Source organism: Carcharodon carcharias, chromosome 14 (genome assembly GCF_017639515.1).
Source record: "Carcharodon carcharias isolate sCarCar2 chromosome 14, sCarCar2.pri, whole genome shotgun sequence".
Classification (NCBI taxonomy): Eukaryota; Metazoa; Chordata; class Chondrichthyes; order Lamniformes; family Lamnidae; genus Carcharodon; species Carcharodon carcharias.
In genome coordinates, this window is record NC_054480.1 from 60,260,568 (window position 1) to 60,404,746 (window position 144,179).

Genomic DNA, 144,179 nt, shown 5'->3' on the forward strand with positions numbered 1-144,179 from the left:
AAAATAAGGAAAGAAACAAGTTATTATACACAACTAATGTAACTTTTGTCTATTCATTCACTTCTTGAGTGTATATTGAAACAGTTTGTTGATATGCCTTTTACCTAATCTTACTGAAGTGTTAATCAACCTGTCTTTCCGCAGATTGGCAAAGTATGTGGAGGCTAGTGAGTCTTTGGAACTCTCTTCCACAAAAGGCAGTGGAAGCAGAGTCTTTGGATATTTTCAAGGCAGAGCTGGATAGATTCTTGACAAGGAAAGGGGGTAATAGGTTATCAGGGTAGGAGGGAATGTGGAGTTGAGGTTACATTCAGATCAGCCATGATCTTATTGAATGACAGAACAGGTTCAAGTCTACTCCTGCTCCTAATTTGTATGTATGTATGTATGGTGATACATAAAAGGGCATGGTAGAATGGTATCCAGTTCACCTATTAAAGGCTTTCATTGTCACAACCCTTCAGAACAAGTTATCATTTCAGTGTTTCAGAAGTGTAAAAATTGCATTTTTTATATGAATGAAGTGCTCCTTTCATAGAGGGTAAAATAATTGTACAGGAGTAACACAATTAATGAATGACACATGATAGATTGTTTGGGATCACAATATTTTACAAACCATGGACTGAATTATCCTCATAGATTGCAGGAAACAGGAATAGGGACTGTTTACTGGTCCTGAATTGGCCTCCAGTGGGAAACTGATTAAAGTTAAGATTTCCAAATGGAGAAGTCTTTAATTGACATGGGGCAGAAATTTATGGCCCTCCTCTGCCAGCGGAATTTTCCAATCCCTCCAAAGTCAATGGACGTTTGAACACCTGGCTGCATTTTACGGCCCAGCCACGACAGGGTGCAAAATCCCTGTCTAATGAAAGGCAAGCTCCCAAAACTGGAGGGCCGATCAGAGGCCTTCCTGCTTCCAGGAAGCACCCAGCTACAGTCCAGGTAAATAACTGAGAAGGTGCCTTAACAAGAAGGTGCCCTCCCAGCCATGTTTTTAAAAACTTTGAACGTTTAACAAAAAAGAGCAGCCAGGACACCACTGGGGAAGATGGGAGGGCATTCTCTCTACAGGATGATCTTTGGCTGTGACTCCACCCAGTCAAACAGGGAGGGCCAGTCGGCCTGCCAGGAGTGCTGGCACCCCAGTCTACCACAGGATGCCTGCTCCAGGTAGTTGTTCCCCCTGTCCACCTGCATCCCTACACCCCCACCCACACCCAACATTCCACAGTTGCATCAGGAAACTGGAAAATCCAGACCAGCAAAGATAAACCCCTAAACAAAAACAGAATTACCTGGAAAAACTCAGCAGGTCTGGCAGCATCGGCGGAGAAGAAAAGAGTTGACGTTTCGAGTCCTCATGACCCTTCGACAGAACTTGAGTTCGAGTCCAGGAAAGAGCTGAAATATAAGCTGGTTTAAGGTGTGTGTGTGGGGGGCGGAGAGATAGAGAGACAGAGAGGTGGGGGGGGGGAGGGTGTGGTTGTAGGGACAAACAAGCAGTGATAGAAGCAGATCATCAAAAGATGTCAACGACAATAGTACAATAGAACACATAGGTGTTAAAGTTAAAGTTGGTGATATTATCTAAACGAATGTGCTAATTAAGAATGGATGGTAGGGCACTCAAGGTATAGCTCTAGTGGGGTTTTTTTTATATATAATGGAAATAGGTGGGAAAAGGAAAATCTTTATAATTTATTGGAAAAAAAAAAGGAAGGGGGAAACAGAAAGGGGGTGGGGATGGGGGAGGGAGCTCACGACCTAAAGTTGTTGAACTCAATATTCAGTCTGGAAGGCTGTAAAGTCCCTAGTCGGAAGATGAGGTGTTGTTCCTCCAGTTTGCGTTGGGCTTCACTGGAACAATGCAGCAAGCCAAGGACAGACATGTGGGCAAGAGAGCAGGGTGGAGTGTTGAAATGGCAAGCGACAGGGAGGTTTGGGTCATTCTTGCGGACAGACCGCAGGTGTTCTGCAAAGCGGTCGCCCAGTTTACGTTTGGTCTCTCCAATGTAGAGGAGACCACATTGGGAGCAACGAATGCAGTAGACTAAGTTGGGGGAAATGCAAGTGAAATGCTGCTTCACTTGAAAGGAGTGTTTGGGTCCTTGGACGGTGAGGAGAGAGGAAGTGAACGGGCAGGTGTTGCATCTTTTGCGTGGGCATGGGGTTGTGCCATAGGAGGGGGTTGAGGAGTAGGGGGTGATGGAGGAGTGGACCAGGGTGTCCCGGAGGGAGCGATCCCTACGGAATGCCGATAAGGGGGGTGAAGGGAAGATGTGTTTGGTGGTGGCATCATGCTGGAGTTGGCGGAAATGGCGGAGGATGATCCTTTGAATGCGGAGGCTGGTGGGGTGATAAGTGAGGACAAGTGGGACCCTATCTTGTTTCTGGGATGGAGGAGAAGGCGTGAGGGCGGATGCGCGGGAGATGGGCCGGACACGGCTGAGGGCCCTGTCAACGACCGTGGGTGGAAACCCTCGGTTAAGGAAGAAGGAGGACATGTCAGAGGAACTGTTTTTGAATGTTCAGCCAGACGGAGGAGAGTAGTGGTGGATGGGGATTGTTCGGGCCTCTGTTCGAGGAAGAAGCTAAGGGCCCTCAGACCATCCTGGTGGGGGATGGAGGTGTAGAGGGATTGGACGTCCATGGTGAAGAGGAAGCGGTAGGGGCCAGGGAACTGGAAATTGTTGATGTGACGTAAGGTGTCAGAGGAATCACGGATGTAGGTGGGAAGGGACTGGACAAGGGGAGAGAGAAGGGAGTCAAGATAATGAGAAATGAGTTCTGTGGGGCAGGAGCAAGCTGAGACGATCGGTCTACCGGGGCAGTTCTGTTTGTGGATTTTGGGTAGGAGATAGAAGCGGGCCGTCCGAGGTTGGGCGACTATCAGGTTGGAAGCTGTGGGAGGGAGATCCCCAGAGGAGATGAGGTCAGTGACAGTCCTGGAAACAATGGCTTGATGTTCAGTGGTGGGGTCATGGTCCAGGGAGAGGTAGGAGGAAGTGTCTGTGAGTTGACGCTCAGCCTCCGCGAGGTAGAGGTCAGTGCGCCAGACAACAACAGCACCACCCTTGTCAGCGGGTTTGATGACAATATCAGGGTTGGACCTGAGAGAATGGAGTGCAGTAAGTTCAGAGAGAGACAGGTTAGAATGGGTGAGAGGAGCAGAGAAATTGAGACGACTAATGTCGCGCCGACAGTTCTCAATGAAAAGATCGAGAGAAGGTAAGAATCCAGAGGGAGCGGTCCAGGTGGAGGGAGAATATTGGAGATGGGTAAAAGGATCCGTTGAACTGGGAGAGGACTCCTGCCCAAAGAAGTGAGCCCGGAGACGAAGACGGCGGAAGAAGAGTTCAGTATCATGCCGAGCCCAAAATTCATTGAGGTGAGGGCGTAAGGGTATGAAACTAAGTCCTTCGCTGAGCACTGAACGTTCAGTATCGGAGAGGGGAAGGTCAGTGGGGTATAGTGAATACACGGCTGGGGTTGGGACTGGAAGAAAGGGTGGGGACGGAGGGACAGGCAGGGGTGGAGGGTCCTAGATGGGTGTTGGTGTCGATGAGTTGTTGGAGCTTGCGTTCCTTAGCACTTGAGAGAAAGAGAAAAAGTTTATTGTTGAGGCGTCGGATGAGCCGAAGGATAAAATGAAACTGGGGGCACGCGCAGCTTTGAAAAAGGGTACGGCGGTGCTGCTGGAGGGAGAGGTCGAGTGTGTTCATATGGCGGTGCATGGCACTGAGAGTGGATTTCAGAATGTGACGGGAACAGCAGTCCGAGAAACGTTTTATGTCCCGGAGATACCTGTAATCCTGGGTGGGTTCGAAACATGAGGGGTGGAATTTCAGTTGAAATCCACGTGGGGTAAGTTGGAGACGGAGACAGTCACTGAGAAAGGAGATATGGCTGTGAAAGCGGGTTTTAGTAAACACCTTGTCAAACACTAGGAGGGAAATGGAAAGCAATGAAGGTGAACAAGGCAACAGAGAGATACGGAAATCTTGTCGCAGAGAGGAACAGAACTTCTTCAAGGCGGTAGGCATTTCTTGAAGAGCAGTAGCAGTCAATTAAACACAAAGATAAAAACAAAAAAACTGCGGATGCTGGAAATCCAAAACAAAAACAGAATTACCTGGAAAAACTCAGCAGGTCTGGCAGCATCGGTGGAGAAGAAAACCCCACGTGGATTTCAACTGAAATTCCACCCCTCATGTTTCGAACCCACCCAGGATTACAGGTATCTCTGCGACATAAAACGTTTCTCGGACTGCTGTTCCCGTCACATTCTGAAATCCACTCTCAGTGCCATGCGCCGCCATATGAACATACTCGACCTCTCCCTCCAGCAGCACCGCTGTACCCTTTTTCAAAGCTGCGCGTGCCCCCAGTTTCATTTTATCCTTCGGCTCATCCGACGCCTCAACAAGAAACTTTTTCTCTTTCTCTCAAGTGCTAAGGAACGCAAGCTCCAACAACTCATCGACACCAACACCCATCTAGGACCCTCCACCCCTGCCTGTCCCTCCGTCCCCACCCTTTCTTCCAGTCCCAACCCCAGCCGTGTATTCACTATACCGCTGACCTTCCCCTCTCCAATGCTGAACGTTCAGTGCTCAGCAAAGGACTTAGTTTCATACCCTTACGCCCTCACCTCAATGAATTTCGGGCTCGGCATGATACTGAACTCTTCTCCCGCCGTCTTCATCTCCGGGCTCACTTCTTTGGGCAGGAGTCCTCTCCCAGTTCAACGGATCCTTTTACCCATCTCCAATATTCTCCCTCCACCTGGACCCCTCCCTCTGGATTCTTACCTTCTCTCGATCTTTTCATTGAGAACTGTCGGCACGACATTAGTCGTCTCAATTTCTCTGCTCCTCTCACCCATTCTAACCTGTCTCTCTCTGAACTTACTGCACTCCATTCTCTCAGGTCCAACCCTGACATTGTCATCAAACCCGCTGACAAGGGTGGTGCTGTTGTTGTCTGGCGCACTGACCTCTACCTCGTGGAGGCTGAGCGTCAACTCGCAGACACTTCCTCCTACCTCTCCCTGGACCATGACCCCACCACTGAACATCAAGCCACTGTTTCCAGGACTGTCACTGACCTCATCTCCTCTGGGGATCTCCCTCCCACAGCTTCCAACCTGATAGTCGCCCAACCTCGGACGGCCCGCTTCTATCTCCTACCCAAAATCCACAAACAGAACTGCCCCGGTAGACCGATCGTCTCAGCTTGCTCCTGCCCCACAGAACTCATTTCTCGTTATCTTGACTCCCTTCTCTCTCCCCTTGTCCAGTCCCTTCCCACCTACATCCGTGATTCCTCTGACACCTTACGTCACATCAACAATTTCCAGTTCCCTGGCCCCTACCGCTTCCTCTTCACCATGGACGTCCAATCCCTCTACACCTCCATCCCCCACCAGGATGGTCTGAGGGCCCTTAGCTTCTTCCTCGAACAGAGGCCCGAACAATCCCCATCCACCACTACTCTCCTCCGTCTGGCTGAACTTGTTCTCACGCTGAACAATTTCTCCTTCAACTCCTCTCACTTCCTCCAAATAAAAGGTGTGGATATGGGTACCCGCATGGGCCCCAGCTATGCCTGTCTCTTTATGGGGTATGTGGAACATTCCTTGTTGCAGTCCTACTCCGGCCCCCTTCCACAACTCTTTCTCCGCTACATCGATGATTACTTCGGTGCCGCTTCATGCTCTCGTCAGGACTTGGAAAAATTTATTAATTTTGCTTCCAATCTCCACCCCTCCATCATTTTCACGTGGTCCATCTCTGACACTTCCCTTCCCTTCCTTGACCTCTCTGTCTCAATCTCTGGTGATAGACTGTCCACCAATATCCATTACAAACCCACCGACTCCCACAGCTATCTCGACTACAGCTCCTCACACCCCGCTTCCTGTAAGGACTCCATCCCATTCTCTCAGTTCCTTCGCCTCCGTCGCTTCTGTTCCGATGATGCTACATTCAAAAACAGTTCCTCTGACATGTCCTCCTTCTTCCTTAACCGAGGGTTTCCACCCACGGTCGTTGACAGGGCCCTCAACCGTGTCCGGCCCATCTCCCGCGCATCCGCCCTCACGCCTTCTCCTCCATCCCAGAAACAAGATAGGGTCCCACTTGTCCTCACTTATCACCCCACCAGCCTCCGCATTCAAAGGATCATCCTCCGCCATTTCCGCCAACTCCAGCATGATGCCACCACCAAACACATCTTCCCTTCACCCCCCTTATCGGCATTCCGTAGGGATCGCTCCCTCCGGGACACCCTGGTCCACTCCTCCATCACCCCCTACTCCTCAACCCCCTCCTATGGCACAACCCCATGCCCACGCAAAAGATGCAACACCTGCCCCTTCACTTCCTCTCTCCTCACCGTCCAAGGACCCAAACACTCCTTTCAAGTGAAGCAGCATTTCACTTGCATTTCCCCCAACTTAGTCTACTGCATTCGTTGCTCCCAATGTGGTCTCCTCTACATTGGAGAGACCAAACGTAAACTGGGCGACCGCTTTGCAGAACACCTGCGGTCTGTCCGCAAGAATGACCCAAACCTCCCTGTCGCTTGCCATTTTAACACTCCACCCTGCTCTCTTGCCCATATGTCTGTCCTTGGCTTGCTGCATTGTTCCAGTGAAGCCCAACGCAAACTGGAGGAACAACACCTCATCTTCCGACTAGGGACTTTACAGCCTTCCAGACTGAATATTGAGTTCAACAACTTTAGGTCGTGAGCTCCCTCCCCCATCCCCACCCCCTTTCTGTTTCCCCCTTCCTTTTTTTTTCCAATAAATTATAAAGATTTTCCTTTTCCCACCTATTTCCATTATATATAAAAAAAACCCCACTAGAGCTATACCTTGAGTGCCCTACCATCCATTCTTAATTAGCACATTCGTTTAGATAATATCACCAACTTTAACTTTAACACCTATGTGTTCTATTGTACTATTGTCGTTGACATCTTTTGATGATCTGCTTCTATCACTGCTTGTTTGTCCCTACAACCACACCCTCCCCCCCCACCTCTCGGTCTCTCTATCTCTCCGCCCCCCACACACACACCTTAAACCAGCTTATATTTCAACTCTTTCCTGGACTCGAACTCAAGTTCTGTCGAAGGGTCATGAGGACTCGAAACGTCAACTCTTTTCTTCTCCGCCGATGCTGCCAGACCTGCTGAGTTTTTCCAGGTAATTCTGTTTTTGTTTTGGATTTCCAGCATCCGCAGTTTTTTTGTTTTTATTTTTTTGTTTTTATAAAGATAAACCCCTGATTTGGAACAGACACAGAGTCCTCAAATATGACTAAATAAAAATGACATATGGGAAAAATCCAAAGCCTACAGGCCAAGATTTACGTGGACCCAGAAGCAACTCCTCACTTCTTTAAAGCAAAACCGGTACCATACGCCCTGAGAGAGAAGGTTGGCACGGAGCTGATCTGGCTAGAGAGGCTGGGTATCATAAAAACGGTTCAGTTCACAGAGTGGGCAGCATCCATAGCCTCTGTCCTTAAACCAGAGCAGACCGTCCGGATCTTCGGGATTATAAACTAACGGTCAACAGAGCAGCCAAACTGGACAGGTACCTTATTCCCAAGAGTGAAGATCTATATGGCAAACTAACTGGAGGGAAAACATATACAAAGCTTGACATGGGTCACGCATATCAGCAACCGGAGCTGGATGATGCCTCTCAGGAATTTGTGACCATAAAAACCCACAAAGGGTTATATCGATATACATGCCTGCCCTTTGGTATCTCCTCAGCCTGTGCCACTTTTCAGAGGATGACGGAAAGCTTATTACAGGGACTACCTCAAGTTGTGATCTACCTGGAAGATGAACTGATAACTGGGTCACAGAAAAGGAACACTTGGCTAGCTAGAGGAAGTCCTGAAATGATTTTCAGAAGCAGGAGTGCGCCTGAAGAAGGAAAAATGCACTTTTCAGGCAAATTAAATCATTTATTTGGGCCACTGGGAGATGCCCAAGGGTTACACCCTGTTGCACAGAAGGTTAAAGCAATAAGAGAGGCACCTGCATCTAAGAACATCTCTGAACTTAAATCATTCTTAGGGATAGTAAATTATTATGGGCAATTTCTACCAAATATATCAACGGTTCTAGCCCCTCTACCCTCACTGCTAAGAAAAACCACTGTTAGTTTTGGGAGTCGCCCCAAGAAGAAACCTTCATTAAAGTAAAACAGCTCTTACACTCTTCAAATTTGTTAGTGCACTATGACCCAACAAAGGAATTGGTGCTAACCTGTGATGCGTCCCCATGTGGAGTGGGAGCGGTACTATCTCACAAAATGGTGACGGCACAGAAAGGCTGATAGGCTATGAACCCAGGACACCTACCACAGCTGAAAAATGACATTCTCAGATTGAAAAGGAAGGTCTGTCGATGATTTTTGGTGTAAAAAAATTCCACCAAAAAAATATCGCACGGGCGACATTTCACGATAGTGTCAGACCACAAACCGCTTTTGGTCTGTTTAGTGACGAAAAGGCTATTCCTCCCATAGCTTCGGCATGAATACAAAGACGGCCCTAATTTTGGCAGCATGTGAATACACCTTTGTACATAGTCCAGGGATTCATTTGGCAAAAGCCGATACCCTAATTCACCTTCCTTTGCAAGGGAACAATGACCATGTCCCAATTCCCCAAAAGCTTATATTAGCCACCTGAAAGACTGAATAGGACAATGACCTGTGCAAATATTGTAATGCCATGAGATAAATATCCTTGTGAATACAAAGTGTACAGAAAAGTTAAAGGGGAAGGAAATTAGTAATTATAGTTTTGATAAATGTAGGACTGGATCTTAAAGAATAATCCTGTGTTGTAAGATCACATGATCTGTGTAAACCAATGAGTTAGCAGTGCAGGGAACATCTGGTAGAGAGTCCTTCTTTAGTTATAGAGTTAGATGCATGCGTGTAGTTGCTCCTGCTGTCTTATAAATAAAGTTAAATTTGTCCACTAAGAAAAGTTGTCTGGAAGATCAACTCCATAACAGTAATGTCATTGAATGTCAAAGGGCGGTGGTTAGATTCTCACTTGCTGGTGATGATCATTGCCTGGCACTTGTGTGGCATGAATATTAATTGCTACTTGTCAGCCAGAGCTGGGATGTCGTCCAGGTCTTGCTGCATTTGGACAAGGACTGCTTCAATATCTGAGGAATCGTGAATGGCGCTGAACATTGTGCAATCATCAGCAAACACCCCCATTTCTGATCTTATGATGGAGGGAAGATCATTGATGAAGTAACTGAAGATGGCTGGGCCTAGGAAACTACCCTGATGAACTCCTGCAGTGATGTTCTGGAACTGGGATGACTCACCTCCAACAACCACAACCATCTTCCTTTGTGCTAGGTGTGACTCCAACCAGCGGAGAGTTTTCCCCCTGATTCCCATTGACTCCAGTTTTGCTAGGGCTCCTTGATGCCACACTCGGTCAAATAAGGCCATGATATCAAGGGCAAGTCACTCTCACCTCATCTCTGGACTACAGCTCTTTTGTCCAAGGCTGTTTGAATCAAGGCTGTATTGAGGTCAGGAGCTGATTGGCCCTGCTGGAACCCAAACTGAGCATCAGTGAGCTCTTTTCTGTTTTATTTCTAAACATTTTAAAGAGTGGCTGAGAGGGCACCTTTTTGTTCAGGCACCCTCCCAATTATTAGCCTTGTACTGCAGTTAGGTTCTTCCTGGAATTAGAAACAGCTATGATTGGCCCTCCAGATTCAGAGGCCTGTCAGTTGCTTTTCATTGGTCAGGAAACCCATCTCCGCGACATTAGTCGTCTCAATTTCTCTGCTCCTCTCACCCATTCTAATCTGTCTCTCTCTGAACTTACTGCACTCCGTTCTCTCAGGTCCAACCCCAACATTGTCATCAAACCTGCTGACAAGGGTGGTGCTGTTGTTGTCTGGCGCACTGACCTCTACCTCGCGGAGGCTGAGCGTCAACTCGCAGACACTTCCTCCTACCTCTCCCTGGACCATGACCCCACCACTGAACATCAAGCCATTATTTCCAGGACTGTCACTGACCTCATCTCCTCTGGAGATCTTCCTCCCACGGCTTCCAACCTGATAGTCGCCCAACCTCGGACGGCCCGCTTCTACCACCTACCCAAAATCCACAAACAGAACTGTCCCGGTAAATCGATCGTGTCAGCTTGCTCCAGCCCACAGAACTCATTTCTCGTTATCTTGACTCCCTTCTCTCTCCCCTTGTCCATCCCTTCCCACCTACATCCGTGATTCCTCTGACACCTTACGTCACATCAACAATTTCCAGTTCCCTGGCCCCAACCGCTTCCTCTTCACCATGGACGTCCAATCCCTCTATACCTCCATCCCCCACCAGGATGGTCTGAGGGCCCTTAGCTTCTTCCTCGAACAGAGGCCCAAACAATCCCCATCCACGACTATTCTCCTCCGTCTGGCTGAACTTGTTCTCACACTGAACAATTTCTCCTTCAACTCCTCTCACTTCCACCAAATAAAAGGTGTGGCTATGGGTACCTGCATGGGCCCCAGCTATGCCTGTCTCTTTACGGGGTATGTGGAACATTCCTTGTTCCAGTCCTACTCCGGCCCCCTCCCACAACTCTTTCTCCGGTACATCGATGATTACTTCGGTGTTACTTCATGCTCTCGTTGGGACTTGGAAAAATTTATTAATTGTGCTTCCAATCTCCACCCCTCCATCATTTTCACATGGTCCATCTCTGACACTTCCCTTCCTTTCCTTGACCTCTCTGTCTCAATCTCTGGTGATAGGCTGTCCATCAATATCCATTACAAGCCTAATGACTCCCACAGCTACCTCGACTACAGCTCCTCACACCCCGCTTCCTGTAAGAACTCCATTCCATTCTCTCAACTCCTTCGTCTCCATCGCATCTGTTCTGATGATGCTACCTTCAAAAACAGTTCCTCTGACATGTCCTCCTTCTTCCTTAACCCAGGGTTTCCACCCACGATCATTGACAGGGCCCTCAACCATGTCCGGCCCATCTCCCGCGCATCCGCCCTCACGCCTTCTCCTCCCTCCCAGAAACATGATAGGGTCCCCCTTGTCCTCACTTATCACCCCACCAACCTCCTCATTCAAAGGATCATCCTCCGCCATTTCTGCCAACTCCACCATGATGCCACCACCAAACACATCTTCCCATCACACCCCCTGGCAGCATTCGGTAGGGATCGTTCCCTCCGGGACACCCTGGTCCACTCCTCCATCACCCCCTACTCCTCAACCCCCACCTATGGCACCTCCCCATGCCCACGCAAAAGATGTAACACCTCCCCCTTCACTTCCTCTCTCCTCACCGTCCAAGAATCCAAACACTCCTTTCAAGTGAAGCAGCATTTCACTTGCATTTCCCCCAACTTAGTCTACTGCATTTGTTGCTCCCAATGCAGTCTCCTCTACATTGGAGAGACCAAACGTAAACAGGGCGACCGCTTTGCAGAACACCTGCGGTCTGTCCGCAAGAATGACCCAAACCTGCCTGTCGCTTGCCATTTTAACACTCCACCCTGCTCTCTTGCCCACATGTCTGTCCTTGGCTTGCTGCATTGTTCCAGTGAAGCCCAACGCATACTGGAGGAACAGCACCTCATCTTCTGACTAGGCACTTTACAGCCTTCCGGACTGAAGATTGAATTGAACAACTTTAGATCTTGAGCTCCCTCCTCCATCCCCACCCCCTTTCTGTTTCTTCCCCCTTCCTTTTGTTTTTTCCAATAATTTATATAGATTTTTCTTTTCCTACCTATTTCCATTATTTTTAAATCTTTTATGCCCTGCTAGCCTTTCCACCCCACCCCCACTAGAGCTGTACCTTGAGTGCCCTACCATCCATTCTTAATTAGCACATTCGTTTAGATAATATCACCAAAACCAACACCTCTGTGTTCTTTTGTTCTTTTGTCTGTGACATCTTTCGATTATCTGCTCCTATCACTGCTTGCTTGTCCCTACAACAACCCCGGCCCCCCAACTTCTCTACCCCCACCCCCCCCCACCTTAAACCAACTTATATTTCACCCCTTTCCTAAGATTCACTCAGTTCTGCTGAAGGGTCATGAGGACTTGAAACGTCAACTCTTTTCTTCTCCGCCGATGCTGCTGAGTTTTTCCAGGTAATTCTGTTTTTGTTTTGGATTTCCAGCATCCGCAGTTTTTTGTTTTTAATCCATCTCCATGTCAATTAAAGACTCACCCATGTGGAAATCTTGACTTTAATCAGTTTCACACTGGAGGTAGATTCCGGACCCATAACCAATCCCGATTCCTGTGTCCTGCATTCTGTGAGGGTAATTCAGTCCATGGCGTGCAAAATATTATGATTCCAAACAATATATCATGTGTCATTCATTAATTGTGTTACTCCTGTACAATTATTTTACCCTCTATGAAAGGGTACACTTCTTTCATATAAAAGTTGTAATCTTTACACTTTTAAAACACTGAAAAGAAATGCAGCAGGTTTTATAAAAGCAGTGTGTTTACTAATAATGAGAAACTAAATATGACATTACGTAATAATTATGTAGTACATGTAAAATATACATTAAGACACAGAATTGCTGAAAACAGTGCTTGGTGAAGCGAGTTGAGCATAAAAATATTGTACTTGATGATTCCTGGTCAATGCAAACATTGTTGCTTATAAATTAAATATTACCATCCACCTTGAGGGCATAAGTAGGATGGAGTAATGCTAATCAGTTAACGATTAGTGAAGCACAATGTGTATGATTTTAGATATCCTTACCTGAGCAGGATGGGCATGGTGGCGATGGAATGTTCTTCCATTTTAGTCACTTTGTTGTGTCGTGCTTCAATTGGAAATTGCACATATTTAAAACAATTTATTGGGGGATTAGAGTCTTTGTTAAAGGTCAGCAGTCGAAAGCTAGCAGAATTGTGCAAGGTACAAGAGCCAATAAAATGAAAATTGAGCTTTTATGATCAATGCAAATCTATGAGTTAAATTCAGGGCGAGCAAGACTTTAGTAATAGTTGTGAACATTTAAGCTAAATAAATTAACAAAATTTATAGTTAAGGAGTAACAAATGATCGCAGATAGACAATCAACTAATATTTACAAGTGATTCACTGGATGGAACATTGTCTCTGAATTTGGACATTCAGGTCATGGTGTCATGGTTTGATTTACTGTATTATTTAGCAATAACTACACAATGGAGAGTCAATAAAAATGGATAAATGTAATGCCAAGAAAACCGAATGTCATGTGATAGAGTTTATTCTTCAGCAAGATGATGGGAGGTTGTCAGTATCATCTGTGCAATAAATATCTTGAACATAAGATTCTAGGCAGCAGCTGTGAATTTATAATTGTTGAAACTGAACCCACCTGGCCACCCACCCACAGTCAGACTGTGGAATCTTATCTCTGCCTTCTTTCAGGCTGAATCTCTTCCATTACTTTTGTGGCTCAGTGAGTTTCAGGCAGGCATTTTAGCCAGGTACTGAGTGGGTGTGGATGGATAGTTAAATTGGAGAGAATGTAACGTCTGAGATTGAGAGGGAAACAGTGCATGCATAGTTAAATATTGTGCAATGCAACCATTCCCTTAAATCTGCATGACTGCTTATGGGAGTGACTGCAACAACAACAACTTGTTTTAGTATATCACCTTTAATGTAGCAAAACATTTTGAGGTTCTGCAAAGGAAGGTTATTAAACAAAATTCGTAAACAAGTTACATAATGGCATATTAGGCCAGGTGACCGAAAGTTTTGTCAAAGAAGTAGCATTTAAGCATTTTAAAGGACGATAGAGTTTTAGGGAGAAAAATTCCAGAGCTTAGGGCCTTGACAGTGGAAGGCATGGGTGCTAATGGTGGAGTGATTAAAGCCAGCGATGCTTATGAGGCTAAAACTGGAGAAGTGCAGATACCTCAGACGGTTGTGTGGCAGGAGGAAATTGCAGAGTTAGGGCTGGACATGGCTGTGAAGGGATTTGGAAACAAAGATGAGAACTTTAGAATTGAGGTATTGCTTAGCCTTGAGCTATTGTAGGTCACCAAGCACAAGGTTGATGAGAGAACAGGACCTGGTGCAAGTTAGGACATTTGCAGCAGAATTTGGATGAGCTTCACGATAGGACATAGGAGGCCAGGAATACGTTAGATTAGTCAAATGTGAAGGTAGCAAAAGTGTGGATGAGGGTTTCAGCAACAGATGAGCTGAGTAGACTAGCACTGTTGTACCTGAGAAAATAAGACAAGATCCTTAACTTATCACACCAGTCACTGAAATATAAAAGTAGCACTTTTTTATTTGATTTTATCTATATTATATGATAATATCATTGTACATTTCAGCATCAACAATTGCTGTAAAAATAATCAATACTTAATACAAACTAGAAGAAACTAAACCCTCATAAGCACAATGAAAATATAATGGTAAAATTTTCATTATCTCAGCTTTCACCTAGTGTTCGTCATTCAAGATTACTTAATGCTTTATATTGCAAAGTGGCACTGGTGGCTTTCAAGAGTTAAGTCTGACTATAGTTGGGTGATGTTAATATAGAAGTCTAACCTCTCTGCTCATATAGGAGCCTGTCTCTGGTTTTGTGCAGTATCACCTTTTTCTGTGATACTTCATTTTCACCTCTAGGGTACATTGTCAATGGTAAAATTTGGGGCAGAATCCCCTCATTCTGATGCATCATTCCAATTTTCAGTTTGTCTGGCACGCACCAAAGTTGGCTGCGCACCCGCCAAACTGCCAAAGGTCTATTAAGACCGTTAATCAACCAATTGAAGTACTTGTCAGGGCCGCCCATCCAACCTTAAGGTTGGCAGGCAAGCGAAGAGCCCAGGCAGCCTTCACATTTTTCAAGGAACCTCATCCACAGGCGGGATGAATTTTCATGAAGGGTTCATTAGTAAAATGTTTCATGTAAATTTGTAAACCTGTCCCAGCTCATGTGATAATATCATATGAGGGGACATGGCTGAATATTTTTTTTTTATTTTTCACATTTTTATGACTTTCTTAATCCCCCTGAGGCAGTGCAGGCCCTGACTCCCTCCTCCCCCCGCCCGCACAGGTAGCGCTGAGTGCTTCTGAGTGCGCGTCACGTTGGGCGGGCCTTAATTGGTCCATCCACATAAGATGGCTATGCACCCACCCGCGCCCACTCCCACCCTGCCTGCCCCACGGTGAGAAAATTCTCCCCTTGAATGCAATAAAAATCTGGAACTAAAAGTCTGACGATGGCCACGACACTATTGCTGATTTTTGTAAAAAAAATCTGGTTCACTAATGTCCTTTAGGGAAGTTAATCTGCTGTCCTCACCTGATCTGGCCTACATATAACTCCAGACCCACAGCAATGTGGTTGACTCTTAAATGCCCTCTGAACAAGGGCAATTAGGAATGGGTAATAAATGCTGGCCTAAGCTAGTGACCCCACATCCCATGAACGAATAAAAAAAGTCATCATCAATGGTCAACTTTTCCAATTCTTACATCATCATCTACTCTTACAGATTGCACATATGCTGTCTTTATACTGTATTTCAAAAATTATGCTGTTGACAACTTTTGAAGGGTACTTTATATTTTCCAAGTCTATCTTAATCTTTCTGAAATATTAAACCCTCTTTAAAAATGTTTTACCTCAAGAACTTTAAGCTACTACATTTAACATGGCTTCAGAAAATCTGAGGCTTCACAGTCGACAGGAGGGGGATTAACTTGAAAAGCACTAATTTTTCCTCTTGCTACCTGTCTGTCCGTAAACTGAAAGGTGTTTCTGATTTGCTTCTCCCTTTGTACGTGGTGGCATATTTTCACAACCCCTCAGTTTTGGTGTGATCCAATTTTCTATTAGTAACCCCACATCAAACTTGAGATAGGATGAACTCAAAGGGTTAGTTTATTGCTGAAAAAAGAGAGACTTTTTGTTGAAGCTTTTCATCTTGGACTCATCAAGAAAATTTGCAAGAATACCAAATGTGAAGGGAACAACAATTTATGCTATATGAGAGAGAGTGCACCTCTACTAATCAGAGTCCACCTGCCAACCAATCAGCACTCTCTTTTCATACAGCATAAATTGTTGTTCCCTTTATATTTGGGATCCTTGCAAATCATCCTGATGAGTGCAAGATGAAAAGCATCAACAAAAAATGTCTCTTTTTTCTCGGCAATACTGGGTTAGTTTATTTGCACACATTCAAACTGTGGGAGGAAGGTAGCAACATTGCCTCCTTTGCATTCATACAGTAAAAGGTAGATAGAGAAAAGAAAGATTTACAATGCAGAGATCACAGAGAAAGGAAATATTGTTTCATGTAGGTCCAGAGTTCAAAATTAAAGTCCAATGAGGCATTCCTTCATGGAGCTCGGTGGGATGAAAGCCAATGTGGCATCATTCTCTTTTCTGATTGTGTTGACTTCACACGATGAGATAGTCACACAGAGATGAATCAGTCTTGAAGCAGAAAGCAGTATAAATGGGGACCGAATTTGACCTGGGCAGAGCTCCTTTTTGGCGAGGTTGCTAGGAGGATAGTAAAATGGCAGACTGAGACCTTGCATTACAGTAAGGCAATATAATTGGTTCCAGCAGCTAGAGATCCATGTCAAATGACTCCCATCACTTCACACCACCTTTGAGGGGGCAGTGGGGGGAGGAAGGGGGGGGTGCCCTTTGTCCTAGAAGATGAGTAAACTCCAGTTGGCCAGCCTGGGTTCTGAACTGCAGATGGGCTTTGTATAGTTCTCTTTGAATTTGGTCTGTGCAGCCCATGGGGGGGTGGGGGGTGCAGTGGGTGTAGTCATTAGTGACTCTTCAGAGATAATGAGGTACGAGTTTCCCTGATACAGCCAGGTAGCTCCTTTTGTCCGAGGGTCACAGACAGACATAGATTCAGCCATTTTAAAACGTCTTTGTCCAGTTTTTAAAAATAGCCATAAGGATATCTATTTATATAGTTTATAAAAATATACAGTGTGTGGTCTTGGTCCCCTCACACCAGCAAAGGCATCCATTTGCATTAACCAATTTAAGAGCATAATTTGGAAAACAACATACTTTAGAAATTTTAACTCACAACTTTAGTCCTATATAAAATCTTGCATCTGTGCTTTCAGCAAATGGATCATTTGGTGAAATGGTCTTCCATACCCAGAATGCAATGCAGAAAATTCAACAACAGCAACACTTTCATTTATATAGCACCTTTAACATAATAAAATGTCCCATGGTGCTTCACAGAGGCATTATAAAACAACATTTAACACCAAGTCACATAGGAGAGATTAGGGCAGATGATCAAAACATATATCTTTGAAGGAGTGTCTGAAATGAGGAAAGTAAAGTCAAGGGGCAGAGAGAAGTAGGGAGGGCATTCTGGGGGCTTAGGCAACTGAGGGCACAGCTACAAATGGTGGAACAATTAAAAGCTGAGATGCTCAAGAGACTGGAATTAGAGAAGCGCCGGTAACTCGGAGGGTTTTAGTTTGGAGAGGATTATGGAGATAGGGAAGTGCCAGGCCATGGATGGATTTGAAAACAGGATGAGAATTTCCGGGTTGCTTGACCCAGAACCAATTGGTCAGCGAGCACAAAGCTGATAGTTGAGTAGGATTTGGTGCAATTTAGGACGCGGGCAGCAGAGTTTTGAATGGCCTCAAGTTTACACAAGGTAGAATGTGGGAGGCTGGCCAGCAGAGCATTAGAATAGTCAGGTCTGGAGGTAACAAAGACATGAATGAGGGTTTCAGTGGCAGAAGAGCTAAGGCAGGGTGGAGTCACACAACATTATGGAAGCAGAAATGGGCCGATAAAAACTCATCGTGGGGTCAAATATGACACTGAGGTTGCAGACAGTCTGGTTCCACCTCATACAGTTCCAAAGGGGAGGGATGGAGTTAGTGGTGAGTGAGCGGAGTTTAAGGTGAAGAATATGGGGAGTGAAGTCAATGGCTTTAGTTTCCAATATTTAATTGTAGGAAATTTCTGCTCGTCCAGTAATGGATGTCGGAAAAACAGCCTGATGATTGAGAGTCAGCATAGGATTCAAGAGAGTTGACGGTGAGGTAGAGATGGGTGTCATTAGTGTACATGTGGAAACTGACATGTTTCCGGATGATGTCGCAGAGGGGAAATGAGTAGATGAGAAATAGGAGGGGGCCAAGGATAGATCCTTGGGGCACAGCAAAGGTACCTGTGTGGAAATGGGAAGAGAAGAAACTGATGATGATTCTCTGGCTACGATTGGCTGGATAAGAATGAGACCAAGCAAGTAAAACCCCACCCAGCTGGATGGTATAGAAGCATTGGAGGGCAATGTTGTAATCAATTTGTGTCAAAAGCTGCAGGCAGGTTGGGAAGGAGAAAGTTTACAGTCACATAGGTGAGTTTGGTAAGCCATTTCATACTGTGGCAGGAGCAGAAATCTTATTGGAGGGATCCAAACATGGAATTCCAGAAAAGTTGGGCACAAATTTAACACAAAAGTCAGGAATATTCAGGGTATTTATCTGACTTTGTGTTTGTATCCAAGGCCCAGGGATATTTGACCCAAACAAAACAAACTTGTTTTGTTCAGTTAGTGCTGCATGTTCCTTTCTGTCTGCAGGTTGTCATTGAAGTTAAGAAATTAATTCCATTGGCAGATTCACCAGTGTTTTACTGGTGTAAATTAAAAGGATTAGTGCTTGGCTGCAGGAATATTGGTCTGTAGTAAAGATTTCATGCTGGGAGGTTGGGTACTACATGGAAATGGAAAGACAGAGTTATATAGCCAAGTGGTTATGGTACTGGGCTTGCAACCCCTAGATCAAGAGTTCAAATCTCACAATGGCAAACTATGAAACAATGTAACTTCATCTGAAACAGATGGAAATGGGTTTGTACTCGAAAGAGTTACAGCACCTTTCACAACAACAGAACATTGCAAAGTGCTTTATGGGCAATGAAATACTTTTGAAATGTAGCCACTGTTCTAATGTAGGAAGCACAGCAACTAAATTTGCACACAGCAAGATTCCACAAACAGCAATGCGATCACGACTAAATAAAATATTTTACTTGCCTGAGGGATAAATATTGGCTAGGTGTCATTACTCACTGGGGATAGCGTGCTGTAATGTCAAGCCCCACTGCTCTCCGAACTGTGACAAATGTGAGAAAGTTTAATCAGACCACCAAATTGCCCTAATTTTACCTAACTATAATTTCATTTAATTGAGATTAACAGAATATGAGCAGCAGGTTTGTAAACTTAACGAGTAAATAACTTTATTAAACAAATTGTTTTTAACCAATGATAAAAGAAAGAAATATGAACTGTTAACTCTTAACTCTATAACTTACTCAAGCCCTTTTTAACCCCTATACACAAACACACACACACATAAGACACACAGAACAAGGATTTTAAGGGTGAGGTAAAACAGTTAGATGAGTTGATTTTGCTTGAAGTCTTCCAAGTTCCTTGCAGATTTGTACTGCTAACATGAGGGGGTCTTTCGGCACTTCCAGTCTGTAGTTAATGAGTTGAAAACCTGCTTTTAATGTCTCTACTAGTGACTTCTCCCCTTTTCTCTTGACAGGGGTTTCTCAAAAAAAGCAGGATACAGAGATGTGAGGGATAGCCAGCTAATTACTATGGTAGGATTATTGGAGTTTTACCAAAAACACAGAAGAGAGAGGTTTTTAGATCTTCTCTCTTGGCAGGTTAGGATCTTTCTCCTGGCTCCTGCTATCACAAAACCCTGGTCACCTGGTCAGCAGCTGATCAAACGCCATTGCTAGGCAGTTCTTCCTTGAACCATGTCCTTACTGGCACCATCGTCCAACCTGGCGCACACTGTTCAAAACAGAAGCAACATTGTAAATATTCTCTTCCTGCTTCAAGGAACAGTTTTTTTTAAATTGCAGCCACTGTACGTTTTTAAAGCCACTGTCCAACCTTAAAGTTACAGTCATCTTAGCTCCAGGATGTCACTGCAGCAGTTCCTCAGGGTAGTGTCCTAGGCCGGATCATCTTCAGCTGCTTCATCAATGACTTTCCTTCCATCATAAGGTCAGAAGTGGGGATATTCGCTGATGATTGCACAATGTTCAGCACCATTCATGACTCCTCAGATACTGAAGCAATCTATGTTTAAATGCAGCAGGACCCGGACAATATCCAGGTTTGGGCTGACAAGTGGCAAGTAACATTTGCGCCACATAAGTGTCAGGCAATGACCATCTCCAACAAGAGAGAATCCAACCATCGCCCCTTGATGTTCAATGGCATTACCATCACTGAATCCCCCACTATCACCATCCTGGAGTTTACCATTGACCAGGAACTGAACTGGACTAGCCATATAAATACAGTGGCAGGTCAGAGGCTAGGAATTGTGTGACAAGTAACTCACCTCCTGACTCCCCAAAAGCTGTCCACCATCTACAAGGCACAAGTCAGGAACGTGATGGAATACTCCCCACTTGCCAAGATGAGTGCAGCTCCTACAACACTGAAGAAGCTGGACACCGTCCAGGACACAGCAGACCGCTTGATTGGCACCACATCCACAAACATTCACTCCCTCCACCACCAACACACAGTGGCAGCAGTGTGTACCATCTATAAAATGCATTGCAGGAATTCACCAAGGCTCCTTGGACAGCACTTTCCAAACCCACGACCACTACCACCTAGAAGGACAAGGGCAGCAGATACTTGGGAACACCACCACTGGGTGGTTAACAGTGAGGTTGAGTATCTTGGCCTACAGGAAGATATTGACAGGATGGCCAAATGGGCAGATTAGCGGCAGATGGAATTTAACCCTGAAAAGTGTGAGGTAATACACTTTGGAAGGAGTAATTTGACAAGGAAGTATTCAATGAATGGTATGACACTAGGAAGTTCTGAGGAACAAAGGGACCTTGGCGTGTGTGTCCATAGATCTCTGAAGGCAGAGGGGCATGTTAGTGGAGTGATGAAAAAGGCATATGGGACACTTTCCTTTATCAATCGAGGCATAGATTACAAAAATAGGGAAGTCATGTTGGAGTTGTATAGAACCTTAGTGAGGCCAAAGCTGGAGTACTATGTCCGGTTCTGGTCGCCACATTATAGAAAGGATGTGATTGCACTGGAGGGGGTGCAGAGGAGATTCACCAGGATGCTGCCTGGGATGAAACACTTAAGTTATGAACAGAGGTTGGATAGACTTAGGTTGTATTCGTTGGAGCAGAGAAGACTGAGGGGCGACCTGATCGAGGTGTACAAGATTATGAGGGACTTGGACAGGGTGGATAGGGAGCAGCCGTTCCCCTGAGTTGAAGGGTCAGCCACAAGGGGGCATAAGTTCAAGGTGAGGGGCAGGAGGTTTAGGGGGGGATGTGAGGAAAAACTTTTTACCTAGAGGGTGGTGACAGTCTGGAATGTGCTGCCTGGGAGGATGGTGGAAGCGGGTTGCCTCACATCCTTTAAAAGTACCTGGATGAGCACTTGGCACACCATAACATTCAAGGCTATGGGCCAAGTGCTGGTAAATGGGATTAGGTAGGTAGGTCAGGTGTTTCTCATGTGTTGGTGCATACTCGATGGGCCGAAGAGCCTCTTCTGCACTGTGATTCTGTGGTTCTGTGGTTACTCACCATCTTGACTTGGAAATATATCGCCGTTCCTTCACTTCCGCTGGGTCAAAATCCTGGAATTCCCTTCCTAACAGCACTGTGTGTGTACCACATGGACTGCAGCGGTTCAAGAAGGCAGCTCACCACCACCTTCTCAAGGACAACTAGGGATGGACAATAAATGCTGGCCCAGCCAGCGAAGCCCACATCCCATAAATGAATTAAAAAAAAGTTCAAGGAAGAATAAAAGTAACTATTCTTTACACAGGACAGTAAGTTAGTACATTAACCTTTAGTTCCTGGGAGCTGGATTGCACTTAATCCATTCCAAGTGGAATGAATTTCCACATCTCTGCTGCAGTGTGTGCTCACAGCATAAACTGACACTAATTTTGACAATTTTGCTTAGACCATAAGGATGGCTGGTCGGGGGTATCCAGATACTGCATTCAAGCAGGAGGCATTGTTCTTCTGAAACTGTCACACCTACTTAAAGCAAAATAAAGACATTTCTTTCTGTGTATCTGACCCAGAAATCTCTGTCTTGGGCACATACAATGGAAAAGTGATCAATTTCCTTACACGAACTGTCCTTGATTTGAATGAGCCCCCTACATCTGCTGCTACAATTTTATTTTAATATCTTATGCATTTTTCTGAGGGTGCGGAGATGCAGTGTGACATAATGCCCCTTGGTGTAAGATTATGCAAAGTCCCTGTGATGGTTGAAACCACACCTGCCAGTACAGTGAATGCCTGGTCTCTGTCAGTTTCTTCCTCCTTTCATGGGCCGGGTCAGGGCAGAAACTTGTGGCGACTCCTTGAGAGGTGGCCACTCCCTTGAACCTTTCTCCCAGTCTGCCTTCGGTGCTGGGCTTTACAGCTGTATGAGTCACAATCTGCATGTGAACAATCCATAGGGTACAGTTTGAGGGAAACCCATGGTTGTAGCTACTCCTGATTGATCAGCCATTCAACAGTGACAACCTCCTACGACTGAGGACCCAAGTGCTCATGCTTGCTGAGCCAGGAAAACCCAGTAAGTTAACAATCCATGCATGTTCCTCCGTATATAAATAAAACCCGTGCTGCAACTGCAGTCATGTCAATGGTGAATTGCTGCACATTTTCCAACAGTTGCTGCAGAATTCTCAAGGTAGAGTTAAAGGAGAAATGTTTTTTTCCCCTGCTTTACTTCCCATATAAAGACAGGTTCAGTCGGATATCATTCCTTTGTCCATGCTGTTTGTGTGGAAATTGTTAAATGCTTTATATTAACTTTAGCTTTTAAGTGAGTTTCAGTTGGAAAGCTTTCAGTTTCATTTCCATTTCCATTCTATGATCAATGGAAAATGAAAGTTAAGGACAGAGACTTTAGCTAATTAATATTCAGCTGCAAGTTTTCTTTATCCCAGGCTCATAGACATCTCACCTATCCTAGAGATTAATTCCTTCAAGGTTATAGTAGTGGGTGTGGAGTGACATATGCTAAAATTCAAGTTATTGCATCTGGTTCGGTGAAGTAGTTCTTTGAAACACAAATTCTCATGAAGCAAAAGTGAAAGAAATGTAATAGAAAGGAGTCTTAGAATCAGTACTTCAGAATTTGACATGTGTGGCCTGCTGATCTTCTCAATCTCAAGACCTGTGAAACGATTAATTCTGTGGTACCTTTCACTCTAAGTGTCTCAAGTATATGTGTTATTACGATTGGTAATAGTTATTATTGTATGTGTGTTATTATTGGTAATAATAGTTATCATTTTAAGCTTAATTCTTTTGAAAGTCAATAAATACCTTTGTACCTAATGAAATTGTGGAATAACTTATAAGCTTATAAATAAAACCATCCATTCCCTAGCAGTGTTGGAATAGGCTTGCAACTTTGTCAGCTCATTTGACATCTCTCCTACCATAACACTACTTTGTCAAATAGTCATTTGGTAGTACAGAACTTGAGTATTGCTGAACAATTCGCAAGAATACCAAATGTGAAAAAGGGAGCAGTAATTTATACTACATGAGAGGAGAATGCTGATTGGTTGTCAGATGGACTCTGATTGGTAGAAGCATTGCCATGGAGAATGCACCAGTTGATGGTGATTGACAGTTAACTGCCAAGTATTGTTTGAAATTTAAACCAGACAGCTTGACTCTGATTGGTCAAGGCATTGCCCTGAGGAATGAACCAGTGAATGGATGTCACTTATTTTGTTTAGCTGAAACAGGTGAAATGTGTGTACATGCTTTTTTTGCCTACAAAGAACAAGGCCCTGTGTATCAATATTTGTAGATTTAAGTACTGGAAGCTGCAAAAAATGTCTCTTTTTTCAGCAATACTTCCTTGTCACTTATATTTTGTACTTAAACTGGTGCTCCTGCTTGAAATCCATTCATTGAACTTTCCACACTGTTAGTGTTTGGGTTTGTTGTGACCCAAGTGAATAAGGTTCCTCAGATGTTAGCAGAAAGCAAAATACTGCGGATACTGGAAATCTGAAATAAAAACATAACATACTGGAAAAACTCAGCAGGTCTGGCAGCATCTGTGAAGAGGGAAACAGAGCTAATATTTTGAGTCCGTATAACTCTTCTTCAGAGCCCAATGCAAACTGGAGGAACAGTACCTCATCTTCCATGTAGGCACTTTCCAGCCTTCTTGACTTAACATTGAAGTCAACAACTTCAGACCATGAACTCTTTCCTCCATTTCTACTTTTTTAATCCAATTTTTAATTTTTATTCCAATTTTTAATTTTTATTTCAATTTTAATTTAAATTTTTATTCCTATTTATTTTCATTTTTAATTTTCATTTATTTTAATTTATTCATTCATTTTTTAAAATCTTTTTCCCCAAGTGACACCTCCCCTACCCCCACAGGGCTATCTGTCCCTTGTTTCAATGATGTGCTTTCACAGAGCACTCACCCATGTTCTGCTATTAACACATTCTGCCACTATCAGCACCTTCTTTCGTCCTTACCACTACCTTTAACACTTCCTTTGTCTTGTGTCCATGACACCTTTGTCAATCTCCCCTTAGCTCCCACCTATTCCTGACCTTCTATCTTGCTTCGCTTGCTCCACGGCCTCTTAAATGGTATAAAATCCATCACATTACTACTTATCTTTAGCTCTGAAGAAGAGTCATACAGACTTGAAACATTAACTCTGTTTCTCTCTTCACAGATGCTGCCATACCTGCTGCGTTTTTCCAGCATTTTATGGTTTTCCTCAGAAGTAAGCCTGGTTGGTGATAATAGTATCTATGGAACTCAGAAGCAGTAAAGTGATTGTAGGAGGCTACTTGTTATCAAATCCTGCATGATGAACAATGGTTGAACTCTACCAGAAAATGATAGATTTATGAAAGATTTTGGAACTGCACATGATGCCACATAGGTGCAAATACTGCTGCCTAAAAAATCTGAGAGACTTATTTTTGTTGCATCAGCTATTTTACTCCTAGAGAGGGACCAAAACACACAGGCCTCAGCAAGGCAAGGAGTCTTACTCCTTCAGTTTATTATGTCCAATAGGTCGATGGGATGCATCTAGTGTGTGGGTGAAGAAAGTTAGCTTGCTTTCTGCTTTTGTACTTGAGTTTGTTTCTCATTTTCAGCCTGCACTGCTAGTTAACAGAGAACTCAATTTGTAAGTCTCTCTTTCTGTCAGTACATAGCCTTTCCATCGGCAAGTCCTCAGCCGTGCCTGGAAACTGACTTCAGGCTAAAGCTTCAGAGGAACTTGGGGCAGGTAAGGCCCCCAGGCACGCAGTGTGCAGGCCCATCAGCATGTTGGACATGCCCTCACATTCATGAAGGTGATATGTCATCTTCACAGAAACTTCTGCAACAAAGCCAATGCCAAATGTAATGCTTTTCACACTGTTGGATCTAACTGGGGATGATAGATGGGCAGGATAGGTTCTCCATAAATATTGCCCAGGCTTGCACCTTGGAGACACTCCAGTTTTGCTGCAGAACGTTAACACAAAACAGGAGACAGTAGTTACGAGTGTTAAGGCCAACTTGATTGGCTTAGAGAATGGGTGCTATGGGCTGTCTCTGGCAGTGGGAGGGACAATCATGTCCCACTAGTCAGCCATCATCCATCTCAAGATGGGCAGCCCCTGACTAGTAAGATGCTACAGTCCACCTGCTTCAGTTGGAACTTAAATTCTTTGTTCAACAAGTGGACAGGATCAATTGTACCAGGCAAACAAATAAAATAAACAAAAAGAAAGAAGATGCCAACTCTTTAATTGGCAAGCTGGAATGTCAGGACCATGTACACTGGATTGATAGATGACTTGCAGCTAGTCAATAATGTGCACAAAACAGCTTGATTGACACAGAATTGATAGGCTAAATATGTCATCTTCACAGAAACTTCTGCAACAAAACCAATGCCAAATGTAATGCTTTGCACTCTGTTGGACACAACTGGGGATGATATTTGGGCAGGACAGGTTCTCCATAAATATTGCCCAGGCTTGCACCTTGGAGACACTCCAGTTTTGCTGCAGGATGTTAACACAAAACAGGAGACAGTAGCTACGAGTGTTAGGACCAACTTGATTGGCTTAGAGAATGGGTGCTATGGGCTGTCTCTGGCAGTGGGAGGGACAATCATGTCCCACTAGTCAGCCATCATCCATCTCAAGACGGGCAGCCCCTGACTAGTAAGATGCTACAGACCACCTGCTTCACCAGATAGATGATGGCTATATACCCAAGACCTGGGTTACGACCTCCTAAGGTTTCATACCCCCATGACAAGGACACCTGTAGGCGAGATATGAAGATGGACATTGACACTGAAAACTGGGAGACAGCCACTGATGGCTGTGACCTCTGGAGGCTGACTGTTTGGAAGGACATTGAAAGAGGCGAGCAGAAATGAAAAGGTCAGGTGATCAAGAAGAGGGCCCAGAGAAAACAAAGGTTAATGAATCATGCACCTTCTCAGCCCACTGCCTTCATCTGCAGCAAATGAGGCAAAGACTGCTATGTCAAAATGGGGCTCTTGAGCCACACCAGGTGATGCTTAATGCGCCATTGATCACTATGGTGCAAACCGTTGTCTTATGAGATGAAAGGCTGCCACCAAAACAGCTATCTAAAGTATTTCTATTGAATATAATTTGCCTTTTTGCTTATGTTTAATTTATGCTGGCTTTCCTGTGATTGCTATAGTAAATATTTTTAAAAATGAAATCTTGCCGGTTGAGTTTTCTTTGGAGTCGTTTGGGAAGTTTGTTTCTTTCACGTTATTGGCCTCCACGGGGATCACAACAAACAGCTTGGTAGACCTGGCAAATCTCTGTCCTCAACAAATTTTCACTTAGCTTCAGTTTTATGCACAGAGTAGCTGCAAGAATGCATGAGATTAGAATGTCTTGCATTTTGCAAACAGGCAGCCCTGATTTGGAGCAGATGAATGTGGGCTCTGTGGTCAATCTTCCAAGAAAAGACACCATTAAGAAGTTGCAATTTTACTTGGCATGGACAAATTGGTGTTTCATTTTGCATACTGGCAGGGGTATTTTAATGAGCTTTACAACTACACACGCTATACTTTTAAAGAAAAGATAAATGTGGTTATGTGCAGACTCATGCTGTAGTGCACTACTGCCATTCTTGGTTTCTAAAGCCTTCCTTTCATTCTGGTTAAAAGATTGCAGTTCTGACCTAGTTCTTTTCCCTTCTTTCATAGCTGCACAACATTCAGCCATATTTTAACACTGGTGTTAACTATGGGTTACTGACAATGTCAAAATAAATGGATATCAGCCCCAATTTAGGTTTTACTGCCAACCAGGGTGCACCAGGTGATGTGGTTGTCATGAGAGGTTATATGGAGTTAGGGCTAAAAATGTAATGGCTAATGTATTAAGGTTGGGAACAGTGTGTGAGGTTTATAGGAGCAAAGTGCTTGTGAAAGAGATTGTGGGTTCAGACAACTTATTGATAGGTTGCTGTTGGCAGTTTGGAAGACTAGGCTAAGCAGGCACTATTACTGTAGGAGGCTGAAAAGTGATAACTTTTATAAAACTGTAACATTTTCTAGACATTTAATGTATATCATAACATTACCTCACAGCAGAAGACATCATATTGTCCCAGTAAAAGCAAACAGAACAGGGTTTGCAGTCCCATGCCAGTGACCAGATACAGGAAGACTTAAAATAATATAAAATTATTATATTTGCATTTCAACATATTTACTCTTACTAATTGTGGCAAGTTAATGCTAATTCAAAGGATTGAGGTTTAAATTAATTTGAAACTCCCAATACAGCATCACCTACAGAAAGAACAGGTACTGCAATGCTGATACTTTTACTAAAGGCTTTCCCATTGAGACAATATAACATAGGAATATTCAAAGCATTTCAAAATAAAATACTGTGACGCATTTAATAACTTTAATGCAGATACAACAGATGTTTTAACACACAGGGAAAAGCTAACGAGGACGTAGTACATAAAGTATTATAAATGAAAATAATAAGCCGTGTAGCCACCTTAGACAGCACTTCCAAACCCACTAACACTACCATCTAGGACAAATGCAGCAGACACATGGGGACACCACCATCTGGAAGTTCCCCTCCAAGCCCCAGACCATTCTGACTTGTGATTATACTCGTGGATTCATGGAAAATGGACACTTTACTTTTGAAGCAAAAATGGAGAATGGACACTCGGCTTTGAACCAAAACAGAGTTGAGAGTTCTGGTGACCTCTTCTTTTCTGCAATAAACGTGGAGCTCCACAAGGTTGGAAACTCGCCTGGCTGTCTGGATAGGGCAGTAAAATGCAAATGACCTTTCAGGACTTTTCATTGAGAAGATGTTGAAGTGCAACAAATCTTTCCTGTAGCTTAATGACTGCTATTGTCCAACTAACTGCAGGTGCTAGTTCACAATGGACTTGCAGACTTCTTGGATTCAGAGTGGAATTTGACAGAATGGGTATGAGAAGACGCCCGTTCTATCGCAAGGAGATACAAATGGGTGAGACTCAAACACTATTGTGTGTCAATGACCAAGTCATCAGAGACCATTTTTGTGTGCACAATGGAAAAAAGATACCTTGGTCAAATGACAGAAACCAGATTTAATGAGAAACATTTATTAAGATACATTTTGAGAGGAAAGAGAGAGCAAGGGAACAGATCCATACCAGTAAAGGAGGGGACCTGCCTAAAATCCATCAGCAGGTAGAGAATTGGGGCTGGTCTTCACTTACTGATTTGAAGAACCAAACCAGGTTTTTGCCACAGGGGTTTGACTGTGCCTCAATTGGAGAAAAGGCAGAGAAACCTGCAAGTGCAATTAGTAAGCCACTGTATATCCATTGTTAGAAACGTCTAACCTCCAGTTCTGTAGGGAGCCAAAAGGAAATCATAGGTCTGCAAGTTTTCAAGCCTGCATCTCTAGAGAATCAAGGGTGACAATGACATTTTGGATTCTTAAGAAATAAGTACATGCTACGTCTTTTGTAATCACCTTTTCTTGTGTGCGTGTGTGTGTGTGTGTGTGTGTGTGTGAGTGGGTGCTTACCCTTTTTAAAAAACTCACTTTTATCAGTTCTTGAGCGTTTCAGGGATTAAAGCACTTTTTCTATTTAAAATACATCTGTATCAAGTCAGTTGAGAGGTTAAAAAAAGGGGAACCATCTCTCCCCGGTCTGTACAACAGGCAAAGTTGTTCTGTCTTAATCCTTCTGCTCTTACATTTCAAAGCCAAATTGAGAAATAATCAGCAGTAGCAGCATGGAACAATCAAAAAGTCCATTAACCGTCATCCAGTAAGTGTTGTGGATTTGTTCAGAAGAGAAACTTTGAAATGTCATGGGCCAACAGAGATTAGAAAAAAATGGATACCATGTAGAAGGCCCCTATATTATTCAGGTACTCTGATTAACACACTATTTTACATTACAATGTTCATTTACAGAGTTTGTACGCAAGCACATGTATCAACAATGCAGTATGCTCAACCAGATAATGGTACTGAATTTGGTCAATCTCCTCTTGAAAACCAATCAGCACCTAACTGAACTTGTGGAGCATCTCAAACCATAGCACCAACCATTGTGACTATTTAGTTACATACAATGTGGAACAAGCAGAGAGTGACCTGCAGGAGAAATCACAATAAGCCATTGTGTAGAAATATTATGCACTTGTCATTAGTTCCTTGAAATGTGCTGAGGGAATATTGTCACAGGTGCATCATGGCAAGTTGATTTTCCATCTCTTCTGCTGACACAATTCCCCTCTCCCAGCCTTATTACACAATATATGTATATATTCATTATTTTGTTTACAAGCTGCATAAACCTATTCAAAAAGGCAAATAAGAAATTATGGCATAAAAAACCAGATTCCATTCCAATTTTTTACAGTAGTTTTCTGCTTTATGTTTTAGTGCTGTCCATTATCCTCATATTACTATTATGTTAATTTTATTAAATGTATCTAATTGACTTCTTCAGTTGCACTAACCAGTTTAATTTGAAGCTGTTAGTTTTAATACCGAAGTATCTATACACCATGCTAAAAGGGCACAGCTGGGAGTGGTTGAGTTCAATTGGGCATTCGTTTAACACACAAAGAAAGAATCAGCACAGTAATACTATAGGAAATATAATCCTCGTCACTTTCCTATTTGGACTGCCCAAATTTTTGTCTGTTACTGTATTGTGCTGCAACAAGCTGAAAGATTTGACTTTCAAAAGAGGATTGAAACACTATCTGAAGAGGAAAATTTGCAGGGCTGCAGGAAAAAGCTGCTAGATTAATTACTCTTGTAGAGAGCCAGCACAGAAACAGCAGGCTGAATGGCCTCCGTCTGTGCTGTAACCTTTCTATGATTATATAATTCTATGAATTTTTAGAAATGACAGAAGCACAAACATGTGTCTAGCATGGAAATCTTTATTTACATTTGTGCTGATTTTATTATGAATAGCTGTGAAACCTGAACTTCACAGATCTGAATCATGCAAATAGGTTTTCAGTTGTACCACACAGAAACCAAATAATTGTGTAGGATTTAGTCTCACTGTTGGGTAAACAAGTACATCAGAGCATGGTTAGAATTTTCCATTAAAAAAGAATCAATTTTGAAAAATACTACAGGAGCACAAAATGGATTTACTTACTTCAGTCTCTCTCAGGAACGTTCTGCAGGAGTGCAGAAGGGATTGCCATCAATTCCATTCAAAACCCAGACTGTAGAATTGACATTTAGAAAGAAGTAAGTGATATTTAGATAGCCCCTTTAATGTCCTTAGTTCCCTGATAGTGCTTTACAATCAAACCTTGTACATGTAATGTCAGTAAAGTGATAGAAGGGGTCATCAACAGTGCTATGAAGCAGCTTAGCAATAACCTGCTCACTGATGCTCAGTTTGGATTCCATCAAGAGCACTCAAGACCTCATTACAGCCATGGCTCAAACATGGACAGAAGAGCTGAACAGTGCTCAACACAGCTCAACAGTGCTATGAAGCAGCTTAGCAATAACCTGCTCACTGATGCTCAGTTTGGATTCCATCAAGGGCACTCAAGACCTCATTACAGCCATGGCTCAAACATGGACAGAAGAGCTGAACTCCAGAGGTGTGGTGAGAGTGACTGCCCTTGACATTAAGGCACCATTTGACTGATTGTGGCATCAAGGAGCCCTAGCAAAATTGTGGTCATGGGAATCAGTGGGAAAACTCTGGAGTCATATCTAGCACAAAGGAAGATGGCTGTGGTTGTTGGAAGTCAATCATCTCAGTTCCAGGACATTGGGCCTATGCGCCAGCCCGAAGTTCGCACGGGCCCCTCAAAATACTGGACAATTGGCAAGTTAAGGGCCTTAACAAGGCCTTCAATCAATGGTGGGCGAGCGCCCTGCTGCTGAGCGTACCCGCTGATTAAATATCATGAGGCCGCACACTGATGTTGGCACGCTCGCGCAAAGTCAGTGCATGACATTTTAAGCGCCAGTGTGCAGGCTCCGCCACCCGGACGTCAGCCAGAAAATTCTGGTCATAGACTCAAGACATAAAATCTCCTGACTCCCCAAAGCCTGTCCACCATCTACAAGGCACAAGTCAGGAATGTGATGGAATATGCTCCACTTACCTTGGATGAGTGCAGCTCCAAAACAACACTCAAGAAGCTTGACAGCATCCAGGACAAAGCAACCCGCTTACTTGACAACCTATCCACAAACATTCACTCCCTCCACCACCGATGCACAGTGATGCAGGAACTCACAAAGCCTCCCTTCGACAGCTCCTTCCAAACCCACGACCATTACTATATAGAAGGCCAAGGGCAGCAGACAGATAGACAAGCACCACCACTTAGAAGTTCCCCTCCAAGCCACACACCATCCTGACTTGGAAATATATCACCGTTCCTTCATTGTCGCTGGGTCAAAATCCTGGAATTACCTCCCTAACAGCTCTGTGGGTATACCTACACCATGTGGGCTGCAGTGATTCAAGAAGGCAGCTCACCACCACCTTCTCAAGGGCAATTAGGGATGGGCAATAAATGCTGCTAAGCAAGCAACACCGGCATCCCGTGAACAAATTAAAAAAAACTGTTGTTGGCAAACACAGCAAACAACTTGCATACAAGAAGGCCACATAAAAGCAAAGGAGATAATGGTAAAATTTAATGGTAAAATTGTTTTAATGGTGTTGGTTGAGGGATAATTGTTGGCCAGGACACCGCAGAATTTATTGCTGTTCTTCGAATATTAAATTCACCTATAAAGGCAGTGAGCAGGAAGTAACATCAAATGCAGAAAAGCTGTTGGGTGAGACTAAAACAAAATCAAAAATAAAACTCTCAATTGTATTGGGTATAGAAACATTAATTACAGGGTAATGCCTGGGATCCAATGCTCCCAGTGGGGAGCTGCAACTGAAGAGAATTGAGTTTGGCTACAGAACAATAACACTGCAGGTCTGATTCTCCAACAAACATTCCCTTCAAGTGTAGTTCCCCACTGGGAATGCTGGATTTATTTATCTCAACCCTACATTGGATCCTGGCGACTCAACATATTAAGTAAAGATATACTCATTGTCATGTTTAAAACCCTCATGGCCTTGCTTCTTCATGTCTGTAACCTCCTCCAACCCTATAAATCTCCCACTATTAATTTTTCCTTACTTTTGATTCTGACCTCTTGTAAAGTCTATGACAGAGAGAGGTGGCGGGATAACCTTTTTCCTTTTCTCCCTCACCTCTTGTTTGACTGCAACAAGATATATGTTTTTAGGAGTGTTTTAAACCTTTTGAGTGTTGTGAGAATTTAAAGAATAGACACAAACAGGCTCTCTGGGAAGTGTAAATCTAAAGAAAAGATAAATGTTTATTTACACAACACCCAAAATGTAAACATAACAAAATACCTGCCCCCTCAAACACACAAACACATATATACACAAGACAAAATGAGTTCTAAAGCTGAAACATGCACTTAGATTACCAACAGAGTAACAAGAGGCAAATCAAATATTTTTAACCAGCCCTTTAAGATGAAAAGCTTTGCAGGCCTGAAGAGTTTTCTTTCTGTTGGTTATTTGAAGACAATATAGGCTAGAAGTTTCTGGGTTTTTCATACAAAATTGTGGCCAGGCTTTTGTAGAGAAGAAACTGAAACCTTACAGTTGAAAACAAATTAGCCTCTCCTTTCACTGCCTGAGATGACTGTCTGCTCGAGGCACGATTCCTTTCTTCTTTCTGGGTGATGATCTCACTTTGCTGCTGATCCCAGACTGCCTTGTTGGGTTCCCTTGTGGAGTAATAAGGTGTCAACACCCCCTCTAGCTAGTTTCAGTCAAGTTATTGCAGTTTTATTGCCTCCCACAGTCCATATAATAGGTTGGAGCTGAAGTGACTGATACATAATGGGGGAATGATTGAATTCTCATCTACATCCAAGCAATGAATTGTTCACTGAAAAGCATTATTTGACATTCCATCTTCTTGCTACTGACAGGTCGAGTAATCATTGTCTTTTCAATCCCTTCCATTGAAGTAATGGGGTTGGGGGGTGGGGTGGTGGTGGGTGGGGTGTGGGGTGGTGGTGTGGGTGTGGGGGTGGGGGCGGTGGTGCAGTCAATTTGCACGTGGCAAACCCATTTACATTTTTAACTAACTTCCCAGGCATTTTGTCTCTGCCCAGAAACCACAAAAGAAGTCACCTGACTTTCTGGCATCCACTTTGAGGGGCACAATGTGCATTATTCCATGTTGCTTCCTTCTTTTGTTTTTACAAAATACAGAGTCCATCATCCAATATCTTTATGGGCATAATGTGACCATCACAAGTCCTTGGTTCCACCACTGTTGATCATATATTTATCAGCCTAGGGTCCATGTTCAGAAATCTCCTCCTAAACCTGTCTATCTTTTCACCTTCCTGCCTTCCTTGAAGCTTAACCTTTGACTAAATGTATTTTCACCCCTCCTAACATCTAATTCTTTGGCTCAGCATCCTTTTTCTTTTATTATGTTCTGCAAAGTGCTTTGTGATATTTATCTATGTTAAGGACACCATATAAATGAAGTTGTTGTTGTTGCTGCTATTTTTACTAACACAACATCCTAACTTTTTCATTTTTGCAGATTTGGGTGCACCCTCAGTGTCACAGGACTTCTGCTCAGAACAAAGATTTTCCAACGTCCGAGATGTTTAAATACATTTTGCTAAGGTCTCTGGCCCTGCCAGTGATTCCACCCAGAAAGGGGCTGCCATCGGCTGTGCTCAGCCTCAGCGAATTGCTTGTACTTCTTTCATTATTTTTCAATTTCAATTCGTCTCAGTGCCACTCAGCGATGCTAAGTGCCACAGCTAAGCAACCATCTCTTACATTCAGTGTTACTGCAGAACAAATGACAGGAATGGTGCTGGATGAAGAATGTCTGTCAGTTGTATTCCATCCCAACATGCAGGCCCATAAAAGGACAATAAATGCCCCCATCAGCCAAGTGGATGCAGCAGGACTGCAGAGCTTAGATCTATTCCATTGGTTATGGGATCACTTAACTCTGTCTATCACATGGTGATTATGCTGTTTGGCATGCAAGTATTCCTGTATTGTAGCTTCACCAGGTTGGTACCTCATTTTTAGATACACATGGTGCTGCTCCTGGCATGTACTCTTCATTGAACGAGGGTTGATCACCCAGTTTGATGGTAATGGTAGAATGAGGGATCTTCCAGGCCATGAGGTTACCGGCTGTGGTTGAATACAATTCTGCTGCTGCTGATGGCCCACAGTGCCTCATGGATTCCCAGTCTTGAGTTGCTAGATCTGTTCAAAATCTATTCCATTTAGCATGGTGGTATAGATCACCTTAGGGCACCTTGCAAACAGAATCCTGACGCTGTCTGCTGGAGCTAACCTGATGGATAGGATTTGAGCCCCAGTGTGCTGTAAATACTGAGGCAGGCAAGAGTGAAAATGAGTGCTGCCACTGTTGAGCCAGTTTCCTGACACCATTCTGGCTGCCAGTGATTTTGCTCAGGTGAGTGGAAAGTGGGACCCAGCCATCTGCCTAATTCGAATAATTGGCCAGTTGATCTTGTTAGTGAGCTTGTTGTCAGCTTATCAAGGGCCAGTCTGGGATTTTGTGGGGACAGTCCAAGTAGAAGGAGGCTACAGCACAGCTGGGAGCCAGTCATGGCCAAGCCATTCAATTAGCTGGGCTCACACAAGGGAGAAAGAGAGGGATACTGGGCCATTGTCACACAGGAGCAGAGTTAGTAGAGCAAGTGGTCTTTGCAAATTTGGGCAGTGGAGAGTATCATAACCGTCCATGGATCATGTGATCATAAGCGGTGGGTGGATACAATAAGCATTGTGTGTGCAGCCTGCTCAGTTGCCCCTGCAAAGTCCTCCTTGTTATCATCTAGGAGCTTGTGCAAAAATTGGGAGTGATGTCCCACAGACTGGTCAAGTACCTTGCAAGTAAGGTGGTAGAGGTCGTGGTTTGGAAGGTGCTGCCGAAGGAGTCTAGGTGAGTTGCTGCATCTTGTAGATGGCAGTTGTACATCGGTGGTGGAGGGAGTGGATGTTTTGTTTTTACTGAGGATACCCTTCATTGTGTTGTGTGGCACTACCACCATGCTAAATGGAATAGATTTTGAACAGATCTAGCAACTCAAGACTGGGAATCCATGAGGCACTGTGGGCCATCAGCAGCAGCAGAATTGTATTCAACTACAGCCTGTAACCTAATGGCCCGGAAGATCCGCCACTCTACCATTACCATCAAACTGGGTGATCAACCCTCGTTCAATGAAGAGTACATGCCAGGAGCAGCACCACGTGTATCTAAAAAAGAGGTGTCAACTTGATAAAGCTACAATACAGGAATACTTGCATGCCAAATAGCATAATCACCATGTGATAGACAGAGCTAAGTGATCCCATAACCAATGGAATAGATCTAAGCACTGCAGTCCTGCTGCATCCACTTGGCTGGCACCCCATCCACCACCTTCAACATCCACTCCCTCCCCCACTGTTGTACAGTGGCAGCAGTATCATCTACAAGATGCATTGCAGCAACTCGCCAAGGAGTCTTTGGCAGCACCTTGCAAACCTGCGACCTCTACTGCCTAGAACGACAAGAGCAGCAGATGTATGGAAACACCCACCTGCAAGTTCTCCTCCAAGCCATGCACCATCCTGACTTGGGACTATATCAGCCATTCTTTCACTGTCGCAGGGTCGAAATCCTGGAACTCCCCTCCTAACAGCACTGTCTATGTATCTACTTCACATGGACTGCAGTGGTTCAAGAAGGCAGCTCACCACCACCTTCTCAAGGACAGTTAGGGATGGGCAAGATGGGCAATAAATCCTGGCTGAGCCAGAGAAGCCCATATCCCATGAAAGAGTAAAAAAAAAATTCCCCTGTTGCAGGGTACCAATGCTTGCACCCATGTAGCTGTCAAAGCACCCAGTGACAAACCAGTGAGATTCATCAACAGAAACTTCAACTCCCTCACCGTCCAACTGTTCGGCGACCACAAGAGTTTCCTTCATGCATGCACTTGCTTTTCTGGCAGCTGCCATGGCACTTTCATTCTCTGCCAGTCCACGCTGCCTCAGATTTTTACTCCTACATCCAAAGTGCATGGGTGGATCCAGGGGATATGAGATAACCCTTGAAGAGATGGTTACTCATCCTTCTGCAGGTGCCCAAGGTAGAGATATGGAATTGATAGAACCAATGCCACCTATTGAGCAGTACAAACATTGAGCATGCAATTGAGCTTCTAAAAATGCAATTCCTGTGCCTGGACCAGTTGGGTGGTTCCCTCCAATACCCTCCTGCAAGGGTCTTGGTCATTTTAGTGACTTGCTGTACTCCCAAGAGAGGTGTGGACCTTGAGGATGGTCGTCTGGTAGGAGACGGCTCACTGGGGTAGCAACAGGAGCAAAGGGTGAGAGAGGAGGAGGAATTGGAGGCAGAAGAAGATGACACTGAACAGAGAGGTACCTCTGCTCCACAACGAGGAGGTCTCTTCCTTCATCTCTAGGAAGAGGAACTCCCTCCTCTCATTCGAACGGCCCCTAGAATTAGATTCAAGTTGGCATCGATGAACTGAGGAGCTGCACTGCCTCAGGTGCCAGGTCTCCATCTCCCCTGTGACCTCATTCTTCCCTCTGGTGCAGTGGAGGCTTTGCACAAACTGTAGCTCTCTCCCTCAGGACAAACAGCGGCCTCAGTGACGGGGAGCCCCACAATTTACCTGACCCACCTCCGTTCCCATCTCCACTGGCTCTAAGTGGACACAAACGTGTCTTCATGTCAACTAATGTCCTCCCCATGTGAGGCAGGATTTTCGCTGAGTGGGCCCGACCCACGTGAGTGTAAAATGATGCACGATATTTTGGTCAGCAGGCGTGCACAGGAGTTGGCAGCGCATCCACCGTCAATTAACAGACCTACCAAGGCCATTAACAAAGTAATGAAATGAAGTTTTTCACTGCCCACCCAGCCTTACAGTTGGCAGGCAAGCGATAAGGCCAAGCGGCCTTTGCACTTTTTCGGAAACCTCATCCACGGGTGGGATGATGTTTCCAATCGCAATTAAAAATCAACTACAAATTTTAACATTGCATTAAGAACATGTCCCTACTCATGAGACAGAGTCACATGAGGGGACATGCTTTGTAACAATTTAAAATTGTTTATTTTTAATTCTTAAACTCTTCATCTCCCAGAGGCAGCTCTGTGGCTCAGGGGGCTTTTCCAGCGTGCATCCACGCACATGCACAAAATCGCTCACTCACCTTTCTCCCACCCCCACACAGGCTGTGTTGAGTGCTGCTGTGTGCTTTTCACACTGGGCAGGCCTTAATTGGTCCTCCAGCATGAAATCGTGGTCTGGCCCCGATTGGTGGCAGCAGTCGGCTTCCCCACTGTTCCCATCCACCCCCGCCGAGCCTCTCCAACTGGGGTGGCGACTAATCAGTTCCCCACACCCCCACCCCTATCCCAGAGCTGGGTTTCTGACTAAAAACCAGACTCATCTCCTGTTTCCTGCTCAAAAAATCAGCTCAAGGGTCCTACTGGCCAACATGAATTATTCATTCCATTCCGATTGCACATTGTAAGTCATTTGTTTGGTTTTGAAGTGTTATCATATGAGGATATTCTTACTACATGTAATATGGATGGCCTACTATTTCGATGGGACCTAACGTTGCGGCATAGAACAAATGTTATTGCAAATGCTATGCAGTCAGTACTGAGGTTCAGAGCATAGTAAGTTGCAAAGCTCACTTTCTATTCCACAATCCCACACCTGGGGCAGAATTTCCCGTTTGATGTGTGGGGGGCGGGTGTAAAATGACATGCGGTGATGTTGAGCGTCATTGCGATAATTAAGGGGCCAGTTAAGGCCCTTTAGTCTTCAATCGACGCTGATTTTTCATGCCCATGTGATTTTTGGGTCGGTGCACGGGTGCAACAGGCAGGCGGGTAAGGGACTTTTCTATTAACCTCATTCATGGGCGGGATAAGAGGGCTCAGTGGGGTCGTGAATCTGCTTTGTGAAGTATTTATTGGAGAAAGTATTTTAAACTTGCCTGTGTGATCTGCAGAACTTCAGAACATATTCCAGCAGCTTTTCTGTACTTTTAACCTTCAGGTCAGTACTCTGCAGTGAGAAATCTTTTACGGGCCTGTAGCTTTCAGGAAGCCTTCCCTTAGCCTGGGTATGGGATCTGACCAGTCCACTGGATGCAGCTCCTCTGAGGAGGAAGGGAGGGCTAGAATAAGGAGGAGGCCAGGCGTGCACATTCAGCCTCCAGGGGAAACACCTTTGGGAGGACAGGCAGAGGCACAAGGGGCGCAGGGCCAAGAGTTAGCCCAATGTGGAAGGGGCTGCAGAAGACGCCAATATCCTGCTACCAGGGAATACAGATGGTGAAGCAGTTACCTCAATATGTCCGAGGTGCAGTGCCAAAGGAGGCTCCGACTGTCAAGGGAGACAGTCAACTATATCTGTCAGATGATTGGGCCTGAGATCTCCCCTATCTGTGTGGGTGGACACCCAATGCCAGTGGCTCTGAAGATCACAGCTGTCCTCAACTTCTATGCCTCTGGCACCTTCCAAGGCTTGGTGGGTGATCTTTGCGGTGTCTCCCAATCAGCTGTACACATTTGTGTCAAGCAGCTTGCTCTGTTCAGGCATGCATTGTCCTTCATCCTTGTCCGCTGTGACCAGGCAAGCCGGACACAAGGAGCCAGAGGCTTTGCAGCCATTGCTGGCTTCCCCGTGTCCAGGGTACAATAGACTGCACACATGTGGCCATCAAAGCACCAGTAGGTGAGCTAGGTGCCTTTGTCACCAGGAAGGGCTTCCACTCCATGAACGTGCAAATAATGTGTGATCACAGGATGCTGATTCTACAAGCCTGTGCAAGGTACCCAGGCAGCTCCCACGACACCTACATCCTAAGACACTCCCAGGTACCAGGGCTCTTCAGTGCTCCAGCACAGCTGGATGGCTGGCTGATGGGTGATAAGGGCTATCCGCTCAGAAGGTGGCTCATGGCACCTCTCCGCCATCCAAGAACAGAAGCTAAGCAGCGGTACAATAGGAGCCACACCTCCACAAGGGCTGTGGTGGAGAGAACCATCAGTCTTCTTAAGATGCGCTTCCGATGCCTGGGCCGCTCAGGGGACACACTCCAGTACGCCTCAGACCATGTCTCGGTGATAGTGGTTGCATGCTGTGCTCTCCACAATCTTGCGCTGGAAAAGGGGGATACAGTGGATGATGAAGATGTGACGCAGTGTCTGCAGCTGCATACGATAAGTCCAGCAGTGATTCCGAGGATGGGCAGGCACAGGGAAATGCTGAGGGGTGTAGACACCGACCCGGGACTACACCATGGAGGCAGGGACACCTGGGATGCTTTAATCCATGAACCTTCAGCCAGCACACCACAGATGGATCACCAGGACCAACCTCAATACTTGACACCTAAGTACAAAATTTGTCAGGTCATCAGCAGGAACTAAGGGCCTTGTACATAAAGTTGAATGTCCAGAGAAACACTCATGACACTTTTCTTAAACATACACATGCAGAAGAAATGAACCATCCTCAGCCATGGTCACACATCTGGCATTTAATGTGTGATTCAGAAAATCTCACAATTATTAAAGACTAGTGTAAACAATCAAAAATAAATCATAAGGACACAACCTCGGCCAACACAAAAGCACCAGTGAAAAACCCATGGTGTGCCTAATGTGCTTTATGCTTACTTTTCTGAGTGCTAGGTCTCTATTTAGGAAGGACAGGCAAAATGCAAAAGACAGTGGAGTTGCATTGCTGGTTAAAGAGGAAATTAATGCAATAGTGAGGAAAGGTATTAGCTCCAATGATGTTGAATCTGTATGGGTAGAGCTGAGAAACACTACGGGGCAAAAAATGTTAGTGGAGGTTGTATATAGGCTCCCAAACTGTAGTGGTGATGTTGGGAATGAAATTAACCAGGAAATTAGAGACACATGCAATAAAGGAATATCTATAATTATGGGTGACTTTAATATGCATATAAATTAGGCAAATCAAATTAGTAACAATATTATAGAGGAAGAATTCCTGGAGTGTATACAGGATGTTTTTCTGGACCAATACGTTGAGGAACCAATTAGAGAACAGGCCATCCTAGACTAGGTATTGTGTAATGAGAAAGGAATAATTGGCAGTCTAGTTGTGCAAGGCCCCTTGGGATGAGTGACCATAACATGATAAAATTCTTCATCAAGATGGAGAGTGATGTAATTGATTCTGAGACTAGGGTCCTGAATCTTAATAAAGGAAACTACGATGGTATGAGGTGTGAGTTGACTATGATGGATTGGGAAACATTACTTAAAGGGATGACGGTGGATAGACAATGGCAAACATTCAAAGGGCGCTTGGGTGAAATGCAACAATTGTTTACTTCTGTCTGGCGCAAAAGTAAAACAGGAAAGGTGGCCAAACCATGGCTTACAAGGGAAATTAGAGATAATATTAGATGCAAGGAAGAGGCATTCACATTGGCTAGAAAAAGCAACAGACCTGAGAATTGGGAGCAGTTTAGAATTCAGCAAAGGAGGAGCAAGGGATTGTTTAAGAAGGGGAAAATAGAATACGAGAGTAAGCTTGCGGGGAACATAAAAACTGTAAAAATTTCTATAAGTATGTGAAGAGAAAAAGATTGGTGAAGACAAACGTAGGTCCCTTACAGTCAGAAACAGGAGAATTTATAATGGGGAACAAAGAAATGGGTGACCAACTAAATACATACTTTGGTTCTGTCTTCACAAAGGAGGACACTAATAACATACCAGAAATGTTAGGGAATACAGGGTTTAATGAGAGGGAGGAACTGAAAGAAATCAATATTAGTAGGGAAATGGTGTTGGGAAAATTGATGGGATTGAAGGCTGATAAGTCCCCAGTGCCTGATAATTTACATCCCAGAGTACTTAAGGAAGTGGCCCTAGAAATAGTGGATGCATTGGTGGTCATCTTCCGAGATTCTATAGACTCTGGAATAGTTCCTACAGATTGGAGGGTAGCTAATGGAACTCCACTATTTAAAAAGGGAGGCAGAGAGAAAACAGGGAATTATAGACCAGTCAGCCTGACATCAGTAGTGGGAAAAATTCTAGAGTCCATTATAAAAGATTTAATAGCTGAGCACGTGGAAAATAGTGGCAGAATCGGACAGAGTCAGCATGGATTTATGAAAGGGAAATCATGCTTGACAAATCTACTGAAATTACTGAGGATGTAACTAGTAGAGTTGATGAGGGGGAGCCAATGGATATGATTTATTTGGACTTTTAGAAGGCTTTTGACAAAGTCCCACATAAGAGATTGGCGTGTAAGATTAAAACACATGGGAATGGGGGTAGCATATTGAGATGGCTGGCAGGCAGGAAACAAAGAGTAAGTATAAACAGATCTTTTTCTGAATGGCAGGCAGTGACTGGTCGGTCACCGCAAGGATTAGTGCTGGGACCTCAGTTATTCACAATATATATATTAATAATTTAGCTGAGGGAACGAAATGTAATATCTTCAAATTTGCAGATGACACAAAGCTGGGTGGGAGGGTGAGCTGTGAGGAGGATGCAGAGATGCTTCAGTGTGATTTGGCAAATGCATGGCAGATACAGTATAATGTGGATAAATGTGAGGTTATCCACTTTGGTAGCAAAACCAGGAAGGCAGATTATTATCTGAATGGCTATAAGTTGAGAGAGGGGAATGTGCAATGAGACCTGGGTGTCCTTGTACACCAGTTGCTGAAGGTAAGCATGTAGGTGCAGCAGACGGTAAAGAAGGCAAATGGTATGTTGACCTTCATAGCCAGAGGATTCGAGTTGACGTCTTGCTGCAATTGTACAAGGCCTTGGTGAGACAACACCTGGAATATTGTGTGCAGTTTTGGTCTCCTTATCTGAGGAAGGATGTACTTGCTACAGAGGGAGTGCAGCGAATGTTTACCCGACTGATTCCTGGGATGGCGGGATTGACGAATGAGGAGAGATTGAGTCGGTTAGGATTATATTGGCCCTCCCGTGTAAAATGGCCGAGCGGACCCGATCGCGAGTGGAGATTGGGTCCATGTCCACCCACACATGCTCCTGCTCTCCACCAAAATGGAAAATCCTGGCCCTATACTTGCAAAGAGACACCTAGGACATTCCATTAACTGAAGAAAAGCACTAATTCAACTCCAAAGAAGTCAAGGATAAATGTAAACATGTGGACATGCATGAATTACTATTTGAAATCAATACTATTCATTCTGAAATTATCACATTCTAAGTATTAAAATATTTTAGAATTGTACAAAAGATTTTGCAATCCCCATGTTTTTCTCAGAGGAATAACTTCTGGGATTTTCTCTAAGCTTTCTATGAATCATTGAAATAGTCATTGAGACAACACCCTGTATTGAATATTACTTAACCCAACCATCAGCCTTGTTTTCAATTCTCTGTTGGGAAAGGGACTGTGCAGCTGAATTGCATAGATCTAAATCCCCAAGTCCAAATGCTAGTCAACTGAATTCAGTTAACTGGGGGAAATAAAGAAAGATTTCTATTCCTGTTTGTCATCCACTGACGTCCCTGCTGGAACATGAGAGTAGACAAGATTGTACTTTTCTGTGATGCTCTCCCTGTTGATTCACTGCCACCTCTCACTGGCTGAGCACAAGTTAAACCTTTGTTTTCCATCTTTTCATTTGGAACATTATTTCACAATTAACTTTTCCATTATTCTGACTAATGCCAACATGCCTACAACATCTCAAATTGTTTTTCCTTGCCACTGAATTCCTGTAACTCGTTGAACCCACTGAGCTTATAGAACAGAAAGGACTTCCACTCCCTAAGTGAGCAGACAATATTCTGGTGTCAACACCCAGTTACACTGGAAATTACCGCAATGCAATTATACTTTGAAATTCAGCCCACTTTGAACCCTCTAGGGAAGAAAGTCATGTTAACAGATGGCTTATGTGTGACAAAGCCAATTCCATGCTCAGAGATAATGACTTCACTAAAGTGGGCAAGTCAGCAGCTAAAAGGTGATATAACAAATCATATGCCTGTGCAAGAATGGTTATTGAAAGAGTTATCAAGGTCCTAAAGCTAAGAAAATTGCACATATTCTTGAAACGGAAAAATTGCAGGGCTTGTAGGTAGGTGAACACACACCTCCCCTCTTAGTCTCCCAACTCTAAAGTTCAAACTGAACCCGTCTGAATGGAGAAAATTGGCAAGGCTCATAACACTTCTTTTTAATAGTTTATTGTAACGTCAATAGGATTATGGAGTTATACAGCACAGAAACAGGCCCTTTGGCCCATCATGTCAGTGCCGAGCATCAAGCACCTATCTATTCTAATCCCATTTTCCAGCATTTGGCCTGTAGCCCTGTATACTATGGTGTTTCAAGTGCACATATAAATACCTCTTAAATGTTGTGAGGGTTCCTGCCTCTAACACCCCCTCCGGCGGTGTGTTCCAGATTCCAACCTCCCTCTGGGTGAAAACATTTTTCCTCAAACCCCCACTAAACCTCCTGCCCCTTACTTTAAAGGGGAAAAGTTTCTTCCTATCTACTCTATCTATGCCCCTCATAATTTTGTATACCTCTATCAGGTCCCCTCTCAACCTTCTCTGCTCTAAGGAAAGCAACCCTAGCCTATCCAGTCTCTCTTCATAGCTGAAATGCTCCAGCCCAGGCAACATCCTGTTGAATGTCCTCTGCACCGTCTCCAGTGCAATCACATCCTTCCTATAATGTGGTGACCAGAACTGCACACAGTACGCCAGTTGTGGCCAAACTATCATTTTATACAACTCCAACATAACCTCCCTGCTCTTATATGCTATGCTTCCGCTAATAAAAGCAAGTATCCCATATGCCTTCTTAACCACCTTATCTATCTGTGCTGCTGCCTTCAGCAATCTATGGACATCTACACCAAGGTCCCTTTGATCCTCTGTACTGCCTAGGGTCCTACCATTCATTGTGAATTCCCTTGCTGTGTTAGTCCTCCTAAAATGCATCACCTCACACTTCTCAGGATTAAATTCTATTTGTCACTGCTTTGTCCATCTTACCAGCCCATCTATATCATCATGTAATCTAAGACTTTCCTACTCACTATTTATGACACCACCAATCTTCGTGTCATCTGTGAGCTTACTGATTATACCTTTTATATTCATTAATTGTACATTACAAACAGCAAGGGTCCCAGCACCGATCCCTGCAGTACACCACTTGTCACAGGCTTCCAATCACAAAAACAACCTTCAACCATCACTCCCTGTCTCCTGTCACTAAGCCAATGTTGGATCCAATTTGCCAAATTGCCCGGGATCCCATGGGCTCTTAACTTCTTGATCATTCTTCCATGCGGGACCTTGTCAAAAGCCTTACTGAAGTTCATGTAGACTATATCAACTGCACTACCCTCATCTACACAACTAGTCATTGCCTTGAAAAATTCAATCAAATTTGTTAGACATGATCTCCTCCTGACAAAGCTATGCTGATTATCCCTGGTTAATCCCTACCTCTCCAAGTGGAGATTAATTCTGTCCCTCAGAATGTTTTCCCGTAGTCACCCAAGTGAAATGTTGCAGGTCTCGTGTGAACCATGAACCTGGAACAGCCACACACTGACACCAAGTAGTAAGGGCTGGCCTCCCTTGCCCACATGTTGCCTCCATCACATTTGCCATCCACAGAGTATAACCTTCCAAAGCAAGGATGCACAAGTACATGGAACACCGAGGGCAGCAGATGGATGGGTGCCCTGCCACCTGGAAGTTCCCCTCCCAGTATGTCAGCAACCTGACTTTGACAAGTTTCGGAGCTCCAACACTGCACCTAGGTGCAGATTCTTGTGTCCCCAAAACCGTTCTCTGGGTGTCAGTCTAATACATTCAGCGGGTACAGAACCCAGCTCAGCACAACTCTCTCAGGGTGAACTAAGCATGGGCAATACCAATGAAGGCCACATGCTGTGATTGATTCAATGCAGTAACTACATTCAGAGTTAGGGTATGGGGGGGTTGGGGGGGGGCGGGGTAACAGGGGGTGGGGGGAACCTAACTGCTGTGTTAAGTGACCCATGCCAACATGGTACTCACCCTTACCAAGTGCAACAAGCCATTGAAATGCTTGCGGCACTGAACCCATGTATGTTGCATCACATCGTGTGAACTGACAATCTCTGCCACCTCCTCCCAGGCACGTTTGGTCCTGTTGGGGGTCGGGGGGAGGGGCCTCTTCCTCCCGTCCCTCGGCACGAAGATCTCACGCTATGCTGTCGCCACATCCTCAAGGAGGGCAGCACGCACTCGTCTGAGAAGCGAGGGCACAGTTCACCGCCGACCTGCTCTCCTGTCCGGCCTGCTCACCAAAAGTGCTCTCGGGAGCCCTTCTGCTGGCCCTGGTTGTCAGTCTTTCAAAGGCTGCCTGCGCTGGGTCGCCATTGGAGCCGGTGGTCATTGCAGTCCTGCCGCTGCCTGCCTCCTGCCGCTGTCCTCGGGAGCTGCGCTTCACGCTGGGCGGGCCTTACTTGGCCCACCCGATAGGGGGAAGATTCTCCCCTCAGTTCAGATCCCCAAGAATGATATTTATTGCTTTGCTATGTTGTTGCGTGATAAAATTAGCCATCCAATGGTAAGTTCAAATTGCTCTCCAGTTCAAGAATATGTTGTTAATTAGTGTACGTTATGTGCAGGACTTTCCCCTCCGTGCACCAAGTGCGGTGGTAGGCTGCAAAAGTGGCATTTTCCCTACCGGCTGCACTGGCTGGTTTCTGTGCCGTATTGTCTGCTCCCTGCCTCATTAAATAGGCATCAGCAGGAAACACATCGTATCTCAGATGTGTGGCTGCTGATTCACTTGCCCTGCCATGACCTCAGTGGATCATCGCTCCGACGCCATGTTTAGACCATACCCATGCACAGCCTTCTCAATGTCTACAGCCCAATGCTGTTCCAGGCAAGAGATGGCCCGCAAAGCCAAGAAGCAATCTTCCGCTTTTGGAAACTGTGGAGGACCGCTGGGAGGTGCTGTACTCCCGTGATGGCCGGAGAAGGTTTACAAACCTTTCAATTGTAGCTTGGGAGGCGGTGGCCTTGGCAGTGAATGCCAATGCCGCACAGAAGAGATCAGCGATCTACTGCTGAAAGGGGATGAATGATCTCATCTGTTCCTCCAGGGTAAGGCAACCAGGTCCTCACTATCAGCTCACACACTCACAAGCCCATCAGACATTTACAGGATGACACTCCACAGAGATCTCACACACTGCCAGAAAGACATCGCTACTCACCATCTCACATACATCTTCACAATTCCATCTGGGCTCATACCTTGTGTAGCTCACATCCTGATCCCGTGCACGGCTCAACTCACCACCCACACAAGGCAGGCATCCTTACCCTCTGCTTTGGCATGTGTCCTGCTCACACCCTCTCCATCTGTCTTTATGCAGGACAAGCTAGCACACAATTGGAAGGAGTAGCCCCAGGCTAGTGGAGACATGGCCAAAATAAAATCACTCACTTCCTCTGAGGAGCAGGCTATTGAGCTAGCTAGAGAGGGCCATGTGGTGACAGTGAGGTCGGTGGCGCAAACCCAGTTGAGAATCCTGCACCAGCTGATCCCTCAGACAACAATTCTGTGATTCCATTGTCCCGTTTCTGAGTCCCCTGCCTTGCAATATTTTTCTCTATTCCCTTTCATAGGCACCTCTGGAAAGTGCCCCAGGTCATCCAGGAACCAGCCCCTCATCTCCAGCCCTAAAGGACATCTCAGCACACAATCTGGTTCATAGCAGGTAGAGACGGGGACATCCAAGGTTGCTGGCATGGAGGACTGTTGGAGGCTAGGATTCTGCTGAGGCCGAGTCAGATGATGAGCCTCTGGACTCGGTCCTAACTCAGTTGGTGGAGCTGCAGTGATGGTCAGGGGAAAATCAGGAAGGGTTGTCAGCCACGGATTCCATGGATTCTATGGATTGGAATGTATGATGGACAACTCTGTCTACATTCAATCTGAGGATATAGCACCGGCATACCAGCACACCAAGGTCAACACTGGTAGGATGGCGGCCACCATGGAGACCTTTGTCCAGCCACAGCGCCTGTGCTGCTGCAGGAGTTGCACTCCATTGCTGTAGGCATTGGTGGCATCCAGCAGTGACTACGTGAGGTGGGGGCCAGGTCACATTCCAGTTGCCCATTTCCCTCAAGAGGTCAGCCTAGGGCCCTCAGGCACCCATAGGGAGGAGGACCAACAACTGAATACCTCGGGGCCATCCCCCCAGGTGACTCGGTGAGTGTCCAGCCGATCCCATTGCCGTCTTCAGGCTGAGGAGGGTGCACTTGCTCCACAGCAGGAGACTCAAAGCAGGCCAGGGCCCTCCAGGTCTTGGTCCTCCAGAGGACGCCCACCAAAGTCATCACAGACAACAGGGCATAGCAGTCAGCAGGCTGCCTCCACCTCCACTGTGGATATTGGGGATCCACTAAGACATAGAAGTAGGGTTAGAAAGACTAAGAAATGCTAGGAGCTCAACAGTGGCATGGGTGCTCACCACACATATATAGTTCTCACCACTGTAAATAGAAAGGCACCCATTTTACATTTCCTCTTGTGTATGCTTCCTCTTTATGCTGTGCTGTGTTGTATTCAATCAGGTGTAACACTCGGGGTCCTCCTTCCACTTATGGCAGATGTTGCTATCATGTGCCTCTGTTTGATGTTGTTTGCATCCATCTCACCACATTGTGTTTGTTCTCAAATCATTTCCGACATCAGTGGTGCCTCAACTTAATGTTAATTTTCTTGTGGAAGGAACCTGGTTCACATGCTTTGCTGGTTCATGTCATGTTTATGAGATTGTGTAAGATTGAGGCTGTGTAAGATTGAGGCTGAGGTGTTCATCCAACTCGTCTTCATTCGTGACATGTGAAGGTGTCGTGTACAAGGAGAGATGAGTTTATGCATGGAGAAGGGTCATATATTGTGCAACTCTGTGTGCTGTCTGTCATCCGGCAAGGTTTTCATGCTTTGAACCCTTACTCAGAGCTCATGTGCACTGCTGTCTGCCAACTGTGCTTCCGACTTTCCGAGTGTACATCAGCTAAGCTCACCAATAAGTGGGAGCACCTTGCCACCTCAAGGTGCCAAAGCTCTGCCCCTCTCAGCCACATTATTGCCCTGGCACTCAAACCTACAACCTTGATAATTTCTCAGCCTGTAATTGTCTGTATTGCAGCCCCTGGAGAAGGGGAATAGTTCCTGGAATTCCATGTACTTTCTGTCATCTGGCAGGGTTTACAACCTATGAACCCATGCTCAGAACTCATGCACGCTCCTTCTTGCCATGTGCATTGCCGACTCTCCAAGTGTAAATCTACTAAGGTCATCAATAAGCGTGATCATCTTCCCACCTCAATGTGCTGGAGACATGCCCATTGTCCTGGTGCTCGAAGATGTGAAACTAAGCGTTTCCCACCTTGTACTTGTCTGTATTGTACCCACAATGTAGCCTCCATCTTCCTGAAGGTCTCCTCTCTGTGGGAAATGGTCCTTGGCCCAACCATCTTCAGCAGCTTCATCAATGACCTTCTATCCATCATAAGGTCAGAATGGGGATGCTTGCTGATGATTATACAATGTTCAGCACCATTCACAACTCCTCAGATACTAAAGCCGTCCATGTCCAAATTCAGCAAGGCCTGAACAATATCCAGGCTTGGGCTGACAAGTGGCAAGTAACATTTGCGGCACACAAGTGCCAGGCAATGACCATCTCCAACAAGAGAGAATCTAACCATCGCTCCTTGACATTTAATGGCATTACCATTGCTGAATCTCCAACTATCAACATCCTGGGGGTTACCATTGACCAGAAACTCAACTGACTAGCCATATAAATACTGTGGCTACAAGAGCAGGTCAGAGGCTAGGAATCTTGCGGCGGGTAACTCACATCCTGACTTCCCCAACCCTGTTCACAATCTACTAGGCACAAGTCAGGAGTGTGATTCAATACTCTCCACTTACCTGGATGAGTGCATCTCCAACAACACTCAAGAAGCTTGACACCATCCAGGACAAAGCAACCCACTTGACTGGCACCCATTCACTAGCATTCACTCCCTCCACCATTGATGCCAGTTACCTCCGGGAGTAAACAGAAAGTGTTAGGAAAAGCCATTACACTGATTCGGTTCCCACTGATGATCATTGAAGAGTTTGCTGCAGGACCTGCTCAATTTGGGATCCTCTCCATCCAAGAGATTGTTAATCTGTTTTTACACTTCACTTTGAGCAGCAGTGTGTACCATCTACATGGTGCACCGTAAGAATTCACTAAGGCTCCTTTGACAGCACCTTCTAAACCCATGACCACTACCATCTAGAAGGACAAGGGCAACAGATAGATAAGAACACCACCATCTTTGGGTTTCTATATGTGAGCCTGTCGGTGCCAAGGTTCTGAGCGCTCCCTTTTAACAGGCATCTGCAGCTTGTCCAGTTTCCCACTTGCTCTTGATTTTGTTAACGCTCTGGGGAATTTCTTCGCTTAGATTGAAGGGTTATTACAAGGAGATCGATTAGTGACAGAATTTGGGATTAGTCTTGCATGAATGAGCTTGATTGCTTAACTATCCTGATTCCCTGCATTGTCACTGGAAGGCTCCTAACAGTTCTCAGCTGTGCATCTCTCTTCATTTTGTAATACACAGCTCAGTTGGGTGTCCTTTTAACCGACCAGCTAGTGCAGTACAGCTGTCCTCCTCAAGGCCCTCAGATTCCTTCCCTCCAGAGCTATTTCTCAGTTTTATTTTCTACAGTGCCATCAATTAAGGATTCAAGATGGTTTGGTGCTGAGGTTTTACTACCAAACCAAACTGGACCCTCCCTGTGTAACTGTGGAAACCCCTCCCCATTGTGCTGGAGGACCATAATGGTCAGTTTTCCCTCCCACCAAATCTTTTGGTCTCCCTGTGTAATCCTTACTCCCATTATGGTGGTGGTGGATATCCCTGTTTGACCCCTGAATCATTTGAGGTGGATGTGCATATGGCCGATATGGACAATGCCTGTCCTCATCTTGAGGCCTATTGCACAGTGACAGATAGAGACCCCCCCCACCCCGCCATGAGACCTTCAAGTGCCCTTACACTATCTTCTCCCCATTCAAAAGCTGCAGACGCCTCCCCTGACCATGAGTGTGCTATCTGTGGCCTAGTTTTATGGCAGAGTCTCCCTGGACTTATGCGAGAGATGTTACAACCACACCCTTCACACAACATGTTGGGCACGACATAGACTGGACTGACATGCCACCCTGCCTGCCTGGACTGGGGCATGGACAGTCTCTGCAGGGTCAGCATTGTAAACTGAAGTGCTTCTTCATCCTGTGATCCTCCCATTTTGGCCCCAACTGCTATGTCCCTCATAAAGAGACTCTCTTCTTACCACGACCCAAAGGATGCTACCACCTCCTCTCCCTCCCAACTCATGTGCCTGAGTGCAACCTTTCCCAGTCTCTCACTACAACCCCCCACCAGTTGAGCCCTTGCCTTGCAGCCCCTTCCCTTGCCTCTGCATGACCCTGCCCCTCCCCCACCATCGAGTCCTTGCCCCGCAGCACATTATAACCCACCCCTGCCTTACCACTAGTCTGGTAGATAGAGCCTTGTCTCTGAAAGACTCCTGAAAGCGATGTGTAGCTGCCTGCGAAGCCTGGCACAGAGTCTGAGGTGCCGTGAGTGCAGCATGATTCAAGGTAGACGGACAAACCTCAAAGTCACGAGCAAAGTGCAGGTTACCAGGTGCATGACACTTATATCCATCTGTGAAACACGTCAGTCTAATTTGATGCCGGCATGAGCTATTGGTCCTGTGTTAGGGGAGATTCTGGTGAACATCCTTGAAAATGAGCATTCATGATATTCAAGCTTATTTAAATGGTGTCCTGGACATGGCGCGGTGGGAAATGTGCTCTGCCGTTGAGGTCCGGAGCGGATGATTGCAACTGTTCTTACATCGATGGAAAACTGATTTTTTCAATCCCATGATATTTTCCGATCCCACTGCCATGATGCCTGCTGCAGGGGGGAGCGGAAAATCCTGCCCTATGTTCCATTGGTCAGATTGTGGCAATGGTAGAAGAATCAGGAGGCATACGCTAGAGGAAAGGAATGAATTTATTTTGGAAGATATGGGCTGGGATTTTCCAGCCTTGTTGTGGTGGGACCCACCAGAGGAGATTCGGTGGCCTAGCCAAAAGCTCATTAACTTTCAGCTGGATCGGATGATACCGGCAGTGGGTGGGGTTGGAAAATCCCATCCATGAAGTGCAGACTGCTCTCATTTTCTACATTGGGAAAAGTTAATCTTATTTACCTTTGAGTAGATTTATTTATTTTGCCCATTATTTTTCTTTGCTTAATCTATTCTGCTGCTTTTCAAGAAATTAATGTACTGAAAATTTTACCAAGGTGGTCCGCTGTTTCCTCAACTGAGACTGGACTGATATGCCCTTCCCCTGCCTGGACTGGGACAAGTACAGACTTCACAAGCTCAGCAATGTAAACTGAAGTGTTTCACTTCATGATCTTTTTCTATATATAGTTCTGAGTAATCCTTTGGCCGTATCCCTTTGTCCCAGCTATTTGAAAAGAAGAATCATCAGACAAGTAGTATGGCCCTTAAGGGTTCATTTATGTCACTATTATGGCATGGCTGATAGAAAATGCCGAGCTGACCAAATCTCAGAGGAAAACTTGAAACAGCTGCCAAAGCAGTTTTTGAAATTTGTAAAGTATGAGGAGAGGTTCTGAAATCAGGAAATGATGTCCCTGACTACTCGTGATGATTTTATAGTAAAGTAAACATTTATCAAAAAAATGAAGGAAAAAAAAACACAATTACACTTAAACACAAGCATGGCTTTACACAGTAAACAATACTTTAAAACAGTTCTGCAAGACCTTAACTTAACTACCCTCAGAGCTAACCTCCTTTTCTGTTCAGCAACTATCCTTATAGATTTTAAAATCTATTGAATTCCAGTAATTTTTACCACATAGTGTCTTTTTCCTTGGGGTGTCCTCAGAGGCTGACAGCAACTAAGTCTTCAGGTCTGGCCTTGTTCACACTGTCTTCTTGGAGTTTTGCCCAGCTATTCTGTTGTCTTCTGGGAGATCTGACCAGCTACACTGCTGTCTTCTAGGAGGTCTAAGCAGCTACCCTCCACGTAGCCCTCAGTATTTCCTTAAATGCATTCCTTCCCTTTGATCTCTTTATTGTCTCAACCAGTCTCTTCAGAAATATTTTCTTCCCCAAACTGATTAAACAAATTTCATTTCCCTTACTCTTAGACTTGTAAAACAAACTTACCCTATCTTTGCCTTACTTACACCTTTGAACTAAAACAACTCAATTCAAAAACAATCCTATTATTGCTTGATGTAAAACTCTGTTTGAAGTTCCTCTTGGCTCATTAACATACCAAAACCATTCCATACTGTTGGCTTTAGACTCTTGCAGTCACTATGGATCTTAATCCAATTACCACATCCACACCCCCAACTGCCTGGCTGTACATAAGAAATATGGCAGGGTTATTCACAGAAGAAAAATATTACAATTTTTCTCCATTGATTTCCCCATTTGACACTGTACACGTGTGCACAGTATGTTTAAAGAAAGGAGGACTTGCATTTATCTAGTGCCATTCACAAATCAGGACATCCCAAAGTGTTTTATAGCTAATAAAGCAATTTTGAATTGTAGTTACTGTTGTGATGCAGGAGGCACAGCAGAAAATTTGCACACAGCAAACTGAACTGGGCTAGCCATATAAATACTGTAGTCACAAGAGCAGGTCAGAGGCTAGGAATCCTGCAGCAAGTAACTCACCTCCTGACTCTCCAAAACCTGTCCACCATCTATCTACAAGGCACAAGTCAGGAGCATGATGGAATACTCTCTGCTTGCCTGGATGAGTGCAACTCCAACAACACCCAAGAAGCTCAACACCATCCAGGACAAAGCAGCCCGCTTGATTGTCACCCCATCCATAAACATTCACTCCCACCACCATTGACGCATAGTAGCAGCAATGTGTACCATTTACGAGAAGCACTGCAGAACCTCACCAAGGCTCCTTAGACAGCACCTTCCAAACCTAGGGGCACTACCATCTAGAAGGGCAAGGGCAGCAGAAAGATGGGAACACCATCCAAGTTCCCCTCCAAGCCACTCACCACTCTGACTTGCAAATATATTGCCTTTCCTTCACTGTCGCTGGGTCAAAATCCTGGAACTCCCTCCCTAGCAACACTCTGAGTGTACCTACACCACAGGGACTGCAGTGGTTCAAGAAGGCAGCTCACCACCACCTTCTCAAGGGCAATTAGGGATGGGCCAGTGACACCCACATCCTGTAAATGAACAAAAAAAAGCAAGCTCCCAGAAACAGCTAGGTAATAATGATCAGAGAATTTGATTTTGTGATCGTGATAGAGGGATAAATCTTGGCCAAGTCACCAGGGGTAACTGCTGCTCTTCAAAATAATGCCTTGGGACTTTTTAGCTCCATCTGAGAGGGCAGACAAGACCTTTGTTTAACGTCTCATCTAAAAGATGGCACCTCAAAAAGTACAGTTGTCCCTTTATACTTTACTAGAGTATCAGTCTTGATTTTTGTGCTTTTGTCCCTGAGGTGGGACTTGAATCCACAACCTTCTAATTCTAATGCTACCCAGTTAACACACAACTAACACATAAGGCTAAAATTATGTCTCTGTAATAATGTACAGTTGTGTTCAGTGTGTTTTACCCTTTTTTTTTTTCACTCTGTGGCTGTGTATAAGTCTGTTCATGTTTTACCTCAATGTTTCCTGGGGTCATTGATAATATTCAAGGCTGAGTTAGATTTTTGATCGACGGGGAGTCAAAGGTTATAGGGGGCAGACAGGAAAGTGGAGTTGAAGCCACAATCAGATCAGCCATGGTCTTATCAAATGGTGGAGCAGGCTCAAGGGGCCAAATGACCTATCTTGCTCCTAATTCTTGTGTTCTTGTGTTTTTTTCTCCCTGTGACAGTGCATAGAGGCTTTTTCTCTGCAATTGGAATATACAGAAGGAGGTACACCGCTGATGCATGTCTGTGTCTGCCTCTTACTGATGGAGCTAGCTCTTTCCTTCTTCTGATAAATATTTTAATGAGAATGGAATTGTGCTAGTTCCCCGTATGCAGTTTGAAGCATCTGTAGTTATTCCAGTAGGATAACAGGGTTTTGCGAATATGAAATAATTCTGAGCAAGAACTTCATTATCCATGGTGACGCTTGTCATTCCCCAGCTGGGCACAGGAGGAACGCCTCACCATCACTTTATTTGGGTTTGACATCTCCACTGTGCCAGCAGGGATGATGCACACTTCATCTCGATTATTTAAAGAGTCAATGCAATCACCGAATTTGGGGAGTTGAGAGCTTTCTAAGAAAGAATAAAATCTCCTTGATGTGCTACTGGGTGCAGAAAGGTTCAGGATGGAGGTGCTCTTCCTCAGTAATGGCAGATATATACCTGCTGCTCTGAAAGGGCTGGGTGTTACATGATGGCTGACGTCAGCAGCAGGATAGTACCTGCATCTAGTACAGGAAGCGGTTTAATGATCTAACCAGATCAGGAAAGATGAGCACAATTTCAGGTTCACTTACGTCCTTTATTGCAACCAACCCCACCCACATCCCATCCCTCCCACCCCCGCCTCACTCTATCTTGCCAAACATGTTCGATCGCATTACTCCTCAAAGCCAAGTTTCAACACACCCATCCTTACCTTTGGCTGTACTTCCTCACCTCCCCTTTTTTCCATCCACACTGTCACTTGCTCCAACCCTCCTGCAATGTGATCCCATCTCAGTCAGCTCACCTAATTCTCAACACATGTCATCAACTGCACGCCAATGGAACTTGTAATGCACCTGGCTGATAATCACCTTCAATGAATGTACTGCAGGCATTGGATGCAGACGTGCCTTACATACATTCATAGGTCTATCATTCCCTCTAATATGAGTAGAGTCCAAAATACAAGGGAGATGGAGAGGACCAAAGGCACCTCACCACAGATCATACAGTGAACACTTACAGAGGATGAGGCCATGGATTTAAATGACGTATCAGCACCCTTGAACTTTGGAGTTTGAGAGACTGGGACTTCAAATCTGTATGGTGACAGCATTAAATACCTTTCCCATCTTACACCTTAGGCAGTCCCTTGGGATCAAGGGTGCCTTGCTTCCACTCTGGTTTGATGGGGTCTGAAATGGTTAAGTCCAATGCGTGACCTACAGACCTGCCAATGTGGGGCAGGTGGTACTTGAAAGGTTGAGAAAATGGGTTGTTCAGTTGAGGTTTGTATGGTTTCTGCAGCACTTCTACGTTGCCTTCTGTGTACTTCTGATGAAATGGCTCAATGCGGTCAGTGTCTTCCTGATTAAACCTTCTCCATTTCGGTTGGTCTCAGGCCAGGGACTCCTCTAAGTCGGCAGTGATGTCTAATCTCTTCAGCAATGCCTTGAGGATACCCCTAAAGTGTTTCTGTTTTCCTCCTGGGAGTCTCCTATGGTGACTGAGCTCCAAGTTGAACAGTTGCTTTGGTAGTGTAGTGTTTGGATATAAATGATATATCCTTTCTGATAAAGCTGGTTTTGAGTGATTAGCAGCTCAATGTGGGCATGTTGGCTTGGGAGAGTACGCTGCTGGTGGACAGCTTTTCTTGCCACTGGATTTGGAGGATCTTGCGAAGGCACCACTGGTGGTATTTCTCCAGTGTTTTGAGGAGTCTGCTGTAGGTTGTCCAAGTCTCCAAAGTCTCACTGCTGCCCAGTAAACCATACCCTTAGTCTCAGGTTTGGAATACTGGCCCTCAAATATTCCTTTCCTTAGTCAGCTGCAGGCTGACCTGGCACATTGGATGTGATGATGAATTTTTTTGTCTGCGTCTGCCATCTTCGAGAGGAGCTTCCCAAGATATGGAAAGTAGCCATTAATCTTATTGACAGGGGAAGGTGTTTCACTGTTGGAGCTGGTTGGAAGAAGACCTTAGTTTTCCGGGTGTTTAGTGAATGGTTCACTTTCTCATATGCCTCAGAGAAGGAGTCGACAGTGACCTGGAGCTCAGTTCCTGAGTGAGTGCACACTCAAGCATCATTTGCAAACTGAAGCTCAATGACTGAAGTTGGAAGTGGTTTTAGATTGAAGATCGCATGTGTTGAACAGTTTCCTCTTTATTCTGTACATTGTCTCCACATCTGTGGATAATTTGCTGGAGGTATCTCTGACTCGGATCTCATATAAAACTCAACCTGTTGACTTGATTTCAGCACTGAATGAAATATGATTATCTTAATCATGCTGAATCTCAACATTTTTACATTCCCATAACTAAATCTTATACATGTTTTCTCTGCTCCAGGATGATCATCTAAAAGCAGCAGACTCCTGCTCTTCCAGGTAATGCTTCCTCAGAGGAGCCGATTCCTTCTGAGGGTGCACCATCACAGGACACATGCTTATCAGACAACGGCACAGATGCAGCTACTCAGCGAGTCCTGTTAGTGAGCACGAGAAGAGAGTGGCGATAGCGACAGCCAGTGTCAGAGTGCACATCCCTCTCTAAGCTCTGCTCAGCTGAACAGAAATGCTGAACCCCAGGGCTATCAATGGGATTGAGAATGACAGAGAGTCAACTGCAAATGTATGAGGTACTGGGAATCATGCCAGGCACAATATCTACAACAGTATAGAGGATGGAGGAATCCATCATAAGTATTTGTGGATTGATATTGAAGGGCATTGCTAAGATGTCTTCTGTAGATAGACTGGCCTCCTCTGTGGAACCTGAATCACAACAATCTACTCAGTCTCTGCAGATCCTGACCACAGATGTGAAAACTATGGATGCCAATATTTCTGCTGCCTTTCACAGGGTGACAGATATCTTTGCTGTGACCTTACCACAGATCACTGATTGTGGGATTGTGCGGGGGGCAGTGGGGAATCTCCAATTTGTTCCTCACCATGAAAGTCAATCTGGGGAATTGAAGTTTTCTGGCTGGAAAAGGGAAAAGGAGCTGAGCATAGCTTTTGACTGGTTCCTCGAGAATGAAATGTCCACCTAAGAGGTAGAGTAAAGTATAACTGTGACAGAGGGTTTTCAGTCACTATAAAAATTAAATGGGGGATTTTTCTGTAGTTTAGGGTATAAGTTTCTTACTGAAGTAATGTTTTGAGATTGTTGCTTTTAGTTTGTTTGTTACAGTACAAGTCTTAAAACTTGAAACCTTGTCATGATTGGTCACTGGCAATTCAAATTTATTTTAAAAGTTATCAGCCTATATAGGGATCACAAAAATTCACATAAAATGTATTAAGTTACTTGACTTTCTCACCATTCCTACCTGCCAAGTGCCAACACAGGTTTTCAGCTGATTAGCAATGAATTTGAAAATATAAGTTGCCTGGACCCAACTGGTACATGTCCAATAGGGGATGGTTGGCTCCAGGACTGCTTTTTGTCAGTGATGGGTGAGATAGGAAGGTGACAGGGGATGTGATAGTTACTTTGGTCCAGTGTGAGTGACTAAGTGAACCTTCGAGCTCAGGTGTCCCTGGCATCCAGAGTAGCAATGTGAGTGGCTGGTCTGGTGTTTGCATCTTCCTCTACCTCCTCTTCCACCTCCTTCTCTTCAATATCCTCCTCCTTTCCATTGGAGGATTAAAGTGGCCAAGGAAGTCAGCAGCATAAGTGTAATCCCTTCAAACTGGAGACGGTGCACCAAGAGGATCTTAGGCCTCAGGAAGGCTTGAAAGATGCCAAGTCTCACATTCTGACTTTACTAACATTTGCTTACACAGCACTCCTCAAGCAACATGCATTGCAGCTCAACTCATTCTTCTCTCTGCAGGCATCTCACATCCCCAACTGAGCAGTTAACACTCACACTCAGCCTCAGCCTATTGCCCTCTCAGCCACACTCCACAAATGTTGTCCTTCTTTCCTCTCCAAATAAGATATTATGAGCACAGCCACCTGTATGTTTTTTCTCAGAGCACACACAACTTAGCAAGAGGCAGAACCTCTGGGAGTGGTCCTCCAGTGACAGGCATATTGATGGCCATTGGTGAAGCTCTCCTGGGAAGGTGGCCTTGTTCCAAGAGACAGCTAATGTCAGCAATAAGCTGCTGTAAGACCCTGAGCCTCTTGAGGGACTGGTGCTCTGACATGTCAAGAGAGCTGATCTTCAGCCTGTATACCCTGTGTTGGGAGTCTTGCCTCCATAGCGCTGGGTTTATCTGTCCATTCCCTCTGCCCTGTGGAGGGGGGCATATGGTTGAGAAGAAGGCAGCTGCTGCTACTGGTGTTGCTCATGCTGCCCCTGGTGCTGTTGGTGGCTTTGTGGCTTCTGCTTTTACTCCTCAGTAGCGGTGCAAGGAGGAGCTATTTATGCTGCTCCTATGCAGTGATGAAGGTTGAGAGCAGGGAAGTGCAGCTGAAGGCAGGTGAAGTGCTTGGATAGGTAAAGCACTTTTCAAGAAATTGGCAATCACCTGTCAAGCAGTGAAAGCCCTCACTGAGTGAAGTGCTTTGAACTGCAGTCTCTCAGTGGCCATGGCTGGAGCTCTTCAGAGAAACTGATCAAAGCTTCCCCAGCTTGTCAGCTGAAAATATATCCTCAAAGTTTTCTTCTTAATAATCTCAGCAACTAATTAATTACTCACCCAACAGGAGGTTCCCTGCTTGCCTTCAATGTCATCCCAGGGAAAGCCAGGAGAGGGCAGGATGATGTTAAGATCCCCATCTGACCTCAATCTCCTGGACTTGCCCACCTCACTGCTATCGAGCCCACCTCCAACGACCTGGGAAAATTCTGCCCCGACCTTTGTTCAAGCCCCACAAAATGCCACTCAAATCTCTCCCTCTGTTTCATCGGCAAGTTTTCTGAACCCCTACGAAAGCTTTGATGTTAATTTCAAACCGCTGCCAAATCTCCTGAAAGAAGCTCCGTTTATAAAGTGTAATAATGGACATGCCTCTTCACAGTGGGTTACTTGGACACACCAGAAAGCTTCAGAATTAAAACAGAAGCAGGCACATTCATGACAGGATGGCAGTCGGTTTCCCCGTATTTGACAATATAACCACTCCCACCCCAAACTTCTCCTGCCCATAATGGATGGATTAACATTTCCCCCATAAGTCTAAGTAGCAAAAGCCTCTGCAGATTGGTCAATGATCATTTACTAGGCAACTGTATGATGTCTCATGATGAGCTCATAGCAGAAAGCAGGATTTTGGAGGTCTGAAGGGATTATCATAGGATGGAACCCCCATAAGCAGGAGATCTTCTCCAGAGCACCAGTCAATGCATTCTTGAGGGAAGGTGTGCTTGTGTTTAGAACCTCAGCCAAAGGGGGCTCTGATAAATAGGGATGTGGTGTGCCATGCTCTTTATGATGCTCTGCATTTCAGTCAGGCACTCATGTATTTTACCATAGATGCAGATTGAGTGAATGCCCAAAACTGTTCCTGCTGCTCGACACAATTCAATTTCCTGCAATTCAAATCCTTGAGAGCAGCAGTTGAAAGGTGTTTTTTAGATATGTTTCCACATGACTGATTTTATTTAAATGTCTGAATTGCTCTAGGCTAACAGCTATTGTGTAATAACACTCAACTTGTTCATATCCTTTGTCTTGAAATAAAACATTTTAATTTAGTGTATGAATACTTAACGTCTTTAACATTCCTTTGTCTGCCATTTCAATGGAGGTATAAACCTTTTTAAAGAGATATTCAAGGTTAGTACACTAATACCCAAAGAGAACAATTTAATTGGAGGTGGTTTTAACTTCCAGGTGACCAACAGGCAGAGTTTAGCTCGAGTGAGGCTCAACGCAAACTCGAGGAACAGCACCTCATCTTCTGACTATGCACTTTACAGTCTTCCGGGCTTAATATTGAGTTCAACAATTTCAGATCTTGAACTCTCTCCTCCATCCCCACCCTTTTCTGATCCCCCTTTTTCCAATAATTTATAATTTTTTTTTAACAACTGTATTTTTTTCTTTTCCCTCCTATTTTTAAATTTATTTCGATCTATTGTTTCATCTCCACATTTTAGACCATTTTGATCCCTTCCCCCCACCCCACCCGCACTAGGGCCATCTGCCACTAGCTTGCTTCCCTTAATGTCCCCATTAGCACATCCTTTAGATAATATCACCACCGTCAACACCCCTTTGTACTTTTGTCTATGACATCTTTGGCAGTCTCTTCTTGGCCTCCACCTATCACTGACCCCCTATCAAGCTCTCCTGTCCCACCCCCTTCTACCAGCTTATATTTCATCTCATTTCTATATGTCTTTGTTCTGATGAAGGGTCATACAGACTCGAAACGTCAACTGTATCCCTCTCCACAGATGCTGTCAGACCTGCTGAGTTTTGCCAGGTATTTTTGTTTTTGTTCTAGATTTCCAGCATCCACAGTATTTTGCTTTTATATTATGGCAGAGTTAGGTTATTAAAGGATAAATATCATCATCCATATCCCAATTTCAGAACCAAATGCTTACAGGGTTTTAAGGTTCTTTTGATTTTTTTTTTATCTTGCTGGCTGAAAGATCAGTTTGGAAACTGTTTTGAACCAAACTGACATGCAAATTTGAAACCTTGTGCTACCAATCTGTTGATGTTATTCCAGAATCCTCATACTACTACTCGTTATCACAGAAAATAATTTTTCAGCATTTGCTTTTAAACAATGTATATTACAAAAAATATCTACTACAAAAATGCTATTTTGGAAAAAATGACTTCCTAATCTATTTGCAATTGCTTAAGTATTTGAAATGCTGCTAATTTTGAGCGCCATAGTTGCAGATTTGGTTTATGTGGTTTGCAGGGGGTGTATTGCTTAAAATGAAAGTAGCTCACATACAGAAAGTGGTGTCTGTGCTTAAAGGGGCATTGCCTTTGTTGAAAAACTGTCTTGACAAATCTGTTCCTTTTGGTAGTAATAAAACAGATATTTGCCATTTTCATTATTATGACAATGTGTGCAAAAAATAAAATGATACATTGTCAACAATTTAACTAATCCCCTTGTACCTTTGTGAATAAAAACTTCACAGCTATTTAAAAGGATGGCACTCCTTTAATGGTATAAATTATATACTTGCATTGTGCTATAAAGCATTAGGTCTATGCAGATGACTACTTGCTTCAATTATTATGTTGTGAAGATAAAAACCATTTTCACTGAGTGGAGGTGAAAGAGAAACAGAAACAGAGGTCGAGAGAAAGCACTCATCTTGACACAACATGGCAAGCAGTGAGTAAAAATTGAGGATTATTTGCTTTGATTCCCTTTCTCTGGTTTCCTTTTACATTTAATAACTGAATTATCTCTGTTTAGTCAACCTGATTTACTCAGATTTGAAAACCTCAAAATTACAGAATGGTATTTGGAGAAGCTAGACCTACATGTAGGACTTCATTGTTTAACTGCTGTTTGTTCTGATGTGCTAAACTTTTCAACTCATACAAGCCAATAAGAAGACAAAAGAAGTGAAAAGAACACGTGTCTGGGGCAGTAAGAAAAGTTATAGGTCAAAGCTGAAAAGGTGAGGTTCATATTGCTGGGACTTTTAGGACTAGCAGGACAGTCTAAAATTGGAGTCAGACCTTTCAGGAGTGAAATTAGGAAAAACATCTACACACCCAAGGTTGGGAGATTTTTAGACCTCTCTTCCACAAATGGAAATTGATGCTAAATAAATTGTAAATTTTAAAACTGAGATTGATAGATTTTTGTTAACTAAAGGTCTTAGGAGATTTAGGGCAAAGGTGGGTATACGGTGCTAGGTCACAGATCAACCACAATCTCACTGAATGGCAGATCAGGCTCGAGAGACTACCCCTATTCCTTTGTTCCTGCAGTTTGTTTTTATTTTCTAAGATTAATTATTCTTATTATTCTAATTTGCGAAGAGATGGTATAGACATTACTTTCATAGTCATCCATACATAGTCAAAAATTGAATTTAAAGTTCTAGTTTTATTTTGTGGTTAATTTGCTTCCCAACCCACCACAGTCATATTGGGAAGTGCTTTCAAGTTGTCTATATCTACTGCAGAGGTGATTCTACATTGAGGTTGAAAAAGTGCCAGAGGTACAGTTATTTTCTTGCTGTTCTGGCTTTGGTGGAACCTATGCACTGCAAGTGTATCTGGAATTTGGATGGGTTGCTAATGGTTAGAATTGACCTTATTTGTATCACCAACTGTATTCAGGGAAAATGTAGTATGAGTCCAACAGTGCCACACCTAAGATTTCCAAGAACACAGTTGTTCACTAACAATGAACACAAAGCTAAGGCTATCATGAGAAGACAATTTGCACAAGCAGAGTTATGCAAATGTCATATTTGTGACATATGGCCCTGATGTTAGGTAATGCCCTTCCCCACTTCTATGATGAAAGAAGAGGGTCAGGGTGTGTTAAAATGTATACAGAAAACACATTCCTAAATAGTCTTGGAAAAGTTGGGACAATTTATTGACATATTTAAATCAGGTTCCTACAGCGCAATTTAACAGTTGTCAGCTTTGTTTGCCAGAGCTCTGGTAAAAAGAATGGAGAAACCACTGGCTCAAGAAGGTAAGGTCTTTTACAGCACTCCTTGAGGGCCAAAGGCAGCAGGAAAACGTCGTACCCCCTCCTCCAACACAGGAAGTCTTCAGCCTTCTCTATCAATCAGGGTCCCTCTCTCATTCCTGTCACAACTGTTAACCTCACCTCTTAGCTGCACCATGACTGATCTCCTTTTCCCTCTCTCCCTATTGTCGTTCTTTACCCCATCACTTCTTTCATTACACCAAGCCAATCTCTTAAGCTCTCCCTTCCAATTTCCGGGCACCTTCCACAAGGGTCCCTGAATGTCAATTCGACTGGTTTAACTCTGCAATACCAGAAAATATATTATAATGAATTCCTGTGATTGAATCTCTGAATTCCTGACAATTAAGAGGGCTATTAAGCCTATTAAAGGTTCAATTAACTGCCATTTTTCACTGCCTGCTCAAATATTCAATTGAGGGAGGGGGCGGGGGGTCAATAAGGCCAGGCGATCTTTGCATTTTTTCTACAAAACCTCATCCACAGGCGGGATAAGGTTTCCAACAGTAAATAAAAAAGCAGAAAATAATTTTCAACTTCATACTTCATGTGACTGAGTTACATGTGGGGACCTGTTTATATCATCTTTTAAATCTTCATTTTTGTTTCTCCAATTCTTCAGCTCCCTGAGGCAGCTCTGTGCCCTCAGGGAGTTTTTAGCGTGCGCTCCTGCACGCATGCACAGACTTCCATGCTCGCCCTCCTCCTGGCCCCACCCCGGCAACACTGAGCGTTGCAGCACACGCTTCACGCTGGCTGGCTGTTAATTGGCTAGCCAGCGTCAATTCACGGTTGGGGGCCGATTGCAGGCAGCAGAGCTTTTCCCAGCCGCTTCCAGGTCCGTCTGCCTTGCTCACCCAACAAAGGGAAAATCCTGCCCTATATTATCTTATCTGAGAGTGACCTTGTTCATAGTGGTTCAAAAGTGACTTCATTCATGAATATGAACCTGACTATTCTGACTGTGTCCCAATTTCCACAGACTAAAGGACATAATGTTTGCTGTTACATATTGGCAATAATTCAAGGTAGCAGCCATTTTCACATCAAGGTAGCTTTTATAAAACAAAAACAGAATTACCTGGAAAAACTCAGCAGGTCTGGCAGCATCAGCGGAGAAGAAAAAAGTTGACGTTTCGAGTCCTCATGGACCTTCGACAGAACTTGAGTTCGAGTCCAAGAAAGAGTTGAAATATAAGCTGGTTTAAGGTGTGTGGAGGGGGTGGGGGGGGGGGGGGGGGGGGGGCAGAGAGAGAGAGAGAGAGAAGTGGAGGGGGGGTGTGGTTGTAGGGACAAACAAGCAGTGATAGAAGCAGATCATCAAAAGATGTCAACAACAATAGAACAAAAGAACACATAGGTGTTAAAGTTGGTGATATTATCTAAACGATTAAGAATGGATGGTAGGGCGCTCAAGGTATAGCTCTAGTGGGGATGGGGAAAGCATAAAAGATTTTAAAATATTTAAAAATAATGGAAATAGGTGGGAAAAGAAAAATCTATATAATTTATTGGAAAAAAAAGGAAGGGGGAAACAGAAAGGGGGTGGGGATGGGAGAGGGAGCTCACGACCTAAAGTTGTTGAATTCAATATTCAGTCTGGAAGGCTGTACAGTGCCTAGTCGGAAGATGAGGTGTTGTTCCTCCAGTTTGCGTTGGGCTTCACTGGAACAATGCAGCAAGCCAAGGACAGACATGTGGGCAAGAGAGCAGGGTGGAGTGTTAAAATGGCAAGCGACAGGGAGGTTTGGGTCATTCTTGTGGACAGACCGCAGGTGTTCTGCAAAGCGGTCGCCCAGTTTACGTTTGGTCTCTCCAATGTAGAGGAGACCACATTGGGAGCAACGAATGCAGTAGACTAAGTTGGGGGAAATGCAAGTGAAATGCTGCTTCACTTGAAAGGAGTGTTTGGGCCCTTGGATGGTGAGGAGAGAGGAAGTGAAGGGGCAGGTGTTGCATCTTTTGCGTGGGCATGGTATGGTGCCATAGGAGGGGGTTGAGGAGTAGGGGGTGATGGAGGAGTGGACCAGGGTGTCCCGGAGGGAGCAATCCCTACGGAATGCTGATAGGGGGGGTGAAGGGAAGATGTGTTTGGTGGTAGCATCATGCTGGAGTTGGCGGAAATGGCGGAGGATGATCCTTTGAATGCGGAGGCTGGTGGGGTGATAAGTGAGGACAAGGGGGACCCTATCATGTTTCTGGGAGGGAGGAGAAGGCGTGAGGGCGGATGCGCGGGAGATGGGCCGGACACGGTTGAGGGCCCTGTCAACGACCGTGGTTGGAAAACCTCGGTTAAGGAAGAAGGAGGACATGTCAGAGGAACTGTTTTTGAAGGTAGCATCATCGGAACAAAGGTATGTCAGTTCTGCCATTTTATACTGCTAACTTATGATTAACACCTAAAAACCTGAGGTTCCCCATCAGATTTGTGAGTTTCTTCACAATACAACTGCATGCACTGTCAGCTCCTCCAATATCAGACTGCTGCTCACATCTCATTTCCTGCTCTTTACCATTGGTAGCTGCTTATTCAATCAATGTGCTTCTGCCTTCCCACTTCACCCCACTTATTTTACCTTACCACATCTCTTCTTAGAATCCTTCCCTTTCCTGTGTTTTTGCTTGCCTCCCCATTATCCTTTCCTTCCTAGGCTCTTTATCTACTGTACCTCTTCCCACATTGTAAAATACTCCCATGCTCATGACATCTTCCTGCACTTAAATAGCCCTGTATAAATACAAAATTTTTAAATGATGATGTATCGTTAATTTTTCAGTAATTTTAAAGGTTAGCTCGAGATGTACTGATATAAAGCATTCATTTCTTTCCTAATTTAAATAAGATAAAGGCCCTTTTGGTGTGAAATTACACTAAATGGTATTGGTGGATAAATACTTAATGGGCAACCTTTTTCCCCCATTGGGGGTGAAGTGCGGGAGCGGGCGTGGGTGGGCGGGCCTTGCACGAAAGTGCACACAGATCCCCCTGAGGCAAAGTGCTGCCTCAGGGAGATCGGCTCACATTTTGAACTTTAAATAAAGTTGAGGAAAAAAATCTCCCTGCCATGTTCCCTCATGTGACACTGTCACATGAATTGAGACATGTCCATAACTTTTATTTTAAAATATTGTGAGATTTTTAAATCCTCATGAAACCTCATCCCGCCCGTGAATGAGGTTTCATGCTTTTTCAGAAGCCAGCCAGGGCTCCTGGCCTGCCCGCCAACCTTAAGGTTGGATGGGCAGGTCCATTAATGACTTCAAATACTTTGTTAATGGCCTTAATAGGCTGTTGATGGGTTGGTGGGCGTGCAGCCGACTCAGGCGCGCGCCTGCCGAACTGAAAGTCTGAATGACACGCTGTGACGTCGGGATGCACGCCATATGTTTGAATGAAGTTCTTTTGTTTGTTATTTTAACAGAGGTAGAAATTGTTTACAGTCTCATTACGAGTCTCCTCATAGCTGCAAGAGCTCAAAACCTAATACATATTTTCCCTTTATTTAAGCTGCGGAGTGTGTCGTGCAAGATGTGAGTTCCGTTGACTTTCATTGTGAGAAGAACAACCCAGATCACAGGACTGCTGAGATCAGCGCCAAGCGACTAATAGTCAGGCGGGGACAGCCCTTCCACATCACAGTGCAATTCAAAAGAAATCAATATAATCCAGATGTAGACAGATTTAAACTGGTTGCTCAGACAGGTAATCAATTAGGAATGAGTTCCGGAAGCTTCAGAATGAGTATTCTGTCAATGATAATTTAAAAAGAGGATTTTTTGTTTTTTTTTCATTCTTGTCCTTTTTTGTTCCTCATTTAATAGCACGCTGCTGATTTTATTGTGCTGGTGTGTGTTTTATGTTGCTGCTCCCTTCGATTGGTTTGTGTGAGTTGAGGAGCCAAATGAGTCAATGATTGGATTACTGAGTTTGAGGATTCAAAGTAATAAATATTTTTTAAAAATTTCAGTCTTCTAGCATCTGCAGTATTTTGCTTTTATATTGAGGGCTCATCCGCTGATTCTTGAAATTTTTCTGAAGTTTGAACATTCACTAAGGTCCCAAACAGGAAGTACTGGACATTTGTTGAAATGTCAATTTTTAGACACCTCACAGTAGTTTCAGGTTGTCTTCAATTTTGTGGCTGACTATTTATGCAGCGTAGTGTCATGAAAGGGAAGTGTCTAAGTGGGTTGTTTTATAACTGCTGTGGTTTAGTCGTCTGCTTTATTCTTTTCATGGGAGGTGGATATTTTGATTTGAAGATGTTCTAAAGAAAGCAGGCCCATCAAGACTGCTCCAATCAGACACAGTGTACAAGTTGCACACTATCAATGTAGTCACAAGCCATACACTCTAGAGGCCACAAAAGGTGAAGAGAACCTGCTGACAATTGAAGAAATGTTATGGGAATTTTTTCTTTGATTCATGATGCAAAGCCAATAACATGTTACCATTGCAATTAGCTAGTAGCTCAACCTTTTTAAAAAAATACTTTCATGGGACGTAGGCGTCACTGGCAATGCCAGCATTTGTTTCACTTCCCTAATTGCTCATGAATAAAAAACGGAGCCAGTCTTACATGCCTCAACTTGCAAATTCAGTCTTTGATTTTTTTTTGGAAATTGAAGCATTCCTTTTTGGATCTAATTAAAAGAGCACATCACCATTCAACTGCCTAGGCGATTTCTTGAAAAAGATGCAGCTATAACTGCAACTTCTAGCCGTGCCATGGAGGTGTTGCCCCTCCAGGATCATTGCCAGCCAGCTAGGGCCTTTTAAAAAATAAAACCAAACTTTTCTTCACTTCCCCCTTTCCCTATGTTCACCTCAACAGCTCTCATTTCGGCGACTCCCGCCTCCCTCCCCTTGGATGTCAAGCCTGCTCCTTGCTATTAATTGGCCTGGCCCTTTATAAATCCCAGTGGAGTATGTTTGGAGTATGCCATGAGGGCTTGGGGCCTGGAACTGAACTAGCAACCACGTTTCTGACCAACAATTGAATATCCTAAGACACTAAAGGGGCAATGAATCTAGAACACCCTGATTTTCATTCTACGTGAAACAATAACAGCACGTGCAAACTTTGCTCCTTATTGCAGACAATGATAGAAGGATAAACTTACTGGTTGTCCAGAAGGGAATAAACTTTATTTACTCCTGTTGGGAATGGCTATGTGTTCAGTGTTATTCTTTATTGTAGCGTGCAAGAACACTTGGATTAAAAACTCGATAGAACTTGCAAGGAATATGCTTTCAAAGGGAACAGCTGAAACATTAACCCTTTCAATTTAACACCTCATCATAGTACTGTGCCAAACACAATCTTGAAAACAACAGTACTAACTGTTTTAATTTGGCTACCATTTTACATCAATTAGTCCAAATTACATTAACGTTTACAAATCATCCCCCTATTAGAACAGATGTAAGTGGCTAACTTCTGCCAAAATCAAAGAGAAAGTTAGATTATGAAATCAATTTTTTATTAAGAATTAAGTTCTGATGAAGGGTCATACGGACTCGAAACGTTAACTGTATTCCTCTCCGCAGATGCTGTCAGACCTGCTGAGTTTTTCCATGTATTTTTGTTTTTGTTCTAGCTTTCCAACATCCTCAGTATTTTGCTTTTATCTTTATTAACACCTATGGTTAAACAACTCGCATTATTTTAACATACACAGTAAGAGAATTCAAGGTGCTCAAATATGCATAATTAATTTATGGAATTAATGTCTGAAGTTACAAATGCAGTTCATGTGTAAGAACTAGGCTAACTTATTGCAGGTAGATATTATGCTCAGTACTCAAGTGTGATCAAACTGCTACAAACAACTCAAAGCAAAAGGTAACTACCAGTTTCTCAAGGGACTAAGGGATGATCAATAAGTGGCAGCTTTGTCAGCAGTGTATGCATTCCAATAATATAATAATAATAATAATAAAAAGAAACTGAATGCAGTAGACAAGATGGGGTCTGTTGAAGCAAATAAAGCATCACTTTCACACCTTCCTATGTCAGTGCCCTTTACATAAGGGCCAATATTCCAATAACCTTTTAGATTAGTTTTTGTACCGTGCACTAGCTTTTACAGATTTTTGTCTACAGGCAGCTAAATTCCTTTGATCCTGTGCAGCTTCTAGTCTTTCACCATTAAGAAATTATTCTTATTTGTCCTCAGCTTCAAAGTGTATGACCTCACTTTCCTCACGTTGGCATAGTTTTGTCCACTCATTTAACCTGTCTCTGTCCTTTTGTAACTTTCTGCTCCTACCCACACAACGTAGGCCAGGATTTTAAGGCCCCACCGCGGTGGGAGGGGCTGTAAAATCCTGGCCTTAGTGCCATCGCAAATTTTTGAGTACACTGCTTTCCATTTGTTTGCCTGTTACATATGGCATAATGCTGAGGCCCGATCACCAGCAAACAGCACCCAAAGTTGTGAAGAGCACAGCAGACTGCAACTATGTGTGGCAGACCTGTCCAGGCAGCGAAAACATGCCTTCAAGACTCTGATACTGCTCATGATGACCATTCAGGTAGAGGCCAGGGCCATTTTGTGGTACTCTTCTGCTGCTGTTCATCCATGTGAGCAAGATACTATGGCAATGACTTGTCAGTTCTAAAAGTGTGTCCATGAAAGGTCCTCTGTTTGATTATTGGTTAAAAATAAGTTTCACCTACTGTAGAATTAATTTCTGTTCATTTCATCTTAGGGCCAAGTCCTTCAGAAACATCGGGAACTAAAATTCTGTTTTCGCTGTCAGACTCAATAAATAAAAGGAGATGGAATGCAGTTGCTGCTTGCTCCTCCAGAAGCAGATTGTCCCTAATTATCCATTCAGCGCCAAATGCTAAGATTGGTCGTCACACCTTAGCTCTGCAGAAAATAACTTCCGACCAGACAGTGATCTATACAGTTGGGGAGTTTGTTGTACTTCTCAACCCATGGTGTTCAGGTACTGTTGCTTTTAATATTAGATTAGAATGGTTCCTGCATTGACTCAGTTAGAACCATATTACAAATTAAACAAAAGGTTATTACTTGAAGGTGGGTGCATGCATTCTCATCAAAACTTGGAAGACAACAGTAGGATTTTTTGACGTTTCCAATAATGAAAAGGAATTAAATGTTATTTTATTCAGCATGTACAATATTTAAATGCAAGAATAAGTGTTATATATTTTTGGACCGTTCATTTATTAATAGGTGGATTCTGCATTGGTTAAATGACAAGGTCACAGGCATCTTAACTAAACTTAGATATGAAAGTTTAAACAAATTTAAAATTAAGGTTGATTTCTGATAATTTTGTGATCATAATGCCATTTTTCTACATGACATGATTGCACACTGCAACTGGTAGATGGTCAGTAAATGTGTATGGTAGAATAACAATGCTCATTAATGATGTCTAGTTATTCTACTGATGGAACTAGCTCAAAAGAGTCCGCTCAGTCATAATGTACTAAGAGTTTAATACTGCTGAACAGCTTGAGCTGTTGTGGGGATTGGGGAGGGGAATTTTATCCACAATTGGATTTAAATCAGGTGGGATATTAAAATTTTAAAGTATCTCAAACCGGAGCCCAAGAACTTTTAACAGAAGCCAGATAGGGATTGGGGAGCTGGGGGAGGGGAGTGTGGCTGCTTAAAAATAAACCTGTTTCCAAGAGGCAGATCATTAATTTAAGTGTTTTAATGAGTCTGGGTAACTGAGATCTTATCGATCCTCCGGTTTTAATGCTAGCTGCGCTGGCTTCCTGACTAGAACCATCCCCTCACTTGGAAATCTTGCCCGAGTAAAGATTGGGACCATTGTCTCTGTGCCAGGAGATATGTCTCCAAATGTAAAGCCTTTAAAAGATTTTATTCAAGGAAGTGATACTCACAATCAACACAGATGGTGATACCAACGTTGTGAGAGACTGCATGTTACAGTTGATGAGCTTAGTCACAGGGTGCTATATATTATTGTATTATCTGTAAATATCTGTTAAGAGCTAGGAACTAACTGTTATGTGCAAATGTTCCCAAGGGCCACATTTCACAACTGCACTAGAAACTGATGTGATGTGTAACAGAACTAGTTCAAACCGGCCCTTCTTATGTACAAGGCAGGATGGCATGTTAAAGATAAAGGCCAGGATTTTCAGGCCTTGTGGAACCCGTCGCAGGCGAGGCGGTGCCTCAGCCAGAAGTCCATTGACTTGCGGCGGGACCAGAAGATCGCAGTGGCGGGTGGGTGCAGAAAATCCCACCCAAAGAGTTCTGACCTTAAAGTGTGATTATTTCCAACATCTGGAAGAACAAAAGATAACAAGAATACATAGCACAAGGTGATTAGCCATCTGAGCCTTTCCTATTTGCCTTACCATGGTCTTGCTTTTTAAGCTAAGCTATAAGTCCATTACATCGCCTCCTCCATTCACATGACATTCACTCTTGGTTTATGCTAACTCAATATCAATCCAGTTTTCCAGAGGGTGGATCACATATCAAAAATTGTCCCTACTTGTACATAGAAGGTGAATATATAGGGCCGGATGTTGCTGGAGTCGGGTATTGCATGACATTCCCTGTTAGTTAGGCTTTTTCCTTTATCCCTCAACTCAAAATTTGTTTGAACTTTAACTTGCAGAGTAACAGGCTATTTTAAACATCTGGGGCAAAAATTTTCACTCGGCATACAGGCCCGAGTGTGAAATGACACATGTTGATATCGGCCGAACATGCCTACGTCAAAGTGCAGTCGAGCGATAGTTCAGTCAGCGGGCGTGTGCTGGAGCTGACAGTGTGCCCGCCGACAATTAAAAGGCCTGTTAAGGTCATTACATTATCAATTAATGTAACGTTTTTGCTGCCCGCCCAATCTAATGGTTGATGGGCAGGAGAAAAAGAAAAGTGGCCATTTCATTCTTCTGGAAACCTCATCCACGGGCAGAGTGGGCCCGGAGCCAATTGCCGCTCGTGATTGGCTCTGCGCCGCCATTTTATGTGGACAGGCCAATTAAGGCCCACCCAGCGTCGCGCAAGGCCAGTAGCTACCTGTGCGGGTGGGGGGAAGAGGGGGAATCGGTGCCTGCGCTCTTTCGCGCATGTGCTTGAAAGAGTGCAGAAATCTCCCTGAGACACGAAGCTGCCTCAGGGAGATTAAGTACGCATTGAGATTTTTCAATAAAGAAACAAATGGGGGAAAAGTGCAGGGATCAGATAATTTCAGGTCCCATCCCAATTTCCATTCTCTCACACTCTGGATGTGGCATGGTAAACATTGTAAATAGGCAAATTCCACTCATTGAATGCTTCATTAAGCTCCTTGTGATTTTTTTCATGAAATATTCACAAAATAAATCACCAAATACTTTCTTCATGGAAGTAGTGCATCATTAAAATGATTTAACATCTTAATATTGAAAATGACTTGCAAACTCCTTCTACCCTTGCACCATAATATGTATGATGAATGGAATGACTTAACCAGCTTTGAAGACCTTTGATGTTAAGGAGATAATGCTTGACTTTTCTACAGTTAACAAATCACTGCTGCTATTGTAATGCCTGTGTTTTCCTTTTGTTTAGAGGATGAAGTCTTTCTGAATGATGCTGGACAGCTAAACGAGTACATACTCAATGAGCAAGGAATTATCTTCACTGGTTGCTCTGAATACATTCAACATCTGCCATGGAACTTTGGACAGGTGCTTGTAAAACTGGGAAAACTTGCTGTTCTCTAGTTTTTACCAACTAAGCTCTAATTTTTCTTATTTCCTCGTCCCCAAGTTGTTTGTTCACCTTTCTCTTTTCCTGGGAGCCGTATATGAATATTACATAGCTTAAAATGAATCCTTTTTAGCAATGTTCATGACACAAAGCGAATCTTAAATCCATTTTTAGTTTGAAGAAGATATTTTGGACATCTGCCTTAAGTAATTAGACAACAGTCCCAAACATCTGAAAAACCCAGCAAAGGATTGTACACGCAGAAGTTCACCTGTTTACATCTGCAGAACAGTGTCTGCAATAGTAAGAACAGCAATGTTAAGCTAATATAATTGATAGGGTTAGTGAATAACAGTATAACATTTCCAAGCATGATCTGCTGATGTATATGACTAAGTCTGATACGTTGACTTCTCATGTCTTTATGAGCTTTTCTTTTAACCCATAGGGGAGAATTTTCGGCTCGGTGAGCGGGCAGGCGTAAAATGATGCAGGGTGATGTCAGGCATGCGTCCCAACGTCACCGCGTGTCATTTAGACTTTCAGTTTGGCGGGCATGCAGCCGAGTCAGCTGTGCGCCTACCGAACTGTCAAAGGCCTGTTAAGGCCATTAATGAACTAATTAACCCTATTGAGAAAGCTGCCCATCCAACCTTAAGGTTGGCGGACAGGCGAAGAGCCCAGGTGGCCTTCACATTTTTCATGGAATCTCATCCACAGGCAGGATGAGGTTTCACGTATGTTTTTGAAATCTTTTAATAAAAATGTTTTAATAAAATTAATACACATGTCCCATCTCATGTGACAGTTTCACATGAGGGGACATGGTCTAAAGATTTTTTTCTCCTTTATTAAACTTGAGAAACCTCTGTGCCTCAGGGAGATTTCTGCACTCTTTCACACGCATGCACAAAAGACTCCACTCTCGACTCAGGGAAACCTCCCTGCCCACACAGGGAGCGCACAGTGCTTCCAGGCGCGCATCACACTGGGCAGGCTTCAATTGGCCCACCACATAATGTGACGAGTGGACCTGATCGGGGACGCCGATTGGGTCTGTGTCCGCCTACGCACGCCCCCACATAACCCCCCTGATGGGGGGATAATTCTACCCATAGTATTTTTAGCACTCTTGTGAGCTAGTTTTTTTTAGCATTATAGTTGATTCTCTTTGGGGATCAGGAGGCATTTATACAGAATCTTTTGTTATAGGATATTAACTATTTGAAGTAGAGTCAACAGTAAGTTAGATTTTACATGACGATGATGATGAGCTGAATGGTCTAATATTCCTTCATGGATATAATTTTCCTCCCGTCGTGGGGGGTGCTGTGTGGGGGCGGACGCGGACCTGATCTGCGACCACGATTCGGTCTGCACTACCATTTTACGTGGGCGGGCCATTTAAGGCCAGCCCAGCGTGACGCGCAGCTGGAAACGCTGTGCACTCCCTGTGCGGGCAGGGGAGGGGGTCCCCTGAGTCGGGAGTGCGCTCTGTCACGCACGTGCGCGAAAGAGTGCAGAAATTGCCCTGAGGCACAGAGGAGATTAGTTTTAAGTTTAACAGTTCAATAAAGTGTTGAAAAAAATTTTCTGACGTGTCCCCTCACTTGAAACTGTCTCATGAGCTGGTTCATGTGCATTCATTTCAATAAAAATTTTTGAGCAAATTTAAAATCATTCATGAAACCACATCCTGCCTGTGGATGAGGTTCCATGAAAAATGCAAAGACTGCCTGGGCTCTTCGCCTGCCTGCCCACCTTAAGGTTGGACGGGCAGCTCCGCTAATTATTTTAATTGTTAGTAAAATAGTCTTAATAGGCCTTTGACAGTTTGGCGGGCGCACAGCCAACTTGGCTGTGCACCCGCCGAACTGAAAATCTAAAGGACGCACAGTGACTCCGGGACATATGCCCGATGTGCCTCTGCATCATTTTACATCTCGGTGAGCTGGCCCCGCCACCGCTCGCCGAGCCAAAGATTCTCCCCAAATTGTTTTCTTATGTTATTAGTTGATTATTTGTGCATCATATGTTCAGTTGGAACTCTGGAGTTATTTATTATGCAAAATGGCTGAAAATGTCACAGATTCTATTCAATAACTTGAACCACATTGATGGCCACTCAAGCCATGATGTCCAGCTGAAGCTGTAGCTAGAACTATAATAATGTTGTAATTCACCCCTAAAGGCTGAAAGGGTGTTGGTATCGGAAAATGGGAGACAGTTCAAGTAGTTCAGTTCAATAAATGGTTGCAACTTATCTAAAAATTTTAACTCATTGATCTCATTGATGTGTTTGCCTTCTCAAATGCTGCCACAACTTCACAACAATGCCAACATAAATTTAATGTCTTACCCTTTAAGGTGAATTGTAATGATGATAATGGAATACTTTTTGGCAAATGGGATGCTCCATATACTGATGGAGTATATCCAGGGAAATGGAGTGGAAGTGTTGCCATCCTTCGTCAATGGAATAACAGTGGCTGTCAGCCAGTTTGCTATGGGCAGTGCTGGGTGTTTGCAGCAGTGGCCTGCACAGGTAATAGCAATTGGGGTTTCATATGGAAGTGAAATTGAAACCTAAAAAAGTGGTGCATTTAAGGGCATGACACACCGACGCATAACATGACTTGAGATGATGTTGGGCATGCACCCTGATGTCATCATGGGTCATTTCGATATTTTGTTCGGCGGGTGCATGCCAGAGGCAGCTGCACACCAACCAAACTGTCAACGGCCTATTAAATTTACTTTATTAACAATGCTGCCTTAAGGTTGGCGGGCAGGCGGAAAGTCCAAGCAGCCTTTGCATTTTTCAGGAAACCTCATCCGCGGGTGGGATGAGGTTTCTTGACGCTTTCATAAAGTAATTAAATAAATTGTACTAAATTCACAAACATGTCACAGCTCATGTGACACTGCTCTGTGCCTCAGGGAGATCGCTCTGCTCATTTGTGCATGCGTGCGGAAAGACTGTGGACCCTGACTCTCCCTCCACTACCCCCCCACCCCCCAACTCCCCGGCTGCACAGGTAATACTGAGCACTAAGTTGGGCGGGACTTAATTGGCTGGCCCCTGTAAAATGGCGGCGCGCAGCCGATCGCGGGCGGCAATCAGATCCACGCTCGCTCCTGAACTGCCCGCCCGTCATAGGAAAGATTCTACTCTAAGTAGTTTCCTAAATATTTGAAATATATTTCCATACAAATATGTATAAATGTACATAGAATATATTTTATTGTAGACTGAAGCTGTGTTAATGTATTTTACGGAAAAAATAAAAATATAATATTGTCATTAGAATTAATGAGCATTTCACTTAAGTGCCTTTCCCTCCCTGCATCCTGCCATTTTCTGAAGAAAATTACTCATTTTACTTAATTACATAGGGCAAAATTTTACCCTTTTCATGCGGGCGCATGCCTGACAAGCCTGTGCATGAAATAAAGTGCGTTGACGTTGGACGAGCATCCCAACATCAACATGCACTCTCGCAATATTTTGCTAGGCGGGCGCGCAATAAGGTCAGTGGCATGCCCACCATTAAGTAAGTGGTCAGTTAAGTCCCTTGAGAGACCAATTGACTCCAATCTTATGTAGCCCATGTGATTTTCAGGCTGTTGCATGGGCAAAACAGGCAGGTCACAATTTGCAAAAACTTATCCACAGGTGGGATAAGAGGGGTCAGTGGGCTTGACAAAATGAATAGTGAGTAGTTTTGGATATCACTTGCTGCTTGCTTCTGTGAACAGGACAGCTTCATTTCGCTTCAGCACTGTATTCAGAGTATTTAGAGGCTTCAGTTCAGGACTCAGGGTTGTTCCAAGCTGCTGGAGGATTCACACCAGGTGGGGCCTTCCAGATATCAGACAGCCTTTCCTTACCCTGGTGATGGGGATTGTGGTCTCCGCTGGAGGCACCTCCTCTTAGGAGGGAGAGAGGGCCAAAAGGGGGAGGAGGCCAGGTGTCCCTATTCAGTTCCAGAGGACGACCTCCCGGGGGAGAGGCGCAGGCACAAGGGGCACAGGGCCAACAGGAAGACCAAGGCAGAAGGGGCCGCAGAAGACGCCACTATCCTGCTGTCAGGGTTTACAGATGGTGATGCAGTGACCTCAATATGTCCGAGGTGCAGTGCCGAAGGAGGCTCCAACTCTCAAGGGAGACAGTGACCTCCATCTGTCAGAGGATTGGCCTGAGATCATCTCTAACTGTGTGGGTGGACACCCCATGCCAGTGGCTCTGAAGGACATGGTGGCTCTAAACTTCTATACCTCCGGCTTTTTCCATGGCTGAGTGGGGGAACTTTGTTCACAGTTGTGTCAAACTGCTGACAGATGCTCTGTTCAGGTGGCTATTGACTTTCATTCATTTCCGTACGGATGAGGCCAGCCAGTTGGAGCAAGCCAGAGGCTTTGCCACGATTGCTGGGTTCCCCCGTGTCCAGGGTGCCATCAAGTGTCCACATGTGGCCATCAAGGCACCAGCAGATGAGCCGGGAGCCTTCATCACAGGAAGGGATTCCACTCAATGGATGTGCAGATAGTGTGCTATCACAGGATGCAGATTCTGCAAGTCTGTGCAAGGTACCCTGGCAGCTCCCATGATGCTTACATCCTGAGACACTCCCAGACACTGAGGCTCTTCAATACTCCAGCACTGGATGGATGGCTGCTGGGTGACAAGGGCTATCCACTCAAAAGGTGGCTCATGACACCTCTCCGCCATCCAAGAACAGAGGTCGAGCAGCAGTGCAATAGGAGCCATGCCTCCATAAGGGCTGTGGTAGAGAGAACCATCGGTCTTCTCAAGATGTGCTTCCGATGCCTGGACCGTTCAGGGGGTGCACTGCAATACCCCCCCAGATTGTGTGCCCCCAGATAGTGGTTGCATGCTGCACTCTACACAATCTGGCACTGGAAAGAGGGGACCCAGTGGAGGAAGAAGATCTTGACGCAGCTGCACAGCCAACAGACGAGTAGTGAGTGTGAGGACCAGAACGCTCAGGAGAATGCTGAGGGCATGGACGCTGACCTAGGTAACCTCCAGGGACACCCAGGAAGCTTTGATCCAATGGTCCTTCAGCTAGTCTACCAAATAAGAACCACCACCACTTGCCAGGGCTGCAGGCTCCATACTCAATCCCTGACAGGGCCAGTTCCTTGGTCAACAACATAGACTGTGTGCTAGTGCAATAAAATTTAAGGAGCCACATGTCCATTTTGACATCATGGGTTACCCTGCACCGACAGAGCAAATGAAGCATCCAGAGGCCAGTGGCAAAAAAAAAATCTCATTCACTGCTGACTGACAAACATTGCAGAAATTACCATGGACCAGTGTTTCACATCATACCATTAAAAAAAGAACAGAAAAATGGTGGGAAAAATATCGCCCATGATCAGGCCATGTAGTGTTTAAGGTGCTTTAAGTTTTTGTTTGCGAGCGCTCCATTTAGGTGCTCCCCCCTCACTGGCACTGGGATTGGAGACAACCTGCTCACCCTGCTGTCCTATTGGCCCTGATGACCTTGGTGGGTGCCCTCTAGCCTGTGGAGCCTATCTTGGCCCCTCCTGGGAGGGAGCGGCCAGTGCCATGGCTGGCATCTTCCCAGTCGCCACAACCTCATCTTAGCTGGGATACTGGGTGCACAATCTATTTCCCACACTAACACTGGCCACCTGAGGTCATTGCCGGTGTGAGGGCTTGCAGATCCACGCACATCCCCAGGAACCCCTGACTGAGTCCCTGGATGAGCCTCTCCATGAGAGTTACACTCTCTCCATGGAGGAGGCATTGCGCTTGGCTATGAGGGTCAATGCACTGCTTATGTTCTGCATGGACTCCTGCACAACGGAGACCATGGCACGCATTCCCTCATGTATCTCCGCCAGATCCTCCCGCACACCCTGCTGGACTTCCAGCATCTCAGGGACAGCTCCAGAGGCCCATCATCAGCCACCAACTGAGCATGTTCCTGGTCCCCAGCAGTCCTCAGCCAGCACCCTGCACACTCTCTGCCTCTGTCTGAACCTCAAATGAGTGTGAAGTGCCCTCACCAATGTGCACCAAGATACCAGATGCCAATCTTATGCCCACCAAGATGCTTATATATGTGCTGGACAGAGAGGGTGTGACGCTGGTGTATGCTCAGCATGCTGATTCTCAGGCGGTCAAGGGTCGGCCTCCTCACAACGAGGGGCTGCTGGTGTGCCTAAAAGGGAGAAGAAGGACATGTTATTAGTTTAAGTCATTAGACTGTCAGTGTGCATGCCTGGCACCCTGATGAGACAGAGATCTAGACATGGTGCCCTTGTCTTTCCATTATCAATGCGGATTCCAGGTTCGAGGCCCACATAAATATGCAGACTACACTGCAATGGTTGCAAAAAGCCACATACTCATCTCAGTGCACTGCACTCTTACCTCCCTCTGGCACCCCAACCAAGGTGTATGGCGCCTCTCCAGCACCAGGGCCTCCTGCTCGTATCCACTGAGGATGAGGAGGTGTGGGGGTTCCCCATCAGCCTACGATCTCCCTGCATTGTTATGGGATGTTTTCTCCTGGAAGGACAGAGGAGCATTGATTAGTCCACCATCTATCTGCAGTGCCATTGCAGCCTGGTCAACCTCACCTGAGGAAGACCTTGCAGGGCTCAGCTGATTCGTGACGCTGGAGCCGCAAGGCACTCAGTCCAAGCAGCCAGGGCTCACCCTCTTGGCCAGAGCCTGCCTCATTGACATTTGCCACTCACACTGTAATACCTCTGAGGTCCATGTTGACGGGGGTTGGGGGTGGATGGGCAGCTCTTACCTGCTCCGCAAAGTGACACATGCCAACACGGTACTAACACTTCCCGATTACAGTAGATCATTAAAGTGCTTCCAGCACTGGACCCTTGTACACCTCACCACGTCGTGGCTGCTGATCTCCTTCCAGGCCTTTTTGGTGAGATGGGGGGCCTCCTCCTCCTGTCCCTGGGGTCAAGTGTTTCTCTCCTCGCTGCCACCTCCTCCAGGAGGGCAGCGAGGCACACGTCTGAAAAATACCCGCATGGGTCTCCATTGACAATACTTCTGCATCCTTCAGTGGCAGCCTTCCAGGGGCTGCCAAGGTCGCATTTGAATCGGCTGCCGCCGGATCACCATTGGACCCGGTGGAAATTAAGCCCCAGCCCCTGCCCGCTCAGCCTGCCCCTTGGTGCTCATTCAAAGACTGCGTTTCACGCTGGGCGGGCCTTATTTGGACCACCCTTGTAAAATCGCGGTGCGCTGCCGATCACGGGTGGCAGTCGGCTTCCTGACTGCCCCCACCTGCCCCTGCTGAGCATCCCCGCCAAGAGTAAAATTCTGCCCATAGATTTGACAGCACAGTATGTTATTTGACCCAACAGGCCTATGTCAGTGTTTATTCCCCATACAATCCTCCTCCTATTCTAATTACTCGTTCCCACCCTTTCTTCATATCCCTCCTCTCTCATGTATGTTTCAAACGTCTCCTTAAAGTTGTCAATTCTATTTGCTTCAGCCACCCCTTGTAGCAAATTCCACATTCCCATCACTCTGTGTAAAGCGTCTCAGCTGCCCAGGAACAAAAATCAGCCCTGCTGCTTCTGAAAACAAATATATATGTTGTCAGTTATCATTTAGATTCCTAACAATCTAAGAATGATTTATTTTGCACTTCCACAAAGTAACATCTCAATGTCAGGTTATATTCACCCATTTAATTTCTGTGTGGGTCAGAATAATATTGTCTTACGAAAAGTAAAGTAACATTATTGAAGTAAATCAGCAATGCAGTTCAGATCACAGTAAAAGTCATTCAGGCAAGCTCTCATTCATTTCCTGTTTCTTAGGAGTCTACTGCTGTGGGCCAGCTCCAGTCAAAGCGATCAAAGAGGGGGAGACAGACATATGCTATGATGTTCCCTTTATATTTGCTGAAGTCAATGCAGATTGTGTGATTTCGGTCTATTCTGAAAAGGGGAAAAAGATGAAAGTTGACACAGACATGAGACATGTTGGCCAGAGAATCAGCACCAAGTGTGTTGGCAGTGATGACCGTGAGGATATCACAAACAATTATAAATATCCTGAAGGTAACAATAAATACAAGTGTGACTGAAATCATTTGTTTTGTATCTACATAGTATTATTATTGCCTGCAATTTGGACAATGGTAAGATCAACTTAGTAATTGAAAAAATTACTTGCATAACTTATTGGGCGGAATCTTGCCCTTGTTGGGTGGGCTCATCAGGGGCAGTCAGGAAGCTGACCACTGCCCGCGATGGAGGCCAGAAGGCAATTTCATGCAGGTGAGCCAATTGAGGCCCGCCCAGCGTGAAACACAAGCAGCAGCGCTCAGTGCTGCCTGTGCAGGCAGAGGGAGGAAGGCGAGCGGGGCAGGTGTGAACTTCATGCATGTGCGTGAGTGTGCGCTCAATAATCTCCCTGAGGCACAGAGCTGCCTCAGCGAGATGAAGAGTTTTAAAAAAACTATTAAGAAAATAAAAATGTAATGAAACATGTCCCATCCTGTGACTCTGTCACATGAGCAGGGACATGTTATTAATTAAGATTTAAAATGTTTATTTTATTTTTATTTCCTTTAGAAAACCTCATCCCGCTTGTGGATGAGGTTTCCTATAAAGTGCAAAGCCTATTTGGCCTTTTTGCCTGCCCGCCAACTGTAAGGTGCCTGCCGAACAAAATGTCATGCGACTGTGCATTGACGTCGAGACATGCACCCGACGTCAACGCGTGTCATTTTACGCTTGAGTGGGTTGGGCGCGCACTTGCCTGCCAAGCTAAAAATTTTGCCTGAAGAGATTTTTAAAAAGTTAAGAAATTAAAAATGCTATAAAACATTTCCTTCGTGAGCATGTTATTAATTAAATTTTAGAACTTTTATTTTATTTTTATTTGCTTTAAGGAAACCTCACCCCATCCATGGATGAGGTTTCCTAAAATGTGCAAAGGCCGCTTGGCCTTTTCGCCTGCCCGCCAACCGTAAGGTTGGACAGGCAGCGAAAAGTTTCTTTTAATAACCTTGTTAATGGCCTTAGCAGGCCTTTTAATTGTCGGTGAGCGCACTGCCAACTCTGGCGAAAGCCTGCCAACCGAAATAACACGCCATTGCGCATTCACATTGGGACGCTTGCCCAACGTCAATGCGCGTCATTTTACACTCAAGTGGGTGCCCGCCGAGCTAAAAATTTTGCCCGTTGTGTGGGGCACTTTGACCTGTTGGAAAACCCTAAGGTTGTCAATCAGGCTTTTAACTTTTTGGTGGAATTTCTACTGCAATAGAAGTAAAGCAGTGCAAGAGTCATTGTACTAGTTCTTGGCCAAAGCTCTTCTTAGATCAGAACTATCACACAGTTAAGTATAGATGAAGGAAAAAAAAGCATGTTATAGTTACACACTCATCTTCCTCCATACCAACCCGGCCACCCAACCACCACCACCAGCCCCCCACCTCCTCACCTTCCCCACCTTTGTTCACTTTTACTTGCTCACCCAAAAGACAATTTCTGGTGTTTGGTGTTGCATGAAGATGTGCTTCCCAACTGGCCTGAACAGATCTTTTGCCAGTCAGTATCTTTGACCCTTTGTCCATGGTAGTCATGGTTTAACTTAAAAAAAGTTTCAAAATTCACCCTTTTTACTCCAGGTATTAGTGACTTTTACACTTATGTTTTACACCTATGTTCAGTCACATTTCAGTTTCTGGTTAGGCTGATGAGTCTAAATTTTTCTAACTTACTTTCACAATTCATTTCTCTGACATGATGGACCGACCTTGTCGTCCTTCTCTGCAATGGTCTTTGGACATTTATCTTGTTTGTTAATGACCAGAATTGAATGCAGTATTCAAGGTGCAGCCTGTTTAGAGTACTGTACAGCTGTAAGGATGCTCTCAAACATGGACCACACTAGTGTGCTAATACAGTTCATTATTCTTGTAGTTTGCTGCTCTTAAATGATTGGACATGGTTTAGAAAACGTTTATTATCACTACCAGATAGGTTTCAGCTTCTCCTCCAGTTAGTTCAATCCCATTCATTATGTAAATACTATCAGAGACCTATAAAACATTTGCGGTGGATTAATATCTTTATTGTACCTGTAAATCTTTCAATACAAGATTTCCAGTTTTTTTCCCATCAAAATATTTGACAGAATTAAAACCACTCATTCTGGAAAAAGGTACATAAAGTTCCCCATGTGGCCTATGAATATGAATACAGATTTTGTCAGAAGTGTGGCTTTAAGACTTATTTATATTCATAGAATATGAAAATCTATTTGGAACCTGTTTTCCTCTAAGTTGAAAAGGCAGGTTCAGATCAGATTGGCTTGATATTATTTGAGGAATAAACACTATCTTTGAATTCTGCCTGTTATAATTTCAGCATCTATTACCAAAGAAAACAGCTTCCTATCTAAGAATCTTTTTCCGTGACAAAGTCCTTGGTTAAGATTCAAGTTTCAATAGCAACATTGGGGAGAATTTTTCCCCTGTCGGGGGGGCTGTGTGGTGCCAGGCGGGGGCGAGTGCGAATCCGATTGGCACCCCCGATCGAGCCCTTCCCGCCAATTTACGTGGGCGGGCCAATTAAGGCCCTCCCAGCGTGACACCCATCCAGAAGCGCTGAGTGCTGCCTGTGCTGGGGGTAGGTGGGGAGATTCCCTGAGTCAGGGCCTGTGCTCTTTCGCGCACCTTAAGTTTGGACAGGCAGCATTCTTAGCTACTTTAATTACTTTCTTAATGGCCTTAATAGGCCTTGGACAGTTCAACAGATGTGCAGCCAACTCGGCTGTGCACCAGCTGAACTGAAAATCTAAATGACGTGCGGTGACATCATTTTACATGCCGGTGAGTGGGCCCCGTCCCCCGCTTGCCGACACAAAAATTCTTCCCATTATGCCTACCCCTTCTTTGCATCTAAGTTTGGGCAGTAGCCTGCCTATTGGAGTTAGACTGTGTAGAAACTCTGGAGGACATAGACTAGTATCACCTTCTTTCTTTATAGAATCAACAGCGATGTATTCTTTTGATTCACCTGACAGTTTTTATGAAAAGTTTTTATCCAAATCCTATGAATCTTCATTTTTAGCACAAAGAATAGCTTTCATATAATAATTGTAATAATTAATTGCCCCTGCAATTTTGCTATATTTAACCATTTCCATCCCCTTCCATCCGATGCCATCCCATCCCTCCAATTCAATTTCCATCTCACTTTTGTGATCCCCATCAATTGCATCCCATCCAGCCAGGCTTATCACAAATCAAAGCTCACGATAAGTATAAAATCTCCTGCAAGTGTTTTTTTTTATTCTTTCATGGGATGTAGACATCACTGCAAGGGTAGCATTTGTTGTCCATCCCCATTTATCCTTGAACCAAATGGCTTGCTAGGCCATTTCAGAGGGTAGACAAAAGTTAACAACTTTGATGTGGGTCTGAAGTCATGTGTAGGTCAGGCAAGGATAGCAGATCTCCTAATGGGCAGAAGTGAGCTCATAGAGTCATAAATGTCTACAGTATAGACAAAGGCCCTTCGGCCCATCGATTCTGCACCAGTCAAATAAGTACCTAAATATTCTAAACCCTTTTTCCAGCACTAGGCTCAAAGCCTTGTATGCCATGGCATCGCAGTTGCGCATCCAGGTACTTAAATGTTATGAGAGGTTCTGCCTCTACCACTCTTTCAGGCAGTGAGTTCCAGATGCCCACCACCCTCTGGGTGAAAAAATTCTTCCTTACATTCCCTCTAAACCTCCTGCCCCTTACCTTAACTCTATGCCCCCTGGTAATTGATCCCTCCACCAAGGGGAAAAGTTCCTTCCTGTCTGACCTATCTATGCCCCTCTTAATTTTATACACCTCAATCACGTTCCCCCTCAATCTCCTCTGCTCCAGGGAAAATAACCCCAGTGTATCCAATCTCCCCTCATAACTAAAACTCTCCAGCTCTGGTAAATCTCCTCTGCACTCTCTCTAGTGCAATCACATCCTTCCTATAATGTAGATTCCAGAACTGCACACAATACTCTAACTGTGGCCTAATCAGTGTATTACACAGTTCCAGCATAACCTCCTTGCTCTTATATTCTATGCCTTGGCTAATAAAGGCAAGTATCCCATATGCCTTCTTAGCCACCTTATCTACCTGTCCCGCTACCTTAAGGGACCGGTAGACATGCACACCAAGGTCCCACTGATTCTCGGTACTTCCCAGGATCCCACCATTCACCTTGTATTCCTGTGCCTTGTTGTCCTGCGCAAGTGCATTACCTCATACTTATCCGGATTATATTCCATTTGCCGCTAATCAGCCCATCTGACCAGCCCATCTATATCCTCCTGTAATCTAAGGCTATCCTCCTCACTATTTACCACCCCACCAATTTGGGTGTCATCCGCGAACTTACTAATCAAGCCTCCCACATTCGAGTCTAAATCGTTTATATATACCACAAACAGCAAGGGACCCAACACCAATCCCTGTGGAACCACATTGGACACAGGCATCCAGTGACAAAAACACCCCTTGATCATCACCCTCTGCTTCCTGTCACTCAGCCAATTCTGGATCCAATTTGCCAAACTGCCTTGGATCCCATGGGCTCTTACCTTCATTATCAGTCTTCCATGCGGGACCTTATCAAAAGCCTTGCTGAAGTCCAAGTAGAATATGTCAAATGCATTGTCCTCATCTACACACCTGGTCATCTCTTTGAAAAATTCAATCAAATTGGTCAGACATGATATAATGAGGAGGATAGCCTTAGATTACAGGAGGATATAGATGGGCTGGTCAGATGGGCTGATTGTCCTTGATTAATTCCTGCCTCTCCAAGTGTAGATTAATTCTGTCCCTCAGAATTGCTCCCAATAGTTCCCCACCACTGAGGTTAGACTGACTGGCCTGTAGTTCCCTGGTTTATGCCTTCCTCCTTTCTTGGATAACGGTACCACATTGGCTGTCCTCCAGTCCCCGGCACCTCTCCTGTAGCCAGAGAAGTATTGAAACTTATTGCCAGTGCCCCTGCTATCTCCTCCCTTGCCTCACTCAACAGCCTGGGATACATTTCATCTGGGCCTGGAGATTTATCTACTTTTAAGCCTGCCAGAGCCTCCTCCCTTTCTCTGCTAATTTCTTTAATTATATCACAGTCCTTCTGCCTGATTTCCATATACATGTCATCCCTCTCACTTGTGAACACCAACGCAAAGTATTCATTTAGAACTCTACTTACATCTTCCGGCTCCACACACAAATTACCGCTATGGTCCTTAATGGGCCCTACTCTTTCCCTAGTTATCCTCTTATTCTTAATGTACTTGTAAAATAACTTTGTATTTTCATTTATTTTTCCTACTAATGTGTTTTCATGCCCCTTTTTTGCTCTCCTAATTTAAAAAAAATTCCCCCCTACAGATTCTATACTCCTCTAGGGCTTCCGCTATTTTGAGCCCTCGGTATTTGCCATAGGCCTCCCTTTTTCTCTTTATCCAATCCTGTATATCCCTCGACATCCAGGGTTCCCTAGATTTGTTGGTCCCACCCATTGTCTTTACTGGAATATGTTGGCCCTGTACTTTCCCTATTTATTTCTTGAATGAGTCCCACTGCTTTGACGCAGACTTACCTAAAAGTAGCTGCTCCAAGTCCATCCTGGCCGAATCATATCTGATCTTATTAAAATCAGCCTTCCCCCAATTTAGAACTCTGATTTCTGGTCCATCCTTGTCTTTTTCCATAACAACCTTGAATTTAACGGAGTTATGATCACTAACTGTGAATCAGCTAGAATGGTTTTGGTCAACTTAGGCTAGCTTTCAGTTCCAGATTTTTGTTAATTAATTGAATTTAGATTCCACTACCTCACATGGTGGGATTTGAAACCAGGTCCCCAAAACAATAGCCTGGGCCATTGGATTACTAAACAGCAGGTCATTTATGGCACAGAAGGGGGCCATTTGGCCCATTGAGTCTGTGCCAACTTTCTGCAGAGCAATCCAGTCACACCCACTCCCCCGCCAAAGCCCTTCAAGTTTATTTCCTTGAAGTGCCCATCCAATTTTCTTTTGAAATCATTAATTATTTCCATTTCTACGACCCTCATATTCAGTGAGTTCCAGGCCATTACCACTCACTGCGTAAAAGAAGTTTTTCCTCATATTACTCCTGGCCAAGACCTTAAATCTTTGTCCCATACATTAGGCACAATATTACTTACATATGCGGAGAATTTTCCCCATGGCGGGAGGGCTGGGCAGGAACGGGCACAGAGCCGATCGCAGCCCGCAATTGGTTGCGTGCTGCCATTTTACATGGACAGGCCAATTAAAGCCCGCCCAGCATAGCACATGACCGGTAGCACTCAACGCTACCTGTGTGGGTGGGGGGGAGGAGGGAGAATCGGGCCTGTGCTCTGTCACGCATGCGCAATAATCTCCCTGAGGCACGGAGCTACCTCAGGGAGATTAAGTAGATAATAAAACTTTATAAAAAATAAAGTAAAAAATTATTTAAACATGTCCCCTCATGTGACAGTGTCACAGGAGCTGGGACATGTTTGTGAAGTTTGCAAAATTTATTTAATTATTTTACTAAACCTTCAGGAAGCCTCATCCTGACCATGGATGAGGTTTCCTGAAAAATGCAAAGGCCGCTTGTGCTCCTTGCCTGCCCGCCAACCTTAAAGTTGGACAGGCAGCATGGTTAATAAGTTAAATTGCTTTATTAATGGCCTTAATAGGAGTTTCGGGCCCATCCCCGCATGCCGAAGGCAATATTCTGCGCTATGTTGACTATAATAAAGAAGAAAAGTAAGAAAAACACACATGGGCTTTGATAATACAGAACTTGAATATCTCTGAAAAGAAATATTTATTTAAACTTTTCATCTTACACTCATTAGGACAAGCAATTTCTATGGAGAAAAGGAGTGCTGATTGGTTTGTAAGTCAACTCTGATGGGCTGAGGTGTTGCCATGAAGAAAGCAATGGGGAACTATAGGCTCCCTGGGGCCCAAGTAATTCTAAAAAGGCAGAAGGCTTGAAAGCATTCCTTTCATTTGCAGATAACGAGTCCTTCCATACAAATGAATGTCACATCTTGCAAACAACATTTTCTTTCCATTGTTCATAATAGGCATAGTACAGACTGCACTCAACCAACCCATGCTTGCAAAACCCAAAACATCTATTGTTAGATGTGATTCCGTGATTGGGCAGTACTTGCTGAACAACACGTTGAGGATCCCCTCCATCATGTTGTGTGAAACTGTCGGAGATTAATCACACCGAGGCATGTCTCAAGGCCCCTCCTGCTATGGTGGTCAGACAAGAGGGTATTGTTCTTCAAGGTTGCAGTGTTTTTCTTTTAGGCCTAAGCATTTAATTCAATTTCTCCATTAACTCTTTCAATACTGAGTGGGCTCCCTATAGTTGTCTAGGCTACCACACTCCCCCCTTTTGTCCTAAAAGGACAATCCAGCACCTTTAGCCAAGTTCTATGTATCCTAGCCGCTGGGCTTCATCCAAATGGATTTTATACAAATGCCTAAATGTATGGGATATAATCATGTTTTAGTTATAGTATGTGACTCAATGGCAGCTCGCCCACCCAAGTGTTACCCTTGGTATAATTTCTCCTGACGCATAGCCAGGCCAGTCCCTTAACAACCACAGAGGTGGGCTCCCGTCTCCAAAGGGGCGTTTGCTGAAAAAGAGCCCCTGTATTACCTAGGGACCAGGCGGAATCTGAGGGGGAAGCCAGAAAATGCATCTCAGAGGAGGAGGCGTTAACAGGAAAATGAGTACAAATCCAACATTTAGTCCGATTAACTTGCAAGGCTACAGCCTGCATTCGTTGAACCGCAGAATTGGTAGTCCATGCCCCCGCAAGGACCACGCAGGACAGGATCCAAATCAGAGTCAGCATTCTGACAGCTCAGTTAAAGTTCTTGCACAAACACTTCTGTCCGAGGTCAGCGTCTGCTTGACGTGCGATGCGTGGATCAACAAGGGTCGTCCTTCAACCTTCATGGCTGTATGGGTGGTGAGCAGGACTTGGAAAGGCCCCTCCCATTGATGTTCCAAGCAGTTCTTTTCTCCTGAAGGTCTTTACCAGGACTAGGTCCCCGGGCTGGTATTGATGGCAATCTTCAATGGTGGGATTTTTCTGAGCTTCTATTACCTGTATATGCAAGCTCTTAAGAGAATTAGTAAACGCTATACAGTAGGTAATCATTCCCTCATCCATAGCGTTGATGTCTATTTCCCTAGCAGACAAAGGTGGGGCCACTGGGAGGCGCATTAGACGTCCCATTACAACTTCATAAGGAGAGACGGAGGTGGTACGGTTGGGTGAGAGCGCATAGTCATGAGCACCAAGGGTAGAGCTACAGGCCATTTCAAACTGGTTTCTTCACATAATTTAGCTAGTTTATTTTTCAGAATACCAATTTGTCTTTCCACCTCCCCAGTAGACTGGGGGTGGTATGGGTAGGAAAGGTGATGGTTTCATTGTAAGGCCCTCAACAGTTCTTTTATCACTTTAGCAGTAAAATTAAGCCCATTATCACTCGATAAAATCTCTGATATCCCAAATCTGGGTATGTATTCATGCAACAACAATTTTAAAACAGTAATAGCATCATTCCGTCGGGTGGGATACGCCTCCACCCATTGTGAGAACAAACATACTAGAACTAAAACATAATTATATCCCATACATTAAGGGATTTGTATAAAGTCCTTTTGCAGGTGTACAAACGGGCCCTAGGGCTGGGGTCCCGTACCAGCAGTCACTGTGGGCGTCTTGCCTGGGTTATGTCATTAATATAGGTATGACAGGTATTACTAATACAATGCCTATTAGCATATTACTATTCACTATACATTCAACATTCATTCTATATACACGTGTTAAACCTCTGAGCTGGCAACCAGTCAAATCATGGTTCTTGTGTCATGAGAGATTCAATAAATGCTCATTAGTTACTCTAAAGGGACTACCCCTTCTTTAAATCTGTCTTAAATTTTTTCGGGCTTGTTCCAGTGCCCAAAATCCATAGGTGCTGCATACATCATTTCTGCTCGTTTCATCTGAAATATTTTTCCCTATTTCAATTAATTTATTGATAGTCCCCACATGACTTTCGAGCATGGTAGCCAGGCTTTGGATTAACCAATGATGTCCCTATATTGAATATCGTAGCAGCATCATTTATCAGGCTGCACTTAACGCGGTTGCCTCCCAAGCCTGATCGCACCTCGCCATTGAACTGAACTGTTTCAGTCATCAACTGGTGCGTCAGAGCCGTATAGAGTGCTCGGATATGGGTTGAGCACCACTGGGGCAGGACCATTCCGGATATGTTCAAGACTATGGGTACCAGCTCATGGTGTACATTATCATACAAAACTTCTGATTAACCAGTACCAAACCAGTCGTCGGTCCTGGATGCATAGACGGACAAGATGGGTCAGTTAGTGTGGTTTGAGGGTCTTCAATTATCTCTGCTCGGACTGTGAAAGTAGAGGTGGGAGGTGGCTGGGTAGTGGCGAACCTCCCATGCCCGATCTGAAGCAAACCCTTACTACAATTTGAAAGCATTTGTTCTCCTACTGTTACATTTATCATTCCCCATTGCATGTCGCATTCGGCACTCTCCTTGCTGTACCAAAGTTCCTCCTGCGGTGCAGGATGAACAGTGATGATCTCTGGCCTTATTGCCAGTATTGATACACCCACGATCAGGATCATAGACCTGTGGAGACATTAACGTCGGCTCTCATTCTCATATCTACAAGTGTGCATGTATCACCTGTCATAATTACCTCATATGGTCCATGCCTGTTTGCTCCGGGCTCACCTTGCCCATCACCTTATTCCCCACTTCGGTGGGGGGGCGGTGGGGGTCCATTGTTGCACTTTGGATTTGCCTGTTTCCATATCCTTAATCATCTGTCAGTCTCTAACTTCCTCTCTCAACTCACGTAATTGCCTACTTAATTCTCTTACATTGTCCCGTATTTTTCCTTTCAGTGGCCCTACACCTCCTACAGGTAATTGCCTTCAGGTAATTGCATGGCCCTTCCTGTTATCATTTCAAATGGGGTGAATCCGGTGGTCCTGCTTGGGGTAGCCCACGGCGCATTAGAATATTGGGCTGTTCCCTGTCTTTTGATTGATGTTTTTTTTCAAGTTCAGTTCATCCTTTTCACCATCCTGAACTCTGGGGGTGGTAAGGAATATGGAATTTCTGTTTAATCTCCATAAAACTACACACTTCTTTAATGACTCTCCCTGTGAAATGAGTTCCCTGTTCTGAATCCATCTGGGTAAGCACCCCCACTCCTTCCAGTTTACTCTCTCCTGCTGCTGTCTTATGTCAGATCTCCATTCCTTAAACAACTCTACAATGTACCTTCTTATCGTATCTTTCAATTGCTCAGTATCTTCACTTCCAGTGATGGTTCTCTCTGGGAACCGCTTAACTCTGCCTGTCATCAAGGTGTTAATCCTGTGGTTTTACTTTTTGTAGCTCACAAGCACATTAATATAATCAGTAATACATCTATTTAGCCTTTTCCAGCTTTCCCTTTACCTGTATCCATCTTGTGGTAAATTGTTGTTAAGTATTATTTCTCCTTACGTTTCAATTCCTGAACTATAGCTTCCACATAGTTTTACCTCTAAGTTTTTTCCCTGACCACAATCATCCTAAAATTCTCTTAAGTTCAGTTTCTCTATTGTCTTGATTGTTTAAAATGTTTCCTTACTCTTTAGGCCATATTAACTATTCCATTTCAAAGGGGATCTCTGTCCCTAGATCTTTGCTTATCTCCCTCTGTGCAGTTCTGATGCCTCAGTTGATGGCCAGATTATCAAATTCATTTCCTTTAAAACAGTTTGTACATTATGTCCTCTTTCCCTAACTCATTCTCCTACTTGCCTCATACCATTTTACACATGCAACAGCTACCATCTTATCTTGTTCAGGTTGCCTGGAGAGACTTTAAAATAAAGAAAATATTCTCACAACAATTTTAAAACAGTAATCAAGCATTGACATGTTTTGCTTCCTTATCTTCTTCTCAAACAACATCTATAACTAAATTATGTCTGACTTTTTTTTGCATTATCCCAGATTCATTAACTCAGCCAAAAAATGGATTTCTGCCAAACTTTGTCAAGGTCTTGAGCTTAACTTCACATTTTGGGAACAGACTTACAAATATAAAAGCTTGCAGCATTTGAATTAGTGCCAATTGTTGTCAAACCTTTTAAAATGAAAGTTCCCTTTTGAGAACTTTATCAAGAACCAAAGCTCAAATTTTTTAAACCTTGTAAGAACTGTAATTTACATTATCAAAATTAAAACAACCTCTTTTTCATGTGTAATGATTTGTATCCAAGTTATAATTTCTGTATGTTTATTGACACATTCTTTATCTTAGATAGCATCCTAGTGATTCAAAAGTAACCTGCACTTTACGTCTCAAGATTGTCCCAAATTCAAATTCCAGTGCTTTTGGAAAGCAGATTTCCTTTAATATTTAATTTACCTCTTCATAAGAAACCCCTTTTTACCCATTGGATCCACCTAAACATTGTGTTTATGTCTTTTGGTTTTCCTAGAATCTTTCTGAATTTTTTTCTCTCAGAACTTTAGAATACGAACTCGTAGGAATTAATCCCCATCAGCTTGGAAGCTGATGATGAGGGTTACTCCCTATTAGTCTGCAAGGGGGTGGTACGAGGGTTGGTTCATCTCAAACAAAGGCAAGCCCTGTTTTGTCATTACAATACCTTCAAATTATGATTTTTGCCAGAAATCTCAACTCAAACCTTATACTCAAAACTTTGGAATATTTGAATAAACTTTTCCTTTAATCTAATATGGGGCTTTCGACTCTAAAGTGCCCAAGTACACACACAAAAGACAATTCAGGGAAGAAAACACATTAAAGCTCACATACAAATGCTTCATTGCACACAAACAAACACATAGATAAAGGTATGTATTGATACTCCTATAATATTGAACTTAACTCTAAATGAAGCTTCGAGTAGCAGTGGGGGGAAATAAAAGGATCTTGAAGGCTCCACCTATAGGGACCTTCAAACTGACTAAAGCTCACATTTTCTCTGCTGCTGCTTGTCAATTGCTCATTAACCCCCTAGGGGTACCCTTTCTCTCTCTCTTCAGCACAAACAGCTCTTGTAACTTAGATCAATTCATTTTTTTTAAGTTACAGAAAATCAGTAGCGGACTATCTACCTCCCTTAAAACGTATTATAAGCGCTCAATTCTGTCCCGATTAAAAGTTCCAGCTGGTGGGAAGCTCTCTCCTTTACTTTGAGTCAATTTAACCCAATCAGAAACATATTGGACAATTTCAGGACCGTAATGGACATACATATAAGCATTTGGGGTTCCCTTCAAAGGGGGAACCTGGGGTTTCTTTGATGCCATATTTCCCATTTTTACTTAATAATATACACAAAAGAAAACACAGAAATTACTTACTTTTCACCTCCAGGGGACTTGAACCCCTGGGAATACTACTACTACTTTTCACCTCCAGGGGACTCGAACCCCTGGGTATACTACTGCTACTTTTTTTCTCCAGAGAACTTGAACCCCTGGGATTACTACTACTAACTTACACTAAATTACTGGCCAAATTAATCTCCCAAATATTTAAATAGATGACTTACCCTGAGAGTCAGCCACAGGCAGGCGAAGGCAGATCGCAAGTCAATAAACCCCAGAAGCCCAAATGGGGCTGCTACGGACTGTGGAGCCCTTGAATCGCGAGGTCCTAACGCCGGCGCTCCGTGACTCAACCCCAGGGGTTAGTCATCTCGGTGGGATCTCCAGAAATCACACCGAGGCATCATTTCATACTTAGAAACCCCATTTATTACTTGTGCGCAAGGGAGAACAATACAGTGAGAGTTATTGCACCATCTCAAAGCAGAATGCATAAAGACTTGCTTAAAAGCATTTTACAACCAATTAGTAAACTTTGTACATCTCAATCCACTTATTTGCATAAGTTTACTGACCAATCCATGTTCCAGTAAATTTCCATTCCTACAACACAAGTGCAGTTGTTTATAATTTGACCATCACAACTTTGATTACATTCGGCCCAAATGAGAGACACATGGAACGTCTCAAGGCCCATCCTGCTATTGTGGTCAGGCAAGATGCTATTGTTCTTCAAGGTTGCAGTGTTTTTCCCTTAGGCCTAAGCATTTAATTCAATTTCTCCATTAACCCTTTCAATACTGAGTGGGCTCCCTATAGTTGTCTAGGCCACCACAGCACTACCACAATGCTAAATGGGATAGATTTAGCAGCTCAAAACTGGACATCCAATGGACGTTGAGGGCCATCAGCAACAGTAGATTTTGTCCAGTGACATTACCGCCATACCACTGTTCCAAACTGTGTGTTTGTCACTAAGATTCCAACATAGCCTGACAGTGGATATGCAAAAGTTTATTCACTTGAATAGTGAAAACTGGTAGCCCAATTATATATTTTGTCCACCCAAATTTGGAATAAGTGTGGAGAAACTATGGTGAAGGATGGGAGGTTACAGGTCTCTCACTGATTATAAATTTACAGTTGTGTAACACTCAAACATTGTATTGAAATATTTTGGTTTCCATGAACTATAGACAAGATTGCCTTGATTCCAGTATGCTAAATTGGTCTAGAGATACACCCCTGGACATGAATACTATTAAGTGTCTCACCTCACACCCTTACCTTCTGCTGTTTCTGTCACCACAGCCTCTGCCACCACCAATCATTGGCAGTTGCGTCATGTGCCCCCATTTGCTCAGTCTCCACCCACAAAATCAGCTTACCATCCAGTCAAAACTCTGGACAGACAAAAAACAAGTATTATTATAAATGGTCCCCATATTGTTTCAATGCATCGAATCTTGTTTATTAAAAATTTATTCTTTCAAGGGATATGGCTGTCACTGGCAAGGCCAGCACTTGTTGCCCATCCCTAATTGCCCTTGAGCTGAATGGCTATTAAGAGTCAACCACATTTCTGTGGGTCTGGAGTCACATGTAGGCCAGACCAGGTAAGGATGGCACATTTCCTTCCCTAAAGGACATTAGTGAACCAGATGGGCTTTTACAATAATTTTAATGTCACTGTTACTAGCTTTTAGTTCCAGAATTGTTAATTGAATTTAAATTCCACCAGCTGCCATGATGGGATTTGAGCCCTAATCCCTAGAGCATTAGCCTGGGCTTCTTGATTACTAGTCCAGTGACCTTGTCACTACACCACTGTCTCTGGTGTCCTTTCTAAAGGCAATGCTGGACTCTGGAGCTTGTAAGCTTTTGGTGGATCATCATGCTGTTGATTGTTGCCCTGATCTTTTCTGCTTCCTTCCTTTTCCAATGGATCGTTATTAAAGGAATCATTATCTATGGTTTTTGGTGACTCTTGATATGCATGACCTCTACCAGGTAAATTCATATTTTGTTTCTACTGCAATGGCACTAACCCATTTGTTTTTAAGGCTCTGAAGAGGAGAGAAGAATCTTTGAACTGGCTGACAAAAGAAGAGTCCCTTTGAAACCAGGGAAAAGACTTCAGTTGCATTTGATGACCAATGATCCAAATTATAATGGAACCAATGTTAAAGTATCTGCAGTCATTTCCAACAAGAATTCAATGAAGAGAGTCTACACACTCAAAATTAATGCTATGAAAAAGAAGTACAGTCGATCCTCCAGAGGGAAATGTATACAGATGTATCAGCAGGAGATCACTGTTGCACCCAGTGAAGGTAAGAAAGCAGCAGTTGGTTTTATACCTAGCCGGTCATGACTTACTATTGTGACAGATCATTTCTAGGCTTTGGTTATATTTGAGTTAACACCCTGAGCATCAGTGGGATCTGCTTCTATTGCCAGGTATACTAAGTGATGTAATTAAATAAACTGTTGAAGTAAAAATTTACAGCAACCATTTATTGAGTACCTCAGCTTTGTTGTTAAAATATTGAAACCATGCTTTCATCCTTTTTATCAGAATGATGACAACATGTGGTGATCTAAAATATTAAAAGCCTGTGCTTATTGATAGACATTATGACAATAAAACATTGAAACAATTTCCATTAATTATACAGTTTTTTTAATGAATATTTTGAAGGTACCCGTTACTCCCTTGCTTCTCCAGATGCTATGTGTAATGGCTAAAGGCTATTCCATTTAAAAACATAAATCAATATGATAACCTATTCTTTATACCTGAATTAATATTCCAGACAAAACGATGGAGGTGGAACTGTCTTACACGGAATATGGGGAGCTCCTTGATAAATATAACCTAATCAGGTTCACAGCTCTTGCAATTGATGGAGAGACAAATGAAAGTGTATTCACACTAAAGGACATCTGTTTGATCAATCCTAACATCACAATTCAGGTAATAATAAGACTAGTGCACCTCCAAGTTGGGAATTGCTATTGTTTCTGCTAACTTCTCTTGATATATCTATTTTGCCTGCAATTTAATTTTCTCTCCTTTTATTGATAAGCCTAACCTTTGATGTTTGGGGAAGAAAGTTAGATCGGCCTTGGGTTTCTCGTTGGTTTGAGTGAAGTGTATTTCCTCTTATTGGCAGGTGTGCTCTAATGTAACCTGACTGAGAACATTATTAGTGAATTCAATTATGACCCTGTTATGACCACATGAGGAAGAGTAAAAATACTTCCCTAGTTTGCCACTCCAAGTCTGACTGTAGCAGGACTTTTTGTGAATTTAGAAGAATTAAGGTATTTACTCACTGTCTGTGCTTAACCATTTATATGCTGATTTCAAAGAAACTAGACTGGCAGGCCTTCTTGAGAGTAAAACAAGGTAAAGATATAAAAAATATTTCAAAAGGTAACCCCACACCTCAACCTTCACAACCCACATATACACACATACACACATAAGCATGAAAAATTTACAAGTAATCTAGGCAGTCACTTTCTTTGCCAAATTAAAGTTCAATGCTGAAAGGTGAAGAAAAAAAATGAGAGTTTGTTGTTTATAAGTCCTTTCCTGGTATCTGTGGCTGCAGCAGACTTTTCTCCAGGGTGATCTTGAGATTCCAGGGGGAAAATTGTGCTGCCATTTTACAAGGGCGGGCCAATTAAGGCCTGCCCAATGTGACATGCACCTGGAAGCACTTGGCACTCCCTGGGCGGGCGGGGGGAGGAGGGAAAGTCGGGGTCTGCGCTCTTTTGCACATTTGCGTGAAAGAGTGCAGAAATCTCCCTGAGGCACAGAGCTGCCTGAGGGAGATTATTTTCATTATGAAAACTTCAAAAAGAGATTTGAAGAAATTATTCATTGACAGTGTCACATGAGCTGGGACACATCAATGAATTTTAATAAAAAATGATATTTTATTTGTAAAGTCTTCATGAAACCACATCCTGTCTGTGGATGAGATTTCATAATAAATGCGAAGGCCACCTGGGCTCTTCGCTTGCCCACCAACCTTAGGGTTGGATGGGCAGCCCTGTTAAATGTTTCAATTGGTTGTTAAAATGGCCTTAATAAGCCTTTGACAGTTTGGCGGGTTCACAGCTGACTCCGGTGTGTGCCCGCTGATCTGAAGATCGGAATGAAGTGTGATGATGTTGAGACACATGCCCGACATCACCACACGCCGACCAGAAGATTTAGGCCCAGGAGTTGAAGCCCATGCAAAATTACAATTGGCAGAGACAATAGGTGAAATTTCCTGTGGCCTCTGGCATCAGGTGCATGGCTGGCATGAGTGAACAATATGGCAGGAAGGCCAAAAATTGGTTTCACGATGTCATGAAACCAGTTTGCAATCGTCCACTCTGCTAGTCAATGGCAGGCCGTGTTTCCCTTTGCTGCATGATGGGAACTTCATTGTAATATATCTGTATATTATTATAAGCCCAGCTTGTTGAATCATCTCCCCATGTTGGATCATCTGAGCATGTCAGCATGATTGCACGATCCACCAGGCAGATGAAGAGACAATGAATGGTGATGTTCCTTGAACTAGCAGTGAATGCGATCTCTGTGGGTGTGTGATGGGTTTGTGAATGTGTGAGTTCAGAGTGATGAGATGAGTGACTTCCCCTGGCAGAACAGATATCATTCACCCTTTTGTGGCACTGGGTGGCCATTCTCTTTTTGCAGTCCATTAGCACTAATTACGGCTGCCACTGCCCCCCAAGCCAGACTGGTGATGTTGCTGCCTCTCCTGTGGCCAGAGCAGGGGTAGAGGACATCATGGTGGGCCTCCATGGTGCCCAAAAGGTGTCCCAAGGATACATCACTGAATTGGGCGGGGGGATGGGGGTGGGTGTGTGGGGGGTGTGGTGGGGGCTCCAGTTTCCTGCCTTTTGGGGCCATGTCTTCTGTGGAGCAGCCTAGGCTGGAAGTACTGAGAGATGCATGCGTGGATGCATTTTAAATATGGTGCCCAGCATGAGAAAGCTGCAGGGTGACAGTGTGATGGGTGAGTTACAGGCCACTTGCCAGAAAAGCTGTGTGTTTCCCAGGAATGCATGATTAATGATGTGAGATTCGGATGATACAACGTGAAAAGCCGGCATTGAGGCCGGCAGGTAAAATGTTCTTTTTCCTGTCCACTACCACACTTACTGCAAACCTGGGTCGAACCCGTCCATTTTCTTTTTAAAACGGGACCCATCCTTTCCAGAAATCAGTTATTTTTGTACCATATTTTCCTTTCAATGGAAATTCTCTATCTCAGTGCTATATAGCCATTGTGCTGGTAGACTTTCTGTGTCCACTTGAGAGTAGCCTTATGGAAATGCAAATATGAGCTCCAGCACATTTTGCAGTAAATCCTTTTGAAGTAGCTCTTGACATCACCAGCTGTGAAATTCCAAGAGGGTGTCTGGGTATGTCTTAATTGTATTCCACGTTGTAACCTTCCAGAAAACTGGTCAACCTGTACCAATAGACTTCAGATGACTTGTGGCAACCATCTTAAGTCAGTATCTTTGCTTGTTTTTTAAAAAGTCCTTTTTAAACAGTTCAACAAATGTTTGGCCAGCCGATGAAATTACAGATTAATATCACTCATGCACAACTTACATCTTCATGACAGACCTTAACTAGCTGATCGCACATGTATTCATATAAGTGAATAATTTGGTCAACACACTACCATTCCCTGCTGTGCCTGCTGACCAAACTGGTTTGAGGGGAAAGGAAAAATATGATAGAGATGGAAGAGAAGAGATATTGTGGGGGGGCGGGGGTCAAATTGGAAATAGGCAGGAATGTTTTGCATCAATTGCCTGTTAGTCACCCTGCCCAATATTTGGTTTCATTGACTTCACTAGATCTGAAAATTGGGCATGCCAGATAACAGAATCTGGGTCAATGTAATAGAATCCACATTGTGTTCCTGCCCATGTCCAAATACGATCCTGCAGAATTCTAGTGAAAAACAGGAGAATGCAAAATAGACAATTAAGCTCTAGAGCAGGAAGCGAAAACATGAATAAAAATCACATTACAGCAACTAGAGAAATAAATAGATATACAAACAAATCTGAAGAACTTGGATAAACAGAATAAATAAGGTATGGAAGAAAAAGCAAAATCAGTAGCCAGTATGTATGAAAGATAAAAAGGGTGTTAGAAATAGCAAAAGAGGATAAATCTAATCAAAGTATATAGAATATATGCACCGTACATATTCTAGGTGACGGGTAGCAGGCAGAAGTAGGCCAAAAATGGGAAGGCATATTTTCCCCTACAGTTGAGATGGATGATGTTCAGTCCTGGAGGTCTTCTATCCCCTAATTTTGGACTGCGCCTAGACACTCCATTGACGGTGGCCTTAACTGTTGAAGCAGCGATTTTTTTCCTTCCCACTACAGGCACAAGGATCTGCCTAGGAGCATTTCTGTGCCAGAGGAATGCGGACATTCTGAATAATTGACTTGCTTCCTTAGGTCCGAGGTGCGCCTGTGCTGTCCCAAGAAGTCATGACAGAAATCTGTTTTGAGAATATTTTGCCTGTGGCGTTGACCAACTGTGTCTTCACGCTCGAGGGGGCAGGTTTGATTGATGGTCAAATGGAAATAAGGTAAACCTTATTTCACTCTGAAACACTCTGAAAATATATAGTAGATGTGTTCTTTATGATCAAAATGTGTTAAGTAGATATATTGTGGAAATACCATGACATGGAGCAAACTGGGACAAATGCTTAGATTTAAAGGAGTGTAACCTCTGAGCTCCCCAGCGCCCTGATTTGGTTGGGGGGGAATTATCCAAAATATGGGCCGGGAAATCCCTCTTGGACGTTGCCAGATAAGGGTTGCATGGCAGCTGCCCAGAAGTGCACACTTCTTCCCGACAATTGCCCTGCTCTGGGAACCATCCGGAAATGCGATTTAAATCACAAGCCTCTTCTAACTTATGGTTAATTACTGTAAACAGAGTGACCCATAGGACACCTCCACACCCCTGAACACCCCCGGCCTTTGAACCCCCATCCCCAACCCCCTTGACCTCTGACATCCCCCCATTCCCCTGACCTCTGATACTCCCCAACCCCCCTGATCTCTGACCCCCACACTGCCCCAACCTCCAACCCCAACCCACCCCAGACCTCTGACCCCTCCTGGACGTCTAACCCCACCCCCCAACTTCCACCCTTCTGAGCCCCACCCACCCCCCTGGATCTGCGAGAGGAGTCTTTTGATGTAGGCCCCAAGCAGCTCTGGGTTGTCTGGAAGTGTCAGCGTAATTCTCAAGGGCAGATATTTATTTCTTCTAATTCCTGCGGGCTATCTCTTTCCGATGCTAGTTTGAAGTTATGGCCCAATATTTACCAGCCTGAAGTCCAGAAAGACAAAGATGTCATGATCATTGTGCAATTGGATAATATAATTATGGATAAAGGAGTAAAACTAATAAAACAGGTGTTAAGAATTCAGTAAAGCTAATTATCAAACTAGGAAGAAAGTATCAGGGACGATTATTGGAAAAAAAGTATTAGAAAGAAATTTAGAAATTTTAAGATTATTTAAAGGCTCTTTAATCACTTTGGGGAGAATTTTCTCCCCATCGTGTAGGCTGTGCCGGAACGGGCCTGGGCAGGAGTACAGCCGATCGCCACCCACGATTGGCTGTGCACTGCCATTTTACATGGGCAGTCCATTAAGGCCCACCCAGTGTGACGCACGCACAGAAGTGCTGAGCGCTCCCTGTGTGGGCAGAGGGGAGGCGGCCGAGTCAGGGCCTGCACTCTTCGTGCATGCACACAAAAGAGCGCAGAAATCTCCCTGAGGCATGGAGCTGCCTCAGCGGGCAACAATTTCCCCCCGACGGGGGTCGGGGGGCGGGGGCGTGGGGGGGAGTGCAGGAGTGGCATGCGGGCGGGCCTCCAATCAGGGGCACGCCGCCATTTTACGTGTGTGGGCCAATTAAGGCCCGCCCAGCAGGGCATCCACCAGGAAGTGCTCCCTATGCGGGCAGGGGGGAGCTCCCTTAGCCGGGAGTGCGCTCTTTCGTGCATGCATGCGAAAGAGTGCACAAATCACCCTGAGGCAAAGTGCTGCCTCGGGGAGATTGCCTCTGATGTAAAACTTTCCATAAAGGTGATTAAAAAATTTCACTGCCATGTCCCTTCATGTGACACTGTCACATGAGTTGGGACATGTCCATAACTTTTATTTAAACATTTAATAAAAATTTAAATACCCTCATGAAACCTCATCCTGCCCGTGGATGAGATTTCATACTTTTTCTGAGGTCCGCCTGGGCTCTCGGCCTACCCGCCAACCTTAAGGCTGGACGGGCAGTTCCATTAATTATTTTAATTAGTTTTTAAATGGCCTTACTCGGCCTTTGACAGTCCGGTGGGCGTGCAGCCGACTCTGGTGCGCGCCCGCCGAACTGAAGGTCGGAACGACGTGTGGTGACATCGGGATGCAAGCCCAACATCACCTCGCATTAGTTTACATGTCAGCGAGCAGGGCCCGACTCCGCACGCCGACCTGAAGATTCTGGCCTTTGTTCTTAATTTACCTTTCTTACCTGTCAGCTTTTGCTCAGGTGGTAGCACTCTCGCCTATGTGTCACAAGACTGTGAGTTCAAGTCCCACTCCAGGATCGGTGCACAATAATCAAGGATGACATTCCAGTACAGTGCTAGTGCTGCTCTGTCGGAGGTGCCATCTTTGAGCTGAGCCATTGAGCTGAGGACCCCCTTTGCCCTCTCAGGTGAAACTGAAAGTTCCCATGGCACAAGGCTATTTTGAAGACGAGCTATGAAGATACCCTTAGTGTCTTGGCCAATATTTAATCAAGATCAATATTTACATTGACCTTGATTAAATATTGGACACCTCTTTCCAATATTTATATTGATCTTCACCTCAATCAAGATCTCAAAAACTGATTATTATCACATTGCTCTTTGTGGGAGTGTTTGCTGTGTGCAAATAGTCTGCCCTCTTTCCTAAAGCATAATTGTGACTAAATTTAATGGGCAACATTTTCCCCCCATTGGGGGTGATGTGCGGGAGCGGGCGCAGGCGGGTGGGTTCCCGATCAGCACCCCCTGTCGGGGATGCGCTGCCATTTAACGTGGGTGGTCCAATTAAGATCCACCCAGTGTGACATCCGCTCGGAAATGTTTTGCGAACCCTGAGCGGGTGGGGGTGGGGAATTCCCTGGGCCCCACAAAGTTCTGCCTTAGGGAGATCACTGGAAGTTTTAAAAATTTGCGGAAGTGTAGAAACTGTCACATGAGCTGGGACATGTCAATTTCTTTATTTCAACATTTCATAAACATTTTAAAGTCTTCATGAAACCTCATCCCGCCAGTGGATAACGTTTCATGATTTTTCTAAAGGCCGCCTGGCCTGCTCGCCTGCCCGCCAACCTTAAGGTTGGACGGGCAGGTCCTTTAATTAGCTTAATTACTTTTTTAAAGGCCTTAAGTGGCCGTTGACAGCCCGGCGGGCACACAAGCAACTCGGCTGCACACCCGCTGAACCGAAAACCTAAATGACACGGGGGTGATGTTGGGACACACTCCCGTCAGTTTATGAGTCAGTGAGCGGGCCCCGCCCCCCGCTCGCCAACCGGAGGATGCAGCCCCATAAGTATTTCATTGGCTGTAAAGTGTTTTGAGACATTCTAAGATCATGAAAGGTGCTATAAAAATGCAACTTTTTCTTTCCTCTAGGATTGGGGCATTAAATCCTGGAGAAGCAATTACAAAGGAGGTTTCATTTATTCCCAAGAAAATGGGGCTGAAGAAATTGACTGTGGAATTTGACAGCGATAACCTGAAGGATGTGAAAGGATACATAAACATTGACATTCAAGAAGAGGAAAAATAATCTAAAAAAGTATTGGAATCCCTATTCATAATATGAATCATTAGCATATAGTTTTATATAATTTTACAAATTTGTAGTTTTTTTTGTACAAAGTCATTGCAGGTATTGTAGTTAACTAGCACATTAAGTTTTCCATTAATTACAAAATAACTTCATAAGTATATAATTGTTGTAAAATATACTCTTCATTCTTGTTAACATGGAAAGTTTTTTACTCTGGATGTCCTCTGTTCTTGTGTTGAAACTGGTTTCAATCAAGGAAACAATCATTAGAAAGAGACATTATGATGATATGATACTGAACATTGCGATGATATGATACACTTGAACGCTATAGTTCAGCGATGATAGTAGTTTTGATTTCCTCTTGTAACACATTTGTTTTCATTCGTGAAGGGGTGTTAGTGCATGGGTCTTGCTAGTGCAAGATATCACCCCAGAGACTGTAGAGAGTTAATGTTTCAAATCCAAAACGTTCCGAAGAAGTCATATTGGACGCAAAATGTTAACTCTGTTTCTCTCTCCACAGATGCTGCCAGACCTGAGCTTTTCCAGCGCCTTCTGTCTTTATTTTAGGTCTCCAGCGTCTTTAGTATTTTGCTGTTATTCCAGAGACTGAATTTTGACTTCCATGCTTTGGAAGGACCAAGAGTGAATTTAAACTCAAAGGGAGGTGGTTAAACTGAGTTGTATTGGTACCAATGATAGGACGAAGACTGCCTATATTCTTTGAGTGGTTGTCTGTAGATAAACAATTTTGTGAAAGATAGGAGAAATGCCTAATGGAGGGAGGCCAGATAGTTGGCTACTGAGTGTCTTTTGTGCCCTGGATTTTTCAACCGAATAATTTTCTCTAAATCCCGGTGTAGTGGCTGCTTGATTGCCTGTTATTCCATCGGTCCTTTAATTTTGATGTTATCATGCTCGCTTCAGACTTCATTAATCTGGACTTTGACCCCAAAGTAATTGTTTCTGCCCTCTAGATCTTTACCCAGAGCCTAGTCCGAGATCTGATTTACCCCCAGTTAACTGGTCTCAAATATCACTGACCTCTTTTCCTGATATTAGCACAGGGGACAGAGTAGCATCTTTTTCAGCTTGACCAAACAACTGCTCTTAGTGAAAACATAATTTTTCATCATTGCAGAATATTGTGATGTTGTAAATATATGAATCCAAACACTGCTTTCATTTTTAGTGTCTTTCAAGAAATGATATAATTGACTTAGTGATAAACTTGGAGAACCTTTTGGACTATAAATGAAACGTACCAAGGCTTTTGATTTGCCATGTTTTATGAATTCTGGTTAACATTGATTTTGTAACTACCTAAAATAAATGAGTTTGGTTTAACCATACTTCTCAGACTCTAATCATTAACTATAGTTTTCAATAGCAACACTTGCTGAGTGAATATGGGATGCATTCTCCATTTGAAAATCTCATCAATTGCAGCTTACACTTTGTGGAAGGTTTTCTCTGTGATCAAAACTGAAGAAATTCATAAGCATGTTTAATGTTTATAAAGAAGGGTAGCTGAAATTAGTGGTGGGGTTGGTGGGAATGGGGTGGGGGGTGATTCCTGTTGTTGATCGAGCAGAGGTTTGGTGGAAATCCTGGAGAAGTGGCATAATTGGCTGTTTACACCATTTCTCCAGAGTTTTTACTAGCCTGCGACTGAAGTTATGCGGAATATTGGGAGTATCCTCACGGAAATCACTGTTGAAGGTTTCTAAGTTTTTTTAGACATTGCACATGGAGAGAATCTTATCCCTATGTAACCTAAATGAGAGAATAGAGCTTCTGTATCCCTAAATTATAATATCTTGGGAAAAGCCCAATGTTTAGTTTGAAAATTATTGATTCATAGCTCTTTGCTTTAACTTTAAAGCCCTGATACACCTGGCACATCTCTCATCTCAAGATGTAGATTTTCAAATCCTGTTTTATCTCCTATTTAATTATAAGGGGAAATCCTTATTTTCTATCTAATTACAGCATGTAGGAGTTGCTGGCTAGGCCAGCAGTTATTTCCGATCACTCATTGGCCTTGAGAAGATGGTGTCGCTTCTTGAACTGCTGTAATCCGTGTGGTGAGCGTACACCCATAGTCCTGTAAGGGAGTACCAGGATTTTGATGCAGCAGTAATGAGGGAATGGTGATATATCAGGATTGTATTTAAACTGAAGGGGAACTTGAGGCCATGTGCTTCTTTCTTCTAGGTGGTGAGGTGTTTTCGAAGAAGCTTTGTGAGTTGCTGTGGTGCATCTTATAAATGGCGCTTACTGCAACCATGATGGTGAGAGGAGTGAATGTTTAGGTGTTGGATGGGGTGCTAAGTTCCCTTGTGTTTTTTGACTCTGATCAATTTACCTGCCAAAGCTTGTGTGCACTTATCTCAGTATATTATAATGAGGGCCAGTGACCCTGCAGCTCCTAAACTCACAATGCATTGTGGGTGGCCTAGATTGCCATCTGAAAGTCTCACTTGCTGCCAGGATCAGCTGAGACATGCAGGACTGAAGAGTTTCTGAGCGTGAAGTTGTGGAGATCTGCATCAGTGATTTTGGCAACTGAGAAATACTTTATACAGCAATATTTTGTTTTACTACCTGCACACAACTAGACTTGCATCTCACTTTTTCTGACAGGATCAGACTGCGGTAGATTTTCATCCCCGCCCCTTACAAGAGTGTTTTTCAATGGCAAGTCTGCCGTTCTCTATGGTCATATATTTTCATGGCGTTATCATGAAGGAGTAGGAGCAGCACATGATGGAGCAAAAGAGGGTCAGGCAGGTGCAGGTCATCCGATATTATACATCACATCCTCCACCCCTAGAATATACAGGCAGCACAGGTTGTATGAGGTTCTTAATTTCTAAAAGTGTACAGAAAGATAAAAAAGATTGCATTTCACCAGAGTAACAAAGGGGTTACCTTTTCACCCTCTTCAGGGTGGTCTGCAGCCATGGCCTCTGACTGCACTGCACAACACTCTGGGAAATGTGAAATTGAGGCAGCCACGGGGGATCTCACTAATTTCAGCCAGGTTGCAATACAGGCATATATATTTTAAAGGAGGGTTGTGGAACTTTTCACCTCTGGCACCATATTAAGAAGTAGCGGAATATTATTTAAATAGAGAGGCTACAGAATGCTGTGGTACAGAGGGATCTAAGTGCCGTCGTCCATGAATTACAAAATGTTAACATACAGTAACAGCATGTAATTAGGCAGGCAAGTGGAATGGTGGCTTTTATTGCAAGGGGAATGGAGTATAAAGTAGAGAAGTCTTGCTACAACCGTACAGGGTGTTGGAAAATTACACCAAAAGTACTGTGTACAGTTTTAGTCTCTTATTTAAAGAGGGATATACTTGCATTGGAAGCCATCCAGAGAAGTTTCATTAGGCTGATTCTTGGGATGAAGTGGTTGTCCTATGAGGAAATGTTGAGCGGGTTGAGCCTTTACCTATTGGAGTTTACAAGAATGCGAGGTGCTCTTATTGAAACACGTAGGCCAGAATTTTATGTTTGTCGGGCGGGTGGGCGACCAATTGCCGCTGGAGAAATGGGCCGGGCCGCCATTTTCCACGGGCAGACCAATTAAGACCCACCCAGCGGGTAAGCGACTCCCATGGAGAACGGGAAAATAGTCGCGGGGGTGGGCGGCCTCAGACTGCCGGTTCCAATGGGGAGCAGGCAGCCTGTATAAAGAGTGGCCAAGCAGCCTGCTTGGGGCAGTGCACCATGGCCACTTGTGGAGAGAGAGAGGGAGGTCCGAGTGGACAGCAGCATGAGCAGGAGGAGGGGGGCAGGCTGCAGGAGAGGCCGGTGGGGTGGCAATGTGCCCCCCGATTTTCCGATGCCTGCCTTGCTGTCCTCCTCTAAGAGGTGTCTATCCGTCAGCACCTTCTGTATCCGGAGAATGGGAGGAGGAGGTTCCCCCATGTCACCTGCCAGGCATGGGAGGAGGTGGGTGATGCTGTAAGTGTCCATGATGATGTGTGGCACACCGGCACACAGTGCAGGAAATGATTTAATTATTTGCTGCGCTCTGGAAGGGTGAGTACCATGTCTGTCTTGGCCATTTGACCCCGAAGGCAGCCTTAACCTTTGACCACCTCCCCAACCATGTCTTGCTGTTATTACTTCATAGGGCATCTGTCGCACACTGGGTGGGCAAATGGGTACTAACCATGCTTACATCAGCCTTAGTGGTTGAGGAGAAGAAGGGTTCTCCCCGCAGCGTTTGTTGGTCTTTGTGGCATTTGAGTAGTCTGGGGGCAACCTGCAGAAGAGGCCGCTGGACACATATTCAGAACTCCAATACATGTCATATTGATGGTAATGAGATGGTGCAAGGGGTGCCTTAAGGTATTTTGGGCAAGTGCCATCTGCTGGCATTGGCACTGCACCTAGTTGTGCCTCCTTGCCATGGACGCTAAGAGCCGTGTGGTATTCAAAGTGATGGGTGCCGAATGTGTCCAAGGTGGCTATTGGGGAAGGGGGTTGGGACCAGCCGTATTATCTTCTGGTGACTGATCACCAGTAGTGTGGACAGAAGCTGCTGGAGGCCTCAGATGGGCCACTGTAGTTGGGGTGCGGTGTGCAGACTACATGAGTGAGCAGCCCCAATAAATCCTCTTTTCTGTTGACTGGAGGTGGGCACGCCCTCCTGTAGTCCCTCAAGCCTTTTGAAGAACAGGACATGGAGCTGGGTAGGAGACAGGAGGCCAGGGTGGCCGGGGACGGCAAGGCTGGGGTCCAGTGGCCAGGTATTTGAGGTCCACAGTCCCATGCACTCTGTCTGCCCACCATCCAAACCACTGATGGCTGCTGCAATCATTAATGCTGCAACATTCACAGACTGAGACATTCTGACGTGTGGGTCGTCCAGAAAGGACCCTCGTCCCCTTGAGGAATCGCGCCTCCACCACCTTCCAAAGTCACCTTATCCCATTTGTGACCACTATCACCATGGTCTAACATGCCATTGGATCGCTGCTGCACAGCCAAAGATTTGTTTCATCTGAGGGGGTTTGGGACCTCCTGCAGCCTTTCAGCCAGTGAGCCCCATGTTACTCTGTCCAAAATGTCCTCAGCACCTCAGCTGTGAACCTCATGGCGCTCAACTTAGATGAATGCCACCACGTTACTCATCCCTGTGCCAAGAGGAAATGTTCCTCTGCCCACCCGGTCTATACCCCTCCTTACGGAATGAAGGCCAATAATGTGACCTCTCAATCTCCTGTGATCGACGGCAAATGTCGCTCCTGTTTGCAATGTTTGCTCAGCCCCGCAACTATCCAGGCCACAATGCATCCAGGTCAGGTACCTCTGCACTCTCCCCACTCCTATGGTTCATAACATGCCATGTGGCATTCCTGAGGCCGTCTGGCCAGCCTGTCTGCATGTGCGTTTAATGGTTGGGGCTCGTCTTGACTCTTTTTCACCTCACCAATGTTCTCCTCCTTAGAGTCTTGAAGGGTGAGCGACTTATGAGGCTGGGGGGGAAAGGGATGAAAGGTTGAAGTGAATGAACATTAACTGATGCACTGTCCTTGTTGTTAATTTCAGCATCACCACCAGAGTGACCCACACCTCGACCCCGCGGCACCCCCTCCACACCTGAGGGGCAACATGTGCAACTTGCGGCGCATCATTTCAGCCAGCCAGGCAGCAGCACAGACACACATACCTCAGTGGAGACTTTGCTGTTGGCTAGTGTCCCAGGTCACAGTGGAGAGGACACATCACGATCACTGGAGGAGATGGTAGGGGCAGAGAGTGCCGATGGCGCCAGCTGCCGGAGGGTTGCAGGGGACGAGGCACATGCTGAGTCCGGCACTGATGACGTGCCTCTGGAGTTATCCCCCTTGCAGCAGCTGCAGGAAAGGCAGCGGGAATTGCGTTTGCATCTGGCAGGGTTGCATGAGGGAATGCTTCAGTTGCTCTATGCAACATAGGAGTCTAGGCAGAGTGCACGCAAAAAATCTGCCCTCAGGGCAGAGCTTCAGAATTCCTTCAATGAGAGATTGGCGACTCTCATAGACAGGGGCTTCAATCGAATGAAATATTTCATGATTGGGATACGCTCTGACCTGCAAGCCCTCACAGCGGTACTAGCCATGGGTGGTCATTCCCAATGTGGGAGATGTTGTGGACACCAAGCAATGGCGCTCAGTGCCCATGCATCTGCAGTGAGCAGGGAAGTCAAAATGGACCTCACGTCGGTGCAGCAGCTGCCTGTTGTCACTGCGAGCTCCTCTCAGGGTGCTCCGGATGAGGGCAGCAGCTCCTCCGCCCCTCTGCCAGTCAACGTTTCTTCCATTGAGGCTGCAACAACTGGAGAGGTGCCAGTTCTGGAACTGGCCACTCCCTCCCAGGTGGGGCCATCACAGGCTCCACAGGCCAGAGGATGCCTGCCAAGGTCATCTAGGCCAATAAGACAGAGTCAGCAGGCTGTCTCACAAGCTACTCCGAGCGATGGAGCGGCACCTAGACGTAGCACCCGAAAACGTAAGCATAAGGCACCTTTGGCACTCCACAGGTATGTCACTGGTGATTTTGTGTTGGCCTTAGAATAGGGACCCATATTTTTGTGATCACTAACAAGTGGTGTGGGTTTTTGTTTTGGGCAAAATAAAGTCCACCTTTGTCACCATGGCTGAGGGTCTTTTGTTTGTGGTGCATTTTTCTTTTTAACATATTTATCATGAGTTTTTGAGTGGATATTGATGTTTCTGTATTAAGCCGTTTGTTGCAGCTGAACAGGTGGAAGATGTAGCACCTAAGTGCCATGTGTGGAAGCGCCAAGCAATGCTGGTCCTGCAGATCCACGTGTGTGGAGCCAGCTGAAGGTTCTTTGGATTAAATTGTTGCGGGTGTCCCTGCCTCCTTGGTGTAAATGTGTGTCATCTTTCTGCCCCTCATCATCGCCCTGCACTTCCTCATCCTCTGAGGCACTGTTGGATTCATCATGTGCAGCCTCATCCAGGGCGTCAAGGACTTCATCATCAACTGCATCCCCCCTTTCCAGAGCAAGATTGTGCAGGGCACAGCATGCTACCACTATCAGAGAGACGCAATCTGGGGGGTTCTGGAGTGCACCCCCTGAGCAGTCCAGGCAATGGAAGCACATCTTGAGAAGACCAATGGCTCTCTCCACCACAGCCCTTGTGGTGCCGTGGCTCCTATTGTACCGCTGCTCAGCTTCTGTTCTTGGACAGCGTAGTGGAGTCATGAGCCACCTTAGCAGGTAATTGCCCTAATCACCCAGCAGCCAACCATCCATCCAAGCCGGATCACTGAAGTGCCCCGGCACCTGGGGGTGTCTGAGGATGTAGGCATTGTGGGAGCTGCCTGGGTACCTTGCACAGACTTGTAGAATCAGCCTCCTGTGATCACACACTATCTGCATGTTCATGGAGTGGAAGCCCTTCCTGTTGACGAAGGCACTGTGTTGACCTGCTGGCACCTTGATGGCCACATGTGTGCAGTCTATTGCACCCTGGTCGCTGGGGGAAGACAGCGATGGCCACGAAGTCTCTGGCTCGCTGTGCCTGACTTGCCTGGTCTCAGCGGAAGTGGATGAAGGTGGATACCCATCTGAACAGAGCGTTTGTAACCTGCTTGACACAAGTGTGGACAGCTGTTTGGGAGACACTACAAAGAACACCCACTGAGCCCTGGAAGGAGCCAGAGGCATAGAAGTGGAGGGCAGCTGTGATCTTCAGAGCCACTGGCATGGTGTGTCCACCCACACAGTTAAGGGAGATCTCAGGGCCAATCATCTGACAGATATAGTTGACTGTCTCCTTTGAGAATTGGAGCCTCTTTCGGCACTGCACCTCAGTCATATTGAGGTAGCTGCTTTGCCGCCTGTATACCCTGGCAGCAGGATAGTGGCATCTTCTGTGGCCCCTTGCACCTTGGACAACCTCTTGGCCCTGGGCCCCTTGTGCCTGCGCCTGGCCTCCCAAAGGTGGGTCCCTTGGAGGCTGATTGTCCAGTCCTGGCCTCCTCCTTATTCTATCCCTCCTTTCTTCCTCAGGGGAGCTGCCTCCAGTGGTGAGGTCAGAACCAATATCCCCAAGCTAAATGGAGGCCTCCGGAAAGCTGCAGGCCCGAGAAAGATTACTGTCTACAGATTGGTTTCAAAGTACACAAGAAGCTCTTGGAAATCAACCTCAAATGCTAACCGTCACACAGGCAAGTTGCAAACACTTTCAACAATTATAACTTCATGTAAAACATGAACAACTCCTCTGAGTCCACATATCCTGACATTGCAAATGTTTTCTTAAATAATCTCCCACCCGCCTGCCCATTGGGCCCCTGCGTCGACCCGAAGTTCGCACTGGCCCCTCAAAATCATGGCCAATTGGCAAGTTAAGGGCCTTAAAGAGGCCTTCAATTAATTGCGGGCGAACTGAGCGTGCCCGTCCACTGAAATATCGCGATGCCGCGCACTGACGTCAGAACGCTCGCACGACGTCAGCGCGCGACATTTTACGCACTGACGTGCAGGCTACACCATGCACACGTCATCCGGAAAATTCTGCCCATAAGATCCTGTGGGGGCTTGACAGGGTAGATGCTGAGGGGATGTTTCCCTTTGTCGGGGAATCTAGAACTAGATGGCACAGTTTCAAAATAAATGGACCCTTATTTAAGACAGAGGTGAAGAATTGCTTCTCTCAGAGTACATCCGTGTGTGGAATCCTCTTCCACAGAGAGCAACGGAGGCTGGGTCATTGAATATATTCAAAGCTGAGTTAGACAAGGGAGTCAAGGGCTATATGGGGACAGGCAGGAAAGTGAATTAAAGCTACAGTCTGATCAGACATGATGTTATTTAATGGCAGAACAGGATTGTGGGACCAAACAACCTACTCCTGCTCCTATTTCTTATGTTCTTATGTAAAAGAGAGCTGCGGTTTCAATTCACCAGAGGGTGAGATTGCACACAAGTTCTACTACAAAGGTCTCATGTAAGGACTGCAGTGGGGTGGCCTACAGGAGAATACAGATGTGCCCACTGACCAAGATGCCTGGTGCATTAGCAGGCCTGCCAGCTGACCGCTTGTCACTGGCAAGGGACATGGAACAATCTAGCAGGAGCATTGCATATGGCTTTGTGCAGAGCTTGGAGCCCATTCATTTCCAGCATGTAATTGGTGGCCAACTTCATTACCACAATCCTGATGCAGCATCGGGTGGTCAATGTCCCATCTCTCATTCAGCACAGACGTAAGCCACCCAACATCTGACTGCTATAGTTCGGAAGCTCAGACTAGGGATATGTAAGTTTGGTTTGCTGCCACAAGTGCTCTGATTGCTGCCATTAACGGCAGTGGATACAAGTGTTCAAAGAGGCATACAGGCTACTATGGCAGTCCAGCAATCTAACCACCAACAGATTACTAGGATTGTTGCTGCACTGCCCCAGGGGGGTGGCAGTGGCTGCATAGAGCACAAACCTGTCCTCTCTCAGGATGACAACATTCATCTTCCTACCAATGCCACTCCACCAGTGGGCTTACTGTTGGAGGCTGCTGTCTAATTTACATGGGCTGTAACTTCCGAATTCCAGGGTGATGTATTGGGCAGCACCCCAAAGATGCACTGGGAAACTCCCCCAGATGTTCACAGGTAAGGCTTGCACAGCAATTGCCCAGAAGTGCAAACCTCCCCTGGGCAATTGCTCTGCACTGGGAACCATCCGAAAATGGGATTTAAATCACAAACTTCAGATAGTTCCAACTCGGTTACATCAATAGTTGCCTGGAAGAAGTTAGAAGAATTAAAAGCTCTTTGAACTTCTGGGTAACTATTGAACATACCCACACTGACCCCCCCACAGGGCTCATCCCATATGCCCAAACCCCCAGGGTCTCCCCCAATCCCCTTGACTACACCCTCACCACAGGACTCCCCCAACCATTCAGGGGTCTCCACCTAACCCCCCAACTATGCCCCCACTGTGGCAATCCCCCCACCCCAAGGGAGTACACCACCCGAAGGAAACTCCCCAACACCTGGGGTTCCCCCACCCCCATGGGAATTCCTCCACCCCCCACCCAAGGCCTGATTCTCACCCTCACCCCAACAAGGCCCGACCTGACTGGACCCCCCTCCCCCCGAGACCTGACCTGACATGCCCCCACCAAGCCCAGTCAGAGGCCCCCAACCCCAAAATCCTACCCAGTTACCTTAGACACTTACCTTCTCCCTGGTCTGTCAAGGACCTTTAAAATTGGCTGGACCTGTAAACTTACCTGGCTTAAGGCAGTTAGCGCTGTAAAAAAAAAAGGAGGCAAGGCCTCCTTGCACCTGACAGAGTTGCACACGTCGCTAAGCCCTGGGGGTGTGCTGCACTGACTGGATCCCGCTCAGCCTGAGGCAGAAGGTCAGGTGAGATAGCACCCACAACAATTTCAAGTAAAAACTAGGAGTGGAATAGCAATCCGATTCTGATTGCCACTCTGAGAAAGTTTGGGCTGATTATTAACAGGGGTGCTGTTAGCCTCACATTCTAACCATGAAATCCAGCCATTTTTGTCTATAATTTCCTTTGTATAGCCGGGTATGTTCGAGAATTCAAGTATTTTGTTGAATCAGCCCTTGGGGCAGGATACTTGTTATGGCTCCATAAAGTATGTATAAGAGCTTAGGAAGCCTCATCAGTTCAGCACATTTGAATATGAGACTGCACATTTTAGATTCTTTTGGGTTCATTCAATTGGCTTTGGCTTGACTAAGGTAGATGGCATTAAGGTGACTTTGATATGTTGCAAGCTGTTCGGTTTCAGTTGCAAAAAACATTTGTCCTTTTCCCATTTTATACTTTTAAAAAACATTCTTGAACTTTATTTATGAACGTAACCAAATGTTTGTAATTTTGTGGTGAGAATATGTAGGACTTGCCACAAAGTTGCAGAATTTATTGAGGTGCATTTGCAATATTTACCAGGCATTATCTTGAGTTACAATACAAACAAGTGTGTAGTTTTTTTATTTGTTCAAGGGATGTGGGTGTTGCTGATAAGGCCAGCATTTACTACCATAACCTAATTGCCCTTGACAAGTGTTCAGGTGTGGCTGCCCCGACCCTGTGGACCTCAGAGGTGCTAGAGTCTGAGGGCCAACTGTCAATGATGCCAGAGCTGGTCAAGGGAGTGAGCTCTGGCTGCTTGGACTGGGTGCCTTGTGGCTCGAGGGCCACTTCTCGGATGTGCCCTGTGAGGTGTCCCTCAGCTGGGGTTGGCCAGGCTGCAATGGCACTGCAGGTAGAGAGTGAACTAATCAATGCTCCTCTGGCCTTTCAAGAGAAGACGAGGCATAACCAGTCAGAGAGGTCATGTACAGGCGGAGGCCTGCCCAGCCTGCTGCTGCTGACCAGGTTCAAGCAGGACGCCCTTGAACTGGAGAGCCGGCACACTCCACATGCAACCGGGAATGGAGAGGAGCCTTAAACCTGGAGTCCCCATTGATCATTGAATGACAATGGAACCATGGTACAGATTTCCATTGTATCACCAGGGTGCCTGGCATGCACAGTGACAGTGTGATGGCTTTAACTAATGACATGTCCTTGTTCTCCCTTAGATTCGTGAGTACGCATTTAATTGCAGGACCCTGAAGGGCCACCCCTGACGCCAGAGGACCACCGGCCTTCATTTTCACCCTGCGTCATCGCCGCTCTCTGAACCAGGCACCAGTACAGATACGGGCACTTCAGTAGGCATTAAACCGGTGGCTAGAGTGTTGGCACACATTGATGAGGGCACTTCACACTTGCTGGAGGTGCAGGTGGAGGCAGAGAGTGCCCAGGGCGCTGGCAGTTGGAGGACTGCTGGGGACCAGGATAATGCTCAGTCGAAGGCAGATGATCAGCCTCTGTAGTTGTCCATTAGGCGGCAGGTACTATAAGCCCAGCGAGATGTGTGGGAAGATCTGGTGGAGATCCATGCGGGTCTGTGTGCCATGGTCGCCATTGTGGAAGTGTCCATTGGGAGCATAAGCATTGCATTGACTCTCATGGCTGAGCACACTGCCTCCTCCATTGAGAGAGTGGCGACTCTCATGGAGAGGCAGCGCCAGGGACCGAATCAGGAGTTTCAGGGGTTGCGCTCAGACCTGCAGCCCTCACACAGGTTATGACCTCAGGTGGTCAGTGCCAGTGTGGGAGATGGAAGAGGCACCCAGTATCCCAGCTAGGTGCCCGTCAATGGTGAGTACGGATGTTCAGAGCTGCTTGTCATCAAAACGTGCTCCTCTCAGGGCTGTCTGGATAATGGCTGCAGCTCTTCTGCCCCTCTGCCAGTGACATACACATTTGATGAGGCTGCAATGACTGGAGAGATGCCAACCGTGGAACTGGCCACTCCCTCCCAGGTGGGGCCAGCACAGCCTCCACTGGCCAGAGAACCAAAGCCAAGTCATCAAGGCCAACAAGACAGCAGAGTCAACAGGCTGTCTCCAATGTCAGTAGCACTCGCAAGCATAAGTTAAAGGCACCACGAGCATGGGTGATTTTCTGTTCATTTATGTTTGTTTTATATGTCTGCTGGGTGGACATCAACATCCGTAATGGTAATGTCATTAAGCTTTCACTGTGACAATAACATTAAATTTGCTTTAGTTCTGATGGCCTGAGTATGCTTCACCTTTTTTCGATCTGGTGCAGGGTACCCCAGTATATAATGCTGGATGTGAATGGCTCTAACCCTTATTGCACAGGCACTGAGTGGATTTTGAGTGCAAAGGAAAGTTTCATTTCAGACATCCGGGATGGAGGCAGCAACCCTGGCATGAGGTGGAAGCAGAACTTTGGCAGCCTAGCTGAAGGAGCATTGGATCAAAGCGTCCCTGGTGTCCTTGCCTCCCTGGAGGTTACCGAAGTCTGCCTCCACGTCCCCAGCATTCTCCTCACCCTGCTCCTCTTCTGACTCACCACTGGATTCATCATCTGTAGCCTGTCAGCTATGTCAAGATCTTCTTCCTCCAGTGCCAGGTTGTGAAGAGTGCAGCATGCAACCACTATCAGCTCTGCGGGGTATTGCAGTGCTGCCCCTGAATGGTCCAGGCATCAGAAGCGCAGCTTAAGACCACCTATGGTCCTCTCTATCGCTGCTCTTGTGGAGGCATAACAGCTAATGTAACGTTGCTCTGCCTCTGTTCTTGGGTGGCAGGGACGCATCATAAACCACCTTTTCAATGGATAGCCTTTTTTACCCAGCAGCCATCCATCCAGTCGGGCTGGAGCACTGGAAAACCTCGGCACCTGGGAGTGTCTGAAGATATAAATGTCATGGGAGCTGCCTGGGTACCTTGCACAGCTTGCAGAATATACATCCTATGGTCACACACCATCTTCATGTTCATGGAGTGGAATCCCTTCCTGTTGACAAAGGCACTCAGCTGACCCGCTGCCATCTTGATGGCCACATGTGCAGTCAATGGCATCCTGGACGCAGGGGAACCCAGCAATCGCTGCAAAGCCTCTGGCTTAAAAAGGAGGGGGATATTAAACATTGATTGAAGAAACAATTATAGCTGCAAGGAGGGATGGTACCATAGAAGAATTATCAAATTAGCAATATGGGTTGAACTGAAGAATAAAAAAGGGGCAATGACACCAGTGGGTGTGGACTATGGACCATTAAACAGTCAGAGGGATATAGAAGAGTGAATATGTAGACAAATCTCCAAGAAGTGCTGGAACAGTAGGCCAAGAATAGTGAGGGATTTTTACTACCCATCTGAACTGGATAGAATTAGTGTAAAAGGCACAAAGAGAGAAGGATACTTAAAATGCTTTCATAAGAATATTCTAACCAGCATGTAGCAAACCCAACAAGAGAGGGGATGGCTCTAAGCTTAGTTTTAGGGAAGGAAGCTAGGAAGGTGGCAGGGCTGATCAGTTGGATGCACTTTGGTGGAAGTGATCAAGATTCAGTTAGATTTAGGGTATTTATAGAAAAGGACTAAGATAGACCAGAAATAAAAGTCCTCAAATGGGAAAAAGCTAATTTCACCAAACTGAGATGTGATTTAACTAAAGTGGACTTGAAATAGCTACTTAAGTTAAATCAGTGCCAGACCTGATTCAAGGAAGAGAAAGTGAGGGTTCAGAGCATGTATATTCCCTTAAAGAGAAAGGATCGGACTAAGAAATCCAGAGTTCCTGGATGGAAGGGACCTAAAGGAGTGGAAAAAAGAGAAAAAGGGGGAGATTCTGATGGATACCAAGCAGAAAATCTGGATGAGTACAAGAAGTGTCGGGGTGAAATTAAAATGCAATGAGGGAAGCAAGACAAAAGTAAAATCCAGAAAAACCCAAAAGTTTTTTACTAATACAATAGAGCAACATGATAATTAAAGAAAGACTATTAGGAACCATTACAGTAACCTGTTTGTGGAGGCAAAAGACGGTGCTTTTCTTAAAGAATACTTTTCACAAAAGAGAGGGATGAAGCAGACATTGAAATCAATGAGGATGAGTGTGAAATATTATGTAAAATTAACATAGTTGAGACAGTATTAAGAGGCTTAACACCTAAGTGGATAAATCCCAGGGCTCAAATGAAATGTATCCTAATTTGTTAAGGTAAACAAGAGAAGAAATAGTAGAGGCTCCGATATCATTTGGCAATCCTCTCTGGCTTCAGTCACCAGAGGACAGGAGAAGAGACAAGAACACAGGAAAGAAGAGCAGCAATATGGCCTGTTCAGCCTGCTCCACCATTCAATATGATCATGGCTGATCTTGAGCTTCAACTCCATTTTCCTGCATGCTCCCCCCCATCCTTTAATTCCCTGAGAGAGCAAAAATCTGTCTATCCCGGCCTTAAATGTATTCAGTAATAGAACATCCACAACCATCTGAGGTAGAAAATTCCAAAGCTTCACATTGAGTGAAATAGTTTCTTCTCATCGCAAACTGAAACGATTGGTCCTGAAACTGTGCCTTCATGTTTTAAATTTCCCGACTGATAAAAACAATCCCTCGGTGGCTACTTTATCAAGCCTCTTTAGAATTTTGTCAGTTTCAATGAGATCGCCTCTCATTCTTCTAAACTCCAAAGAATACAAGCCCAATTTACTCAGCCTCTCATCATAGCAAAGCCCCTTCATCCCAGGGACCAATTTAGTGAACCTTCACTCCAATGCAAGCATATTCTTACTTAAGTATGGAGATCAAAACTGCACACAGTATTCCAGATGTGATCTCAATAATAGTACTGAAGACCTGTGCTCTAGAACTTGCTGTGCACCTAGCCAATTTGTTCCAGTACAGGTACAACACTGACATCTACCCGGCCATGTGGAAAGTTGCCCAGATATGGCCCATCAACAAAAAGCAGGACAACTCCGACCCAGGCAATTACCACCCCGTTAGTCTACTCTTGATCTTCAGTGAAGTGATGGAAGGGGTCATCAGCAATGCTACCAAGCAGCACATGCTTAGCAAGAACCTGCTCACTGACAGTTTGGGTTCTGCCAGAATCACTCAGCTCCTAACCTCATTACAGCCTTAGTTCAAACATGGACAAAAGAGCTGAACTCCAGTGGTGAGGGGAGAGTGATATAAAGGCCACATTTGAGCGAGTGTGGCATCAAGGAGCCCTAGCCAAACTGGAGTCAATGAGAATCAGGGGGAAAACTCTCTGCTGGTTGGAGTCATACTTAGCAAAAACGAAGATGGTTGTGGTTGTTGGAGGTCAATCATCTCAGTTTCAGGACATCACTACAGGGGTTCCTCAAGGTAGTGTCCTCGGCCCAACCATCTTCAACTGCTTTATCAATGACCTTCTGTTATGTTCTTACTATTGGTTTGCTTTGCTCAGCGAACATGATTGCACACTTATCTACTGAGGGGTGAGTTTGTAAACTAAATGATATGGACGACAAGACCGTTGTAAAGTGAAGCGCATGCTGTTTGTTCACATAAGCAACAGAGCACAAACAAATGCATGCTTCTCAAACCAGGACCCATTCTAAACTACTGATTAACAATGTAGCCCATGCTACACAGCAATTGGGTGATGTAATCATGTGATCAATCTGCTCACATTCTCTTAAAGGTGTATTACACCTCAGATTACCACATCCCTCCCCCTTTACTTGAAGGTACAAATTACAATCTTTACAATATATTAACTATTTACATAAATAAAATATTTATAAATTCAGTCTCTCTGGAAGCTTCTTCAAACATGTTGAACGTCATAGTTCTACGACTTTGGATGGGTCATCCAAGGCCTCCCTCTCAGGAGTCATCTGTCCACTAGGCTCTCTATTAGGAACCTGTAAGTTTGTTCCTTTGACCTTCTCAGGCTCAACAGGTATTACAGACGCTTCCAAAGGAAGTTCCTTCCACATATGATGTGGACTCAAATGGGAATGTTTGGCACATCTTCTCTTGTAGATCTGTTTCCCTTTTCCTGCATTGATCCATGTGTCTCCTAATTATCCAATCTTTGACCAATATGTGATAGGAAAGAGGTCCTGTCACAGTGCTAACTTCACCTAATAGCCATTTGGGCCCATCTCCAAAGTTATTTGCAAAAGCTGCATCTCCAACAGTGAAGTTTCTTTCTCGACTGTGGTAATCGTTTCCTTTTTTTTGGGCCTTCTGATTTCTCTCTAGCCTCCCCCTTAATTTGGCCTTATGAGACACTAACGTGCCTAGAGATGTCTCTTCATCACTAACCCTTTGGGGGCAATACCAGTAGTTGTGTGTGGCGTAGTCCTATAGTTGAATAGGAAGCGTGATAATCTAGTTGTAATCATGTTGCCATCCAGATTTTTCATTCCGGACTTGAAGTTCTGGACCGCCCTCTTGGCCAACCCATTGGATGCAGGGTGGTATGGTGAGGTCTTAACATGTGTTCTGCCATTGATACTTGCAAATCTTTGGAATTCCTCACTGGTGAATGCCGTTCCATTATCAGACACTAAGATTTCTGGTAACCCATGTATGGCAAAACTCTGACGCAATCTGTCTGTGGTGGTGGCAAATGTGGGTGATTTTATTTCATACACATCCATCCACTTTGAGTGACAGCCTATGATCAAGAGAAAAATTGTGCCCAAGAAAGGCTCCACATAGTCAATGTGGAGGCAGACCCATGGCCTTCCGGGCCATTCCCAGGGATGCAATGGAGCCGAAGGGGGCAATTTCTACAACTGTTGACACTACATGCAGCTCTTGACTGAGGTTTTGATTTCTGCGTCCATCCTGTGACACCATAAGTGGCTGCGCACCAACATTCCTTCTAGAGATGCCGGGGTGAGCACTATACAATTCAGTCAATAATGGTTTTCTTCCTCTCGGAGCCACAATGACTCTCGCTCCCCAAAGCAAGATGCTATCTTTGCATGTGAGCTCATATCTCTTATTAAAATAGGGCTTAATTTTGTCAGACTTTGGATTATTAGATTATCCCTATAAGACTTGTTCCTTTACATGAGATAAAACTGGATCGCGGTCTGTCCACTCCCTTATTTGTTTGTCATGTACTGGTGACGAATCCAGAAAGTTCAATAACAAGGCAAGTTCTCGGGATGTTCACGTTGGGGTCTTTTAGTGGTAATCGACTCCTGCGTCGGCATTTGCAACCTGGCTACCCGGCTGGTGGATAAAAGTATATTCGTAAGCAGCTAGAATTAGTGCCCACCTATGGATGCATGCAGAGGCAATTGTGGATATTGCCTTGCTTTCGCCAAACAAGCCTAGTAGGGGCTTGTGGTCAGACACAATGGTAAAGTGGTGACCATGGATATATTGGTGGAAATTCTTAACACCAAATACAATGGATAAATCTTCTTTCTCGATTTGCAAGTATCTTCGTTCTGCCACAGTGAGTGTTCTTGAGATGTACCCAATGGGCTGTTCGGTGCCAACCGCCATCCGGTAGGAGAGTCCTGCCCCAACTCCATAAGGGGATGCATCCCAGGTCAAAATTTATTCTTTCTTAGGGTTGAAATGTGCCAACAGGGTCGATGAATGTAGTAACTGCTTTACCATTGTAAAAGCCTCTTGTTGTGGAGCTTGCCAAAACCACCTGTGGCTTTTGTTGAGTAACCTGTATAATGGAACCAGTACTGTTGAGAAATTTGGGAGAAAATGGCCATAACAGTTAATCATTTCCAAGAAGGACTTGAGTTCTGTGGAGTTTTTTGGGGCTGACCTCTCACGAATAGCTCTGACCTTTTCTTCTACTGGGTGGAGGCCCTGCTAGTTGACCCTATGACCCAGGTAAACCACTTATTTTGTTTGGAAGATACATTTTTCACATTTCAAACATACTCCTGCTTGTGAGAAATGCTTCGATACCTCTTCCAGGCTAGTCAGGTGTTCTTCATCAGTTAGTCCTGTTGCTAAGACATCATCAAAACAAATCACCACATTGGGCAGACATTGGAGTAAATGTTCCGTGGTTCATTGGAAAATGGCACATGCTGATGAGACTCCGAAGGGTAACCGGATATATTGTATAACCCCCTATGTGTTGATAGTCACCAAGTCCCGAGAGACCTTTTCTAGTTCGACTTGCTGGTAAGTGTGACTCATGTTGATCTTTCTATATGCAGTTCCACCTGCCAGCTTGATATACAATTCATCAATTTTAGTATAGGATGCCTGCCTAGCCTGGCCACCTTGTTAACAGTCAACTTTGTAATCCCGCATGTTCGCACACTCTGGTCAGGATTTAGTACAGGAACTATGGGTGCTGCCCATTCAGAAAATTGTACGGATTGCAAGACTCCCAACTTTTCCAGCCCACCAAATTTGGCATCACCTTTTTCTCACAATGCATAGGGGACTAGCTTCGCCTTCATGAATCTAAGGGTTGCCTCAGGATCCACATGGATTTTAGCTAGCAGCCCCTGAATCTTCCTAAGCTCGTCCCTAAAGACGAAGGCTTATTCTGTAATAATTCTTGCAGACCTTTCATTCTGAGTTGAAAAATCTCTGTCCACTCCAACTTTATTTCATTAAGCCAGTTTTAACCGAGTAGACTTGGACCTTCCCTGCTACCACTATTGGGGTAGATTAATAGACTGATTTCCATACTCTATTGGAACCTTAAATTTACCTATTACTTGCATGTCTTCCTGAGTATACGTCCTTAAGTTAACATCTGAATCTGCCAGATTTAATGAGTGGTCTCCTCCATTCAGATATTTTAACGAATGTTCCCCTATGATTGTCATGGCTGCCCCTGTATCCACCACCATTCAGATGGATTTATCATTGACTCACACTGTCACATAGATTGGCTCCTTTTTACCCATTTTTAGGTTGTATAGTGAGTAAATATCTGACTCTGTTTCTTCTGGTTTCTCAGTTATGTGAATGTCAAGATTTCTACCTTTTTGCTTGAATGTTTGTCTTAATCTGTCTTTACAATGTCACATAATGTGTCCTTTACGATGGCAGAAGAAACATTCAATTCTTTTGAATTGCTCGTTTGCAGACTAGTTCCATTTCTGCCTTTATTATTGTAGGTTTTCTCTGTTAAACCATTGTTTTTCACTGGTCTGTTATTGGTGGCTGTTTCCTGCCTTTCCGTGGAGCCCTGCGCTTTTGCGCCATTTCTAACTGGTGCTTCCCTCCGCACATGAGAGATGGCGCCATTTTGTGCTCCCTTGATTGCTTCTGAATCCCTGACCGCGCTCTCCATTGTGAGCACCAACTCCAGCGCCTTGCTGAAGTCTAAATTCGTTTCTGACAACAATCTTTTTTGAATGGCGTCTTCATTGGTCCCACATACTAATCAGCCTCTTAACGTGTCGTTAATTGATGCCCTGAATTCACAATGCTGTATCAATTGTTTTAAGGCTGCTACATAGAAAGCAACTGTCTCTCCAGGGGCATGATACCTCAAATTAAATTTAAAATGCTATATTGTTACCGAGGATGTTGGTTGAAAGTGGCTTTTCACAAGATTTATCAACTCATCAAAGTTCTTGGAATCTGGGTCATTGGGTGCCGTTAGACTACAAATTAGACTGTATGTTTTACTGCCATAGGTCAATAGCAGGATCACCTGCTTCTTCTCCTCCCCTGATATGTCATTGGCCAAAAAGAAGAATGCAAGGTGTTCAATGCACTGTGATGAGTCATCTATGGTCTGATCAAACGGTTCGACATGGCCAAACTGTGGCATATTGGAGGGAGATAACCCCGACGGCTAAAATGAAGGCTGTACTCACAGTCACCCTGCAAGGCACGGCTGATTCACTACAGTTTAATTTTGGCGGCTTGCCATGGTGTCGTCAATTGGTTGTGTTTTGCCTCATCGCCAGTTGTTATGTTCTTACTATTGGTTCGCTTTGCTGAGCGAACACATTTGCACGCCTAGCTACTGAGGGGTGAGTCCGTAAACTAAAAATGTGGATGAAGAGACAATTGTGAAGTGAAGTACATGCAGTTTATTTGCATAAGCAATAGAACACAAACACGTGTGTGCTTCTCAAACCAGAATCTATTCTAAGCTACCGATTAACAATGTAGCCCACATTACACAGCAACTGGGTAATGTAATCATGTGGTCAACCTGCTCACATTCTTTTAAATGTGCATTGCACTTCAGATTACCACACCTTCCTTCCATCATTAGGTCAGAAGTGGGGATATTCGCTGATGATTGCACAATGTTCAGCGCCATTTGCGACTCCTCAGATACTGAAGCAGTCCATGCTAAAATGCAGCAAGACCTGGACAATATCCAGGCTTGGGCTGACAAGTAACAAATAACATTCATGCTATGCAATGCCAAGCAATGACCATCTCCAACAAGAGAGAATCTAACCATCCCCCCCATTGACATTCAATGGCATTACCATCACTGAATCCCCCACTATCAACATCCTGAGGGTTACTATTGACCAGAAACTGAACTGGACTAGCCATATAAATACTGGGACTACAACAGCAGGTCAGATGCTAGGAATCCTGTGGTGAGTGACTCACCTCCTGACTCCCAAAAGCCTGTTCACAATCTGTAAGGCATAAGTTAGGAGTGTGGTCGAATGCTCTCATTTCCTGCCCGCCATTAATTAACAGGCCAGTTAAGGTCCTTGACAACCCAATTGATGGTAATTTAATGTTGCCTGTGCAAGTTTTCACTTGTCGCATGGGCAAAATGGGCAGTCCACAATTTGCAAAATTGCAAAACCTCATCCATGGGTCGGATAAGAAGGGTCAGCAGCATTGTCAATGTGAATAGTGAGGAGTTTTGGAGATAACTTGCTGCTGGTGGCTTATCGAGAATTGGCAGCTTAATCCCTGATTGGGACCTCATTCCTAGTATTTCCAGGTTTCATTTCTGGGCTCATTGGTGTCTTCCAGGTCTGCTGAGCGTTCAGACCATGTGGACCCTTCCAGGTTTCAGACAGACTTCCCTTACCCTGGTAATGGGGATTGAGGTCTCTGCTGGAGGCACCTCCTCTGAGAAGGAACAGAGGGGCAGAAAGGAGAGGAGGCCAGGTGTCCCACTGCAGCTTCCAGGGGAGCGGCCAGTGGGAGGAGAGGCACTGGCACAAGGGGTGCAGGGCCAACAGGAAGTCCAAGGTGAAAGTGGTTGCAGAATACACCACTATCCTGCTGCCAGGGTTTACAAGTGGTGAAGCAGCTACCTCCACATGTCCGAGGTGCAGTGCTGAAGGAGGCTCCGTCACTCAAGGGGGACAGTGACCTCCATTTGCTAAATGATCGGCCTGAGATCAGCTCCAACTGTGTGGGTGGACATCCCACGTCAAAGGCTCTGAACGTCACAGTAGTTCTAAACTTCTTTGCCTCCAGCTCTCTCCAGGGCTCAGTGGGGGATCTGTGTGGAATGTCCCAATCAGCTGTCCACAGTTGCATCAAGCTGGTGACAGGAGCTCTGTTCAAGCAGGTAGTGACTTTCCTTCATTTCCGTACGGACGAGGCCAGCCAGGCTGAGCGAGCCAGAGGCTTTGCAGCGATTGCTGGGTTCCCCTGCATCCAGGGTGCATCGATTGTACAAATGTGGTCATCAAGGCGCCAGGAGGTGAGCTGGGTGCCTTCTATCCTGACTATCCCTTGTAAAGGTGGTTACGACACCTCTCCACTATCCAAGAACAGAGGCAGAGCAGCGGTACAACAGGAACCATGGCTCCACAAGTGCAGTGGCAGAGAGGACCATAGGTCTTCTCAAGATGCAATATCCGATGCCTGGACCGTTCAGGGGGTGCACTGCAATACCCCCCCAGAACTGGTGCCACTGATAAGCGTTGTATGCTGCGCTCTCCACAATCTGGCACTGGCAAGGAGGGTCACACTGGAGGAAGAGGATGTTGATGCAGCTGCACAGGCCACAAAGGATGAATCCAGTGGTAAGTCAGAAGAGGAGCACGGGAAGCAGAATGCTGAGGGCATGGAGCCAGAGCTCAGTAACCTTCAGGGGGACAGGGTCACCTTGATCCAATGCTCCTTCACCTCATGCCAGGACTGCCGCCTATATCCTGGATCGCAGAAATGACCCTTTCCTTGGCCCCCAAGATACAATCAGTGCCTGTGCAATAAAAGTTCAAGCCACCCACGTCCAGCATTACATACTGGCGTACCTGCACCTACAAAATAAATGAAGCATACTCAGGGCCAATAACACAAAAACAAATGTAATTTAATGTTGAAACTCACATAATCTTGAACAGGTAAAAAATGGTTCTGGTCATCACACCATTAAAAAAAAATGGGGAACAAAAGATCACCTGTGATCACTCCCTTTTGTGCTTAAGGTGCTTTAAATTTACATTTGCAAGTGCTATGTCCAGGTTCTCCTCCTTTGCTGGAATTGGAGACAGCCTGCTGACTCTGCTGTCTTGTTGGTCTTGATGATCTTGGCGGGCGTCCTCTGGTTTGTGGAGCCTGTGCTGGCCCTGCCTGGGAGGGAGCGGCCAGTGCCATGGCTGGCATCTCCCCAGTTGCTTCAGCTTCATCAGATACTAAGGTCATTGGCACAACCAACGAGAGAACAAGCTATCCTCAACTGGGTATCGTGTAATGAGAAAGGAATAATTGGCAATCTAGTTGTGCAAGGCCCCTTGGGGATGAGCGACCATAATATGATAGAATTCTTTATCAAGATGGAGAGTGACACAGTTGATTCTGAGACTTGGATCCTGAATAAAGGAAACTATGATGGTATGAGGTGCAAGTTGGCTATGATGGATTGGGAAACATTACTTAAAGGGATGACGGTGGATAGGCAATGGCAAACATTCAAAGAGTGTATGGGTGAACTGCAACAATTGTTTATTCCTGTCTGGCGTAAAAGTAAAACAGGAAAGGTGGCCAAACTATTGCTTACAAGGGAAATTAGAGATAGTATAAAATGCAAGAAAGAGGCATACAAATTGGCCAGAAAAAGCAACAGACCTGAGGGTTGTGAGCAGTTTAGAATTCAACAATGGAGGACCAAGGGATTGATTAAGAAGGGGAAAATAGGGTATGGGAATAAGTTTGCAGGGAACATTAAAATGGACTGTAAAAGTTTCTATAAGTATATGAAGAGAAAAAGATTGATGAAGGAAAATGTAGGTCCCTTATAGTCAGAAACAGGAGAATTTATAATGGGGAACAAAGAAATAGCTGACCAACTAAATACATACTTTGGTTCTGTCTTCACAAAGGAGGACACTAATAACATACCAGAAATGTTGGGGAACACAGGGTTTAGTGAGAGGGAGGAACTGAAAGAAATCAGTGTTAGTAGGGAAATGGTGTTGGGGGAATTGATGGGATTGAAGGCCGATAAATTCCCGGGGTCTGATAATCTACATCCCAAAGTACTTAAGGAAGTGGCCCTAGAAATAGTGGATGCATTGGTGGTCATCTTCCGAGATTCTATAGACTCTGGAACAGTTCCTACAGATTGGAGGGTAGCTAATGTAACCCCACTATTTAAAAAGGGAGGCAGAGAGAAAACAGAGAATTATAAACTAGTCAGCCTGACGTTGGTAGTGGGAAAAATTCTAGAGTCCATTATAAAAGATTTAATAGCTGAGCATGTGGAAAACAGTGGCAGAATCGGACAGTGTCAGCATGGATTTATGAAAGGGAAATCATGCTTGACAAATCTACTGGAAATTTTCGAGGATGTAACCAGTAGAGTTGATAAGGGGGAGCCAATGGATGTAGTTTATTTAGACTTTCAGAAGGCTTTCGATAAAGTCCCACATAAGGGATTGGTGTGTAAAATTAAAGCGCATGGGATTGGGGGTAGCGTATTGAGATGGATAGAAAACTGGTTGGCAGACAGGAAACAAAGAATAGGAATAAACGGATCTTTTTCCGAATGGCAGGTAGTGACTAGTGGGGTACCGCAGGGATCGGTGCTGGGACCCCAGTTATTCACAATATATATTAATGATTTAGATGAGGGAATTAAATGTAATATCTCCAAATTTGCATATGACACAAAGCTGGTGAGAGGATGAGCTATGAGGAGGATGCAGAGATGCTTCAGTGTGATTTGGGCAAGCTGAGTGAGTGGGCAAATGCATGGCAGATACAGTATAATGTGGATAAATGTGAGGTTATCCATTTTGGAAGCAAAAACAGGAAGGCAGATTATTATCTGAATGGCTATAAATTGAGAGAGGGGAATGTGCAACGAGACCTGAGTGTCCTTGTACACCAGTCGCCGAAGGTAAGCATGCAGGTGCAGCAGGTGGTAAAGAAGGCAAATGATTTGTTGGCCTTCATAGCCAGAGGATTCAAGTACGGGAACAGGGATGTCTTGCTGCAATTGTACAGGGCCTTGGTGAGACCACACCTGGAATATTGTGTGCAGTTTTGGTCTCCTTATCTGATGAAGGATGTATTTGCTATAGAGGGAGTGCAGCAAAGGTTTACCCGACTGATTCCTGGAATGGTGGGACTGACATATAAGGAGAGATTGAGTCGATTAGGATTATATTCGCTGGAGTTCAGAAGAATGAGTGGGGATCTCATAGAAACCTATAACATTTTAACAGGACTAGACGGGGTAGATGCAGGAAGGATATTCCAGATGGTGGGGCAGTCCAGAACCAGGGGTCACATCTGAGGATATGGGGTAGGCCATTTAAGACTGAGATGAGGAGAAATTTCTTCACCCAGAGAGTATTGAGCCTATGGAATTCATTACCACAGAAAGTAGTTGAGATCAAAACATTGTATGTTTTCAAGAAGGAGTTAGATATAGCTCTTGGGGCGAAAGGGATCAAAGGATAGGGAGAGAAAGCGGGAGCAGGCTATTGAGTTGGATGATCAGCCATGATCATAATGAATGGTGGAACAGGCTCAAAGGGCTGAATGGCCTACTCCTGCTCCTAGTTTCTATGTTTCTATGTTTCTATGTTCCTGGAGCTGCCTCACCATGAGAGTTGCCACTCTCTCAATGGAGGAGGCATTGCCCTGCGCCATGAGAGTCAACGCAGTGCTCATGTTTCACAGGGACTCCTCCGCAATGGAGAACATGGCACGCATACCCTCTTGGATCTCCACCAGATCCTCCTGCACACCCCATTGGATGTCCAGCAACTGCTGCCTAATGGATGACTCCAGAGGCCCATCATTAGCCTTTGACTGAGCATCGTTCTGTCCTCCAGCAGTCTTCCGATTTCCAGCAGCCTGGGCACTGTCATCCTCCGCCTGCACCTCAAGCGAGTGTGAAGTGCCCTCATCAATGTGCACCGAGATACTATCGCTGAACTAATGCTCACCAAGGTGCTGGTATCTGCGCTGGTGCCTGCTTCAGAGAGTGGGTGTGATGCAGGTGTTTGGGGAGCATGATGGTCCTCAGGGGTGACCTGGGGAACGAACGCCTGCTGATGAACCTACAAGGGAGAAGAAGGATGTGTCATTTGTTAAAGTCATCACACTATCACTGTGCATGCCAGGCACCCAGGTGAGACCATGGAGATCTGCACTATTGTGCCCTCATCTTTCAATGATCAATGAGGACTCCAGGTTCGAGGCTCACATCAGTGAAGAGACTACACTAGAATGGTTGCACAAGCCGAAATTCTTACCTCAGTGCACTGAACTCTTACCTTCATCTGACACCCCAGCCTCACCGTGTCCACTTGACCGAGGTAAATAGTGCATCTCGAGCTCCAAGGCCTCCTGCTCATAGTGGGAGGGGATGAGAAGGTGTGGAGGTCCTCCACCAGTCCGTGACCTCTCAATATTGTTATGGGATGTCTTCTCCTGAAAGGACAGAGGAGCATTGATTAGTCCACTCTGTACCTGCAGCACTATTGCAGCCTGGCCAACCCCAGTTGAGGAGCACCTTGCAGGGCAGATCTGAGTCGTGGCCCACGAGGTGCAAGGCACTCAGTCAAAGCAGCCAGGGCTCACCCCATTGGCGAGCTCTGGTGTGATTAACAGTTGGCACTCAGACTCTAACACCCTTGAGCTCCATTGGGGAATGGCCAGCCCAAACCAATTGGACACAGTGACCCATGCCAACACGATAATCACCCTTTCCTGAGTGCAGCAGGTCATTGAAGCACTTCTGGCACTGCACCCAGGTGCACCGCACTACGTTGTGGTTGCTCATCTGGGCTGCCACCTCCTTCCATGCCCTCTTGGTGAGGTGAGGTGGCCTCCTCCTCCTGTCTCTCTGGCAGCCATCTTCTCCAGGAGGACAGCGAGGCACTCGTCAGGAAAATGGGGGGCTCAGGGCCCCCCTGACCTGCCCTCTTGCCTGGAATTTGCTGACACTCTGGATTCCATCCTTGCAGAGGCAGAAAGATGCCCGTCCTTCCCTGCCACCCTTTCTGGGGCTGCCTGGGCCGTTTTTAAACAGGCCGCTGGGCCGCTATTGGACCTCACAGCCGACAGGCCTCCACCTCTGCTTGGCCCTTCCCAGCCAGTGACGAGCTGCGTTTCACGCTGGGCGGGCCTAAATTGGCTCGCCAGCGTGAAATTGCAGTCGGGTCCCGACCGTGGACTGCAGTCGGATTTCCGAATGCCCCCATCGGCCGCCCCCGAGCCCACCACCCCACCTCTGAGCCCATCCGATGAGGGCAAAATTCTGCCCATGGAGTTCTGTAGGACTCAGTTCTAGGTCTCTTACTTTTCATGATATGTATCAATGATTTGGACTAGAATGCAGGGTATAGTTAAGAAATTTGCAGATCATACAAAAATTAGCTGTGTGGTTGATAATGCAGAAGAACGCTGTAGACTGCAGGAAGCTATCAATGGACCTATCAAGTGAGTGCAAAAGTGGCAAATGAAGTTCAATCCAGAGAAGTGTAAGGTAATGCATTTGGGGAAGGCTGACAAGGTAAGGGATTACACAATAAATGGCAGGTTACTGAGAAGTGTTGAGGAACAGAGAGACCTTGGAGAGTTTGTCCTCAAATCCCTGAAGGTGGTTGCACAGCTCATACAAAAGGCATCCAGGATACTTGACTTTATTAGCCGAGGCATTGAATATAAGAGCTGGGAGGCTAAGCTGGAGCTGTATGAACACTAGTTAGGTTACAGCTGGAGTGCTGTGTGTAGTTATGTCACCACACTATAGGAAAGATGTGATTGTACTAGAGAGGGTACGGAGGAGATTTATGAGGATATTGTTTGGACTGGAGAATTCTAGTTATGAGGATAGTTTGGTTAGACTAGGGTTGTTTACTTTGGAACATAAGAGGCTGAGCAGAGAACTATCACATTCTGAGAAGTGTAGAGTAGGTAAGAAAGTTGGGGGGATGGGTGTTGGTGTGGGTTTTAATTGGGGGCATAGATGCGAGTAAGAGGTTGAAGGTTTAGAGGGGATTCAAGGACTTTTTTCACCTAGAGGGTGACAGGGATCTGGAACTTTCTGCTTAAAAGGGTAGAGGCAGAAACCGTCATAACAATTAAAAAGTACTTAGATATGTACTTGAAGTGACAGAACCTACAAGGCTAAAGCTGGAAAGTGGAATTAGGCTGGATGGCTCCTTGTCAGGCAGTGTGGGCATGAAGGGTTAAATGGACTCCTTCTGTGAAGTAAATTTCCATGCTTTCTATGCTTACGTGCCAGGCATATGCCACAAAATGTGGCTGAAGGGGCAGTAGTCCCTACCTGCCTATGCACATCCATCGCTATCCCACTGACTTTACAAACTCCAGTGAGGTCAGAACTAGAGATCACCATTGGGCACGATCCTTGTCAAATCACTAGAGAATATTGGGGCCTTGATCTTTAAGTGCTGTATACCACAGACATATCTACTCCTGTATGTCAAATTCTCCTTTCAGTCTGAATTCTTCCCCTTTTTAATCTATTCATCAGAGAAGCAAGAACATTTTAAAACTTGTCTTTGCACAGTTACTCTTGGTGTAAGAACCAGACCTGAGCTGTTCTTAGAAAGATGGAACTTGTGGTTTTTGTGGGAATGGATCACATGCTGACTCTATTTCCTGTGTTATCCATTCTAATTCCACATAAAGTGGTGGCTTTTTGCTCACGTTCAGAAAATCAGGGACACTGGTTGAAGGTGGCAAAGGATGTTTTAAATGTTTTGATGAAATGGTGAAGGGAACAGCATAATCCCCTGATGGACCATTTGGTGATGCTGCTTAAGAGTATATTCCAGTGGTAAACAAATATGTGTGGATCCAAGTGACATTGTATATGTTAATCCTCCAAAGGCTGTTACATTGTAACATGCAATTCAAGCACATGGACTATAAAACAGGGATCCTTTATTTCACCTGCATCAAATCTGCATAAACACTCAAGGAAAGCTTAACTTAAAGGGGTGACCTATTTAAAATGGATATTCCTGGATGATGCTCCAGATCCAGCTGGATACTGTCAAGAGCTTAACTCCTGATCTCTAATCAGCTGGATAGCAGAGTTTAATTGGAGGAGCTCTTATTGCTAATTTCCTGTGACCACGTGAACCTGATTACCTTCTCTTTTAGACACAGAAGGGTTCTTACTCTCCTTGTGGCCTCTTGAACTCAGGGGGGTTGTCCAGGTGGTCAGCCTTGGTCACTAGCAGCTATTCACCTGCTTTGCTGCCACTTCCCAACTCTCCAGCCAAGATCAGTGACCTCGATCTGCCCTACTTGTGGCCTTGGCTCCTCAACACAGCAACTCTCTAGCCTTGAGATGCTGATTCAGCTTCCTGCTGCAACGCTGCTCTCTCTCTCTCTCTCTCTCTCTCTCTTTCTCCCTCCCCAAGAGGCTTCTCCTCCAGCCCAAGTTCTGGGCTCAGGCTCTGTTGCCAGCTTTCTTCAGCCTGCTCTCTGGTCTTTGGCTCTTCCCCCAGCTTGCTGAAGACTTTGGCTCTTGTCCCAAGGGGGGGCCTCAGGGCTGAACAAATCCCCTGCCTAGTGTTGATGACCTTTGTTGGCAGGGCCCTAATGCCCCCCAGGAAATGCCCTGCAATGGGTAGAGCCTGACCTCCAGCCCCGCTCCAAAGTTGGAAGCCGGGACACCAAGGGCCTGCTCACCTCCTGTGCTACAGCATTATAAATTGGTTTATTCATGATCTGAAGTACTTCAGTGGGCTTTTCTTGCATATCCTCCACTGAACCTTAATCCAAAAGCAAAATATGGAGGTGCTGAAAATCTGAAATAAAAGCAAAAATGCTGGAAATAGTCAGCAGGACAGACAACAACTGTGAAAAGAAATAAAGTTAACATTTCAGGTCGAGATGGCCTTTCAGAACTGGTGAAAGCCACCTTGACCTGAAATGTTAACTTTGTTTCTCGCCACAGTTGCTGTCAAGGCCTGACAAGAGTATTTCCAGCATTTTATGTTTTTTTTCACTGGAGCTTTTTGTTTTGTGGCCCTAGAGCTTTCTGGACGTCCTGAATTTTCATGATGCAGTTCAGATCTGTTTTAGCCAATTTTTTCTTTCATCAGAAGGTTGCACTCAATCTTCAATTTGGAAGGTTTGTGTCAAAATTGTATACAGCTCTGCAAGGAACATATCTTTCTATTTCTGTTGGAGTGTTGTAAAGAACATATCTTCTTATTTTCTGTTGGATTGTGGATTAAATTTACAATGGCTGCAGTTTGAAAGACATGTCCACTGGAACAGGATAAGAGATATATACAATGTTGCAGTCCTAGAACAGAGTGTGCCATGAAAGACAGGATGGTCGTGGACCAAGGGAGCTGCCTGGCAACAATGTTTTAATTGACTCCTGACCAGGTGACCAGGTTTTGTGTGAGGGTAGTGCAGCAGAATAGCTCCTAGCCTGAAAGGAACATGACCTAAAGTTTCTCTCTCCTGTGTATAAGATTCCAGTAATTCCACAATAATAGCTAGCTGGCTTTTTCTCCTCATATCTCTATAACCTGCTCTCCTTCTGAAAACCCCTGCAAGAGGCAAAGGGGAAGATCACTGTTAGAGACATTGAAAGGCAAGTGCTCAACCGGTGAACAAAATACTGAAAGTGCTGGAGGACCACCTCATGTTATCAACAAGAACTGAAAGGATTTTGGAAGACATCGATCAAAATCAACCCATCGAGTCCTGTACTCTGGAACTGGTGCTATTGAATTGTTTTATCCCACCCTTAAAATCCATGTTTTTGTGTGTCTTATGTATCTTGTATGTGTGTGTATAGGAATTTAAGAAGGGGTAGAGTTTAAGTTATAGAGTTAGAAATTAGCAGCTCATATTTCTTTCTTTTGCCACTGGTTAACAACATGTTTGTTCAATAAACAGTTATTTGCTTATTAAGTTTACAAACCCGGTGCTTGTATTCTGTTAACCTAAATTAAATAGTTAGGTAGAATTGGGGCAATCTGGTGGTTTGGTCAAACTTTTCACATTTGTCGTGGCTCAGGCAACAGTAGGGCTTGATATTACAGTGCACTATCCCTAGTGAATCGTGACAGCTCATACATTGTGGAAGGTACTCACTGTGCTGATGCAGAATCTTTCAATGAACATGCAAAGAAGCTACAGATGGGAAAATAGGGCCCGGTCCATTCAGCCTGTCCCACTGAATTACGATACCCTGTGTATTACAATGAAAGCACTCTCTGCCCCATCAGAAATCATGTCATCTACCAGGATAGGTAAAAAATCAAATTAAACACCCTGGCCAAATTGGGGGTGAATATAAACTTGGAAATTCCTCTCTGATCACTCCCCTACACCAACTCCAGGCAATCAAAACTAGGAGATCACTATGGGGCTGACGATTCTATATAAGTGCTTAGGATGTGGGTGAGTCCAGAACTAAGGGGCACTATTTTAAAATTAGGCATTGCCCTTCTAGGACAGAGATGAGGAGAAATTTTTTCAATTAGAGGGTTGTGTGACTTTGGAATTCTTTGCCTCTGAAGGCAGTGGAGGCAGGGTCATTGAATGTTTTTAAGGCAGAGGTAGATAGATTCTTGTTAGGCAAGGGAATGAAAGGTTATCGGGGGGGGGGGGTGTTGATGTGAATGTGGAAATCAAAACACAAATAGATCAACCATAATCTTATTGAATGATGGAGCAGGCTTGAGGGGCCAAATGGCCTATTTCTACTCCTATTTCAGATGCTCCTATGTTCACATGTCTTTTTCCAAGATGTAATTTGAGCCAATGGTATGTTCTGTTACATAGGATGTAACAAACAGATATATTTGGACCCAAACAGATGTGAACATTCAGAATTGCCTATGTTAATCCTTCTGAACAAGAGTCATATTGGACTCGAAACATTAACTCTGTTTATCTGTCCGCAGATGCTGCCAGACATGCTGAGTTTTTCCAGCACTTGCTGTTTTTATTTCTAATCCCCCTGAATTTGATTACGTGATAAACAAAGCACATATGTATACTTCCAACTCTTAGAAGATAGAAGAAGAATGGCAAAGCACATAGCTTAAGGGAAAGTAAGATAAAATAATATGTACATTCTAGAGCATTATGTAACTACAAATGGTATTTGAGTATAATGTTTGATATAAAGTTTACTTTTCAGACTGAATCTATTTGGAGTGTTACTGTTGAATTGTAGTGAATGTCTAACTACTAGTAGGTATAAATAATCAGTTTAGACAAGTTTTGCAATATCATTGACTAGTTTTGCATCAGCAGAATGAACATGACGGTGAAGGAGCTGTGTTCCAAGTTTATTGCTTATGCAAGTTTTAAAAAAAATTGGCAGCAGCATTGGAATGATAATGGGCAAGGGGGAGAATTTTAAAAATGAGACAAAGTGGATAAATGCAGAGGTATACATGAGCTGATTTTGGTTCAGCAGTCAAGTTTCCACAGGTTAATAATAAAATTGTAGAGCAATTCAGAATCAGCATCTGTAAGTGATTGCTCTAGCTGAAGCTGAGAAAGTCACCGATCTAGTACAATCGACATTGGAATTCTTTCAATAATGAAATGTTTTGTTAGTTGACTGGATTTTACTGAGAATTTGATGAAAGCAAGAAAATAGTAAGTCCAGGTCTTTGAAAGGACAGGGTCACCCCACCCTGAAATGACAGCTTTCTGAACTTTGATTGACAGCTGAATCTCTCAGACAAGAGATGATACCTTTCACATATTACATGATGAGGCTGTCTTGATACTGAGCACATACTTTACAGAAGGGGGTGATGACACTGAAATGATTTCTTTTCAAACAGAGAAGTGACCAAAAATCCTTTTTACAATGCAACAAGCAGCGAAGTGGTGAGGTGAACCTTAAGCAATCAGTTTGAGTGGCAGATCTTTTTCGGGGTGGTGAGGGGAGGAATGGAGAGGGGAAGAATGGCTCCTATGTAGAGTTTGGGTGTGATCCTCGCAACTTTAAAGTTTTAGCAGCGTTATTATTGTTGAAAACAAGCAATAACGCTAACCACTAATGCGCATGATGAAACCTCCAATTAGGAGCTGGAGTAAACAGAAAGCATAGCAGAGATATCAATGTTTGGGAACAAAGGGCTTTGGGTGGAACATCTCAGGGCTGGATGTTATGCAAGTTTAATTTGTGGTGATTTTCTTCCCTCACGCTAAACAGAGGTGCTGCCTTTCAGATGGCATGTTAAACAAAGGACATACTTGCCCTCTCAGATGGAAGTAAAAGATCCCATGGCACTACTTTGATTAAGAGCAGGGAAATTATCCCAAGTGTCCTGGCCAATATGTATCCTTCAGTCAACAACAATGAAAAGACTACCTGGTCATTATTCCATTGCTGTTTGTGGGAGCTTGCTGTGTGAAAATTGGCTGCTCCATTTTCTACATTACAACTGTGACTACACTTCAAAAGTACTTCATTAGTTGTAAAGCACTTTGGAATGTCTGGTGATAATGAACTGTGGTATATAAAGATCAGTTTTTTCTTCAGAATTAAATTCCCGTTTCTGGCTGGCAAAGCAAGAACATCACTGAATAACGTCCCAGACAATTAGGCTTGGATTTCCATGCCTCTGTCTGTGTTGGAATGGAGGCAGGCAGAAGATAAAATGGCAGATGGGAAGCCCCGCCTTTGTTCCTGGGTCTGCATACATTATCAGTGCGGAAAGGGGGCAGGACATGTTTCACAAAGGAGTTGTGAGAGGAGTTAAAATCACCATTATTTGAGCAGCAAATTCTTTTTAGACCTAATTTTCATAGCTTTTGATGTTGGGCTGAAGGGCTGGTGTCATGATCATTGGTGGAGGGCGATTGAAGATGTATTATTAATAAAACCTCACCGGTGAAAGTGCTGGCCTTGCACATGGGAGGGGGAAGAGGTAGGGAATAGTTCTATGTCACTGCAGGTGCTGCCAAGATACCTGGCAGAAAAATGGACACAAGGCAAATGTGCCAGGCTACCTGAGAAAGTAAAAACAAAAAAACTGCGGATGCTGGAAATCCAAAACAAAAACAGAATTACCTGGAAAAACTCAGCAGGTCTGGCAGCATCGGCGGAGAAGAAAAGAGTTGACGTTTCGAGTCCTCGTGACCCTTCGACAGAACTTGAGTTCGAGTCCAAGAAAGAGCTGAAATATAAGCTGGTTTAAGCCTCTCTGTCTCTCTATCTCTCCGCCCCCCACACACACACCTTAAACCAGCTTATATTTCAGCTCTTTCTTGGACTCGAACTCAAGTTCTGTCGAAGGGTCACGAGGACTCGAAACGTCAACTCTTTTCTTCTCCGCCGATGCTGCCAGACCTGCTGAGTTTTTCCAGGTAATTCTGTTTTTGTACCTGAGAAAGTGTTCTTTTCTGAAGGAAGCCTTCAAATGTAAATGTGTGCAGCACCCTCACAGATCCAGGCCATCAAGGTAGGATAGCAGCAGGTAAGTGTCACAAGAGAAAGGATCCCCAAGCAACAGGAGGCAGAGCCTCAAGAGGTATAACCAATAAGGAGTACATGTTATTACCCTGCAGATTGCATTAGGCACAGCTGCCTGGACATGTCGGCGGACCAGTGCAGGCTAAGACTGTGAAGGTGCAGACAGATTGTCACAGAGATATGTGCCATCGCTCAGGTAGAGTCACCAGTTGACAGGCCCTGTTGGTAGCAATTAAGGTTACAGTAGCCCTAATTTTGTTTGCAGCTGGACCATTCCAGGGGTCTGCTGGAGACCTGTGTGACATACCACAAGTGGCAGCTCACTGCTGCAGAGCCATCAGGACAGATGCCCACTTTGAGAAGGCCATGGACTTCATCACCTTTTCAACAGATGCAGCCTCACTGGCACAGAGGGCAATGAGCTTCATCATTATAACCAGCTTCCTCCAGGTGCACGCATGTGGCCATCAAGGTTCCAGTAGACAGGCTTGAGAGAGGTTGGAGGAAGGGCTCGTGTCGACAGAAGACAAGGATGTGGAAGAAGAGTGGGCAGAACAGCCAGGGAAGCCAGAGGGTTAGCCGGCCTAAGTGGAGTGAAGTGAGGAAAGGATTGGTAGAGGACAGGCCTAGGTGCCCTTGGCAAATTCCATGCAGGATACCATTGTCACTAGGGTCCTTCTAATACAGTGGCGATTTACTTGAGTGACTATGAGGAGGTCACAGCACAGCATGTGCCTGGCAAGGAACCAAGCCTGAACCTTCAAGTGGAGGACATCCATGCCCTCATCCTTTACAATCCTACCATCACTTAGACCAGTGGCTGCAGTTTCAATTGGAATCAGGAAGAACCTTAATACTTTGTGTACATTGTACCTGGCTGCTAAATGAACAGACCTTGACAACCATTATAGCAGGTCATGAATGTATTTAATGTTTTTCAGTATTTACATGGACAAATGTTCGACAATATCACACCATGGTGACCCATTTAGTGCTCATGGTGATGAGGCATCTTGTGAACACGCACACTGTGTGTGTTCTCTCCGTGTTGCCTCAAAGGAGCTGGAGGCAGGCTGCTCACCTCCCTGGCTCTGTGACGTGAGGAACATGTTGGCCAGCCTTGGCATACAGGGACTCGTTTCGGTCCTGCCTGCGAATGCGCTCCCTGCCTCTCTGCAGGAGTTACTGGGACCCATATCACAGGTGCTGGCTCTGGCAGAGGGACTTGAGAAACCATGGAAGATGAGGCTGCTGTAAACTGCTCAGGACCCTCTTCCTCCTTCTTAAGCCCCTCAACACTGAATAGGCTTTCAGGCGGCCTAAAGAGAGTCAGCTTCAGAGGTACAGCTGCCGAGTCCTCCAGCCACTTTTGCGCCATCAGCAGAAGTGTGCCCACAGTTCCTCATGTACTCCATGAAGATCAGCTCTCATATTCTGAATTGATTGGTCCAGGTTACTGAGTGTGATGTGTGTTTCATATACTCTTGGTGTAGTTGCATGTGACCCATCTTACCTAAAGAGACTGTACTCTTACTCTGGTACTTGCTTTAATCTAGTTTATTAACACAATATATATGATAGGCTACAGTATAAGCATGGCTCTCCTGAGTACAGAGTGTTCCACCCTCTCTCTCTCTATCTCTCTCTCGAGAGAGAGACACACAGAGTCTAGCACATGACTGCTGACATCACTGATACATCATAATCTGCATCACTCATTAGCACATCTATTCTATTAACCCGTTACAGTTCATTGTGTATCCTTTGCAGGAGCTCATGCTGTTCATGCATGCAATTCAGGTGCTGCCGCATGTGGCTGTCTGTGACGTTGGTCAATCTCTCATGGGAGGAGCTCATGTGCTTGAGTGCTGAGTCATGAGTGAGTTCATCTGTGTCACAGACTCCTCCACTCACAAAGCACTAGCCTTAGGGCACTGCGCCAGATGTTCGCACATCTGCTCATACTACTCTAAGTACTGAGTCCCAAACTGTGACTCCTGAGGCCCTTCTTCAGTGTCTGATGGAGCATCATCGTGACTGCATTCTGTCCTCCAAGAAAAACTGTTCACTAATGCCTCTGATTCTGTCACCTCCTTCTGCACTCCGGTCCTGTTCCCATCATCCAGTGGCCTGACTTTTACCCAGCAAGGTGCCAAATATCTGCACTAGTGGATGGCATGCCAGCCTGATGTGGCACTGCACCTTCAGGCATATCTTCATCCACCTGATGCCCAAGGGGTGATTCGACCCCTGGGAGTGGATGCATACTGCTGAGACCTGTGTGAGACACAAGAGGAGGTGGTGAGAGTTAGCCTTGGACATTCGGAGGGCTGTGTAATCATGGCTCCATCCACACTGCCCAGTGCTCAACATGCAATGACCCTTCGACTCAAGTTCTGTCGAAGGGTCATGAGGACTCGAAACGTCAACTCTTTTCTTCTCCGCCAATGCTGCCAGACCTGCTGAGTTTTTCCAGGTAATTCTGTTTTTGTTTTGGATTTCCAGCATCCCCAGTTTTTTTGTTTTTATGCAATAAGGCAATGTTGAGCTCAAGGCCAGTATCTACAGCCATATGTGCTAACCCTTTCACTGCCACCTGTCATCATCCAAGGCAGATTCCTCCCCTCCCCTGGTCCTTAACAATATTGCCCACTAATGAAAATATGCCACTTTATGCCTCACCCATGGCCATGTGCACCTGGAATAGGAGACTCCATCTCTGACTCTGCTTACAAGGTATCCATGTAATCTCCTTTGCCGTCAGCTGCAGTGTCTGATTACTACCCCCACCTCTCCGCCCCAGCTCCCCACCACCCCCTACCCCCCCTCCCCCCCACATCTGGCCCCTGTCTGGGCCATCTCCCTGGAACCATATGGCCTCTTTTCCTGCAAGGACAAGAGGAAGGGGTACATAAGGCATTGTGCTCCTGCATGGAGATAGGCAGCTCATCAATGTGGTTTGATTTGACAGTCATCATTCACATGCTAAAGCATAAGTGGTGTGGCCCCCAAGTGTTTTATATCCACATGATCCTCCTGGTAAGAGAAGAAGCTTGTGCCAAGTGTGGCCCAGCTGCTATGTCATTTACAGTCTGCAAATGATCACCTTTGACCTACTGAAAGACCCACTCCCCTTGCCACACCACAAAATGTTGGATCCAGACACGCTTTTGATCCCCTCAGGCACTCACAATGTTTACTACCTCGTCATGCCTTTTGTGTAATGGCCGGGGAGAACAGGATGTCTCTTGCCACTCATGGGCTGCAGCAGGAGCTCGAGGTGCTGGTCACTGAACCTGTGTGCATTCAATGTCTGGCTCACCGGTGATGCACTCTTCTGTGACATTCTGCCCTGGCAACAAACAAAGAACATGGGTCAATGTGTAGTCATGGCTCCATCCATACCAGACAGTGCCCAGAATGCAGTAAGACTACATTTTGTGTGGTGTATCACATTAGATGGGTCTCTTTGGATAAAGGGTAGAGGCTAGTGAGTTGAGCTGGTGCTCAGTTAGCTGTGTGGAGGGTGAGGGACCTCACCAATGCTGTGTGCATACCAGCATGGCAATAAGGTACATTGAAGCTTCTGGAGGCAAGTCAAAATGCAGACTGAAGACATTCAGGAGGGAAACACAACATGTTCTCTTTAGGTGTAGGAGTGAAATTGCAAGAACATGGATAAGCAGCAAATCTGTGGGAGGATAGACTGGTAACTGGGTTCACAGGCCTGTCCATCACACTGGAGACAGACCTGCATCCATTCACAATCCCCCAAAGCCAGAGCTCCAACATAAGAGCAAGGGTCAGCATTCTACCCCTCGAGCATGATCCACCATTCAATTAAATCATGACAGTTCTCTATCTCAATTCCATTTTCCCACCTTAATTTCATATTCCTTAATACACTTACTTTGCAACAACATGTCAATTTGAGTTTTGACATTTTCATTGGCCTAGTCTCTACAGCATTTTATGGGTTTGCAGTAAGGGGTTGGGGGAGCAGTTCTACATTTCCGGGTAAAGATGTGAATTCAGCAGACATCAAGTGGAAGAAAATGATGGTGGTGTTGAGAGGAGAGGCACTGCCAGCCATGGTAGGAAGAAAGTGTGAAAGTGACAGTTCAGATTGTGCGTGAAAACTGGCCAGGTAGACTTACCCTGATGCCGGAGTAGGATAGAGGACCAGTCCTCTTTTTGATCCATATTAGTGATCTTAATTTGTGTATACTGGCAAAACTTCAAAGGTTAAAGATGACACAAACCTTAGGACTGTAGTAAACAATGATAAGGTAACAGCTTTCAGGATTCCATTGACAGACTTGTGAAATGGCAGGGACATCCTGAATTTTATGTTGATCAGGTGGGTGCGTGCCCAACCTGATTGGCATGAAATCAAATAGTTGGAATTTTAGAGATGGCGTCCGATGAGTGTCCCGATGTCATCGCGCACTCATGCAATATTTCGCTCGGCGGGCTCGCACAAAAGCCGGAAGCGCACCCGCCAACAATTAAAAGGACAACTAAGCCCAAAGGCGCAATTGTCTGCTATTTTTTGTAGCTTGTCCAACGTTACGGTTGGTGGACGGGTGAATCGGCCAGGCGGCCTTTACATTTTGCATCAAACATCATCCAAGGACAGTATGAGGTTTCCGTTATTAAATAAAATAAAAGTAAAAATCTCTGGATAATGTTTTTATCAGCAATATTTTCAAGTGCCTGATTGTGATGCTTCGACATTTTTTTCCAGCAGTTCTTGGGTCTGTAGCTCCGAGGCAGAGAGCTGCCTTCATGAAACTTTCTTGCAGTGCTCGCCCGCACCCATGTTGATGTCATGGCCCGCCCTCCTCCTGTCCCTACCCTGGCAGCACGGAGCTTTTCAGTGCATGCTTCACGCTGGCCAGCCAGGGTGAAATCGCAGTTGGGGGCCGATTGCAGTCCGTGGTCCGTTTCCTGGCCGATCCCCGATCCGCCGATTGCGCCTGCCTGCCGATCTAAAAATTCAGCCACTGTTGGATTAAATTTAATGCAGAGGAATGTGAAGTGATGCATTTGGAACAAAGAATGGGGAGAGGTAATATGAACTGAATGGCAGAGCAGGCTCCAAGAACAAAATGGCCAACTTTTCCTCCTAAGTCCTATGTTTCCTGTTTCTAGAAAGGCGAGATAGCACAAATACCAAATGGAAAGACTCTATAATATATGGCATCGCAAGAAGAGGTTTACTCAGACCAAATAATATGGTAACCATATGTGTCAATGCCAGAATAAAAATTTTTAAGATAATGTTTTGAAGATAATTCCTTTATTTGGCAGCACATGACTTTTGCAATAGTGATTCAAACAGAACCAGAACAGGAAACATTGGCAAAGTGAGTAACAGCAGTTTTGATCGAAATTGAAGTTTCAGGCAAATATTTAAAGCTAGCACTAGTTTTCCCCTTCTTTACCTTCTGTTACCATGACTGTGGACCAAAGCATGTGGGTAAAATCACCAAAGTGACCTCAGCATTTCAGCTTTTCATGCGGTTAGTACATGTAATACTGGATGAAAGCCATACAGGATTAACAATGGAACGTGATCTTGCTGGGTAATGTACAGCATACTTTAGTAAAAGCAGGCATGAGTGAAAGTTGCCTGTCCTGTCATCATAAAGGTTTTTGTTCATTGCTTAAATACAATTCCCCAATTTGCAATAATAAATTAAGATCAGATTCATCTAAAATTCCAACTATTAAACACAAATCAGACAGGCATAAGCAGTTTAGGTAAGTTGGTAAAACAAAACAAATAAATCTGCCTCATTTCTCATTTCTCATTGTCTCCCCATTCCCCAGCCCCACTCACCACCACATGAAATTTAAATGTGACTAGCTTTCTCTCTACTGGCTTCTGCCTCTGTTCTCAGTACAGGTGGGTCTTCTGTGCCAGCTCCGGCCTCCTTTCCGTGTTTCTGGTCGCCTCCACCTTTTTCTTTTCTGCATTTTTTCCAAGGCCCGATCCCGGAGGGTATCGAAAATTCAATTCAAGCTGATGGACACAGTTCTGGAGTATGTGGCATGTTCAAGTTGAATGGGTCAACATCTAAGATAATTGCTCCAGTTCCTCCAATAATAGGCTCCGTACCTCCTGCCCTTGCAGCTCCTCCAATCATAGCCTTTCTGTCTC

The 144,179-nt window shown here is 44.8% G+C and overlaps 1 protein-coding gene and 1 long non-coding RNA gene across 4 annotated transcripts; both read left to right on the forward strand.

Annotated features, from left to right (window-relative positions):
- The first annotated feature begins 22,518 nt into the window (after positions 1 to 22,518).
- Positions 22,519 to 105,111, forward strand: LOC121286940 (protein-glutamine gamma-glutamyltransferase 2-like). Of its 3 annotated transcripts, none has more exons than XM_041204255.1 (11): positions 22,519 to 22,732; positions 67,083 to 67,277; positions 70,290 to 70,532; positions 73,157 to 73,275; positions 75,665 to 75,842; positions 81,161 to 81,403; positions 95,898 to 96,167; positions 96,651 to 96,811; positions 100,354 to 100,487; positions 103,602 to 103,767; positions 104,288 to 105,111. In XM_041204255.1, exons 1-10 carry the CDS (start codon positions 22,708 to 22,710, stop codon positions 103,756 to 103,758), a joined length of 1,725 nt encoding a protein of 574 aa, XP_041060189.1. In that variant the 5' UTR covers positions 22,519 to 22,707; the 3' UTR covers positions 103,759 to 103,767; positions 104,288 to 105,111. The 3 variants fall into 3 exon arrangements, with proteins under 3 accessions (XP_041060189.1, XP_041060191.1, XP_041060190.1); XM_041204257.1 differs by having other exon boundaries at positions 70,341 to 70,532; XM_041204256.1 differs by lacking the exon at positions 22,519 to 22,732 and adding an exon at positions 62,053 to 62,227.
- LOC121286942 lies at positions 23,132 to 26,909 on the forward strand. Its single transcript, XR_005945118.1, has 2 exons — positions 23,132 to 23,360; positions 24,885 to 26,909. It is a non-coding gene; the product is annotated as an uncharacterized LOC121286942 (long non-coding RNA).
- Positions 105,112 to 144,179: the final 39,068 nt, after the last annotated feature.

Coding starts and splice junctions, on each gene's coding strand:
- LOC121286940 (XM_041204255.1), top strand. CDS start 22,708: ATGCTTGCTGAGCCAGGAAAACCCA. Junction 70,533..73,156: donor TCTCAACCCATGGTGTTCAG/GTACTGTTGCTT, acceptor CCTTTTGTTTAG/AGGATGAAGTCTTTCTGAAT. Junction 75,843..81,160: donor TGCAGCAGTGGCCTGCACAG/GTAATAGCAATT, acceptor CCTGTTTCTTAG/GAGTCTACTGCTGTGGGCCA.